This window comes from Neomonachus schauinslandi, chromosome 9 (assembly GCF_002201575.2).
Source record: "Neomonachus schauinslandi chromosome 9, ASM220157v2, whole genome shotgun sequence".
NCBI lineage: Eukaryota > Metazoa > Chordata > Mammalia > Carnivora > Phocidae > Neomonachus > Neomonachus schauinslandi.
Window position 1 is genome coordinate 47,034,980 of NC_058411.1, and position 128,709 is coordinate 47,163,688.

The 128,709-nt window shown below is 43.1% G+C and overlaps 3 protein-coding genes across 9 annotated transcripts in view; 2 read left to right on the top strand and 1 right to left on the bottom strand.

Annotated features, from left to right (window-relative positions):
• TRIM9 (tripartite motif containing 9) overlaps positions 1-22,057 on the top strand; it is a 107,923-nt gene extending 85,866 nt beyond the window's left edge. The window contains 7 exon segments of the mRNA XM_044917943.1: positions 751-889; positions 13,012-13,200; positions 15,811-15,852; positions 16,262-16,285; positions 17,142-17,445; positions 19,777-19,939; positions 21,995-22,057. Coding sequence (XP_044773878.1) covers positions 751-889; positions 13,012-13,200; positions 15,811-15,852; positions 16,262-16,285; positions 17,142-17,445; positions 19,777-19,939; positions 21,995-22,057 — 924 coding nt within the window.
• Positions 22,058-47,189: 25,132 nt separating this feature from the next.
• Positions 47,190-112,784, top strand: PYGL (glycogen phosphorylase L). 4 transcript variants are annotated; one of them, XM_021701348.1, is made up of 20 exons: positions 47,190-47,660; positions 53,294-53,395; positions 56,319-56,397; positions 59,489-59,592; positions 64,454-64,585; positions 68,568-68,679; positions 69,138-69,220; positions 71,555-71,698; positions 71,928-72,020; positions 72,702-72,848; positions 73,181-73,344; positions 73,811-73,925; positions 74,435-74,536; positions 74,684-74,831; positions 74,931-74,989; positions 75,101-75,242; positions 76,692-76,899; positions 84,559-84,693; positions 85,386-85,452; positions 112,754-112,784. In XM_021701348.1, the coding sequence occupies exons 1-20, from the start codon at positions 47,418-47,420 to the stop codon at positions 112,769-112,771; spliced, it is 2,397 nt and encodes a 798-aa protein (XP_021557023.1). In that variant the 5' UTR covers positions 47,190-47,417; the 3' UTR covers positions 112,772-112,784. The 4 variants fall into 4 exon arrangements, with proteins under 4 accessions (XP_021557023.1, XP_021557022.1, XP_044773867.1 ...); XM_021701347.1 differs by lacking the exon at positions 112,754-112,784 and adding an exon at positions 87,194-87,547; XM_044917932.1 differs by lacking the exons at positions 53,294-53,395; positions 112,754-112,784 and adding an exon at positions 87,194-87,547 and having other exon boundaries at positions 47,196-47,660.
• On the bottom strand, positions 86,528-115,747 carry ABHD12B (abhydrolase domain containing 12B). Of its 4 annotated transcripts, XR_002480959.2 has the most exons (14): positions 115,654-115,747; positions 110,682-110,809; positions 109,694-109,796; positions 107,819-107,938; positions 105,822-105,852; positions 102,827-102,872; positions 102,593-102,722; positions 102,124-102,161; positions 98,725-98,804; positions 90,150-90,232; positions 88,954-89,032; positions 88,196-88,314; positions 87,910-88,075; positions 86,528-86,669 (listed from the first exon to the last, which is right to left on the bottom strand). XR_002480959.2 is itself a non-coding variant. In XM_021701350.2 (13 exons), exons 1-13 carry the CDS (start codon positions 115,713-115,715, stop codon positions 88,048-88,050), a joined length of 1,047 nt encoding a protein of 348 aa, XP_021557025.1. In that variant the 5' UTR covers positions 115,716-115,747; the 3' UTR covers positions 87,540-88,047. The 4 variants fall into 4 exon arrangements, 3 of the variants coding, with proteins under 3 accessions (XP_021557025.1, XP_021557026.1, XP_044773870.1); XM_021701350.2 differs by lacking the exon at positions 86,528-86,669 and having other exon boundaries at positions 87,540-88,075; XM_021701351.2 differs by lacking the exons at positions 86,528-86,669; positions 115,654-115,747 and adding an exon at positions 114,898-114,959 and having other exon boundaries at positions 87,540-88,075.
• Between the last annotated feature and the right edge of the window lie 12,962 nt (positions 115,748-128,709).

The window sequence follows — 128,709 nt, forward strand, 5'->3', positions numbered from 1 at the left end:
CAGCTCAGGTCATGATCCCAGGGTTCTGGGATCGAGTCCTGCATCGGGCTCCCTGCTCAGCAGGGAGTCTGCTTCTCCCTCTCCCTCTGCCTCTCCCCCTGCTCATGCTCTCTCTCTGTATCTCTGTGTCTCAATGAATAAATAAAATCTTAAAAATAAATAATAAAGGGCACCTGGGTGGCTCAGTTGGTTAAGCGACTGCCTTTGGCTCAGGTCATGATCCTGGAGTCCCGGGATCGAGTCCCACATCTGGCTCCCTGCTCAGCAGGGAGTCTGCTTCTCCCTCTGCCTGCCTCTCTGCCTACTTGTGCTCTCTCTCTCTCTCTCTCTGTCAAATAAATAAATAAAATCTTTTAAAAAAAAGGTCAATTAGGGGTGCCTGGGTGGTTCAGTTGGTTAAGCATCCAACTCTCGGTTTTGGCTCAGGTCATGATCTCATGGGTCGTGAAATTGAGCCCCGCAACAGGCCCCACGCTCAGCAGGGAGTTTGCTTGAGATTCTCTCTCTTCTTCTCCCTCTGCCTCTGCTCCTCCCCTCCCCATGCTCTCACTCTCTCTCTCAAATAATAAATAAATAAATCTTAAAAAACAATTTTTCTTAAGTCCATTAAATAGCTTAGTATCCCACAGGATTTGACTCCAGATCAGGCTACCACCAAAATGCTTGCTCCTGACCACTGAGCGACACTGCGTCCCTCACCCCTCACAAGGGCTGGCATTAAATGGTGGCCTGTTGTTTGTTGCCCCTCAGGAAGTGTATGTTGGAAAGGAGACGATGTGCACCGTGGACGGTCTTCACTTCAACAGCACATACAACGCTCGCATCAAGGCCTTCAACAAAACAGGAGTGAGCCAGTACAGCAAGACCCTGGTCCTCCAAACGTCTGAGGGTAAGGCCCTTCAGCAGTATCCCTCCGAGCGAGAACTGAGAGGCATCTAAAGTGGCTGGCAAGCCCGGAGGTAACCCCACCACTGCCCACATTCTGAAGTGTTTCCATGACTTGCTCTGCATTCTGGCACAATGCCGCTGTTCCTCTCCTGCCGTTAGAGAGCCCATGGTATGTGGATGTGATCAAACCAAAGAGTCCACAGCGGCAGTTCAAATGGCCTGGGGCGTCGGCTTCCTTTGATAACACTCTAAATAAGCTGCAGTTGAAGAAGCTGAAAAAATGAAGGCCTGAATGTCCCCCCGGTGTGTGAAACAAATGTATCTAGGCTCTAGGGCAGGCTCCCTTTCTCCACGACACACATCACTTGCCAATTTTACCCAGATGATTCTAAATTGCTCTGTAGTGCTTGCCTGTTTCTGAGGGTGGGGCCGAGGTTGTTTCCAGCTGTGGATATGTGTGACTGAACATGTTTCCAATGGGTGTGGGGTGCTAGAGCTGTTCAGAGAGGGCCTGTCGGCCACTCCTGGCTTACCCAGCGCGGACCGCTTCCATCTCACGGCCAAAGCCGAGGCCGGCGGCGCCAGGACTGAGGTTTCCTGTGGGCACCAAACAGGAAATGACCAGCAACTCCGCATTACCTCGCCATTTTCACCTTTGCCCGTCCCTCTAGGCTGGGTTAGGCCACCAAGGGCCACTGTACAAGGTCAAGCCCCAGAGAACTTTCACTTCTTGGCCATACTGTACATATTTTGGTCATCAGAGTCAAGCCATTCCTCTCGGAAGAGGGGCTTGCCTTTGATGACCAGGTATAACCTCTGAGGATTTTAACATTTTCATTTTAAAAGCAATTACAGCACATGAAATTAAACCTATGAAGAGGTGATTGTGGTCGGTGCCAGAGCATTTTCAGACCTTCTGGGTGTCATTTTAATCATAGAAGTCACCCCCACTGGCATTCCCTATAACTTCCCTCTGCAGAACCAAGTGTGTTGATTTTGTTCAAATTCAAGATGTTAGCTCAAAGAACTGTGGTGGTGTTTTGTTCCCACTTCCCACAAACCTTGGCATGCGCCAATCACCCTTTAAATGGTTCACATGGTTAAAAACAAGCACAACTTCAAATCCCACAGCAAGATTGACAGGCCCCTAGCCGTAAAAACCGTGCTTGGGGAGCAGTGGTAAGTCTGTGAGGGATGCTATTCAAAGAGAAGGATTCGCGGAAGGAAACATGCCCGCACGACCTATTTCCCATCGGGTTATAGGGATGCAGTAGCTACAGCCTGCCGAATGACCCCTTTAGCAACTTCCCTCTGGGATGACCTCTCTGCTTGAGAGCAGTTGCCTCTTTTCCCGAGTCCCATGCTAAACGCTAAAGCCCTCCAAGAGTTGCCCACATGCCATGCAGAAGGCCCTTCATGAGGATGGCCTCGCTTCCCACGTGCGTACCAGGCGGTTTGATTGAAGAGTGAAGTGCATGCCCTCAGAGCAGGGAGACAGTTTGCAGCAATGTTGCTAATATGTATCATGAGACCTACTATTTCTATTCATAATATATCATGGAAATCATATTCTTCCGCTAAAATCAGTTACTAGCATAGCAGCTTGAGCATTCATGTTTCTCTTTTCATCCTGCAGGAGGATGTAGTTTCTCAGTTTCTCTCACTGTTCATAAGATTATGGTGTCTAATAAATTACAGGATTGGAACTGCGATCCCTGGTACCACAGTCACAGAACTGGGGGTCATTTTCTAAACGAAACTAACGGAACAAGTCCTCTTCCAACAAAGAAACTGTACTGTAGAAATTAATTTCTTCCATGAATTTTATATATTGTGTACAAATATAAGGTATGTATCTAAATACAAAGAAAACCTTATCATCGTGTAGATATATCAGTATTCTCTGTTACTGCACAGAAGTGATTTTCTCATGATGAAATAAAGTTCACACACATACTTTCTCCATAACTTTGGTTTGTTCTATTTGTTCCTCCCTCATTCTAACTCATTCACATGGTGAGACAAGGTTTAGAAAGCAAGAAAAAATATATAATGAATAGCTAATTAAAAAAAAAAGATTTGATCAATCTTGTAACAATAGAGAAAGCCTATAGAATTAAAAAATTATATATATTTTTTTGTTTTTTTAGAAATCAGTGAGAAAAATGCCACTGACAGGGTTCAATACACTAACTGAACTTATATAATACTCTATTAATCTTCCTTCCTACAGTTCCTGGAAAGGTTTGCTCTGGAAGTTTGTTTTCTTTGCTGCTCTTGGGGATGGCGTGGCGGTTCATTTCGGCTTTTCTACTGTAACAAGATGTTTTGCGGTCTTCTTAGCAACAGCTAACCCTTTCCCAAAGTTCGAAACAAATGTCTGTATTACAGAAGGGTCCAATTCATACGTGATAGCAAGTCTCACTTGTATGTACATGCATTTAGTCCGAGATTTAAACCACTTGTCACTTATATTCTTTGAATGATCATAAAACCATCTGCTGACTTACAGGTGACATTATGCAGGGGAGATCAGATGTCCACGTTGTTATAAATGCTGATCATTTTTTCCAGAAGCAGTTCTGTTTGTTTATCTACTTACTGGGCCGTGTTTGGTAAAGGCTCACTGTGTGCTACACCGTGGGTGTAGAGGGGTGAGCCGATGTCCCCCTGCTTGGATGAGCTCACAGTCTAGGAAGAGAGACAGGCCTTAATAGACACACAACTAGTTACATATTTTCAAGTTATTATTACCACTGTGAAGGAAGGAAAGGAGACTAGCAGGAAGACATAATTTGTATCTGGGAATCAGTCAGGGAAACAATGAAAAATAATTTAATTCAATGGAAATTATAAAGAATGTGTTATTAAAAGGGAAAAGGAAAGGAAAATGCATTATCAGATGAGTTCAAGTGTGATTAGTCCCCCGAAAGCAGAGTTCTTGGGAATGTACCTAAGACAGCCATGCACATAAAGCCAGTTGCCGATCTCAACCAAATTACCCTAACTTAAGAAGAAATATAACTGTAAGCAATTAAGAATCTTAATGAAATTTTAAAATGAGGCCCACAACCCCAGTTGTATATAGTTTTAAAGTAATCCATTTAATAGCCATCATGGCTGTGTCACAAGTCTTTAAAACCATCTGCAGAAGAATATCCATTATGTAACAAGGCCTTCTTCCCACATAGTTCTGGAGCTTATTCTGTCTGGAGACTCTACTCCTGAAAGAATTTTTTTTTAAGATGAAGCTGAGAACAGAATAGGAAATTTTCCTATTTATTTTTCCCTATTTTCCCTCTACCTATCTAAACAGACTTACCTTTTTCTTTTTCTTTAATCTGGAGAGAAAATGAAATAGACCAAAGGTAACATTCCTGGGGCTCAAATAACTCACTATGACTATTAGCTGGCTGAAAAGAGAGGGTTTCTCTCTGATCCCCCTCTCAGGGAGGGGAATGGCTTCACACAATCTTAGCAGAGATGGGAGTCCTTCAGGGGAGTGAGAACATGAAGAGTGGCACCTTTGAGTCTTTCAATACTCTCCCACACAAATCTTTGTTATCTTCCTTGGACAAATTCTTAGAATTGGAATTACCAGACCAAGAAGCATGAACACTTTTAAGGCCCTTGATCTGTGTTTCTCAATTGCTTTCCAGATAGATTTTATACCAGAAATGTATGAATCATTCCATTTTTTAAAATCATCTTAATTCTGCTATTTAGAGTTTAATTTTGACTAACAAGCAGCCCCCCTAAAAGTAAAAGTGTCCCTAAAACAGGGCTTTTTAAGTTTATATTTTCATAGTAATCATATTCTGATTGTTTTACATCTAATAGCTACATGTAATAAGTTACAACATATTGCAGGGAAAATGAATATGATCCAAAAAGGAGGGAAGACTTCCCAGAGTATAGAGAGACAGACGGATGGACAGACAGAAACCCAAACACAAGGAATAACTGTATGCAAGGCAAAAACTTCAAAATCGGCCTTGAGCTGACTATGATAACGAAACCTCATTCATTTAAAAACATTAACTGACCACCTCAGTTGTGTCAGGCACCGTGCTGGGCCCAGGATCACGAAGATAATGAGGCATGGCCCCTGCCCTAGAGCTTATGGGCTCCACTCCTCCTCCTTCTTGAACTCCATGGCACCTGACTCAGAGCACCTAAAAACTATGGTACCTCACCTCTCTAGAACTAAGATATCCACCCTGCAATCTAGATAGTCATCTTACAATCAAGAAGTGACAATGACCTCTGATTGGCAAAAAAAAAAAAGAAGACAAACTTCAGGTGTAGACACTCCTGTGCTGTCCTTACAGCAGGCCCTCTGATCTCCCTCAGTTCTTGCTTCTTCTTACTATATGCATGAGTCCACTGAGCTCATGACCCACTTGGGAAGACCACAGCAGACTAGGAACATCACATTAGAAGAGAGAAGAGAGATTGGTGAGCAGGGAAGGTAACTAGGAAAACTGAGAACAGAACCCACACACACACAAAAAAGTCAAAAGATAGCATTGTGTGCAGCTTGTGTTCTGATTAAGACCTTGTGTTCTGACTAAGAAAGAAAGCATATAATGAATTGTAAAAATATTTCCATCTAACATTTAGAAGTCAGTATATTACCTGGAACCCTTGGTAATGGGTATTAGGTATATCTCAGAAGGCTTTATGGAATCACAATACAAAATACAGTCAGAAAACTATTGCAATAAACTCGGTCTCATTTTGTGTCAAGCTTCTAAGAACTTTCTTCATTGTCCACTAAAAGATTCCATGAAAAATGACAGCCAGCAAATATTTTTAAGGATACTGAAATCCAGTAGAAGAACTGTATAAAAACTATCCATTCTATGTTTCACTATAAGGTCCTAAAGAAAAACCAGGAATTTTTTCTGTTCACCCTAAAACAGCTCTAAAGACTTTAGACTATACCTCTGTGCCCACTGCTAATGCAGTTGCTGTTCAGTTGCTGCAATATTCCAGATTTACCCTGTGTATTAATTTCCTTTCGCTGCTGTAACAAATTACTACAAACTCAGTAGCTTAAAACAACCCAAATGGATCACCTTACAGTTCTGGAGGTCAGAATCCTAAATGCATTTCACTAGGCAAACAGTGAGGTATCAGCGGGGCTGCATTCCTTCAGGTAGTTCTAGAGGTGAATCTGTCCTCTTTCCTTTTGCAGCTTCTAGAAGCCACCTGTATTGTTGGCTCACAACCCCTTCCTCCATCTGCAAAGCTAGCAATGTAGTGTCTTCCAATCTCTTTCTGACTCTGGGCCTCCTGGTTCCCTTTTATAGGGACGCTTGTAATTACCTTAGGCCCATCTGGATAATCTCTCCAACTCAAAATTCTTACCCTATTACATTTGCAAAGCTTCTTTTGCCATGTAATGTAACAAATTCCAAGGATTATAGGACATGGACATTTTGGGGCAAGCCATTATTGCACCTACCACACTCTAGGAGGAAGTATTATAATTATTATCTCATCCTCCCTTTGGGAAGATTGAGCCTTTGAGAGGTTAAGTGACATGTCAGACCCTGGCCTTCCAGCCTGCACTGCCCAGCACAGTGCACTTCAGTGCTGACATTAGAAGAGTGCTATTTGCACTCAGCTAAAAGGAAGGAAATAGGGAAATCTATCCTAAGTCTGTTTACTAAGTGGGTGAAAACATCTTGTCCAAATGAAGCAGCATTATGTAGCTGCCTCATGTGTTCATCCAGAAACCCCAGCAAGAAATGGACTCTAACACTTTCAAAGAGTCATGTTAGAATTTTGGTGAAAAAAATAACATTCTTCCTTTAAGAAGGAGGTGTGAAGAGGCTGTCCTTTCCAGCATCAAATCTAAGCTCCTACTCAGGTCCTGTCCTTTTCTTCTGTCTCTGCATCTCCACTTTCTCACCCACCCACCCTCCCTCCCCAGGGTAAGCATTCACCTAGAGAGGCCCTTCTCCCCTGTTGGGATCAGAACATGCTCTTGGCTTGCAGTGACAGGTGGCTGCTTGGGAAAGAAAAGGAATGTCAGAGCCAGATCTGCAAGGTCCTTAAAAGACCCTACCAAATGAGGTCTGGGACTTGGAGCTCTGTTCTGGTTGAAACCACAGAGCCCTTTATTGGCAAAAGCTTCAGCCCTCCAGATCTCAACCGTGAGGAAACTGGAGAGAAGGTAAACAGTGATAAATGGAGAATCAGGTAAACAGTGATAAATGGAGAATCGGGCTTTAGACAAGATGTTCTCAAGCACCGTCTTAGTTCAATGTCCACAGGAATCACCTCCCTAACACTTCAGGATTGTCTTCCTTAATGACAATAAAAGGGTTAGGATTCTTGAAATTACATCTTAGAAAATGCTTTCTAAAAGGGGGCATAGATGTTATTCATAAAATTAAAATGCTTATTTTCCCCTATTAGACTATTAGCATCACACTACCCCTTCCAATGTGATAGCTCCTTCTCCCACACATTCAAAGAAATAACCCAAAGAATATTCTGTGGTATAAGCAGAATATGGCCCCAGCATAGCCCCAGATGCATCTGTCCAAAATCTCTTTGCAGATATTTTATAGTGATTTTGGAGCAACGTAAGTACTGCACTCTTAAACCCTGATGTAGTAAACCACTCCCCTGCAAGAGAAGCTGTAACCTTGTGGGGGGAGGTGGGGAAGAACCTCATCCAATCTCAGAAGAACAACAGGGAACTCCTCTGCTCACCACTCCCCATGACCAAAATTCCAAAGGGGAGGATGATGCGTTGCTTTTCAATCCCTACCACCCCAGTCCACAGAACTGCTCCATTTAAAGAAAGATTCACCCTCACTCAATATGGCTCAGGATTTAAAGAATGATATTAGGTTCATCTGCACAAACCTTGATCACCCCTGAGACCACCAGAATGTGCCCATAGCCCGTGGCATAAACTTTACTTTTTATGCATTTCCAAGGCACAAAAGAGAAGCAATGGCCTTGTCACTTCCAAAATTTTTCCCCCCCGGAATTGATCCTGCCTGGGTCCCTATCCTGTTCTACCACAGCAGGCAGTGTGACTTGGGATGTGTCCCTTAACCTCTCTGGATTTCGGGAGTTTTTATTTTGTTGTTGTGTTTGGGGAGAGTGTTGGGAGGGGTTTCTTGGTTTGGAGGAGGGTTTGTTTTGTTTTTATTTTTGTCTCTAAAACTATAGACTTAGAGCAAATAACCTCCAAGTTCTTTTCAATTTGTACCCCTGGATTTCTTGTATGGTTTCTCTCTTCAAAATTACTGCTGAAATCTGTTAACTGTTTCAGAAAATGCTATGAACAGGAAAAGATACCTCCTGCCTCCTGCAAGGGTCTTAATAGGTCTTAAAGATCTGCCTATGATACAGAGAATTCAACACTAATAGAAAATAGTTGATAAAGGATCATATAGGGAAGAATATACTGTCCACCAGAGATCATTTTTCCTATGCCTCTGCTTTATTTTTCCTGATTCAGAGCATCAGAGCTCCCAAAACATTATTTAGTTAGAAGAATGTGCATTTCCAAGACAAAATCCTCAAGGTAGGTAAATCATACCTGAACAAATTTGGGTAGATTTTACAAAATCCAAAGTGAGAGGCATGCTAGTTTTCAGAGCCCAGAAAAGAGGGATACTCTGTTCCTTTTAATTTTGACAACATGCTTGACATCCCAGGGAATTTCCTGAATTTTTCCATAGAACTGAATTGGATCCAGACCCTATCTTTGGTTCAGGGGAATATGCTTTGCTGTTGACACTCTGGGGAACAGATGAGTCCTTTGGAATCTGTTGTATCTATTTGAAATGCAAGAATTTTTAGTTCTTCTGATGGTACTTACTTATAAATAATGCCATGGTATTCTAAATTGGAGTGGAGGATTTGGTGACAGAGTGTGCAGCTGTCCCAGGGGTGTTCAAGAGACTATTTCTTCTCTTAAAAGGAATTTTTTCAAAACAGCTTTGTTTCTCACTTCTCAACTGCAGTTAATGCCACAATTAAGAGAGCTTAAAATTCCACCTTTCATTGTAACTTATGTACCAGTTGGACGTAATTGTGCCTTTGGACACTTATTAGATCATTTAAGGAGACTCGGCCTCCTTCATTCGTCTCTTTAAAATCTTCCCAACAGAAGCAAATTATTTTACAACTGGTTTATAATTGAACTGAAACTCATCTTTAATGCTGCTTATGCAGTTCTTACTGACATAATCTTGTCTTACTGGGCTTTGAAATACAACTGTCTTGCTGGACCAGCACCCAAGGGCTGCCTGAGTTATAAAGCCATTCCCCAGCAGACAAAAAGATAACCGAGAATTCTACCAGTCACCAAGAAAGCTGCATTAGCATACGCTGTCAGAAGGAAGCCCTGTTGGTTTGCTTTTTCTCTTTGAATTCCAAAAATAACACCTCACAGACTGGTGAGGAATATTTCCAAAATATTCTACCACACCACAGAAATCTTTCGTACTCAGTACATGTTGGAATCAGTCAAGAAATTCTGCCCCTAGAAGATTTTCTCTAAATTATTCTTTTTCGTATGGTCAGCTCTCTCTCCAAGTTCCTGTTTCCTAGCTGCTCAGTTTTAATACAACGTCTGGCACATGGTAGTTGTTCAATAAATGTTAACTAACAAACAAATAAAAGAAGTATGTACTGTTAGCCAAACAGGAGTACATCACCTAAACATCCTTTTTTCACTTTGAACCCAAAAGTCAGTAAATAATAAGTGTGATCCCCAGCTGACCTTTGTTTTGATAATTTTTGATGGCTTCTTTTAAGCATAGGCCTCGACTCCAGAATCCAGCCAGTCCCGAGTGGAAAGGGAAAGCAGTCTAGTCAAGGGCAAGAGGAAAATGGTAGCCATTGACCAAGTTGATGGAAAGTGTGCCTTGACACATTCCCATTATGAGCACCATCCCCACCCCAGAGTTACAGCTGTGCCTAGAGTGACCACACCAGTGTTCAGCTGGCATTCTACTACTCTTCCCATTGGTCTTCCTTGATAAGCTGCTTTTACTCAGCAAAACTGTTCAGCAGACAGGATCACTGCATGTCATGAAACATGACAGGACATTCAGAATCTTTTAAGGTGCTACTTGTCTTTCTCTAGTGATCTATACATTAAAAATTAATAATAGTGATCCCAAATATTAGCTATGACCTGAAACATAGCTTTTGTATCATGTATTTGGCGGAGGTCGGGGGGTGGGGGATAAACCCTGTTCCTATTTGTCTTGGCTCAGAGAACATTAATGGCTGAGAAGCCTTCTCCAGATCTCAATATCTCAATAGTTGTGCTTTCAAGGGGAGGTGAGGAAGTGGGATGTAGCCTTCCTGCATCCATATGTTATATGGGTATAACATAGAATATACCCATGGGTAGTTGTGTGTATGTTCATTGTGAGTTGTGTGACTTGACTAAACCAGGGGGTGGGAATACTATACCCAATCTTGTCTTAGTGTCTTTGGTTCATGTTTTTTAATATGTCCAGTGGGGCAAGACAAGGAGAGTTAAGATTTGAATTTCATAGCATAGAAAAAGGGCTGGAAATAGATTCTTTTTAGGCCAGAAAAGGGAAGATAATAAAGGGGATTGGTGACTGCTGTCAAATACTTGAGGAACTACTGATCTTGGCCCCAGATAGTAAGGCTACAGTTGACGAGTGGAGTTCCCAAAGGAGTATATCCAGACGAATATAAGCAATAACTGTAAATTGGAGGGGACTGCCCAGAGGCAATGAGTTCCTCAACCCAGGATATTTCAAGGGGAAGCCTGATGAGTGCTCCTCAGATGTGATCAAGCGTCTTCCTCTCAGACTCCTGTAATCTAAGATAATATCAAGTAACATAGATGATTTACAGGCAACTGACCCAACATTTGTACTGTGTGCCCATGGGGGAGGGCATAAAGGGGCACTGCTTATTTAGTCTGGCTGGGATCAGGTGGAAAACACTCTCCCTCTCATAATTCATTCGGAAAGTTTTCATGATGAGGTAAGAAATTTTTTTTAGGAGCTCCTTAGAGAAAATGGGGTAAGAGCCCAGCTGAAGGGGATGGGAGGCCATAGGTGGTGGGGGAAAAAAAAGATGGAGATGAAATGGTTGGATAATGTGGGTATTAAATAAGCTTGCCTGAAAAGAGGGCATAGTTCAAAAGTGAGAGGAGTCAAGGAAAATTGGGTCATCAATAATGGATCCACATAAAAGACTAAAAAAACAGTAACTATTTTAGTGTTGAGTTATTAATCCCATGAATAACCACAGCTAACTCTCAGCCCCCGCCCCACAGAGTGGTGCCATCACCAACTCGGTACTCAGAATAGGAAAGGTGAGTATGTTCCATGATGGCTCAGATATGCTCCCCAGGGTCTGGATTCAGTATACATCTCTTCATTGGTTTTCAGATGATGACTTGAAGGTTCAATATACTCTAGAATTCATTTCACTATGTATGTCCTTTCCCTTAATTTTTAAAGCAACAAGTATTTTAATATAATGAATTGATTGCTACCACCTGGTGAAAAATACATTTCCAAGCAAATTCTTGTTAATAAAAAATCTTTTACTGACATATATATGGCCTTATCTCCCTAAATGAAGCCCGTATCAGTTTGTGGTGCTGTGTTGTGTTTCAAATTTCCCATTAAACTAAAAGACTAATTCCCCCTTGAGACAATTATAATAGGAATCATTTCTGATTTGCCATTTTTGAACAAAGAAATGACCACATATTTCATGTCATCCAAATTATATGAAGTTTAGGTAGAAGAAACTTTGAATATATTATTATTGGGAATACCACACCTTAACTCCATTAAGTAGCAGTTCCTTTTCTCTGAGATCTTTTTCTAATTTTCTTTAAAAAAAATTCCCCAAGGATAAAAGTAAAGCCTGAAAAGCTAACTTTAATATTGTAAATGCAGAAACTAAAATGGGGCTGACTCTCAGCAATATTCAGTTAAAACTAGCCAATGGCCTTGTTCTGAGCTTTTCAAATAGGATCATGTTACATGCACACACTCCAGTTATTTTGGCTTGAACATGCCTACAATAGCATTTTGATAGGACAAGGATATGTTCAACATGGAGAAGCATGCTGACAGACTCAAACGAGAAAAATATTCCCAGGAGCATCCTCTGGCCACCAAAACAAAATTATTTTTTCAATGAAAAGATAATTCCTTGGCTTTGGACATAGAATATTACTATCATGCTATCTCTCTTTCTTAAATTATTATTGTCACAGTGTGTTCTAAGAAGGTCCTGATTGGTAAAACATCTATCTCTGACCAGACCACCCTGCTGCCTAGAACCAGCTATTGTTTGACAAAAGAGAAGGGAGTGATTTTAGTAATTTAGTGATCTTCATGCCAAACCCAAGTATCTGAAAATAAAGACATTTTTGCCACCCACGCACCTCACCATGGCCCCACGGACCGTTTATTATTAGAAAACCAGAGCTGTCCAAGTGATATCCCTGGGGTCTGATCCTAATTCAGAAACAAAGGTAAGGATCCTTCCCTGATCACTTGTTCAGCCCTGTCTTCCTCTCCTATTCAAAGAGCAAGTGTGGACTGTGTTAGGATAGAAAAATCATTTCATCCATTCAGAAATGGAAAAATACATATAAGTAAGGAAAGGGAAAAATATGGAAAAGCAAAGAATTGGTTAAAAAAAAAATCATCATCTCCTAAATAGAAACCCTTGAAGAAGCCATTGTTGTGCAGGTAATAACTTCCAAGGTAGCTGAAGGGGGTAAAGTATCACTCTTGGTCATCAATGGATAAAATCTACCTCTAAAAGTTTCTAAATTCAACTCTAAAAAATTTAACGAAAAGGAAACCTTCCAAAATGCCTTCAGTAGCACTAAAAAATTGGGAGAAATGAGAGCAATCGTCTGTGATGTTTGAGATGTCCTCTGGTCTTGAGTCCTGACCTGCTAAGAATGCCCTCCCGGCCCCCAAGCCACTTTGGTTTTGTAAATGCCTTGTGGCACTTGCGGGATGGATGAGGCTTTGTGCAAATGCATTGGCAAGGCAGGTCTTGGGGAACCGCGCTCGGGCAGGTAGCAGATTTCTGATCTCTAGTTTGCATTGATCTTACATCTAGACACAGATTCAGAAGAACAGACACTCCCTTTTCCAGTGCCTTCGGAAAGATTGCCGCTCCGTAGAATGAGTCCTTTCTCCTCCACCCTTAATCTACAACCCAGCTTTCCCGGGAGATCCTACTTTGATTTACGATCCTCACCCCACCAGCTGAGCTTGCATTCTTCTTTGCAGTCTCTCAATGTACCGGGTGAGCTGAGCTCGTCTGATCTTTCCCCTTGATCTCTCTGTGCCTTGATGGCATCTCCAAAATACCTGTTTTGTTCTTGCCATTCATGTGCATGGAGAGGGGCAATGAGCTAGTCTCTCTGTCTGTGGCCCGCTTCCCGTATGAGGAGCATTTGGATGCTGGAGCTTTGTGGCGTTCTTGTCTGTGTGGTGTAAGGCCCGACCATCGAGCTGTGGTCAATGTCCAGTGGCATTGGAAAGTGACGAGTGAAGTTGTTCTTTTTGCACCAGCTGGTACCGCCAAGGATGACCCGCTCTGTCATCCCACGTAGTGGCGCAGCACGGCATAGGCGCTGGCTGAGTGGAGGCTGTGGCCTCAGTCTGGAGGTTTGCAACCCTGCTGTATCCAGGAAACCAGCTGTGTCTGGGAGACTGGATCAGTGCATCCAGCCCGTAGTGGTCTGATTAAACATAGACTCAAGAGATCTTTATTGAAAAAAGAAAGTAAAAACACACCAACAGCAGAATGCATCCCACAAAGCAGGCAAAGCAGAGAGCAGATATGAAAGTATTTTCTGCAAAAGCCTGTGCTCACTGGTCGGACAGTCCCGCTCATGGCGGATTTTTTCCAGCCACGGGGAGGGACCATCACTAGCCAAATTAGAAACCCTTAACCGGCCTTAGGGCCAAAGATCCAAGTCATGGCTAAGGCTGGCTTCCCCCAAGTTTCCCACAGCCAAGCAGGTTGTGACAGGGCTTTAGGTTGATTTCAGGGAAGCTAGACATGCGTTACTGTGCAGTCGACTCTGTCTGGCCAACAGAATCCTAAAACATCTAAGATGCAGACCTATTTGATCTCTTCAGGACTATATTGTAATCGTGGATACGCGTGATGCACATTTCACATTTCCAAAGGTTTCTTTTGTTTTTTATTTTATTCTTTTTGCTCATCCCACATCCTGGAATGAAGAAGGCCACAGCATGACAGTGCAAAAAGGATGCAGGGACTTGAAGCTCTCTTTAAAATGACATTTTTCTTTGCGCTTTTACGTTTCTTATCGTTTTTCTGTGCACCACTGGCTTTCAAACATGCTTTGTTATGGAACTCTTTTCACTTGTGTCCAATGTACTGAAATACTGTTATAGTCTTTGTAATGTATATTGTCTCAAGAATAAAATGAAATGTGGGTCGGGGGAGATGTGACGGCTGGATTTGACAGCATTGTTCTAGTTGCACCATTGACTCTTAAATGTATGGTGGTATGTTTTCAATGGCGTAAAAAGATTTCAGAACGCTTGTTTTGAAAAAGACTTGCAGAAGGCCTGATTCATTTAAAATTTCTAAAAGCCCTCTTCAGATTCTATAAATTCATTTCCAAAGCGGGATATGAGATTCAGCTTTAAAACTCCTTGTCTTCAGTCCTCACTACGCTCTAACCTGTGAATAGGAATTTTAAAGTGATAATCGGTAGAAGCTAAACATAAAAATCAGCCATGAGTCAGGAGAAAATGATTCTTTTGTATGTGAATTCATCCCAGAGTAAAATAAACAAAAGTAAGGACATACCTTTCAGTTTTGTTTTTTGATTCAATCATTAGTCCTTTTTTTATAGTAAGTTGCTGTATTAATTCTAAAGTTCTTTTAATTCAGTGTATTATCCTTCAGTTGTTTTAGAAATTAGTGTATAAAGGCCTTACAGAGTTAAAAAAAAAATTAAATGATCCCCTCTAGGGGATACCCCAGCGCTCATCAAAAATACATTTTCCAGATCAGTCCCCAACACCACTTGAAACTATAGTTCATACACCTTTGAACATTCTAAGACCACCCAATCCAGCTTCTCATGGGATCCAGATCTTGAGGAAGGAGGGATGGAAAAGTTCCCCAGGTGATTCTAATATCTCCCTGAGACCATCCTACCTCCACGAGAGCCCCCTCCCCTCCCTTAGGTGAGAAGAACTGATGTAGTAAAAATGATCTAAGAAGGAGATGAAGTCATTTGTTTCACTACATTTAATTCATGTCATTATTAAAAATTATCAGATGTTTTTATTAGCATATACATTCTATGTTCAGTCACACATATACGTGTCATTTAACTTGGGCCCAAGTCATGACAAAGGTCTTCTGGTTACCACCAGAGTTAGAAGTGCATGGAATAGTGATATAGAACAGAATTATTATCAAGATCCAGTGATTTCTCCTTCTCAATGGGATGAATTTTTCTTATTTTTATTTATTTATTTTATTTATTTATTTATTTATTTATTTATTTATTTTGCTTTCCTCCAGCCCCGAATTTTTCCCATTTTTAAACAGTAAGCTTTCTCTTTAATACGGAAACTTCAGTGGAAAAGATTGAGCTTGGGGGCTGATAAAAACTTAAGCTGTATAGTTTCGAATCCACTGGGGGAGGATTTATTAGATGGAAAAAAAATGCACTTTTCGCTTTGAAAGAGCAAGAGAAACCATTTTTACCCAGCAGAGTTAACTAATATAAAAAGGGCTTTGGTTTTTCATGAATCAGGCCTCTGGTGACTCTTTTCAGCTGGTGCTTTTTAAGTGTATACAAATACTGTTTATCCACCTGGTTGCCGCTTCATAGCTTTGATGTGTAGTATCTCTTTATAGGATGCAGCTTTGAGCCGCAGTCTGCACCTTACTCTCAGTTAGGCAAGTACACCTATATCGTGATTGTCATCTTCTACTTGTGTGATTGGCATGCTCAGTATCCTCCACCAAATAAACGGCAGCAGCTTATTGTATGTCAATAAAATTGTCTAATTGTCATGAAAATCCCGTTATAATACTGCCCCAATTCCTTAGAAAAGCGTATTTTTAAACTTTCTACCTAAAAGAGGATTACATTTCCCCCCAGTTTTCTTATACGTCAATGCAGAGCACTCTTTACGAGAGCTAACGTGGGTTAAGGTACAAGTCAGACCAACGGTTGTAGTGTTTGTAGTGTTTGAAATTGAGCCCTTTTTTGGTATTAGTCTATCAAAAGCGACGTGTTTTCTTATCAATGTCAATTTTGCTTCCTGTTTCTCTCTCCCATGCCTTTCACTTGGAATGACAACAGTTGACATTAAAAAGCTGTTGGCAGGTATGGAATAACCTTATTCTGTTACAAATAGCAAAGACCAAAGTGCATGTGAGGTGGCTCACAGGTTCAATAAATCAGCAATGACATCTCTCCGGAGTGTGTTATTGGTAGGCGGCATTTAGAACTTGGGTTGTAACGATGTGTACAAAGATGTCATTCTGTCTTCACCTAGCGTCCAAAATACCTACTGCTCCAGCAAAGTATGTTCCATGTTAGCGTTAGGAGTAACATGCAAACTGTTATTTTTAAGGTACGAAGGAAGCGACCTGTCTCACGTCCAAAGTCACAGTCACTCATGAAAATTAGGTCATGTTGCCGATAGCTTTGCAGCCTCTGAGCTTCCACTAGCGCTGAGGAAGTTTTCAAAACGACTAGATGTCAGCACTCCTGCCGAGGGGCTATTTCCTGGTTTCACTCAGTGTGTTTTATCCCTCCTCCATCTAGGACTGTAGATCCTAGCCTCCCCGCCTCAGGGTTACACAGGCATCTTAGCGCACCCTCTCCCTTTATGTCTCTGGTGTACTGTTGTCCCAGTCACCGGGTGAAGGGACTTGCACCTTCCAAAATCGATGCCACTTCACTCCCGGATCACCTGGTTGGGAGTGCAGTCTGAGTCAGGTAACCCCTGCTGAATCGGTCTTGTGTCCTCCGTCTGCTTCTGGGTGCAGAGAGTACCACCTCCCAGGACGTGGCCCCTGTCTGCTCACTCACAGCCCCCCGTGGCCCCGGACACCTCCTTCCTGCATGGCAGCATGAAAACGGGACACGACACTCCTCCCCCGTGCAGGGGTGTGTTGCGGTACACAGGGCTCTTCGGGTCCGCCTCGGTAACCCCGCTCCCTTCTCTTGTTCCCAGTGGCCTGGTTTGCTTTCGACCCCGGTTCGGCACACGCTGACATCATCTTCTCCAACGACAACCTGACTGTGACCTGCAGCAGCTACGATGACCGGGTGGTGCTGGGGAAGACCGGCTTCTCCAAGGGCGTCCACTACTGGGAGCTAACCGTGGATCGCTACGAAAACCACCCTGACCCTGCCTTCGGCGTGGCTCGCATCGACGTGATGAAGGATGTGATGTTAGGGAAGGACGACAAAGCTTGGGCAATGTATGTGGACAATAACCGGAGCTGGTTCATGCACAACAACTCGCACACCAACAGGTACCCGGCAGCCCCCAGACCGAGCCTTCTTCACGTTGGCTTCTGGTAAAAAACGAGAGCCCGAGTTCCAGGTCCTAGTAAATAGACAACATTGAGGCAGCCAGGCAGGTGGGCTTCAGTAAGTGGCACAGGAGTTCTACTATTCTTACCTGAGGCTTTCTCAGTGGTTAACTGATGGATTGAGGGATTTTTTTTTTTTTTTTTTTTGCGTAATGCCAGAAATGTGAGCCCTTTCCTAGGCCCTTCACCGTGGCTAGAAACTAAGACTCCCCATGCATATCCATCCCAGGAAAACATCCGAGGATTATAAAATCCAGACCTACAACTTACCAGGAGAGCTGTTTAGTTTTTCTGAACCTTCATCTCCAAATCCACCCAATTAGGATAATAATATTTTTTCCGGACAGGAGTGTTCTCCAGATTAAATGAGATATGTGAAAATGCCTCACATCAGAGGCAGCTGAAAACAGAAGCCATTGTTCTTCTTGTTAGGATTATTATCGATACCACTGCCCACGATAGAAGCCATGCATTGAACTAGCTCTTACAGATGCCAGTTTGGATAGCTTTCGAATTTGTAGGACCCTTATTATCATATAAATTCAGAACATCCAGTTTGCTGGGGAAGGAGAACATAGTAATCTCCTCAGGTTTGCCTCTAACACCAAAAAATAGGCAATTATCATTTAACCCAAATTATATTTTTTTTTCCCTAGACTTCCTTTATCATTTGGTTTGCCTAAGTCGAGAGGTGTCTTGCAGGGATCCTCATCCACCTTATTCTCAAAGATTTTTTCTAACATACACTCTCTTTGGTGTTTTGAGAAAAAAAAAAATACAGCTCTATCCAGTCAGATCAAGAGGAAAGTGAGGCTGGCAGTGGTAGGCTGGTGGACAGCACGGTCTCAGCTTTTTCTGGAAGGTTATCACTGCTCCTTCTCTAGTCGGTAGGATTCCTAGGACCTCCACTTCCCATTCCCTTGGACGTTTTCCATGCACGTCCATCCAGGTGTGTGTTGTTCATTATCACTTAAAGTGAACACGCATACCGTTTCAGCCTGATATCAAATGCTACTAGGTGTAGACAAACGGTCATCTTTGGTGATTTACATTTGCAGGAGCCCTCAGTCACCAGATCCCTAATGCCATTCCCCCATGTACCGCACTCACTTTTCCCTTCTAGCTTCTTTAGTTTGGAGTGAAGGAGTAAATAATACCACAAGTGTCACACTATGCAAAGAAACACATTCTTAAAGCTGAACATGTCTGCTTGCGTGCAAACTGTGCTGTCGTTGTTGAAGTTGTGAATTAACCAGATGCGATTTATAAACCTGTCTTTTAACGACTATGTACAGTCTGTATTCTGCATGCCAGGGGGAAAGAACAACACTTACCCAGTTTCTGTGCTCTGCTGAGATGAGGATGAAATTCAATATTGCTAGACCTCAAAGAGTTGGGGGATACGGCAAATCTGATCGTCCATGTTAATGGCTTTTGTGAAACCATCAACTGAAGCATAAGACATAATTTGCTTTAAAATGATATTTCAATGCAGGTTCTTTAAAATTCACTCCTCCATTTTCCACGATATAATTGTTTCGTTTTGCAGGGGAGAATCCTCTCCGATGTTGTCATTTTTTAGAGAGCCTTCTCAATTTAAACTCCGCATGCCCAAAATTAACATCTTTCTGGAACGAGTTTTTTCTATTAAATTGGTAGCATAAGGCCCCACATCCAATTTTTCATGCATATGCTTTCGATTCAGCATAAGTGCTTCTTTATTTTGACTTTCAAATTAAGTCATTTTGGAGTTGATGTTTAATTCCCACCATTTGTGCCAAGTGCACGACATAGCTGCGGACGGAGCTCTGATAGCCCAAAACCGACTATTTTTTTTCTTGGACTTGAACGATTTGTTTTCTACTTCCACGGCTCAGAGGTAGAGACCCTCTGGGAATGAGTTCACTGTGAACGACAGCAGAGCAGGATGGTCGAAACTATATTCTCAACAGGGGGCGATATCTCCCGGGAGTGAAAGTTAGTGTGTGGCGGATAAGCAAAAAAATCTTACTCTTTTTATTTACAAAACACAGATATACACACAACACATAAACAGATACCGGGTATATCTGTGGTAATAAAATGATATGTGAGGAGGGGTGACTAGGGGAAAAAAAGTATTACTTAAAAACGCTCCTGGGGTGTGGGGCACGATATTTTTAAACAGGCTGAGAAATACTAGTTAGTACAAAAGGGATTGTACATTGAGTACAAAGAGGGGAGCTTCTAGAATGAAGACAAGTGAAACCCAGTTGTTTTCTTTTCCCACAGAACTGAGGGAGGGATCACCAAGGGGGCCACAATCGGGGTCCTCCTCGACTTGAACAGGAAAACCTTGACCTTTTTTATCAACGACGAACAGCAGGGTCCCATAGCCTTCGAGAACGTGGAAGGCCTGTTCTTCCCGGCGGTGAGCCTGAACAGGAATGTGCAGGTAAGCGCCGTGCCCCCACGCCTCACAGCAGCTTCTGCCCGCTCTGCTTCAAAGGCTGCCCGCGGGGGGTACATTAGCCCCTGAGAGAGGGAAGCCAACCGTGTAAGGCCCAGACTGAGACCCGGAGGAAAGGAGAGGGGAAAGGGACCAACGTTGACAACTGAGATGATCCCAGATCAGCATCAGCCCCTTCGTTAAGCTTGGACACAGTCTCACTCACAGCAAGTGAGAGATTGGAACTCAGTTCACGGTTTGCTCTTGATCAGCCCTGAGGCCTAGTTTCATCCCTAGTAGGAATGAAACCCTTGAACCAGCTGGCTTGAAAACAGAAGGAATGACTTATGCAGAGCTCCGTGAGCGCCCCAGAGGTGAAGGTATGAGACGGAAGTATTAGCACGGTTACCAGAAAGCCTGAGCATCTTCTCTGCACTGTTCCTCTGATGCGTTAGGTCCTGGGGCTAGAGAACAGTCCCCGCCTGCGGGCTACTTACTTACAATTTACTGCAAAAGGCAAACAGGTTCTTCTCATGCATTCATTCAACAAATAACCACTGAGTGCCTTTAATATGTCAGGCACTGTAATTATAATTATTATAGGCATTGTTGTTTATCAGTGAAAACAAAACATAAAAATCGTGCCCTCGTAGAGCTCGCATTTGAGTTATGGGAGATAGGATCAATAATAAGCACAATGACCGTGTTAATGATATACATGCTAGAAGGCAGTAAGTGCAAGAGAGTCGAGGCCGAGGGCAGGGCGGGGGGGTGGGGATTGGGGGTGCGGGGTGGGGAGGGCAGCAGTCGTCTCAGCCAGGGCGCTCCGTGTGGGTGGGCCTTATTACCGTCCCAGGTGAGCTGGGCCCTGGAGGCAGTGAGCCGTGTGGAGCTTTCCAGGCAGAGGGACCAACCAGCACAAAGTTTCTAAGGCGTGAGGGGCCTCAGGGGAGCAAGGCGGGGCCAAGGGGCCCTGGCTGGGGCGAAGACCAGAGCCGCGGGGCGCCCTGCGGGGCACTGCTAGGCTGGTCTCTCCCTGCCCTTCTCCGCTGGAGCTCTCATCAGCCGCGCGCCACTCGGCAGACAGCTGCAGGCCGTGGGAGTCATAACCCTGCAGGTGTTTTTTCTTCTGTTCAGAACCATAGTGTTGGGAGCTATAAAAAAAAAAAAAAAAGAAAAGAAAACCGTTGTTGTTTATCAGCATGTGCAGTAAAAGTGATTGCAACCCAGTGACCTCTGCCCTTCTCTCTTCCTGCGACTAGATGGGGTTTTCTGGGAGGCTGAAATCTAATCTCTCAGAGTTCAGCCTCTACATTGGAAGAAAGGAACCCATAAATTGTCATAGACGTGAGTCTTAGAAAAACCTCCTTCAAAGTCTTCCCCATTTTCAGCTGTTTCCCCTTCCAAAGAATATTGTCCTCGATGGTCTTCAGTGGTTTCCAGGATGTTCTGAGTATCCTTAGAGAAAGACTCTGGGGCTGGGGAGACAGGGACGAGAAGGGGAAGGACAGTAGAGCATGAGACACTTCCGGCCTCATCCATGCAACTGTCCACCGAGGTGCGAGGCTGCACAGGAACCGGGGAACAGTACCCCTGCCCGTGTTTCTTATACTTGGCAATCGTCTATTCATTCCCCAAACGGAAGCCTCATCCTAATCGGAGTAACTAGTAGTGGACACGTGGTAAGAGAAGGGTTCTCCACTCACCGGTTCTCTATCCATGGATTTGGCATTGTCACTGCGCCCTCACCAAAAGGCTCTGCCACCTGCAGATCAATGCCTGTGTCTTCAGTCAGAAGGAACACAGCCTTCCCAGGATCCTTAAAAGAGGCAGGTGGATAAGAACCATATTATCAAGATTTGGGAAGCCCCCACGGTGCCCAGGCTCTTAGCACAGGCAGAATTCTACAAGAATTCTTCTTTAACATCTACTAGAATAGACGTTAAAGAAAGGTAACAGGTCCCCTGCTGAATCAGGAGCACACCCACTCTGCCCCCGGGGAGGGGCAGATGCAGGGAGGGTTCCCACGGTGCCTCCAGGACTCACAGTCTCGTCCCCCAGGTCACGCTTCACACCGGGCTCCCGGTCCCTGACTTCTACTCCAGCAGAGCATCAATAGCCTAAGGATGGGCTGTGGAGGCGCCAGCTGCCCGTCCTTACCTCCGTCCTTACCTCCGCCTGAGAGAGCGAGAGCAGGAGCTCAGCCAGCATGTGGTGGGATGCCGGAGAGCTGGAAGCAGAGGGGGAGGAGGAGAGAAAAGCTGGTCCCCACGTGCTCACACCCCACAGCGCTGCTCCGCCCCTTCCTTTCCAGCCTCTCTCCTGTTCTGATGCCTGCGTTCACTTCTGCGTCCAGTCCAGCAACTCTAACCAACAAAGGACCTAGACCGCCCACCCTGTCACTTAGTTTCCACTCCCAGATTTTGCTTTTATTTTACATAAGTATTTTTATGTAGGTGAGTTATATTTTGTTTCTTTTCTGATCATGTTATTAGTGACTTACTGAACTGTTACTGCCAAGAGAATCTTCTCCTGATAACCTTTTTCTTAAGCTTTCTGACAAAGAGGTCGTAGAGAGAGGTGGGGAAGAAGTAGTTGAATTCAGAGCTTGCAGTTTACCTCCTAGAAGGTTCTTGCCGTTACCTCTCGTGCAGTGTTAGCCCTGCATAGCTAATCTTTGTGAGGTGGGCAGAGTTATTGCAGCATCGAGAAGTTTTACTATCCATTGACGCACAAAAATAATAGCCAAATGGCTACACAAAGGTTCACCGCAGGCAGGATCATTAGGAGAGCTGGGTCATTGAATCAAACTAGAAAGTCTCTAGACAGAGGCAGACCAGGGGGGTTATGATTTGGTTCATTCATTTAACACAAGTTTTTAACTGAGAACCTACTATGGACCAGGCACTGTTCTAGACACTGGAGACACAGTGGTGAACAAACAGGTGTGCTTACCGCCCTTCTGGAGCTTACGTCCTCATAGGAGAGCAAACCAAAAATAAGACAATTACAAATTATTGTAAGTACTACAAAGTATATAAACAAGGGGCAAAGAGGCTCATTGGCAAGATCTCTCAGTTCCCCAAGAATGATGCTAAAAATCTACCAACTCTGGCCATGGCACCAGAAACATACCAACTCAATGCCTTTTCAACTATGCTATTTTAATTATGGTACCTGCTGCCATTCATCACAGAGCCCTCCTTTGGCAGAAACGATGTCAGCATTCTTATTTGTTAATGCTGCAACGACACTAAGCCTTAAATATGAATGTGGAAAAAAAAAATAGTGACCAGAGAGAGAACTCATTTTCAGTAATGGGGGATCTTAATTTGCAGTCCACGGCATCCCCATTCTCAGGATAAACTCACTTGTCTCCATGTATATCTGTGCCTGTTACAAATGACAAATCCATCCACTCTGCTGCCATTCACAACCTAACTTTCTGGAGTAGTTCAAATAATGTTTGGAAGAAAATGAAATTGTATGTCATTGCTGTGACTGATAGCAGAACGATAATTCTTATTACTTCTCTATAGAGATAGACTTACACAGTTACCCTTCAGATTCTTTAGTTTGACATGAAGTTTTAGAAAATGTAGAACATGGAAAAAAAGGTTCTGATTAGTTGTCTAAATACTTGCCAGTGAGCCAAGAAATTCCGCATGAAAAAACAAGAGTAACAGATAAAAGAGAAGTGGTAGGATGGGAAAGCTAACTAACTAAAGTTTTGGCAAAAAGTAATATATGTAAATAGCTAAGTATTTCCTTTTGTGCTTCATTCAGCTCATCTCTATTGGTTACAGTGTTTTTCTAGTTACGTGTACCTAATTTATTGAATGGGTGCTATCCTGTTTATGTCCATCTTGGTTTCTTGGCCACAGAAAAACTGTTGCAGGGCAACACTAGTTTGATATTTGATTTGCTCTCCAATGAGACTCGATGGCTGGGCCGCTGTAGACTCAGAGTTACTCTTGTTCTTTATTAAATTCATCCTGCTAAGTAGATTTCTAGTGACTTGTAACACATAGTTTACACAGAATTGCCATTGTAGATGCATACAGCTACTGTACTAGAAAAATGGATATTTCTGGTGTGCCAATAAAAGATTTTTATGGGAGAATCGCATATGTCTCTTTAAAATTTCTTAGTTTTTGCCTATTTGGGATGACGATTCATCTTTGTCAGCGCAATATGTCTTCAGCCAAGTGTGACTGGAAAGTCCCCCAGAGTTCTTGAAAGTACTTGGCCCTCACCTGATTTCCTTGGGAGCACCGACACCGTCCCCTGGTGGTACCTACCTCCTGAATCTTAACTTAGTGAGAAACATCTATAGTTTAGATGCTGTTTGGGTCTCCTTCCAAATCTTAGGAACTTACTTTCACAAACCTGCTCCTGAAAAAGGCCATGAACTTGTACTGCAAAGTGTAGTGTTACTGCCTTTTTCAAATCTGGTTCCTTCAGCCTTTCTTTGAATGGCTGAACAATGTAATTGTTTTTAAATAATCGCAATGGGGACGCCTGGGTGGCTCAGCCGGGTAAGCATCTCCCTTCAGCTCAGGTCATGATCCCAGGGTCCTGGGACCCTGCTCCCTGCCCAGCAGGGAGTCGGATTTCCCTCTGCCCCTCCCCTCTGCTTGTGCACTCTCTCTCTGATAAATAAATAAAATCTCTAAAAAATAAATAATCACAACAGTACTGATCACCTTTATATTATCATTACCCCTTTTTAAATTTTTTTCTGCTGACATTTACTTATTTTGGGCTGTAAATTTTATTTTATTTTATTTTTATTTAAATTCAATTAATTAACACATAATGCATTATTAGTTTCAGATGTAGAGGTCAGTGATCCATCAGTCTTATATAATACCCAGTGCTCATTACATCACATGCCCTCCTTAATGTCCATCACCCAATTACCCCATCTCCCCACCCCTACCCCCAGCAACCCTCAGTTTGTATCCTATGATTAAGAGTCTCTTATGGTTTGTCTCCCTCTCTGGTTTTGTCTTGTTTTATTTTTTCCTGTATGATCCTCTGTTTTGTTTCTTAAATTCCACATATGAGTGAGATCATACAATAAATATCTCTCTCTGATTGAATTATTTTGCTTAGCATAATACCCTCTAGTTCTGTCCACGTCATTGCAAATGGCAAGATTTCATTTTTTGATGGCTGAGTAATATTCCTTTATATATATATACTACATCTTCTTTATCCATTCATCTGTTGATGGGCTCTTTCTATAGTTTGGCTATTGTGGACATTGCTGCTATAAACATTGGGGTGCAGGTGCCCCTTCGAATCACTATGTTTGTATAGTTTGGATAAATACCTAGTAGTGTAATTGCTGGGTCGTAGGGTAGCCCTATTTTCAACTTTTTGAAGAATCTCCATACTGTTTTCCAGAGTGGCTGCACCAGCTTGCATTCCCACCAACAGTGTAAAAGGGTTCCTTCCCCTTTCTCCACATCCTCACCAACTTCTGTCATTTCCTGACTTGTTAATTTTAGCCATTCTGACTCGTGTGGGGTGGTATCTCATTGTGGTTTTGATTTGTATTTCCCTGATGCCGAGTGATGGTGAGCATTATTTTGATGTGTCTGTTGGCCATTTGTATATCTTCCTTGGAGAAATATCTGTTCATGTCTTCTGCCCATTTCTTGATTGGATTCTTTGTTCTTTGGGTGTTGAATTTGATAAGTTCTTTATAGATTTTGGATACTAGCCCTTTATCTGATATGTCATTTGCAAATATCTTCTCCCATTCTGTCGGTTGTCTTTTGGTTTTGTTGACTGTTTCCTTTACTGTGCAAAAGCTTTTTATCTTGATGAAGTCCCAATAGTTCATTTTTGTCCTTGCTTCTCTTGCCTTTGGTGATGTGTCCAGCAAGAAGTTGCTGCCGCCGAGGTCACAGAGGTTGCTGCCTGTGTTCTCCTCTAGGATTTTGATGGACTCCTGTCTCACATTTAAGTCTTTCATCCATTATGAGTCTATTTTTGTGTAAGGTGTAAGAAAATGGTCCAATTTCATTCTTCTGCATGTGGCTGTCCAATTTTCCCAACACCATTTGTTGAAGAGACTGTCTTTTTTCCACTGGGCATTCTTTCCTGCTTTGTCAAAGATTAGTTGCCCATAGAGTTGAGGGTCCATTTCTGGGCTCTTTATTCTGTTCCATTGATCTATGTGTCTGTTTTTGTGCCAGTACCATACTGTCTTGATGACGACAGCTTTGTAATAGAGCCGGCTTCCCCGCTCTGATACCTGGGAGCTCTGCCGCACTCAGGCACCCCCCAGTCTTTCTGTGACCCCAAGGGTCCTGAGACCACACTGTCCCAGCGAGGGTTCTACCCTGCTTCACCACCTGAGTGCCTTTCAGGCAGGAACGTCCCCCACTGGAGCCAACAAAGTTCCGGTTTTGCACTCTGCTATTATATCCCCTTCTGGTAGCCAGCTGATGGAGGCTCCCTCCTCCCACGGTTTAGCTTCCTTTTTTTTTTTTTTTAAGATTTTATTTATTTATTTGAGAGAGAGCACATGAGAGGGGGGAGGGTCAGAGGGAGAAGCAGACTCCCTGCAGAGCAGGGAGCCCGATGCAGGACTCGATCCAGGGATTCCAGGATCATGACCTGAGCCGAAGGCAGTCGCTTAACCAACTGAGTCACCCAGGCGCCCCGGTTTAGCTTCCTATGTATCACTTCGGATTCACTTCTCTGCGCCTCCTACCTTACAGAAAGTCCTAGTTTTTCTATTTGTAGAGTCGTAGCTATTCTTTTCTTAGATCTCCAGTTGAGTTCACAGGTGTTCAGAATGATTTAATAGTTATCTAGCTGAATTCCTGGGACGAGACGAAACCAAGGTCTCCTAGTCCTCCACCATCTTGGACTCCTAGGGAGAGAGCCCATTACCCTTTTTTTTTTTAAAGATTTGTTTATTTATTTTAGAGAGAGAGCATGTGCAAACAGGGGGAGGGGCAGAGAGGGAGAGAGAGAGAATGCTCAAGCAGACTCCCCACTGAGTGTGGAGCCCGACTTGGGGCTCAGTCTCAGGACCCCAAGATCATGACCTGAGCCGAAACCAAGAGTCCAATGCTCCACTGACTGAGCTACCCAGGCACCCTTGTCATTACCCTTTTAAAGTGAACTGGGGGTTGTGTGTGTGTGTATGTGTGTGTGTGTAGCTTTTTTTTTTTTTTTTTTGAGGAAACCATCCCCTGCAAGCACCTGACCCAGCTTGTGACCTCAGAGCGGCACACTAGGGAGCTGGCAGCTGCCGTGCTCTGTGTCCTCCAGGTTTCCCCACATCCCTGTTTCCTCACCCCGCTACCCTGATACTTCCTTCTTCTTCCTCCATGGGTCTGCTCGCCCTGGTAGTTTTCTTCCCTTCTGAGCTCTACCTAAGGAAACACATGAGTCGCTTTCTACTCTTCGCGTGGCATTGAAGTTAATGGAACTTCTGATTCCTGGCATCGCCTCCAAGGAATGATGAAGTGATTTGCAAGATATCATCCTATTTTCTGGAAGTGAGATCCTTTTTTTCTAACTCTAATGTGTGCATTAATCTTTTGCTTATCTCTTCAACTCACTGGTGAGAAAGCAGGAATCAGGATTTTTGATCATGAATCAAAGGAACTATGGTAATTAAAGAAGTTCTCAGATCACACTAGCTTATAATTTATATGAAGATGCTAAAGACACTTGCATATATATTCAAATATATATATATGTGCCAGCTACTTCCACTGATACTGGCGTTTAGGGAAACCTGAGTCTGACATAATACATCACAGGTAACTGAGACTTCCTAAATCTTGTCTTTATCCAAAGAACCAGCATTTTGGATACACACAGAATTTGAGGTATTGAAAAAGACTGAACAGTGGAGGCACCTAATTAAATGCACAGAAAGATCAGTCTAGTTTTTGGATGTATTATCTGTCGCACTCTGCCACAACTGTGCTAAGAAAAGCTTCAGGTACAGAATTAGCTATCACAGAATTAGTAGTGATGGTTGCATAACCTTGTGATTGTACTAAAAATCACTGAGTCATACACTCTGAAAGGGTGAGGAACCATACTGGACATGACCAGGACTCTCCTTACAGCCTCCCTCCAACTACACCCAAGTCTGTTCCTATTTCCCCCATGCTATCCTCTGAGATAAAGCCCAAGGCAGAGGGAGGGGTGTCAGGGACCTAGGAGTTGATCTCCTCACCCTGTTTTGCTTCCCTTCCCATATTCCTTTGGTTGGTGGAAGGGCTTTAATTTGCTTCCTCTCCATTTTGTTCTGAGCCTCTCTAACATGGACTTTAACTTCCCCCTTTGCTGAAGTCCAGAATGGTGGAGAGAGTAGAAAACCTGGCTCCCATTAAGGAAGCTATTAAAAATAGCTCTTACACCCCCCAGTGGTTATCAGTCTTGCTCACATCTTTCTTCCTTCCCACCAGGGAAAAATAAATGTTCACCATGAAATCTAAAAAAGTTAATATTTTGGTTGGTTGGTCTTGCCCTTTTTTCCCCCCAATATTTTTTTCTAAAATTCCCTAATAATGAACATAATAAACTATCATTCCACTAATGAGGATGGCCGAACATAAAATTTTAATTACCTGTTAAACAACTTACAAACCATCTTTTGACGTATAGCCACAATTTGTAACATGTATAATAAGGAAAGCATAAAGCTAAAAAAACCGCTGTGATGAGAGAAACTTCATAAAGGTAAAAACCAGTGGTTTTGCACTCTGGCTAAAATTCTCTAGTAAGGACAGTATGCTCAACTATGCATTTCTATACATTCCACACAAAGAAAGGGGCACAACGTGAGATCATGCATATAAAAGCGCTTTGTGCAAGAGAGATGAAAAACACGTGAAATGTGATTATTAATTATTAAGTAACCTCTACACTCTGCATTATCAGACAACCCTGAGAGGACTAAAGTATAGTGACTGAGGGCAGCCTCTGGCAGTAACTGTCTCAATTCTGGCCCTGGCTCCAGGCTGTGCCAGCTGCGTGCCCAGGGGCGCGGGATGAAAACTTACCCACGGGGATTATTTGTTTGTGCGCAGTCTGTTCATGATGCCACCATCCCACCCCCTCCCTTTTTATTACCAAGATCCCAACTGAGTGTCAATAATGATTCATATAATCATCTTTTCGGGAGACAATGCCTATCTGCGGAACTTGACAAAATGTTAAATTCTTTCGTTAAATTAATGGAAGACTGTAGGCAAGGGCATTCTGAGCAAAAGCAGTAACTTGATTCGTATGATACATTAAAATCTTTTTCAAAGTCACAATAATCAAAATGCCATACTATTACTAAATCAACTACAACTCAGAAATAGAGATTTCAATAGATATTGAACAGAGAATCACAAAGGGGGAAATGAAAATTATTCAAAAATGTTGAAACATATTTGAAAATTGGTTAGCTATTTGAAAAGCAAAACTATATTCTTAATCATATCTATGTTCCAGATATTAAGATGGCAACATAGAATATTTAAAACTTTAATAAACCAGAAAAGATTACAAATATTCATCTGATCTTTCTCAAGGAGGCTTAAATCACTGTAAATTACTTTATGCAATAGGCTTATCAATTTTCTAAAACTCTCCAACTTATATTTTACATTTAGATCCTTCATTTGTTATCTCTGCCTATGTATCATGCCCATCTCTTTCCTTCTTTAATTAACTGGGCCCATCTTTATCCTGTCTAAACCTACTTCTAGTACTATAGATTTATTGGCTGTATTGATTTATTGTTATGCCATCATCTAACAAACTACTTTTTAGGAAAGATTAAGGTATTAAAAATGAACTACTCTACACTCTGTTTCTGGACAGTATTTTCAACCTAGTAGCTAATGAGTTTATAATGAGCAAGTTATCTGAGGTAAATGAGGATCCTAATGCTTCCTTTAATGCTGATTTCCACATAGGATCTGTGAAAAGAACACTCCACTCAATATATATTCCTAACTGCCTGGTGGGCAGTGTGGCTGTCTGATGTGAATAAGTCTCCAGTCTTATCAGTTGGCAGGCTGAAAATGATGAGCAGGTGAAGGTTAATTGCAGCTTCTTGTGAGGCTGGTTTCATGGTTGGCAATACAATAGGCTTTGCAAATATGCAAACTTTAATATCTAAGTATAGCGATGGGCTTACTCAGACCTGATAGATCTGCAGGAAAAAAATCACACATATCTATCACAAAGCAATCAGTCAATCTTAGAGACTTATGAGGATCACCCCAAACTCCGGGCCATTATTAAATTCCATGTCTTCAAGATTTCAACTAAGATCAAGTATTGAAACGTAGTGCGATTACCACCTGCAATACACACAGTGCGTGTAAGCTGCTTGTCTAACATCCAAGTGGAAAGGACTCTTCCTCAAAGTTAAGAGAATCTGAGATCTGTCCTCCATGCCTTGGGAATGGGTAGAGAGAGGATCCCATTGGATCAGATGAAGTTCGGAAGGCCAGTCCTGGAGCATTTGGGGTTCCAAATCAGGGGCTCCAAGGGGACAAGAGAGAACAAGATACAGGTGCAGGCTCATTGACAAGGAGCGTCAGATGCATTCCACATGTGCTTTCTTTTTCTTCAGAGGTCTCAGGTGTCAGGCTTCATCCTTAAGCCTCTTGTCAGGGCTTCAGCAGTAACTAAAGGAAGCATAATCACTGGGACACCTTCCTAGTAGGAAATATCAAAGGTGCTCTTAAGGACAACAAAGGGATGTTCATTATTCCACAAAATGGGTCTGACCCAATATGATATTTTTCGTAGTCTGAAGCTTCCTGGGGCTAGGCTAATAATAACAAAATAATACCCTATTTTCTTCTTTCTCTGATACAAAGGTTTTTTGTTATGGTTTTTTTTTTTTTTTTTCCCCAAACCTTAACATCTCTGCAATGAAGACACATCTCACATGCGTCAAAAGAAACTGACCAGCCGCTGGTATGGCAGGTGCTTCTCAGCCTCCCACTGCCCAGTGAAATCATCTGAAGAGCCTTAGAAATAGTGATACCAGGCTACTCAGTTAATTGGCCTGGGATTCGGCCTGAGAACGTGGGATTTTTTTAAGTTGCCCACATGATTCTCATGCGCAGCCGGGCTTGAGAAGGTGAGAGGAAGGGAATGTGAGGATGGCATTTACTCACAGTTTGCACTGCCTGTGCATTGGAGAAATGAATAAGATGTGGGGATGGATCAGTTCATCGGCCTGTTACTTCTGGGAAGTTATTTGTGCTGGTAGGTGGTAAATTTATTTATTTTTATTATTTTTAAATTTTAATTCCAGTACAGCTAACCTACAGTGTTATATCAGTTTCAGGTATACAGGCAGCTGGAAAACTTCAGTTCACATCACAGTGATCAGTTAGGTCTTTTTAAAGATTCCACTAGAATGCAACGTAGAAAAAAATTGTGTGTACAAAATTAATAACCATACACTGTATGCTGTGATTGAAAGCAGTAAATATTGCCAACATTTTGAGAACCGATTACAATTGTTTCAATTGTTGGGACCCATTGATGTGTCAATAACTATCATTCAGATGTCCAAATCTGTCACAAGCTTCCAGCTACTTCCCAGAAAAGCTCTTTACTTATAGTTACTTATATTAGCAGCAACAACACAATGTAGCCAAAAGGGAAATGCAAACAAACTAACAAAACCCCACATAACCCACAATATTCTTTGACATGTGTTTAAATGATTCTGCAGCATCACAAAGGTGCTAACAAGGTCCAGATCAGCAGCAGGGGTTACCATTACATTACATGTAACTGCCGTACTTGATAGGCATTTTCGACCCCAGGTGTGATTGTCATTCTGAAAAAGGAAACAGCATGTATTTGTAGAGAAAAAATGTATGATGTTATAAATTAGATTTTTTAGAGTTGTGTGCGTTTAATGTCGTATTTGGTTTTGATTTTCTCCATGAGAGCTAATAGGAAGTCAGTGGTGCATTTTACAGTCTCTGACAAAGGCTTCTTACAATTGAGAAATACTCTAATAATATCAGGTAGTCATATGTTGAACCTCATTGTTATCCATGCAATGTACAAAAGGCTTACTTCATCTTCATCTTACTTATACATTTTTATTATTAGCATTTTAGAAGTGAGAAAATTAAAGCATAAAGAGCTTAAGTAACTTGCCTAAGGTCACACAGCAGGCAAGTGTTAGAGCGAAGATTTGAATCCAGCCTGACTCCGGAGCCCACACTCTTCATTAACCACTCGGCTATAGGACACCGCGATCGCTCTACATCGCGCGCACCACGTACAACACGCTCACTCAGTACATATTCAGTGGGCAGCCGTTAAGCACTAAACACTGTGAAACACTAGAGATACCAGTGAACAAAACAGACAAGGTCTCCACCTTCTTAGACCTGATATTCTAATCGGGAAATGCAAATGATAAGTAAATAATTGAAACTCAAGATAATTTTATTTATTTTTTAAAATTTTTTATCGTTATGTTAATCACCATACGTTACATCATTCGTTTTTGATGTAGTGTTCCATGAAAATCTGTCTCAACATGGACTCTTGAGTCATAAAAACCAGGTTCCCCGCCCACATCCACCACTTCATTAAATATGAGCTTAGACAAGATAATTAACCTCAGTAAGCCTTCAGTTGTCATAAACTGGAGATAATAGTCCCTACGTGATAAGATGGTTGTAAGGATTAAGTGAAAAAATAAGTGACATGCCTACTGTACCACCTCACTAGGATCCCGGCAAGGCAGAATGGTCAGTGTATAGTTAAACACCCGTTGCTATTATGTTTACAATGTGGATGGGGAAGGGGGAGAAGTTTGCAAAGGATTTTGGCCTTGAATAACTTTACAAGATTTTCATTCCTTGAGTATCATTCACACCGATGTTTCTCAGGGCAGGTAATAATAGTAATTGTTACTGTGCTCACAATGTACTGAGCACTATTCTAAACACTTTCCATTTATTAACTCACATAATCTACACAACATCCCTATGAGGTTGGCATTATTGTTGTCTTCCAATTTAAAAATGAGGAAACTAAAGCAAATAAAGTTTGTGTAGTTTGCCCAAGGTCACACAGCTGGTAGGTGACAGAGCTGGGATTGGAAACCCCACATGGTGGTTCTGGGGCCTTCACTCCTAACCATCCTGCTCTACTTCCCAATAGGAAAGAAGCACTAATCCACACATACCCCCAGGGGGATGTTCAGCTTCCTCTCTTGCATGCAAAGCTGTTTCACTTGGGGTGTGGAATAACAAATTACAACTCCAGTTTTAAATTTACATGTGTTTTGTGGGTCTTCAAAAAGAGATTTAAAGAGTTTTCAAGTTTTAAGTTTTGTTAGACAAATACTTTATGTGGATAAATGCTTGCAGGACAGGGACCTGTTTTTTTTTAGCATTATTCCAATAGGAAACAACTATTTCCTATATGCTGTTCCTTGTACACATGAACAGCCACATCTACCTATTTACATTCCTTTAACTCTTGATATTGGTCAAGCTTCTCAGCTCCCTCTGGTCCTGTGAGCGGCACACATGGCATGAAGGTGTTATCAACTGGAATCAGACACTGGTATGGGATCAGAAGGACATAAGTCTTCTTTTCCTAGAACAGATGAAAATGGTTTCGCTCCAAGTATTTGACTATTTTAGATACCTCTTATAAGTGGAATCATGTAGTGTTCTCTCTTCTGAGACTGGCATATTTCACTCAGCATAACGTCCCCAAGGTTCATCCATGTTGTCTCACATTACAGAATTCAGTTATTTTTTAAGGCTGAAGAATATTCCATTGTATGTATATACCATATTTTCTTTATCCATTCATCTGTAGATGGTCACTTAGGAGGTTTCCATACCTTGGCTATTATGAATAATGCTGCATTGAATAATGAGCGTGCTAAAATACATATAGTCAAGGAATAGAATGGTAGTTGCCAGAGGCTGGGGGGAGGGGGAATGGGGAATTGCTAATCAATGCGCATAAAGTTTCAGTTAAGCAACATGAATGAGTTCTAGAGATCTGCTATACAACATTGTACTTACAGTTAACAATATTGTGTTGTACACTTAAAAATTTGCCAAGAGAATAGATCTCATGTTAAATGTTCTCACCAGCATAAAATAAAATTTAATTCTTTGAAGGACTTGGAGAAAATTCTTTTAAAGATTTTATTTATTTGAGAGAGAGAGAGAGATGAAAGAGAGCACAAGCAGAGAGGAGAGGGAGAAGCAGGCTCCCTCTGTGGGGCTCGATCCTAGGACCCTGGGATCATGACCTGTGCTGAAGGCAGACGCTTAACCAACTGAGCCACCCAGGTGCCCCAAGACTTGGAGAAATTTTGATAGAGATTGTCTCACTGAACCCTGGCCCTTGGCTTTGGCCCTCTCAGAGGATAACCAAACTAGTGTAAAAAGGATTTCTTCTTTAGGCTCTATTTCCCATCTGGTGTCTGGGAGGATGAAGACCAAAGCCAGCTCCAGGCAAAATTCCAAAGTAAACAAGGTATCTCTTTGGTAACCTCTCACTTTCCTTTCCATTCATCCCTCCCCACCAGGAATACAGTGTCCAAAGCACAGAAAGCTTCCACCATCTGTAACTTACCCCATTCCTGCCTCAGGAGCCATACTCCGCTCAGTCTCTCCTCCACTTCCCTCATTAATCAGATCCCCCAGCCTTCAATGTCCAGGTTATTGCAGGGTAATAATCTCCAATACAGCTTCTTACAAATTCCCATGAAGATATTCATATAAGCTGCTTGAAATACAAAAGTTTCAACAGCGTTAGAAATCCTGTCAACCATTCGACAGAACCTAGAAAGTATCGAGCCCCAAATCGGCACAGAGGGGGCTGGAACGTGGAACATCACTGTGGCCAAGATGCAAAGAGAATTTATTGAAATAAACAGACTCCACCCTCTGGGACAGAGCCACATGAATACCTGGAAAGGACAGAGAAGGAGCTTGAGTCACCCCACTATCAGCACCCAGCTCAGAAATCCAGGGCCTGCACAAAATTATACCTGGGGAGCTATGTCCTGGTGCTGCCAGTGGGGTACCCCCTCCTCTTTTTGTATCCGCTCAGGACTGTACCTCGCAGAACACCCACCGTTGGAGGCAGAGGGTGTACCCTGCCAGGGGGGTGATGCTGGCTCATGAAGGCTGAGGTGGGAAGATCTTCAGAGGCCAGCCACACTCAGGATGTTTTGCTAATATTCTTGATGACAAAAATTACCTTTCTTAGTGAAGCAGAACAACAGGGAGGGAGTTAGGACTAGAATTTCTTAAGCTGCAGCCATGGCGGTGTTGAGGACACCGGAGACAACTGCTGGGGGAAACTGCTTCCCCCCCCCCCTTTTTTTTTTTTTTTTGTTGTTGTTAAAATGCTTTAAGGGAAATTCTGATCATGTAAAAGGAAAGCCCTAGCCCAGCCCTGCAAGGATGGATGACTGGGAGAATGTGGAGCTAAACAGTTCTGCACAGTAATGTGAGTGTTTCATCTTTGCGCAGACAGGTTTGCTTGTTTATTTCATTTTAAGAGACTTCTTTTTCCTCCGGGCAGCCCAGAGGTTGCAGTTTGGGGTCTCAAGGGAAAGAGGAGATGGGAAAAGCCACTCTGATCTAAAAGGGTGGTCTCTAAGAACATGGAAGCAGAATAGGACCCAAGGAAAGAAACAGCCAGAAAGAAACTCCCTCTCACAGTGTGTCTGCTGGTCTTTGGTCTCAATGATATCTGATCATCGATTTCAAGGTATTTCCTGTGCTGTGACCTAATCCTCTTCTATTACCACCCTCCCTGCCAAGTCTTTAAAGACGCTTCTTACCCATATAAACCAGTGCCAGTTTTAAGCGAGAAGTGTCTAGTGCTTGAGACCAAGTGATTTGGGGATTCGAGAGTAAACCAAACTGCCCAGGATTGATTGAGAATAAGCCAGCACCCAAACAACACATTTCTTCTAACATGTACCATGCTCTCAGTAAGAAGAACTCTATAAATAAAAATTTCTCAATTTTATTACATATTTGTCCTTATTTTTTAGATTTCCTCGGTTTCCTGTATTAACTCTTTCTCTTCTGTGGGTCAGTTCTGTCTATTGAATCCATGCCTATCATCCTTTTGGTCTGCCTTAAATGTTTGGCTATATTTGTATTGAGGATATATTGAACTATATTGGTAGTTGCAATTTTTTTTTTTTCCAAGCCAGTGAGACTGTTCTCCAGCAATAGGACTGATCAGGGCAGAGGAGGATGTGGATTGAACACATAGATATTCCTCAGTCTCAGTCTCCCCAACTCTCCTGTGGCTATAAGTTACTTGGGACATTAAACCATTTATCTTGCCCAAATCTCTACTCTTGGAGCATCACATTTGATGAGACCCACTCAAGGAGTTGTATTCTCAGCTTGATCCTAAGGGTCACCATGAAAGTAGAGGGAATGACTCATCTGGTAACTTAATTTCCCAGTAGGTCACCATATCAGGGGTCCCCAAGACCACCTTTATGTTCAATGATGTGCTAGAAGGACTCACAGGATATAATTATACTCACAGGTACAGTTTACTGCAACAAAAAGATACGAAGCAAAATCAGCAAAAGAAAAAGATGCATGGGGCAAAGTCCTGCTGAACCTAGAATCAGCTGAACCTAGAATCAGCTTCCAGAAACCTCTCTGAGTGGAATCACAGGATGTAATTAATTCTTCCAACAACCACATGTGGCGACACATGCAAAGTGTTGTCTACCAGGGAAGCTCATTAGACTTAGTACCCGAGGTTTTTATTGGAGGCCCCCCATGTAGGGACCTACCATGTGTCAAAATTCCAGACTCCCAGAAGAAGAGAGGTGTTCAGCCTAAACATATCATTTGCACAAACAGTCTAGGCTGGTTACAGTAAACCATCCTTATCAGTTAGGGAATGGTGAGAAAACTCCTGAATTCTAAGTTTCCAGATGCTGGACAAGGGCCAAACTTGCAAGCAAATCTTTTTAAGGACAGCTGTCTCAGGGCCGCTATATTATCTCTTTCTTGCACCGTCTCCTGGAGGTCACTCTTCCCAGCTCCTGCCATCTCTGATCTTGGAGTTGTTCTGGATTCTGCTGGGTAAGCTCAAATCTTAGAGACCCTGTAAGAGATTGCAGGATCTCTGGTTCTATTCATTTGCACTGTCAGTACATAGGAAGTTCTCAGAAACATGTATTGAAGAAAAGAGCTATGTAAAAAAATGGGTAATTTAAAAACTGAAAGAGGGCGCCTGGGTGGCTCAGTTGGTTAAGCGACTGCCTTCGGCTCAGGTCATGATCCCGGACTCCCGGGATCGAGTCCCACATCGGGCTCCCTGCTCGGCAGGGAGTCTGCTTCTCCCTCTGACCCTCCCCCCTCTCATGTACTCCCTCTCTCTCTCTCAAATAAAAATAAATAAAATCTTAAAAAAAAAAAACTGAAAGAAATTATTCCAAAACATTAACAAAGTATTATTATGAGATTTTTGTTATATTTTTACATGCCATCCTAATTTTCTAGCATAAACAGATGCTAGTTTTATAATTAGAAATCAAGTAGAAATAATGTTAGTTTTCAACAAATCCAAGTGACAGTCGAGTAGATTAGATGCAGAATTTGCAGTGTTGGGCCAAGAGCTACTGGGTAACTTTAACTCCAGGGCTATTTTTGGCCACAGAGATTCTGGGGGAGGCCTACAGCATAAAACATTTGTCTCTGGGGACCCAAACTTAGTGTTATTCCCTTCCATTCAGGCTTCATGGCTTAAGTTCATGAAACACAATGATCAACATGTAAAACAGATGAACTAAAAATTTTAAAAGTTTAGAAGACCCACTAATGTTTCTCAGCCTCCAGTGGTAAATGCCACCAAACTGGGAGTGCTGCGACCAACTTTTAACCATCTCCATTGGATGGGCAGAAATAATTTTTTAAAAATTTTAATTACTTTCCTAAGCTCATCTTCCTAAGATTAATATAAAAATCAGCTTCCAGTAGGAGAGATCCTAAAATACTCTAGGTAGCAGCGGAAAATTATCCTAATTGTTTCTAAATTTGTCATGAGCAATGACATAGGTCACATTCTTACTATTTATTATAACTTATGATAACAAATGATTCAGAAGTATCGGTACCTAGCTAGTCTAAGTAATGCCAACACTTTCTTCCTAGCCTTCTGGTCAAATTGCTTCCATCACTACTTCAATCCCTTTTCTTCAAGAGAACTGCACATCTATAGCCAAACTTCATTTTCTATATCAGGAAGAAAAAAGGATGCCATTAAAACTCATATATCAGATCCAGCCATTACATTCCCAACAGAAATGAGGGCATGTGTTCAGGAAAAACATGTACCAATATCTTTACGACAGCATTGTTCGTAATAATCAAAAATTGGACACAACCCAAATGTCCACCAACAGCAAAACAGATAAAGGCACTTGTGGTACATTCATACAATGGAACACCATACAGCAATGAAACATGAGGTTTGGCAAGAACATAAATGAAACTTGCAGGCATAATATTGAGTAAAGCAAGTCAGAAAGAGTATAGATGTTCTGTATAATTCCATTTATGCAAAGTTCAAAAGAGGCAAGAGTAATCTGTCATATTGGAAATCAGGGTGGTGATTACCTTTAGGGAGGGAGAGTGGAAGTAGTCCAAGAGTGGTCTCTAGGCTGTTCATAATGTTCTGTAGATCAATCTAGGTGAGTTTGCATGAGTTATTCATTTATAAATTTCATTGTGATACACACTTAAGATTTATTAACCAGTGTATGTTTTACTGCTATAAAAATACTACCCAAGAAATGGAGTTTTGCAAAAGAGCTTACACATCAAATGAGAGACATGGTTATGAAGATTCTTTTAGTGCTGGAGAATCAAGTAGAAACACAGAGGGGAAGATATAGAGCTTCCATCCACCATTTATGAAGCCCTGCATCTACCAGACATCAAGTTTTTTCCTAATGTTTATGCATTGCTGAAAGTCCTATGTAGTCTTCCTGTGATGAAGGTTGAGAATGAACGCTATGAAAATGGGCGAAAGCGTCTCAAAGCATACCTGAGGAACACTTTGACAGACCAAAGGTCAAGTAACTTGGCTTTGCTTAACATAAATTTTGATATAAAACATGATCTGGATTTAATGGTGGACACATATATCAACCTCTATACAACTAAGAGCTTCCTACAGATAACTCAGAAACCATTGAAAATACCTAAAAGACTTTTAAAGTAGGCTTTCTCTTATGTTTGATATTTGGGAAAAATCTGTAATAAATTTGAAAACATCTTACAGAAAAGCTGTCAGGTGTATGTAGGCCACTTAATCACTGAATATCTTGACCTGCCGACCTCTCATTGAGTATATTAGCCATTGATAATCTGCCTATTTAAATGGCCCCTGTTTAAACTCTCATGCTTTGGAGACATACCTGTTCCAGAAGATAGCACTGAACGTGCCACGTTACACTTCTATGGGATCTCTGCTAATGGCACTTGGGAATTGTTTTAGTTAAGTCATTTTAGATAAAACATTTATTGTCACTGGATCCAATTGTCAGGTATTGAGTTACCAGTTCTTAGAAGATAAAGATTTTGAAGAGGTATGGGAGGAAGGAGTACATTTTATAAAATGTTACAATGAAGCTCAGAGTGACCTTTGAATAGTCGGAGTGTTAGTATGTTAAAAATCTGTAATGGACAGTTAAGGGAGTTACCAGACAGACAGAGAAACACGTGAGCTTGCCAAGCAAGGATTTCAGTAGAGATTTTGTCTTTATCAAATAAACTTAAAGGAACAAGTTACAGTTAAAGTGTGAATGGGAGAGACTGCCATTGTTGTTCCACATTGGATTGTTGCTGTTTACATTCCTTTGTTGAGCCTACATCTTCATAAGCCCTTTAGCAAGTATATGTAGAACACCTACGGCTTCATAAGCTTTTTAGCAGGTATATGTTGAATACCTCTGTTCATGGTCAAGACAGGATCAGAGGCCATGGATACTGACAACTGATTTGTCTGTTTTCCTCTGTCTTTTTCCATGACTGTATCTATTGCCTCGTCTTGATTTATAAACAAAACCTGGAAAACCTACAAAACCTACAAAAATAAGTGTTTTGTGGTTTATCTAGGAATAATACAGAAAATATTCCTGTTATTTTTGGTGAAGAAAATCAATTTTGTATAGTTTATTTCAACCTAAATAAAATGTGAATTTTGTTTTAAAAAAAGAAGAAGGAATATAGGTGTTCTGTATAATTCTATTTATGCAACGTTCAAAAGAGGCAAGAGTAATCTGTCATATTGGAAATCAGGGTGGTGATTACATTTAGGGAGGGAGAGTGGAAGTAGTCCAAGAGTGGTCTCTAGGCTGTTCATAATGTTCTGTAGATCAATCTAGGTGAGTTTGCATGAGTTATTCATTTATAAATTTCATTGTGATACACACTTAAGATTTATTAACCAGTGTATGTTTTACTGCTGTAAAAATACTACCCAAGAAATGGAGTTTTGCAAAAGAGCGTACACATCAAACGAGAGACATGGTTATGAAGATTCTTTTAGTAAATGTTTTATAATTCTAAGAACCTGGTTAATAGTATATCCATAATGCCTATTCCTCCAGTTCTTACAAGCCTCTGAGTCAGAGGACATCCCATTAACTCCAACACAATGTCACTGGTTCTTGCTTCCAAACCATAACAAGTCCTGTATTTCTGGGAGTCTCCAGAAGGTGTCTCTACGTGCTCCCAATTCTGCTGGCAACCCCTCTGCCCCTTGAGCAAGCAGCGCCAGCGCTTCCAGACCCTCCTCCAAGCTGTGCAGGAGTGAAGTGCAAGAGAATGACTCACCTGTTCATGTTGGAAGGGAAAACAGTGTTTCTGGGATCTGAGTATTTTTTATAAAACTTAGTGTGAAAATTCATTCAGTTTTTACCAACAGCCCTCCATGTCCCCAGGAAGCACATGCTTCTAAGTAGCTAGACTAGAGAACACAATCAAGAAATGGCCACAATGTCCCAGTCAGACCCACCGCTCCCTTCTGACAATGAAGGCTTCCTCCCGGCTCAATCTAATCAGCAGATTCCTTATGCCCTTAGGGTGAGTTGTCACCCAGAAAGCTCCTCAGACCTCACCAGCCACCCACAGCTTGCTAGACATGCTCATAAGACCTAAACCCCACAATGGGGATGACTTCACTTCCTCCCATATGACTTCAACCTCCCCTGGGCACATTGGCTTCATTCAGGCCTATTTCGTCAGTTCGGACATGCCCACATGGGCTTGAAAACCTGGGATAGACTCCAGTGGAGACCCCTCTACTCTGCTATTCTAATCCTGTAAACTCTTATGCTTGACTGGGAATCCCACTAGCACACCCAACTTTGAGTGTGTTCTAAACCTAGCATAAGAATGTTAAGATCCCGGGGGCGCCTGCGTGGCTCAGTCGGTTAAAAGTCTGCCTTCGGCTCACCTTCGGCTCAGATCATGATCCCAGGGTCCTGGGATCGAGTCCCGAATCTCAGGCTTCCTGCTCATCGGAGAGTCTGCTTCCCCCTCTCCCTCTGCCTGCTGCTCCCCATGCTTGTGCTCTCTCAGTCTGTCAAGTAAATAAATAAAATCCTTTAAAAAAATGTTGAGATCCTGTGCTTTTTTTATTTTAAGACTTCTCCAATATTCTGTCTCAGAATAAATTATTTCTTTAAATTCTGATATTTTACATCTAAGATTCTAAAAGGGAGAAAGTGCCATCTACTTTATGCTCTGGCTGGAGTGATGAAAATAATCAATTTTGATTTATCTTCTTTGGATTATGGGTCTTTTTCAGGGTGTTTTGGTGTGTAAATATCTGGAAAAAAGAGAGAAATAAAGCAGTAATTAAAATTGCAATCACCACCTTGCCAAACCACTGGATAACCTGAGATGTCAAGTTCAAATGGCAAATTCCTCCACCTGCTGGTATGAGCCTGTCTCTGCAGTTCTCACACTAAATGTTATCCTCAAAAACATAGAAGATGATTCATAATGAAAATTATGAGTGAAGCTTCATGTTTTCATCTTAAATGGGAAGCGTATTATGATTCCATGACTAAGATACTATCGTTCAAGAGGGTGGAGGAGGACATGGAACTTCCAGGAAGAAAGAGAAACAGGAGAAACAGCTGTTGTCATTTGACTTCAAGACAAAGACAAGTTGCTCTTTCCTTCCTGTGAACTTAGATAGCACTTAAGGTCTGGGCTAATTATTTTTTTCCTTTAGTATGTTCTGCCTTGTATTTTCTTTCTTTCTTTCTTTCTTTCTTTCTTTCTTTTTTTTTTAGAACGAGAGAGCAGGGAGAGTGGCAGAGGGAGAGGGAGAGAGAATCTTAAGCAGCCTCCACACCCAGCATGGAGCCCCACCCAGGTGGCTCAATCTCACAACCCTAAGATCATGACCTGAGCAGAAATCAAGACTCTTAACCAACTGAGGCACCCAGGCGCCCCCTGCCTTGTATTTTCATGTGAGTGTGGTACCTTAACATAGTTTAAAAGTTCTTGGTAAGGGAGAGAACGTGGCCTGTGTTTTTTATACCATTAGCAGTGAACGCTGTACCTTGTATACATGGGTGCTCATTCGATGATTACTTCGTTGACTTTCCAAGCTGGCCAATACTTCCAAGTCCTTCTTTCACCTGGGACATGACCACAGGGGAGTCCTGTAGTCATGGTTGTAAAACCGCGTCAGGTTATCAAATGACCACTCCCACAGTAAGTGTACAGACTTATTCTTAAATATAAAGGGGTGAGGGGGAGATAAAGGGAGGGAGGTAGTCCCGGGGAAACAATGTATCTGGCTACTCTCTAGTCACTTTGGTTCACTGATGTATCTCAAGTGCCCAGCCCAGTGCTGGATACATAGTAGGCACTGCACAAATATTTTTCAAATAAATCAATAAATTAGAAATATTGAAAATGAAAAACAGAGATAGATTATGCTATGCAAAACTATGCTTTATGAACTATAATCCATCTAAGACAACAAGAAATGCAAAAAGAAGAGCCCTGCATTTGTGTTTGAGAATAACTTTTAATACATCATCCCAACTCCCAGACTCCATCTTTGAAAATATTAAGTGAAAAGGAAGCTATTTTTCTCTGTGTTGTATGTTTTAAGCCCTCAGTATCTAAACACCTTACTGATTAGAGCTTCAAAGTTTGGTAATTAAACAGTTCAGAAATGTTAAAGTAAGTATTTGGCATTTGAGAACTTATGTTGGTGATTCCTTAGATTTACTCCCTAAAGAAACAAAATTCTAAAAACCAATAATATTTATATAGGAGAACCACAGCTTTTCAGGGAACCACAGTTTGTTTTTTATGGTTTATGCTTTATATGGTTAATGCTTACAATTAATCGCACACAAAGGGGAAGTCAAAATGTGCTCACTTAGGTGTGTCTGCGTGACCAAGGGCCTGAGACAAGGTTACTGGGATGCTGTCTCTAGGGCATGTTGCATCATGATTATCTGCTGAAACCCTATGCTTAGCACATTTCTCACTTCCCTTCCTTTGTCAGGATTTGTTCATATCTCTTTGCAAAATTTTCTCAGAATTAATCTTCTCATTTTTTCCCATAACAAGGTAAAGCTTTTTCTGAAACATGCATCGTTGCATGAACAATAATACCAGAGGGTAAAGCAAACACAAGCAGCATATAAACTCAGTTGTGCAAAAAACGCAACTTTATTTTTCATATATCAGCTTAATTTCTAATTTGAGCCCTTGTTTCTCCAGGAAGGGGGGAAATGGTCCATTCTATTTGGAGACCAAGGCACCATGGAAAGGACGGGGGATGGAGGACTCAGGCCTTGACATCGATCCCCCTGGGGATTCTCTGAGTCAGCTTCACACCAGACCTTCGATCCTCAGCCAATGGCTCCTTGGGGGTGGGGAGTCTACGTGAACACATGTAAGCCCTGACTGCTGGAAGCCTCCAAGCAGCCACATCCTCCCTGGGGTCCCGCTACTTCCCTGGGTAGCAGAGCAGCATCCCAGGCTGCTTGCACAGACTCAGGCTACTTGGGGTTTCTGCAGCCTCCCCAGAATAGCAGGCTCCAGGCTCCTGGCTGCAAGACCAGCGACATCGCTATTCCCCCCACAACTGTTACGTCATCTTCTCACTCCTGCCCCAGTCTCCTCAGCCCCTTGGCCCTTACTCTTCATGCTTCTCCCAAATGTCAGCAGTCCCAAACCAGGAAGGCTCACGTCTTAGAGATTCTAAGCACAAGTGCTAGAGCGGCTCCTCAAGGGAGATGGGGAAAAAGTAAACTCCCAGGAGAACATTAAAATATTGCCTAACATTCCAAAACATAATCCCCAACCCAAGATTCACATCTTAAGAATGTTTCTAACATATCCTAGTATCTCTCCAGGCATAACTGTTTTGAGCTTTGCCATCTTGTGGAGTGAATAGGACAGAGAGTTTCAGGCTTATTTTGCAGAACTCGAAATTGAGGCACTGATTCTCCAGTCTCAGCATATTCCACACCAGGCATATTAAAACCGTCAGTGATTTGACGGACAGGAAGAGATGGTTGTTAAATATTTCTGGCTTTTTGGGAACTCCCACTGGACCACATCTAACGAGTTAAACTACCGTATTAATGAGCAAATCAAATATGACAGGACCTGAAAGTCATCACTCACTTGCTTCAAGATAAGCCAAATATATTCAGGTACCAAGTGAATGGTCACAGTCACGGCCAATTACAGAGATGGCAATTCAGTCAGCCGTGCCATCTACAGATTCTAAGGGCACTCAATAGTATAATAAATCTAGGCTCTCAGTCATCTTACTAAATATTTAAAACAGCAGAGTCTAGGTAGTTACCTTGCTTGACAGACTCATACATTAAATATACTGAGTGGAATGTACTTAAATATGCTTATTGAACATAAACCTCAGCTCACTTTTCACACTGCCGATCTCCAGAGCGCAAGCGACCTGATGTGGGGCCACTTTGGACATCTGACATTTCCCTGGATTTCAAAACTGATTAGAAGTAGGTCAAAAGGCCAGGGGATAGTACGGAACAAACCAAGCAGGTAGGGTAAATAGGTCAGCTGAGGTGTCAGAATTCAGGCTTTACAAAACAGATCCCAGATTCCCTCTTCTGTTTCAGAAGAGGGAAAACAACATGCAGAGATCTGAAAACCTCTTCAGCCCCTTCCTTACGTGATCTTGAGCAAGCTACGTACCTTCTCTAAGCCTCGGTTTCCTCATCTGTCAAATAGGAAGAAGATTACAACTTGCCCACAGAGCTGGTGAGCAGATTGAATGAGGGAATGCATACCAAGCGCCCAGCCAGAACCCTCAGGAAATTCTCATTGTGGTTTTGATGAATCCGAAAATGGTATGCCAACACAAGAAGCTCTACCTTGAAACACAGTGACTGTTAACCTATGTTTATCTATGTTAACCTATGTTTAACCTATGTTTATCTATGTTTATCTTTGTTGACCTATGTTTATCTTTCTGTGGTGGCTACCAGAATGGGGCTCAGAGACCTCCAACTGCAGGGAGCATAAGTGACCAAGCGCCCCAGATATCTTTGCTGCCCGCGTGTGGAGGCCACGCCTCCAGGGTGTGCTCCCACCGATGACTCAGAGAGCGTGGGGTCACCTCTGACAGTTGCCTGGCTCCAGAACATCCCGCTGGCCTTGCTGGTTCTTCCTAGGACTGCAGGGCAGCCTGGGACGCCCCCTTCCCGTTCTTCCCTCCCTCCCTTGCCTCACAGTCTGATGCTCTCCCAGGCTAACTTGGCTCCTTCTCTGTTTTCTCTCCCTCAGGAATTTGCCCTGATAAAAATCTTCGCACGTTTAATCATGTCTTAGCATCTGCTTCTCCGAAGACCGGGACTAACACACGTTCCCGAGGTTCTCTTCTGGCAATGGGCAACTTAGACTTGTCCTGGGAGGTCTGGACAGTACGTTCAGCTCTTCCTAAGCACCGTTTCATCATAGCGCCCACCGGGGAGCAGTAGTTGGGAACCGGGAATAACACAAGTCTTTGTTGGCTAGGCTGGCAATTCTGGCAACAGACTGTTTCTAACAGATTCTTTTTTTTTTTTAATAGTATTTTTTTTTAAGATTTTATTTATTTATTTGACAGAGACACAGCGAGAGTAGGAACACAAGCAGGGGGAGTGGGAGAGGGAGAAGCAGGCTTCCCGCTGAGCAGGGAGCCTGACGAGGGGCTCGATCCCAGGACCCTGGGACCATGACCCCAGCGGAAGGCAGACGCTTAACGACTGAGCCGCCCAGGCGCCCCTCTAATACATTCTAGTAGATTAATACTCCCCTTTATTGAAGAAGAAAAAGCCTCTGACACCCTAAAATACCACGAGTTTGCCTTGGCCAAGGCTTAAACACACACACACACAACACCACCAAAGCTGAGGTGACCATGCAAAGATCAGTCTGTACTGCAGATTAACACAGACTGCTTTGTTTCATGTAAACAACCAACTGGCTCCGTGAGTTATCCCTTCATTTCCCACACACATACCTTCTCTTTTCTCCCTACTCCACCCCACCTTCCTTTAAAAAGGTAATGCAAACAAGAGGCCTAACAGGAAAGCTCCCGGCACCTAATCAGCCCAAAGACCCAACTCAGGACTTGCTGATTCTCAGGAACCTGTCTCGACGGATGAGCAGTAGGGTGCTTTTGACGGGGCAAACTGGGGATGGGTCTGAGGACTCGAGAAACCCGAATCTCTGGGTCTTTGAAAAATAACTGAAAGCAAAGGAGGCACCTGGGATCTCTTTCTGAGGTCTGGGATCCAGGGTGGGGCAGTGCCAAGGACTGACGAGGAGGACGGGACAGCTGAAGTAAAAGCGTGCTGCTCCCTTCAGATGCTTATGTTGGAACGCATTCCAGGTGAGAAATAACAATAATGACATAGCAAGCAAACGTCTGTCAAGCAAAAGTTTGCCAACACGTGCTTCCACACACAGGCATCCTCCGAGTATCGAGTATCGGAGCATCTCGGTGGGCTGACAGGACAATGCCGCGCCTGGGATTCGCAGATCCGGAAGCGGGCCGCCGAGCGCCTGCGTGACGGGCCGTAGGTGCCACCTCCGACGGCCCAGAAGCGGGCCTCGGCCCCCCACTCCGCCCCAGCCGGCCGCGGCGGGCGTGCAGACTCCGGCCGCCGGGGGGGGGTCCCGCGCGCGCCCCGCCCCCCGCCTCTGCGGCCGCAGAGCCCGGGGCGGGCCAGGCCCTCCCTCCAACCCCCTGGCGGGCGAGCTGGAGCCCGGGCCGCGCCGCGCCCAGGGGCGGACCGCAACCTTTGCTCCGACTCAAAAGCGGCGGCGCGCGGCGCGGAACCCGCTCCGCCCCTGCCCTGCCTCCGGCGCCTGGGCCGCTAGTCCAGCTCGCCGCGCTGCCCGCCAACGCCGCCGCCGCCATGGCCAAGCCCCTGACGGACCAGGAGAAGCGGCGGCAGATCAGCATCCGCGGCATCGTGGGCGTGGAGAACGTGGCCGAGCTCAAGAAGGGCTTCAACCGGCACCTGCACTTCACGCTGATCAAGGACCGCAACGTGGCCACCCCCCGCGACTACTTCTTCGCGCTGGCGCACACGGTGCGCGACCACCTGGTGGGGCGCTGGATCCGCACGCAGCAGCACTACTACGAGAAGTGCCCCAAGGTACCGGCCGGGCGGGGGGTGGCCCCGGAGTGGCCCTCCTCACCGCGTCCTTGCCTCCCGCGCTCCCCGGGGGGAAGTGGCCCCGAAGTTCGGGCTGGACGTGTCGGGGCGGGGGGTGGGCCGCCCAGGGGACTGCACGGCACCACTCCGCCAACCCCAGCCCCACCCGAGCCGCCGAGCGCTGGGCTCCTGCGGCTGCCTGGGGAGCGGACGCCCAGACCTCTCTTGTCTGTCCGCTTTAGGAGGTATTGGGCGCCTCCTGTGTGTATGCCGGGCACAGTTCTAGGCCAGTCGGCCCCGAGCAAAACCGACGAAAGCCCTGCCTTGGCTGAGTTTAATGTTTAGGGAAGGGAGACAAACACAGACGCCGTCAAAGGGTAATAAGAGCAGGGACTCGGGGGCGGGGGGTGGAGAGGAGGCAGAAAAGAAGAGTCTAAGGAAGGTGCCTCACTGCCCCTAGATCCTTTGGAGGGGTTGGCCTGGGGGGTGCGTGGATGACCCCGGCTTCTCGTGGGGTCTGAGGTGAGGTGGAGAGAGAGGGGCAGAGGCCCCCCCCCCACCACAGTCAGAGCTCCGCCCGGTCACTCCCACCAGTTCCGATGAGTAGGGTGTGGAGCTGGGGCACTTCCTTGTTTCCTGCCGGAGAGAGGCAGAGGGCCAGGACGAGGCTCTGACTCTAAGACCTACCCCAGAAGCTGCTGAGGAAGGCTGTGCACTGACCACCCCTCTCCACTACGCAGGGGCTGGGACGCAAGGTTCCTTAGGGAGCTTTGGGGCGCACAGAGGGACACTATTTCCACCTGGCCAATCTGGGAAGGTGGGGGGTGGGGGGATTTGGAAAGGACTTGGCAGGGAGAAGTATTGCGTTGTGCAGAGCGAGGTGGGTGTGAGTATGTATTGAGAGAGGAAAGTGGAAAAACTGGCTGGGGGCATATTAGAAAAGGTGAAAGATATATCCAGGAGGCAGTGGGAAATGCATATAAACATCTATTAGGAATATTTTTAATATGTGAAAACATGGGGGGGGGTGGGGAGACTAGTCCAAACAACCCATGAGCAAAAGAAAGTAAATTCCTGTAGTAAGAAACTGCGGCTGTTACAAAGCTCTCAAATGCTTTTGCACCGCAGAGGCCTAGGCCTCTACCCAAAGGTAGCAACTGCTAAAATATAATCTTAGAAAACACTGGGTGTATACTTAAATTTACTGTATCTTTTTTATTTGCATAGAAGGGACTGCACCTCCCATTAATAATTTAAGTTTTTAAACTGGAGAGTGAGACGATGAGCCATATTTTTGGAACGACACACACACACACACACACACACACACACACACACACACACACATACACACCCCTCCATAGCCTTTAGCACCTTGTGCGTTTCTCCTCCCAGTGGCTTATCTGGTATTTTATTGTTCTCCTGCGCTCTGGCAAGTTTCTCATTGGACAGCACTTTCCTACCCGAGTGCTGGTATAAACCAGGTATTCTGATGGTGATAGGATGGGGATGCCACAGCGAACAAGATTCATTCCAAGTCTTAATTATTTCCGCTGTGACAGTTGTTCCCCTAAACAGAAGGTCCCTGCCCGCATTAGAACACAGAGTGGAGCCAGTAAGTGTGTCCAAGTCTCCTCCCATCTCTGTTGTCTGGTAACTGTACAGATGAATCCCAGATTTGGGATTCCTTTTCAGACTCCATTCCCACATGTCTGAGTGCTCAGTGAACATACCTAGATCTCTTCCTATTTCCTCAAACTCATATCATCATCCCTCTGAACCCTGGCTTACCTTCTGTTTGTAATTTTAATGGCATTGCCATCCTGACAGTCACCCAGACACAAAACTTGAGTCTCACCTTTGATTTCCTCCTGTATCCCCCATTCAGCAGCTTGCCAAATTCTGTTGATTCCTGTGGGTTCTCGTGAAATTACCCACTCTCCTGCATTCTCCGTTTTCTGCGCTGGAGGCCCAGGCTGCTGGTGTAGGAAGTAGACCTCTACGTGGTTACCTTGCTCCCCGCAAGTGATAAAGCTGGGAGCGTGCAGCTGAATATGGCTAGCTATTGTGTTTCATTTGGCCAGCAAGACACCTTTAAGCAGTTAAATTTTCAGTGCCCTCAAGCAGGACACATACATCCCAGTTCTTGGCTCAGGACTCCTCATTGTTTCATGTGACTCCCATTACACATTTATTTTTCTCTGCCTGGCTCCTGAAGGCATTTGGGTATGGAATCCCATCTCATTCTGTGTGTTGTAGTCCAATTAAGCTTCCCAAAGCAACACATCTTGTCCTGTGTTCAGATATCATGGCACCCACTGCCTGTCACAGTCATGCATTTAAGGTCTTCTCAGCCAGGTGAACCTATGCCTCATATCTGTCCTATCTCCCATTACCCTCCTGGGCTCACCTTGCTCTCCCACCAAACCGATCTGCTGTCCCTGTCCAGGTCCATGTCCTGTCCCACTTCTGGGCCTCTGCCCACAATGCACCTGTCACTTGGGATGCCCTCCCCCACCTCCATGTGTCTCCATGCTCAACTCTTGCCTGTCCTGCACACATTCATAGGTCTTCCCAGAAGTACCTGGGGCCTCTGATTGACACTGGGACTAAGAATAACATTATTTTTAAATACTGGTTATTGTTAGGTCTTCTTTATCTTTATAGGCCTTTTGAAAATGTCCACTTTATGTAAAAGATACGTAAAATATCAGTAATAGTAGTGCATGCACATAATTTATAAGATGTGTTGGAGATGTTCAAAAATTTTACTACCAGGAGTATGTTTTAAGTGTTTAGAGACCGCTGACTAAGAGGATGGGGTAGATCGGGCGCCTGGGTGGCTCAGTTGGTTAAGCAACTGCCTTCGGCTCAGGTCATGATCCTGGAGTCCTGGGATCGAGTCCCGCATTGGGCTCCCTGCTCAGAGAGAAGCCTGCTTCTCCCTGTGACCCTCCCCCCTCTCATGTACTCTCTCTCATTCTCGCTCTCTCAAATAAATAAATAAATCTTTAAAAAAAAAAGAGAATGGGGTAGATCAATTTTTCAAGGTCTTGTATATCCCCAAATATGAGGTAAGGTTTCCCCCCAAAAAATTATTTAAGTGAAAATAGGAAATCACCTTAAATTCATGTACTTGTAAAGTCTGTCATGTAATGAGGGGCTTTTTCAATTACTTTATTTTAAGCAACAACATTTTTTTAGGAAGATCTTGAAATGTCCTAAAATGTCTGAAGTCCATGCTAATTTGGAATCATTAGAAAGGAAGCAAAGAGGGGCACCTGGGTGGCTCAGTCATTTAAGTGTCCCACTCTTGATTTCTTTTTTTTTAAAGATTTTATTTATTCATTTGAGAGAGAGAGAATGAGAGACAGAGAGCACGAGAGGGAGGAAGGTCAGAGGGAGAAGCAGACCCCCCGCCGAGCAGGGAGCCCAATGCGGGACTCGATCCCGGGACTCCAGGATCATGACCTGAGCCGAAGGCAGTCGCCCAACCAACTGAGCCACCCAGGCGCCCCCCACTCTTGATTTCTGCTCAGGTTGTGATCTCAGAGTCCTGAGGTCGAGCCCCCCCCCCTTGATGTGGGGCTCGGTGCTCGGCGGGGAGTCTGCTTGTCCCTCTCCCCATCCCAACCCTCCCCCCCTTGCTGGCTCTCTCTCTACCTCTCTAAAATAAATAAATAAATAAATAAATAAATAAATAAATAAAATCTTTTTTAAAAAAGGAAAACAAAGAAATTTAACACATGTAGTCATCTGGGATGTGAACTCACAATTGCAAGTGTTGCATATATATACTATATTTACAAACAAGCTTTTTATGGATCACTAAAACATAAAAAGCAATATATGGTGGTTTTATTATCGAGATCATGAATACACAGAGAAGAATGGAAAAAACTGCCCTGATGTTATGCAAGTGTGGCTTGTGGCTTTCCTGTATTGCCGTAGCCTTGTATACAAGGGTACATCCATTGGGGGGAGTGGGGCCATGCACCTTTTTGGCTTGTTTCTGCCTCAGAAAAGATACCTTTTCCTGACTCAGACAGAGGCAGCTAATAAGCTGATGAGGGCCCTAATGACAGCATTATAGATATTCAAACACCTTGGATAAAAATAATGAGGATATGCTCTGGAAAACCATGTTATATGACCCACTAAGATATGGATGTTGACAATCCATGGGAACACTTAGAATTCAGTTGTTTCATAAGATGAAAGTGGGAAAAAGTGAAATTTCCAAGTTGACATTTTCATATAATATATATGTGTAACTAATGAGTTAAATATTATAATAAGCATTTTTGATATTGAGCTATATTCTTTTTATATTTTGGGTTTGACCAAATACTATTCTTTTGGGTTCTCACTATTGGGTAATGAAGGAATCCCTAAAAATTTTTTTTTCTTTTTGCTTTTTATAACATTGACAATTTTTATTGTCCATAGCATTGTAATACTGGATAACATCTTTTTAAAAAATATATATATATATATTTTTTTATGTTAATCACCATACATTACATCAGTTTTTGATGTAGTGTTCCATGATTCATTGTTTGCGTATATCACCCAGTGCTCCATTCAATACGTGCCCTCTTTAATACCCATCACCAGGCTAACCTATCTCCCCACAACCCTCCCCTCTTAAAACCCTCAGTTTGTTTCTCAGAGTCCATAGTCTCTCAGATTTTCCCTTCCTACTATCTTCTTTTTTTTTTTTTTTTTAACATATAATGTATTATTTGTTTCAGAGGTACAGGTCTGAAGTGACTTTATATTGATGCATTTATAGATATTTGTTTCATGTTTGGCGGAAAAGAAAAGGGGAAGCGTTATGGAAAGTAAGGTATTGTAAAAGGGGATGATGAAGTTACTCACTGATCTTCCTTATTTTTTTTTTTTTAAGTTAGTAACTTAGCTTGTATTTTGAAAGGTTTTAGGCAACTCTGACCTTGGCACCTTTCATTTTCATCTCAAATAGTATTTACCTGGCTTTATGTCAAAGGCGAACAGTTGCTGAGTTGATAGAGAAATTTCCCATTTCATCAAGAACAAACACCAATAAACCTGAAGTAGTCTTTTGTTATTGCCAGACCACAGCGTTTCTAGAATCATTTTATTCTAAAATAATTAACTGTACTATTACTTGGCAGTAATCAGACACACTGTCTATGTTCTAGCCACTGTGTGTGTCTTGAAGGAGTTAATCTTTACATTTTCTAGATGAGTTGAGATGATCACAGTCAAACCCACCTGACTCTCATCATATAAATATGTTAAAATGAGTGATGAGCTATGGCAATCTGACTTCTGTTTGTCCAAACATATGCTTAATTCATGAGGCTCATGAACGAGAAGGAAAACACACACACAAAACATTGAATCTAATTAGTTGGATGAGTTTGCTTTTTTTTCTCCCTGGGCATAAAAACTACTTTGCCAAAAAATAGGGTATAAAATGGTTTTTCTCAAAGCCATTTGTCAGTATTGCTTGTATTTAGCCTTTCATCCATCTTTAGGAGTCTCTGTCTTAGTCTCACCTGTTTGTTTCTTATTGGTGACCTTTTGTGTTTTTATGTTGACAGGGAACACTGGCCTTCCAGCATTAACATGACCTTTCTTTGTTTCAGAGGGTTTATTACCTCTCTTTGGAATTTTACATGGGCCGAACATTACAGAACACCATGATCAACCTTGGCCTGCAAAATGCCTGTGACGAGGCCATTTACCAGGTACGTTGTCTCCGTATTTCTTTCATTCTCTCCCCTTAAATTTCAAGTTCAATTCAGGAACCTTGGGAATGTAGCACCAAAAAAAAAAAAAAAGTGAAAATTTGCTTCTCTAGCTATGGTTATTACAATTAGAAATATAAACTAGTGGAGATCTCTGGTTTAAGAGAGACAAAGTTAGAGAACTGGTTTTGCCTCATGAGAATTTTCTTCTGTAATCAGTTTTTGACAGCATTCCCCAGCAAATTACATGTTAGGAATTAGTATCTAAACAAACCTTTTAAAGGTACCTGAGCCCCTGCTCTCAGAGTCACAAGTTCTACTTTGAGCTCCTATCTACTTTTTTTTTTTTAAGAACTTATTTTTAAGTAATCTCTACACCCAACGTGGGGCTCGAACTCACAACCCCTAGATCAAGAGTCACACACTGGGCGCCTGGGTGGCTCCGATGGTTAAGCGTCTGCCTTCGGCTCAGGTCATGATCCCGGGGTCCTGGGATCGAGTCCCACATCGGGCTCCCGGCTCAGCGGGGAGCCTGCTTCTCCCTCTGACCCTCTCCCCTCTCATGCTGTTTCTCTCTCGCTTGCTCTCTAAAAAATAAATAAAATCTTAAAAAAAAAAAAAAAGTCACACACTGCACCAACTGAGCCAGCCAAGCCCCCCTCCTCTCTAGTTTTAAAAATGATCAAAGTTTGACTATTATTCATGTATCAAGGCAACATGCATAAATAATAAGTTTTTTAAATTACATTGACATACTTTCTTTACTGCTTAATGAGATGTAAAATACACTTCCTCCTTAAATGAGGAACTCGAGGTCTTAAACTTAATATGCTAATTTGTTTTTACGGAACGGAACGTATTTAACTGTTTCTCCCCTGAGCTTCAGGGATCTCCATGCCAAAAAACAAATAGTTCTTAATCCTTTTCATGTGACAGAAAGGGGGCATGTGTATTTGCAAAGATACATTCTAAATGAGAGACCATCCAAACTGCTCCTTTTCCTTGGCATCGGATTGTCCTGTGTGACCAGCTACTGTGGCCAACGGCTGGTTTCCTTCGTGGCGGTTAGGGTTTAGGTATTTTCTATGAAAGAATCATTGCAGCTCCCCTCCGTTTCCCTTTTCTTTGCCTCCCCTGATAGCAGGTGAAAATAATATACCTCCCCTGGCCTGGGGTGGGTGAAGTAACCTATGTCAACCTCCTTAAGGTTTACAACCTACTTGAGATGTCCATGTTTAGAACTGAAAAAATCCTGAGTGTTAGCATTAGCACTGAAGGGTTTCCAAAGTGGCCTCTTCTTTACTTTACTGTTATTTGTTCACAGCTACTCGATTTACATATTGGTGTGATATTTACCTAAGTTGCTTCACCATTGTGTTGTTGGCTTGCACAAGGACCCTGGTAAACTCTAGTCACCGGGGAGCACATTTGAAAGCCCCTCCAAAAATAAACAGAGGCGAAGCTATTTTTGAACTCTCAGGAGATTTAGTTGTCAAGACTTGTGTGAAAAAGCCACGTTTGGTGTAAGGGCAGGGGACCCAAGAAGGTGGCTCATGGAAACTGGGGCATCAACTTCAAGCGTGGTTCTAATTTACATATATGTTTGTAAATGTGTAAATTATCTTCCCATTTTAAATAATGTCTAATTTAATGGATTGCCTCACTTTCAGATAAGAATACTGTCATTTTCACAACAAACCATTGTTAGCTATCCATGGGCTAGATTACTATCAAGTCAACATAGGAGAGGTCATTTAATTTATCTAGCCATCAGTTTTCTCATTGTAAGATGAGCAGCCCAAAGGGATCTCCAGGACCGCACAGCCCTGACATGAGTCCACACTGGTGCTAACCAGCCTCTAGCTGTGGGAGCCAAACACTCGGGGGCAGAGAGCTGGCTGGCCATCAATTCCATCCATCACCAAGGTCACAGATGTTCATTGACCTCCCATAGTCTCTTACCCACCTCAGAAAGAAGTAGAGGATTTTTCCCCTCGTCCAGCTAGCCCTCAGGGCTGTTTCCCCAGACTGCAGTCTGGTCCCAGGTCTCATGGGCAGTGACTCAGTAAGTGGTTTTGGGTTAACAGTTATTGATCCTAGTGAGTAAATATGTTGCGGTCATGAAAAGATGAACTTTAGTCTATCCCAGGAAGTCTGACCTCATACTTTTTGATAGTGTTCAAAATCCTTCAGCCTGGTTAGTGTCAGCGTGGTGCTGGACCATTCCTGAGGGTTTACCCCTACAGCACAAAAAATAATAATAATAATAATTTTAAGAAATAGTAATAGCTGACATTTATTGAGAAATATCTGTTCAGGGTAATTCTAAATGCTTTGTTTGTATAAGCGCGTTTAATTCATAACAGCCCTAAATCAGGCAGATACTATTATCCTCATTTTTTTTAAATAAGAGAGGAGAAGCATAGAGAGATTTATGTTGCCCAGAGTCAGAGAGCTAAGAAGTAACAGAGCCAGGGCGCCTGGGTGGCTCAGTTGGTTAAGCGACTGCCTTCAGCTCAGGTCATGATCCTGGAGTCCCTGGATCGAGTCCCGCATCGGGCTTCCTGCTCGGCAGGGAGTCTGCTTCTCCCTCTGACCCTCCCCTCTCTCATGTGCTCTCTCTCATTCTCTCTCTCTCAAATAAATAAATAAAATCTTTAAAAAAAAAAAAAAAAAAGAAGTAACAGAGCCAGTAATGGCCATTTGGAGCCCACACTCCTTCCCACGCTGCTGCTGGGCCATCTCGTATGGTTTGCATCTGCAGTCACCAGCATTTGCAGGGGGTTTCTGCTGTCAGAACACTCTGTGAAGGAGCTGACAGAGGACCCTGGATGCCTGACCGAGGGACTAAGGAAAGGACTGTGCTTCCTGAAATGGCCTGCATTTGTGCCTGCATCCAATGTTGCTTTCCTTTCATCTCCAGCTTGGACTGGATATGGAAGAGCTGGAAGAAATGGAGGAGGATGCCGGGCTTGGCAATGGGGGTCTTGGGAGGCTGGCCGGTAAGTGACATCATGAGTGTGTTATGTGTTGTCTGGCCAGGTGACGGCTTCTCAGATGCCGTGCGTGACCATGCTTGGGAGAGCCAGACAGGCTCTCCAGGAGGAGTGCAAGGTGTGACCTGGCTTACAGATGTCTTTGTCTTTGGGTTTGCACTGTGGTTTGGTCAGTTCTTCACAAAGAGCAGAGAAGGGAACTTGAACCAAAGAGACGTTGCTTAAAACCCTGGGAGACATTGCTTAAAAACCCCAAAGTTAACCGGCTCCTTCCTGTGCACTTCAGGGTTTCCAAAGTGGCCCCTTTCCTTCACTGTTGTTTGTCTACAGCTGCTCACTTCACATACTTGTGAGGTGTGACCTGAGTTGTTTCACCATTGTGTTGTTGTCTTGTCTGCTTTCTTACTGACCGGTAGGCAATGATCCACTTATTATATTATTGGTATGATTTGGTTCATTAATATCTTTTTTTGTATGAATACAATTCCAGTGCTTTATCCAGTAAATGATTTTTCCAACAAATGTAAAGGAAAACATTAAAAAGATAATACCAACTCCATTAAATTAAAAATACGCTTCCCTGTGACCAAGCAATTCTACTTCCTGATATTTACCCTAAAGATACACTCAACATCTGCACAAGGAGGCATGTTAAAAAATTATTACAGTACTGTCTGTTAAGGCAAAATATTAGAAATAACCAAATGTCCCTTGATCTGAGAATAGGTAAATAAGTACTGGAACATGTATGCTGCAGAAAAATATGCAGTAAAAGAATAAAAACAATAAAATTGATCTATGTACTTTTATATAGACCTCTAAGGGGGAAGGAAAAAAAAGGCAAGTGGCATTAAAAACAACACAGTGTGATACTATTTATGTTTTTTAAAAACTAAATATTTTCTGTAAGTATATGTGTAAATCCATAGGGGAAAAAGTCTGGAATTTGAAATACTCAAGTGCTCCCTCTGATCTTCCCTAGAGAGGAGTGCAGAGCTGGGGGTGCTCACCCTGTCTGTAATGTTGTAATGTTTTTTACAATGAGGATATATTACTTGTGAAAGTTATTTTTTATTTTAATTCCAGTATAATGAACATACAGTGTACTTGTGAAATTTAAATTGAATAATAAAAATGTACCACCATACATGTCTTCATCAGATTGCACTCTATGAAAAATAATCTATTTCTTCTTTTTAAAAATGATTCCAATATCTCTTAATTTTACACACACTTTCAAGTTACTGGAAATCCATTTGTGTGTGTTTCATGGTATTTACTCCTTACACTAGTGGCAGTGTGCATTAACATTGCTATCAGTATTAGAGATACTTATTACCTTGTAAAGTCAACCATTGGGCAATTTAGTAGGCTTTCCACGAGGCTGTAAGACCGGCAGAACCAGTGGCATACACATCTAAGAATGACAACCAGCCTGCCTTTCATTTCTGTAAAGCCCCAGGCCTATTTGTTGGCTGGGTTAACCCCACTCTGTGCCTGATATTAATGACCTTGCTCCTTCAGTTGGCTGATAAGTGCAGAGAGTGAAGTGGTGAACGAGGCTGAGTGATTCTCATGAGATGGCCTCATCTCTGCCTGACTGAAAAGGCTGAGACCCCATTCTGGTCAGGCTCTAAGAATAATTTGATCAAGACCCAGGAAAGGACAAATGGCCACAGCTCTGAGAGAGCAGGAACTGGAGCAGTCAGGCCACATGAGCATCGGGACTGGAAGACCACTGTGAGGTTCCAGTAACTTGAAGGCATTGGCCATTGGCCTTTGTGGATCCTCTGTTTTAGAGCCCCACCGTGAACCTAACTTAGCCCATTTCTGTTTGGTCTACAAATGTTCTTTTCAGTTTTAGATCCTATTATACATTTCCTCATTCTCTGTATATTTCTCAGTTCAGATTCCTGAGAGGGACAATCAGATTGGTGTAACCCTTCAGATAGCATCTGGTCACAATATAGATCCCTGCCCAGCTTTTTTAAATTTTTTTTTTAAGATTTTATCTGTTTGAGAGAGATAGTGAGGGAGAAAGAGAAGGAGCAGAGGGAGGGGCAGAGGGAGAGGGAGAAGCAGACTCCCCACTGATCAGGGAGCCTGATGCGGGGCTCAATCCCAGGACCCTGGCTGGGATCATGACCTGAGCCAAAGGCAGATGCACAACCATCTGAGCCACCCCTTCCCAGCCTTTTGATTGGCTGCTCTGGATCAGGGGCTCTGTCATTAATGCTCTTGGCTACAAGTAACAGAAAATCTAGCAAAAATTGGTTCAACCGACAAGGACATGTGTTATCACTGACTAAACAAGGACTCCAGAATTTCGGCCATTCCAAGATTAGTTTATTCAACAGCATGACTCTGGGTCTGTGTGGTTCTTTGGGCTTTCCTCCCATGGAAAAAAAGATGGCGGGAGCAAGGAAATCTTTCACTGTACCTAGCAGACTTCCTAGCACCTCTCATTAGATCGTAGGTCATTGCGTGCTCATGCCGAAACCAATCACTGGTGAAGGAAATAGAATTACTATGATTGGCTTAGAAGCTTAGACCAAAGCAAGATTCGTTTCCTGGCCCAGCCTCCCTGAAGCATATGGCCCCCTGATATCCGAACAACATTGGAATTCCATTGGCCAGAAAGAGAGTCTGCCACAGGTGTCCAGCTAGTTGGTTAGGTGGTCACATGTAAATTATCCTCTCCTGGGGCCATCTTTCAAGCAGGGGGCCATAGAGACAGCTTCCCTGAGAAAGGGCAATGTGAGTGATGGGCACAATAATGGATATATCTAAGGCAGGCCAGCTTCCTTATCTGTTCTCAAATGAAATGCCAACATGTACACAGTGTTACTCCTAGATGGCAAGATAGTAAATGCTGTTTATTTTCTTCTGTGTTCATTTTTGTATTTTCTGACTTTTCTATAATACTCATTTTATAATTTTAAAATGTTATTTTAAAATAATACCCACTGCACAGCTGTCTCTGCTTTAAAATACAAATGTGGTTTTTCAGAGAAAAAATGTTTTGTGGCTGCCATCTTTTTTAAAGAAGGATGAAATTTGGACTAACCTTGATGACTCTGCATTTACTTTAATTTAGCCTGCTTCTTGGATTCCATGGCAACCCTGGGACTTGCAGCCTATGGATATGGCATCCGATACGAATATGGAATCTTCAATCAGAAGATCCGAGATGGATGGCAGGTATGTGAGCCATCTTTCAAAATTTTGTTATTAAAATACTTCTCCTTCATAGTACGCTGGGTGATTTATAATTTACAGACATTTAACATAAAGCTTTTCTAGTATCTCTGGCATTTAATTGCCATCACTGAAAACTCTCAGTCTTCCCCCTTTGGGAAGTGAGTTCCCTAAGAGCAGAGAGCCTGCCAGTATCATTCAGCAACAGATCCATAAGCACCTCACATAGTGCCTGACTCATGAGAATACTCTGAAAATATTCACCACTGACCCCTGACTGTGGACTACCTCCAATGTGTGACATCTGTTCTCTGCAGCACGCACAATGGAGGAGCACATCTTTTGACTGATGATCCTCACCTGTAACTCTTGATAGCAGGAAGCATGCTGCTATTTTACAGGCGGGAAAACTGAGACTCTTGAGAAGTGGAGTTACTTCAGATCACACTGCTGGCAAACATGGGTCTATATCCCCAGATTTCCAGGCCCATGTTCAGTATTCTTGCCTCCACTCAGTCCTGCCCTCCTTAATATCCTTATCTTATAAGACATGTAAATTCCCTATTCTCATTTTTTTATAAGATGCAAGCAGGCAGTCTTGTAATGATTATGTCAAATAAATCTGGCACATATTTAATATGTATAATTATAGTGTTCCACAGAAATTTGCACAATAGTAATCAGACCACACAAATAACTCTCATGTGATTTTTATATAACCAAACTGGGTTCTTAGGTATTTGTTTCTTTTCTTTTTTTTTAATTTTTTTTTTTATTATTATGTTATGTTAATCACCATACATTACATCATTAGTTTTTGATGTAGTGTTCCGATTCATTATTTGCATATAACACCCAGTGCTCCATGCAGAACGTGCCCTCTTTAATACCCATCACCAGGCTAACCCTTCCTCCCACCCCCCTCCCCTCTAGAACCCTCAGTTTGTTTTTCAGAGTCCATCATCTCTCATGGTTCATCTCCCCCTCCAATTTCCCCCCTTCATTCTTATCTTTGGTCATTCTTTGAGCCTACAATCAGCCCTAGTGGGGATAGTCTTCCCTGATGCTAAGTGTGATTTAGACTTTCTCTCTCCCTATCTTTTTCCCCTACGTACACATCATTGACAAAACGATACTGGATTCGATTTCCAAAAGGGCCACATTCTCTGAGCCCCTCCCACACTTCCATGAGTCAGTCTGAGAGGGCAGAGTGCTCAGGATTGGTTGAGGGGACCTAGACTGGAGCTAAACCCAAGGGAGAGGAAGGATGAGAATAAGCTTAGTGTCAATACCATTCTCCTTCCCCTCCAGTATTTTGACACTCTGAGCCACGGAAGAAGGAACTAAAAGGTTTGATGTGATAAGAGAATGTGCCAAGGAAAAAGTCTCAGAAGGAGAATACTGGGTGCATATTGAAAGACAAACTTCCAATTTTGTTAAGGACCAGTGGATCTTAGGTATCCCTAAATAAATTAGAAGGCAGCATTGTGTAGAAAAAAAACATGTAGGCCCTAATTGAGATCTGATTTCTAATTTGAGGCCTACTTGCAACTCGTTACCCCTATGAGGTGTGTTGTTTTGATTAGGTTACCTGACCTCTCTGAGCCTCAGTTTTCCCATCTGCACAGTGGAGATACCAGCTTCATGAAACCATTGTGAATATATGTAAAATGTCTGGCACACAGATAGGCACTCAGTAAAATGTTAATTTTGCCTAAGAAAAGAGGATAATCTAATAAATAGTGGTATTATTTCATATTGATATAGTTATTAATATTATATTTTTTATTAATTTTAGTAAAATGGGAAATTGTTTATGTTAGTTGAGAAAAGGAGATTATGGAATCATATGGATGGTATGACCTATCCAAAAGAAGCCAAAAAGATAAAGAAAAAGTAGTAGGAAAAAAAATACATCAAAGCTTCAAAAGTCATTATCTCTGGGAGATAGGATTACAGGTGACTTCTACTATCTTATATTTGCTCTTCCACATGACTCATATTCCATAAGAAATGTGTATGTTATAATCATAGAAGTTATAAAAACAAAATAATGGGTTCCCTTCCTCAATGAAGTAACCTAGAGTTTCACTGTTAGAAACCTAGGTTAGCAGGCATTTCCAGGACGACCAACATTTTGACACCATCTGACCAAGCAATACACGGTATCCATTCCCAGTCTTTGAAAATATCCTGTGTGGTACTCATTATACCCCCAACTGTTTAAGGATTTCCTTTCTTATCTCTTTACTGTTCTGTGAAAAATTTAAAAGAAATTCAGCAAATCCATCTCAAAAAATTTTTTTTCAAGTGCATTTTCCCCAGAATTTAATGAAAGTTCACTCTTTTAAAATCATACCTGCTCTCTTTGCTACTGTTCAGCAGCCTTTATTCCAGGAAACTGTCCCTTTCTCTCCTATCAGACCCAGGAAGTATATTTTTCTAGTGGTCATAAAAAAAGAGAAACTACATGACTTTCACTGAGGTCTCCAAAGCTGACCTCACTGGCCATCATCACTACTCTCACTATGACTTGAAACTGAGTCAGAAAAACTCATTTTCTTTACTATATCCATTGTTTACTGGGATGGGATTTTAACATCATACCATTAAAAAAGAAACTATTTCCATAAAAAACAGTATCTTCCAGGAAAGCAGCATGCCTCTTGGGGGAAGGGCATGCCCCACACACATCAGATACCTCATTGCTGAAGAAAATGGCACAAGCTGGGAAGATTTTTTTTTTTTTTTAAGTAGACTCCACACCCAATGTGGGGCTTGAACTCATGACTCCAAGGTCAAGAGTTGTCCTTTTCACCAACTGAGCCAGCCAGGCACCCCCAAGCTGGGAAGATTTCTAAAGGTTAATGGACCTGTAGGTTTTGAAGTCTCTCTTCAAGAAAGATTTACAATAATAAAGTGTTCATTGTAAACCATTGAAAATAATTTTATTGCCAAAATTCTTGATTTAACAAAATTCTTGAACTCTAATGAGATTCGTTGAAATTTTATCAGTAGTAGTGTTCTATGAAAACAATTGGCCCCTGGGAAGAAGGACAGAAAGACAGTTGCGACAGCCCTGCATTAAAGTTTAATAGTCACATGTGTCTCAGAGTTGAATCAAACAGTATCTACTCGAACGCTTCTCTCTCTTAGAACCTGTGCTAAGCCCGCTGTAATTAGTCATGCACAACTCGCGTTGCCCAGCAAGCTTCTCGTTACCGCTGTTGAATTCGTGGGGCTCCCCAGATACGGTTTTCAGTTATTTGTACCATCAGAAGGCAATGTTGGTTTGCTCGCAAGTTTTTCGTGCCCTGTGTATCCCACAGCTGACGGCGAAAACATTTCTTAGAATTCAGTCACTAACAGAGCTCCCTGAGCTGAAGTCTGCTCCGTGCTGGCTGGAGGACAGATGCCATTGAGTAATTCCTCTGGGGTGGTCCCCCCTCGCCTGACTGGCACCCGGCTCCTCACTCCACAGACCCACGCTTGCTTTGTCTCAGTTCTCTTTCATCTGGGACGTTCAGATCCAGCAGCCCACTTGGACATAAATGAAAGCTCTTCTCCCATCTTGCCTCCACCCTTCACAGAGCTCCGCATGTTAGTGCCTTCAGGGATGACTGGCTACACGGAAATCTAAATTGACAGACCAGTTTGTTGATTCATTGGACGAAAGCAAGGTAGAGAAGACGTTTATCACCATCCCGCAGCTTCTGTGGATTTAGTGAGGGTGGTGGGGGCAGTTCTCTTTTCTCCTCTGATCTGCTCGGACCGGCTTGTGGTGATGAAATGTTTTTCAATTTACCTGAAAATCAAGCTTTGTGAAATTGAGGGAATTATTGTCTGATTCCTTGCCAAATCAGGAAGAGACTCAAAATAAAGAACGGCAAGCTAGGAGTTCTGTCTTCCTACCAAACTTGTTACTCCAGTCAAGTCGAAATCAGCCATTATTTGGCAGGGAAAAATTAGAGCAACATTTAATAGCATTAGGAGTAATCTGCTGACTGGTGCCTTGTCACTTTGCATGTCCTCGAAAGAGCAAATGCAACCTCTGACTTGCGTAGGTGTGGGCCAATGGTGGCAAGCCCAGGGTTAGCAGAAAAATACATATTTGTCAGCTCTCCTGTACACATGGTTTTTGAGAGGAAAGCTACTTCTGCCTCCATGTCCCATTTCGTGTCATATCTTCAGGTGTGTTTTACAATAGTCCTGAGTGCTGAAATGAGGTGTCTTCCTATTACAGGAAGCAATTTTCACAACTGACCAGTATTTAAACCCCCACCTGCCCTTGCCTAAGAGCAGCAGAAAGTGTTTTGTAAGTGAGGATGTTTGGATCCTCTGTGGATATTCTCATTTATTTGTGTGGAGTTTCTAGTTATTAACACAAGCTAGTGGACTCTGACTTCGCTAAAGCTTAACAGCTAATGAAATTCAGCCTTTTCCGTGTTTAGTTTGTATTTTATTTTTTGTTCTCTTTCTGACTAGATTAGCAGAAGTCTAAATTTTGAGTTGATTTACTGACTTCGTATCACCATGTGTAGCCCCTGGGGACATGTTAAAAATGCAGAATTTCAGGGGTGCCTGGGTGGCTCAGTCGTTAAGCGTCTGCCTTTGGCTCAGGTCATGATCCCAGGGTCCTGGGATGGAGCCCCGCATCGGGCTCCCTGCTCCGCGGGAAGCCTCCTTCTCCCTCTCCCGCTCCCCCTGCTTGTGTTCCCTCCCTCACTGTGTGTGTCTCTCTGTCAAATAAAGAAATAAAATCTTTAAAAAAAAAAAGATATTTTGATTTGATATAATTTGATTTGAGATAATGGAAGGTCCACATCTCCTGAAAAATAAATTCTCAGCCGTGTCCTTTTCGTAGGTAGAGGAGGCAGATGATTGGCTCAGACATGGAAACCCCTGGGAGAAGGCCCGGCCTGAGTTCATGCTGCCCGTGCACTTCTATGGAAAAGTAGAGCACACCAACACTGGGACCAGATGGACCGACACCCAGGTATTCAGAGTGTCCTCATGCTGAGTACTTTGTATACTATAGCGCAGTGAATACATAGCATAGAGGATGATGTGTATATGACATTGAGGATAGTACATTATGTATTGAATAATGTATTGAATAATAGAGTGTGTTTTTGTCAATAAATCTGTTCCTTCTCTTAGTGAACCCACTCTTTGGAGACAAGGGAGCTGAGACCAAGAGACAAGTGACTTCCCCAAGGTCAAGTGACTTATCAGTCAGCTTTTTCAGAGATTAATCAATTCTGTAATTCTAGTATGCTTTGCTCTCCAGTTTTGTATAAAGTTTTTGATACCAAGATTAAATAAATTTAAATGTCCTTTCTTACCGCACTGCCATAGATACATTTACTTGGGACTTACCAGGGGTAAATGTTTTAAAGCTAAAGTATTTATTGAAAGGATTGCCAAAAATTGTATTCATTGCAAAGTCAAGAAAAATAATACAAAATATTGCAAACCATATTTTTATTTTGTGCAAAATCACTTCTAGAGAAATCATGCTGGTGTCAATCCAAGTGGACTTAATTCATGGCTAGGTATTTATCCTGCCACTAGATTTGAGCATTACCTTGTTGCTGACCAATTCATTTCTAAGCACCCCCAGTGATGCTTTGTGCTCTGCTGTCTTCTTACTTCCTGATTAATAACCCCTATTAATTACTAGACTGTATTGTCCAATCTTTGGAGGCTCTACTTGAGATATTTGCTTAATAAATATGATCTCAGGCTGGGAAGGATATGTCACCGGCCAGTCTTTAAAAGCTTAAAGGAAATGGTAAAGAGCAAGGTAATACTTTTAGTTGGCAAAATTGTGAGTGAAATTCAGTACTGTAATGCTAAATTCATTTGGTTTGCGGATTATTCCCCATGAATAAATGCTTTATTTTAGAAGAATCAAGACCCATTTTATAGTTGACTTTTTAAACTGATAATTTATTCTGCTAATCCATGTAGAGCTCTTCACAGTTCAGAAAAATAAAGACTATTTAAAAATGATTTTTCTATCTGAAGATGAATTTATTCAACATAGGAAATAGCAGATTAGAAGCTAAAATAGGTCATGATAGTATAATAGTATAAGGAATAAACTAATACTGTAATTTCAAGATAAGTTTCTCTTTCTGTTTTTCTAAATTTGGTTAAACAATAGAACACAATCTGACTTTTCCTTCAGACACCTGTTCCCTGCTAAGGTTTCTCTCCCAGTGCCTGCACCCAAGACCACACATCTAGTTCTTACTCTCCTACTTGGCCAGACCCCTATCTGTGCTGCGTTTGTGTGGACACAGTTCTCTTACTTGCATTCAGCAGAGTCCCGACCTTCTTCTCTTCTTCCACCTCTCGGATGAGCTTTTCTGCCAGGGTCTTGTCCTCTGATTCCCCACACACTGTCAGCTTCTCGCAGGTACTCCAGGTAGTCGATCTCCCGCTGCGCACGTTCGACTCTCAGGGCTAGGTTAGTCCGGTGCTCTTATATTCACTTGTGTAGGTCTGGCATCTTCCCAGCGTAGCGGGTATGTTTTTTGAGAACTCTCGGAAATCTTGAATGTATGCCCTCCTTGCTTGGGTATATTTTCCCAGTCCTTGCTTCAGTCAAAAAATAAATGCTCAAATTACTGCACGTTATTTAAATTAGCCAAGTAATATAAATACCTATCATTCACTGAAGAAGATTTTTAAAATACAAATCATCGTAAGGGGGATAATAAAAATCACCTGTAATCCCTTAGTTCAAAGTACCACTGATTTGTTAGTGTATCAGTTTTTAAAAGTTTTCCCATGCAGGGGCGCCTGGGTGGCTCAGTCGTTAAGCGTCTGCCTTCGGCCCAGGTCATGATCCCAGGGTCCTGGGATCGAGTCCCACATTGGGCTCCCTGCTCCGCGGGAGGCCTTCTTCTCCCTCTCCCACTCCCCCTGCTTGTATTCCCTCTCTCACTGTGTCTCTCTGTCAAATAAATAAAATCTTTAAAAAAAAAAAAGTTTTCCCATGCATTTCATCATACATATATAAATATATATTTTAAAATGTGATTTTACTATACTGTTTTGTAACATTTTCACTTGCTAACACACTGTGAACAATTTCAATACTAATTAATAGATAGCTATATGATAATTTTAATGGTACAGAATTCCATTGCATTGATATCCTATTATTTATTCTATTAGACTCTTTTTGATGGACATTTATGGACTTTTCAACAATGCTGAAAAAAAATCTTTGTATTAAAAAAACACAATCTGAGTTGCAGTTGGTTACAAATACAGTTAGGAGAGCTGCAAACAAACCAATCATTAATATGCCCAAAGAATTCACATATGTATTTGGCATTAAACTAGTGAGTATTTGGTGTAGGTTTTAGTGTCTAAAACTTCCAGTGACTTCTGAGCTATTTAACTGTAGGCAGGTTACACAATCAATCCTGGAAATATTCTGTTTACGCTAGGTCCAACTGTTGAGCTACCTTGTATTTACAGAGCACCCCTAAACATTTTCATAATACATCCAGAAATTCATTTAGAAACAGTATATTTTTCTGTGCCCACAAAGGCAATGTTACAGGGCAGATGGAATACAAGGTGAACTGCCCCAAGCCGTGCAGCACTTTATGGATTTCTGGAAGCCATTGCCCAAGTCAGGCCCAGGTCTGTAGCTGGTGAGGTCAGAGAGCATGAGGACAGGCATGGTGTGTACATGCTGTGGGCAGCTTCCAATAAACCGAGCAATCCATTTCACCCGTGTGTCAGCTCGGGTCCTCTGGGGAAGAGACACCAGAGAGAATTAGAAGTGCAAGTGCCATAGTGGGGCAATGCCTGTGAATGACAGAAGGGAGTGGGGAGAGGAGGAGGCATGGCACCTATGAAGAGAAAGGGGGAAAGAAAGAGGATCCTCAGTAAGAGCCTCAGTGGGCCTTATAACTCAGAGCAAGCAGCCAGGCTGATGGGGCCCGAGGTTAAAGATTGCTCATGAGACAAGTCCTAGCTCTCAAGATCTCACCACAATGGAAGCATCCCTAAGAAAACAAACCTCAGCTCGGCTGGGCTCGATCTCCCAGGTGGTAAGTTGTGCCTGAAGTTCTCTAAAGAGACATCCGAGCTTTGTGCTTCCCCAGCTGCCTCAATTACACTTCAAGGGTCAGAAGGACAAATCATGTTTGAACCCAGACTCACCCCCACTCTGTAAACACCTTTTCCTGATGGATCACAACGTGCTTTAAAAATCTCCAGAGACTTTTATTTTCTAGTAAAGGTATTTAAAGAAGGGTGATTTATTACTTCGAGGTCATGGTCTTCATGGAAGCATGACTGAGTATATATGATTGACTGATACAGGCTATAATGCTTCGTTCATTCATAATTCAGCAGACCACATTAAAGAGATTTGTGTAGGTTTCAACCCTACCACTGACTGTGACTGTGGGTAAGTCACTTCTCTCTCAGCCTCATTCCTTTCATGTCCAAAATGAGTGGATTGCACGAAATGATCTCTAGCATCCTCCAGTACAATCAGTCTGTCATTCCCCTTCCTTAGAGCTTGACTGATGAGGCAGGGAATAGAAGTGAGTCTTTTCTCACATAAATTTTAAATTCACATGCAACGCAGTTATCTTCCTGTTCTCTGTTTCAGTGACTGTCACAGACTGAGTTAGATTTTCCAAAGCTCACCTCTTACACCCATCTCAGCTAATTATCAGCTGATTTGTAAGCCCACTAAAATAACTCTTCTTCATGCAACTTTGAAAAATCTTGCATAGCATTTTCAATATCATCTATAATCTATCTTCATATATTTCCATTCCATTAATTTTGATCCGTATTTGAAATCAGAATCACTGAATTACCTACACTAAACTTACGCTGATTATTATTTTGTAATCCCTTGCTGTGTCCCGGCCCACTGTTCAGCCCACGTCACCACACATGGGAAACTGAGCAGCTGCTTCGGTTTAATCCCACAGGTGGTCCTGGCCCTGCCATATGACACCCCAGTGCCTGGGTATATGAATAACACCGTCAACACCATGCGCCTCTGGTCCGCGCGGGCGCCGAATGACTTTAACCTCAGAGACTGTGAGTACAGCCTGGGCTCTCATGAATGTGCGTGTGTGTTTAATCTTTTTGATCTCAGAGGCAACCAGATCAGCACCAGCTCTAAAAGAGGGCACAAAACAAGGATCTTGGGGACTGGGACATGAATGGTTTCTGTGTGTGTCAGTGTATGTGCGTGTAATCTTTCTGATCGCTAGTTAGTATCGCTAGTTGAGAGAAAAGCTTTGAGTTTCTGATCAGAGCTCTCCAGTGAGCAGCCATTGTATGGAGCATGCGCGGAGGACATTTTAAAAGCAGTCCTGCAGTCTGGCCCTCTTAGACTCTCATGCGAATCACAGCATGGAGGGCTGTGGAAATCGTTTTGGATTTTCAGGAGTTGTAGGAATCCCTACATCCACGTGGTACACAGCAAGCATCAAGGGGCTTCGATAACAGTGGCTGGCTTATCTATTTATTCATTTTTCTAACCTTCCCCTCAGTTAACATTGGAGACTACATTCAGGCCGTGCTGGACCGAAATCTGGCCGAGAACATCTCCCGGGTCCTCTATCCCAATGATAATGTGAGTGGTCGAGCTTGCTTTCTCAGTGGAAACAGAAGCAGTCTATTTCAGAAGCACTTTTCCATAGCCCATAAAGCACATCTCCAATTTTTTTCTCTTAAATGCACTATAATCTCCATATCTCTTCCTGAATTGTCTAGATTTCCCCTGCCACCCAGGTAAGGAAAACAAATTTGTACAATACATGAAGTCAGAATTGGTATTTTGCCCTTGACTAGTGACCTCACAACCAATTAGGAGGTTATGTCTGTACATTTCAAAACAAAACCTGGATATAAAAGATGAAGTGAGGGCGCCTGGGTGGCTCAGTCGTTGAGCGTCTGCCTTCGGCTCAGGTCATGATCCCAGGGTCCTGGGATCGAGCCCCGCGTCGGGCTCCCTGCTCGGCCGGGAGCCTGCTTCTCCCTCTCCCACTCCCCCTGCTTGTGTTCCCTCTCTAGCTGTCTCTCTCTCTGTCAAATAAATAAAATAAAATCTTTAAAAAAAAAAAAAAAAGATGAAGTGAAGCACTGGTAAAATACTACTTCCTTTCCAAATGGAAGTTTCTTCCACAGAGGCAGAAGACCCTGGAGGTTTCCTGCCTGGCCTCTTCCCCTCGCTGACAGACTCTTCCCAGCCTTCTACGCTCAGGCGAGGTGGGGTCTGGACCTCAGAGCACACCCAGGAGCAAACGCTTGTTTCTTATGCCACTTATTCATCTCTTGAAATTTTTTCTCATAGGTGATTATTCCCAATTTTACACTAAAAATAGCTTAGCTAAAATTAAAAAAAAAAAATTTTAACTTGGAACTGCATCACAGATGACCACTGTGGATTCTTAGTTGGTTTAAATATACTTAGCTCTATCTTATATGTGGGTAAAATTATTTTCTTGAAGCTGTAATGATTACTCTTTTAATAATAAGTCTCAGAAACAACCAGATTGGTACTCGGCTGTTTGCTGCAGCATTTTCAGAAACTTAATGGTATATGTGATTTTTTTCCTTTGAGAGAGACATTGTGACTTCAGTACATGTCAGAAAAATCTCTGACCCAAAAGCAAAAAGTCGTTTTGTTTCGTGGTAAGTTAAAGTAAGAATCCCTCCAAGCACTGCCTAGCCAAACCCAGCCTGCAGAATTATTTAACTGGAAGGGGCTTGAAATTAATCCTCCCTATCTTCAGTAAGGACCAAACCTAACTTTACTTGGAAATAACCATCTACGGCAATTCATAGGGGACACAGAGTTAGCATGGGGTGCGAAGTTAACTAAATTCATTGAGTAAAAGGTCGCTGTCAGGGTCATGCCTGTTTTTAAGTACGAGTTGATAAATCATTTTTGTACTGTAATTACAAAAGCAAACTCATTCACTCTCGCCAACTTGGCCATAGCCCTCCTCCAGACATGAGTCCCTCTTCCAGGAATCTTGCAACTGTCGTCCCTCTGCAGCTAGTTATTTTTTTTCTTTGCTTAAAGCTCTTTAAAGTCTTCTGATCATCTATAAGAAAAGTGCAGAATCTCAGATGTGCTCCTTAAGTTCCTCAGTGGTACGGTCTTGAGTTCTCAGATGCATCCTCCATGATCTTGCCTGAGGTTCCCACTGTGCAGGACTGTTTGCTCTAATCTTTCTCACCTTCAAGGGAAGGCTCTTGCAGCTTCCTTCCTGGCAGAATTGATATCCACTGCCTGGGTTCTGAAATTTGGTTGGGAGAAGAAGGCCTAGAGTCTCAACAATTCAGCACATAAACTTTCACTTAAACCCCTTCCCCCCATTTTCAGTACAGAGTGGTACCCCTGCTTTCAACTCTCCATGCCTCTCTCTCCAGCCCAGAGGCCCCTGTGTTACCATCTCCAGAGAATACACATCGGGCTTCTGCCTGCGTTGGGGAAAGAGATTGCTCAGCTCGGGGGGACTGGGGGTGAAGTCTGACGCCAGCTGCTGCTTAGGCTCATGGCTGACCTTTTACCATATCTTCTCCCCTACTTCCAAGGGCACTAGTGCTGCCAAGTCCTGAGCCTTTAGGGGCTTTGGGGCATAAATTTAATTGCTTTTTGGCTCTTCTATTCAGTTTTCCTGGGTCTTCTGGCCCAATTACCACTCACCCATCTATTTTTCAGCTTCAAAAAGGTTGTTGCTATTGTCTGGTCTCCCATTCCCTTTATCCTGTATGCCTTCTTTAAATCCCTTTACACTTCAGGAAAGAGCAAAGCCTGATGCTTGGCCTTCAACCTGCGCTCTTCCTCCAGATGTCCTATGAGCTTTCATCTTAAAGTTCTCTGGGCAGGAGATCTCTGGCATATTTTGGCCACGCCTCACAGTGTGAACCACTCTCACTCCGTCTCTCTGGCTTGAAGTTTTTTGAAGGGAAGGAGCTGAGATTGAAGCAGGAGTACTTTGTGGTGGCTGCTACCTTGCAAGATGTCATCCGACGTTTCAAAGCCTCCAAGTTTGGCTCCACGGATAGTGCCAAAACTGCGTTCGATGCCTTTCCAGACCAGGCAAGTATTCTGTCTGCGAACACGGACAGAGACAATGAGGGATCAGGACTTCCTATCAGATTTACTCCCCTTTCTCAGTACTAAAAAAGTTGAGTAGGTGCAGTAGGCTTAAAGCGCCTCACCGAGGGTGGGCGTTCTGTTTGGTGCTTTGTGCAGACGTACATGAGGGTAAGGAAGCCAGACTGCGGGCCATCCATCACCCGCACGCTGATGCCTTTTCCCCGTACAGGTTGCCATCCAGCTGAATGACACACACCCCGCACTCGCCATCCCTGAGCTGATGAGGATTTTTGTGGATATTGAAAAACTGCCCTGGTCCAAGGTCTGGATAGTTTGGCTTCCTTTTCCTTTAATTAATAGTATATCTGTGGTTCAGAGATTTTGCCAAAAGCTCCTTTTACAGTTTTTCAAAATAAGTTACTGTTGCTCACTTCCAATGGTTAAGGGTGAAGTCTGCCTGGTACTAACATTTCTCTGTCCTTACAGCTTTACAGGGAGGAAGACTAATAAGTAAATACATTCCTAATGGGACGCAGCTCAGTAGCTCAGACTTACACTGTGATTGCCATTTTTGTGTCGAAAAGGATTCTAAATTAAATTCTCCAACCTCAGAACACAGCTAATTATGTGTCTCCACCAGTCTGCAAATCAGTATTTTAAATGTACTGTGTACTTTTCTCAGAACATTACTTGTTTGTATTGCTCAGATTTTGCTTTTAATAAACAGCATGTTAGGATAGTAGAGAAGACTTATCAGTATGTTGTCTTCAGTTTTCTCAGACAGTTTTACAAATGGCTGCTTCCCCCCACCACCCCAGAAAAAAACCGTATTCCCATTCTCTGGATGATTTGGACCCTGGTGGAATTGAGTGTGTCTAACTGTGTCTGACTATTGCAGACCGGCAGGAGCCGAGGGAATGTTTGGTCTTGTGGGATTGGGTGTGCACCCGCAGGGCAGCCTTCTTGCAGAGGGAAGCAGCTAACTCCTCTCCCCTTCCCTCAGGCCTGGGAGATCACCCAGAAGACCTTTGCATACACCAACCACACGGTGCTCCCAGAGGCTCTGGAGCGCTGGTCCGTAGAGCTGGTGGAAAATTTGCTTCCTCGACATTTGCAAATCATTTATGAGATAAATCAGAAGCATTTAGATGTAAGTCATTTTGAGAGATTCCCACCCCTTTTGAGAATGAGGTCTTGAGATGTTAAGGGTGGCTGCAGTGTTCCCTCCCACCAAACTGGAGGCCCAGACATCTTCCAGTCATAGATACATCAAAAGTGTTCAAGACTGGGTGGGGCTCTGTTAAAGACACTTTTTTGAAAACACTAAAATGGAGGATGGCATCTCCCCAGGGCGAACCCAGCCCCTCTGTGTGGCAGTGAAGTTCCATATTTGCTCCATTAGAGATTTTGCTGGGGAAGTGAATGACATCTTAACGCTTAAAACCTGAGTTGCCAGCAAGGCCTTTCTCTTCCCTTGGCTAGAGAATTGCGGCCTTGTTTCCTAAAGATGTCGACCGTCTGAGAAGAATGTCTCTGATTGAAGAGGAAGGAGGCAAAAGGATCAACATGGCCCATCTCTGCATTGTGGGCTCCCATGCTGTGAATGGCGTGGCTAAAATTCACTCTGACATTGTGAAGACCCAAGTGTGAGTCTCCATTCCTGTGGTGGTGGGTCCAATGTTGCTCTGTTAATGCACTGATGCTAGTAAATGCAGGGATGCATTTTGGGATGAAGAAAGGCCCTGTCAAAATGTGCAAAAGTATTTTCTTCTATACAAAGTAACCTTCTTTTCAAAAAGAAAATGCCTTCCTCTCTGAACCATCCTACTTCTAGATGTAGGAGCCAAAAAAAAAAAAAAAAAAAAAACCTATTCTACTGAAAATCTGGTATATATGTCAGTGCCAGGAAATCATATGGAGGTGACTTGATTTGGAATTTTTCTTATAATTATGTTGAATTGCAAATGGATCTCGATTTAGAATGACAGCAGTAGCACTGCCAGCCCCCCCCCCCCCCCACCACCTTTAATCTCTCTGAGCCTACACTTGGCTTCTGGAATGTAACAGGAACCTGCTCTTTCAAATTCAGCGATGTGTCTCTTCCGACTCCAGATTCAAGGACTTCAGTGAGCTAGAACCAGACAAATTTCAGAATAAAACCAATGGGATCACTCCGAGGCGCTGGCTCTTACTCTGCAACCCAGGGCTGGCAGAGTTAATAGCGGAGGTAAGGGGCAAGTCAGGGGAGGCCTGACTGCAAGGCTAGAGGTGGACGAGTGCCCTTATAATCCGAGAATCCAGTCCAGCCCTCAGCGGGTGACATGTGCTGTCCCACAAGGCTCCGTGCTTGATTGAATTCTCTGCTCTAGCCTGCTTGAAATTCTTAATTTTTTAAACAAGGGGTCCACAGATTCCATAGCTGGCTGCCAGTACTCCTGTGGCCCACAGATGGAAGATGGTGGCCCTATTTAGTAAGGGAAGGTGATAAAAATAACTAGTAGAACCTGGGTTCTGTGTTACCCCTTGTAGGTAGGTCTCCTGTTTTTAACACTTACTGCCACTGAAACTACAGCTAAGATACTAGCAGAGGGTTCTTCCCAGCCAGCATTTTCAGGCTCTTCTGTGAGGCGCGCTAGTCAGCTGTCCTGATGTAGGCACCCGCCACAGACTGACAAACTGCGCAGGTGGGCTGGATTGCTGTCCCTGACTAACATCACCTCTTCTTTAAACTGAAAGAAAATCGGGGAAGACTACGTGAAAGACTTGAGCCAGCTGACGAAGCTGCAGGGCTTCCTGGACGATGATGTCTTCCTCCGAGAAATCGCCAACGTGAAGCAGGTGAGGCTTCCCGGTGTGGACTCCTTCGGCAGCACTAGTTCTGAGGGTTTATGAGGCTCCCCCCCGCCCCCCGCCATTTTTAAAAACAGACCAGCTGCTGATGCTTCCGAGTCAAAAGGGCTCCGGCACGGCGCACTGTCTCCACAGGAGAACAAGCTCAAGTTTTCCCAGTTCCTGGAGAAGGAGTACGAAGTGAAGATCAACCCCTCCTCCATGTTCGACGTGCACGTGAAGCGCATCCACGAGTACAAGCGGCAGCTCCTGAACTGCCTGCACGTGGTCACCATGTACAACCGTGAGTCACCGCGCGGCCGCCGCGCCCCCTGGAGGCGGGAGCCTCGCCACCCCAGCCCGCACCCGCCCTCCATTCCACCCACTCCTAAATCTTTTTCAGGCATTAAGAAGGACCCCAGGAAGTTATTCGTGCCCAGAACAGTCATAATCGGTGGCAAAGTAAGCTCATTCTATTCACTGGGGATGCGGGGGCCCAGAAACGGCAAGAGTGCCATTTCTCCACTTCATCAGGGCTGCCTGCCGACCGTGTGTTTGCCGTTCTTCCCCAAGGCTGCCCCAGGATATCACATGGCCAAAATGATCATAAAGCTCATCACCTCAGTGGCGGATGTGGTGAACAATGACCCTGTGGTTGGAAGCAAGTTGAAAGTCATCTTCTTGGAGAACTACAGAGTGTCTCTTGCTGAAAAAGGTAGTATCCTCATCCCAAATCATGCAGGGCCAGGGCAAATTCTCCAGAAAGGTTACATGGTAGGGAAAAATGAGGTAGCTAGGTTCTGGGGGTCAGTAACTTAGAATAGAAAGTGTCACTCTTGGGCAAAATTAGGGCCTAGGCTAAGAGTCTTGGAGATGATCCAGATGATGATGAGATTGCTGTCCCGGGAGTCAGCATCACCCATTACCTTTGCAAGTGCATTTTCCTGCCAGCTAGCTAGCCAGAGTTGGGTGCTGCAGGAGGTGGCCCTGAAGTTCGGGCAAAGTGCAGACCGGGCTCTACAAAGGAAAGGAAAAGAAAGGGTCTTCCATTCCCAGCTCCAGTTTTGCAACAGAACACCAATTCCCCAGGCCCCGATATTCCTCTGGTCACTTCGTGGAATGAAGAAGGGCTGTCGTTTGTTCACGTGGCAACAGGGAATGAGGACAGATGTCAGGCTGCCAAGCATGAGGCTTAGATGTGCTTAGACTGATCACGCATGGAGTTCCCACGTGGGGACAGTTAGACTGGCAAAAAGCCAACATCCCTTTCTCTACTGCTCTCTTTGCTTATTTGCATCATGTGCTTACAAAGCACCGTCCACATGCAGATGCCAACTGTGCATTCACCCCAGTCCCAAATTGAAAACAGACCTTTCTCTTTTTGAGGTATTTTTGGGTCCTCTGATGTTACTCTTTAAGACTGTATGCAGAAAGAGAAGAGCCAGGTTCCTGGCTTCTTCCATGCAAATGAAGAGATACCTAATCCACAAATAAGCCTTCAAAGTAAAACAGAGAATTGGTTCTGACCTTTGAAGTCAAAGAGGGAGAAGGAGTGGCAGCACTAATTTGTGTGTAAATTAGGCTGAAAGGTCAGAGGCTTGGTGTCTAGCCCCAGGCACACCTCAGGTGCACCCGGTGCAATTCTCTGCCATATAAGCGGGAGGGAGGGAGGAGGTGGAAAGTGGAAGGAATGCAGAGGATCCAATTTCCTCAGATTATAAAGGAAGAGTCAGGAGAGACTGAATTTTAAAGATCAAGAAAGAGAAGTTTCAATCTATTTTATAAAGTTATCAAGCAGAAGAAATAAAAACAAAACCATAACAAAAATTGGAAGGAAGAGCAGGAAGAAGAGAGATGTAGTGTCAGCTTTTATAGCAGAGCGTAACAGGTGCTCTCTGGAGTTTACAGACCAAGGAAGAGTAGTATGAGCATATACTTATTTAGCACTGTGGCCATCACCACCCAGATAGCACATCAAAAATGGACAAAAGCAGTTGCCTGAGTCAAGGGGAAGAGTGAGATCCATCCTTCCATACCATATGAATGTTTACCTTGATGTACATGGACTACTTTAATGGTCAGAACAGGACCGCTAGATAAATACTCAGATACATAGGAGATCTAGAGAGACGGAATCACTGATTTTAATGTACCTTGCTTGCAGTCATTCCAGCTACAGATCTGTCGGAGCAGATCTCCACTGCAGGCACTGAAGCCTCAGGGACAGGCAATATGAAATTCATGCTGAATGGGGCCCTGACCATCGGGACCATGGATGGAGCCAACGTGGAAATGGTAGAGGAAGCTGGGGAAGAGAACCTGTTCATCTTTGGCATGAGAGTAGATGATGTGGCCGCTTTGGACAAGAAAGGGTAAGGGAGCAGCTCCTCCTTATTGGGCAGGTGCTCCACCCCACCCCCAGAAGGGTGCCTGCCCACCCAGGTATCCCACTGAGTCGGGGTCATGTGAAATGCGGCCACACAACATCTCCCATGCGCCTGGGCAGCCTCCTCACAGCTTAGTTTTATTAAACCCAGCAAGTGAACTTGAAAGGGACTTGGGCACAGGTGCATGAGGTCCTTGCTATTTGTTATCCGCCAGTGTAGTTGGTTACATTAGTTTCAGGTGTACAATATAGTAATTCAACAATTCAGTACATCACCCGGTGCTCATCATGGCAAGTGCACTCCTTAATCCCCATCACCTGTTTAACCCATCTCCCCTCTGGTAACCGTAAGTTTGTTCCCTGGAGTTAAGAGTCTATTTTTTTGGCTTTTCTCTTTTTTTCTTCATTTGTTTGTTTTGTTTCCTTAAGTTTTATATATAAGTGAAATCATATGGTATTTGTCTTTCTCTGACTCACTTATTTCACTTAGCATTATATTCTCTAGATCCATCCATGTTGCAAAGGGCAAGATTTCATTCCTTTTATGGCTGAGTAATATTCCATTATATGTGTATACCACTTCTTTATCCATTCAGCGCTCAGCAGACACTTGGGCTGCTTCCATAATTTGGCTGTTGTAAATAATGCTGCAATAAACATAGGGGTGTATGTATCCCTTTGAGTTAGGGTTTTTGTATTCTTGGGTAAATACCCGGTGGTAGAATTATATGGTAGCCCTATTTTCAACTTTTTGAGGAACCTCCATACTGTTTTCCAGAGTGTCTGCACCAGCTTGCATTCCCACCAACAGTGCACGAGGGTTCCTTTTCTCTGCATCCTTGCCAACACTTGTTGTTTCTGACATTTTTTATTTTAGCCATTCTGACAGGTGTGAGGTGATATCTCATTGTGGTTTTAATTTGCATTTCCCTGATGATGAGTGATGTTGAGCATCTTTTCATGTTTCTATCAGCCATCTGGATGTCTTCTTTGGAGAAATGTCTCTTCATGTCTTCTTCCCATATTTAATTGGATTATTTGTCTTTTGGTGTTGAGTTATATAGGTCTTTATATATTTTCAATACTAACTTTCTCAGGTAAGTCATTTGCAGATATCTTCTCCCATCCAGTAGGTTTTTAGTTTTGTTGATAGTTTCCTTTGCTTTGCAGAAGCTTTTTATTTTGATGTAGTCCCAAAAGTTTATTTTTGTTTTGTTGCCCTTGCCTCAGGAGACATAAACAGAAGAATGTTGCTATGGCACATGTCAGAGAAATGACTGCCTGTGCTCTCTTCTAGGACTTTTATGGTGTCAGGTTCACATTTAGGTCTTTAATCTATTTTGAGTTTATTTTTGTGTATGGTGTAAGAAAGTGGTCCAGTTTCATTCTTTTGCTTGTAGCTGACCAGTTTTCCCAGTACCATTTGTTGAAGAGATTTTTTTTCCCGTTGACTATTCTTGCATCCTTTGTCTAAGATTAATTGACCAGATAATCGTGATCTATGTGTCCGTTTTTGTGCCAGTGCCATACTGTTTTTGCTTACTGCAGCTATATAGTATATCTTGAAATGTGATACCTCCAGTTTTTTCTTCTTTTTCAAGATTGCTTTGGCTATTCAGCGTCGTTTCTGGTTTCACACAAATTTTAGGATTATTGTTCTAGTTCTGTGAAAAATGCTGTTGATATTTTGATAGGGATTGCATTAAATGTGTAGGTTGCTTTGGATAGTATGGACATTTTAACAATATTTGTTCTTCAGATCCATGTACATGGAATGTCTTTCCATTTCTTCGTGTCATCTTCAATTTCTTTAATCAGTGTTTTATAGTTTTTGGAGTACAGGTCTTTCACCTCCTTGGTTAAGTTTATTCCTAGGTATTTTATTATTTTTGGTGCAATTGTAAATGGAATTCTTAATTTCTTGTTCTGCTGCTTCATTATTAGTATAAAAATGCAAATTTATATATGTTTATTTTTGTATCCCATGATCTTACGAGATTTGTCAGTTCTAGTAGTTTTTTGGTGGAGTCTTTAGCGTTTTCTATATGTAGTATGATGTCATCTGGAAATAGTGAGTTTTACTTCTTCCTTACCGATTTGGATGATTTTTATTTTTGTAGTTGTTGTTGTCTGATTGCTGTGACTAGGACTTCCAGTACTATGTTGAATAAAAAGGGTGAGAGTGGACATTCTTATCTTGTTCCTGACCTTAGGGGAAGAGCTCTCAGTTTTTTACCATTGAGTATGATGTAAGCTATTAGTTTTTCATATATGGCTTCCATTATGTAGAGGCATGTTCCCTCTAAACCTACTTTTTTGAGTGTTTTTATCATGAATGGTTGGTGTACTTTGTCAAATGCTTTTTCTACATCTATTGAAGTGACCATCTGGCTCTTATCCTTTCTCTTGTTGATGTGATGTATCACATTGATTGATTTATGAATATTCAGCCACCCTTGCCTCCCAGGAATAAATCCCACTTGATTTCGTGAATGATTTTTTTTAATGTAGTGTTGGACTCGTTTTGCTAATATTTTGTTGAGGATTTTTGCATCTATGTTCATTAGAGATATTGGCCTGTAGTTCTCTCTTTTTTTTGTAGTGTCTTCATCTGGTTTTGGTATCAGGGTAATGCTGGTCTCCTAGAATTAATTTGGAGGCTTTCCTTCCTCTTTTTTAAATGTTTGGCAGAATTCACCTGTGAAGGCATCTGGTCCTGAACTTTTGTTTGTTGGGAGTCTTTTGATTACTCATTGAATTTTATTATTGGTAATTGGTCTGTTCAAACTTTCTATTTCTTTCTGATTCAGTTTTAGGAGTTTATAGGTTTCTAGGAATTTATCCATTTCTTCTAGGTTGTCCGATTTGTTGCTATATAATTTTTCATAATATTCTCATAATCCTTTGTATTTCTGTGGTGTCTATTGTTACTTCTCTTCTTTCATTCATTTCTGATTTTGTTTGAGTCGTCTTTTTTTTTATGAGTCTGAATAAAGGTTTATCAATTTTGTTGATGTTTTCAAAGAACCAACTCCTGGTTTCATTGATCTGTTCTATTGGGGTTTTTTAGTTTCTATGTTGTTTATTTCTGCTCTAATCTTGATTATGTCCTTCCTTCTACAGGTTTTGGGTCTTGCTTGTGCTTCTTTTTCTAGCTTCTTTAGGTGTAAGGCTAGGTTGTTTATTTGAGATTTTTCTTGCTTCTTGAGATAGGCCTGTATTGCTTTAAACTTCCTTCTTAGAACAGCTTTTGCTGCACCCCAAAGATTTTGGACCACTCTGTTTTCATTTTCATTTGCCTCTATGTATTTTTTTATTTTCTCTTTGATTTCTTGGTTGACCCATTCATTGTTTAGTAGCATGTTATTTAACCTCCATGTATTGGTGCTCTTTCTAGATTTTTTTCTTGTGGTTGATTTCTAGTTTCAAAACATTGTGGTTGGAAAATATTCATGGTATGACTTTAATCTTTTTGAATTTATTGAGACTTATTTTGTGGCCTAACATGTGATCTAGAGAATGTTCCACGTGCACTTGAACAAAATGTGTTTCTGCTGTTTTAGGAGGGAATGTTCTGAATATATCTGTTAGATCCATCTGATCCAGTGTTTCACTCAAAGCCACTATTTCCTTGTTGATTTTCTGTGTGGATGATCTATCGATTGATCTAAGTGGGGGGTTATAGTCCCCTACTATTATTGGATTACTACTGATTACTTCCTTTGTTTGTTAATAGCTGCTTTATGTATTTGGGTGCTCCCATGTTGAGTGTATAAATATTTAGAATTGTTATATCTTCTCTGGATTGTTCCGTTGATTATATAGCCTCTCTCTTTTTTTTTTTTTTTTTTTAAGATTTTATTTATTTATTTGACAGAGAGAGACACAGTGAGAGCAGGATTACAAGCAGGGGGAGAGGGAGAAACAGGCTTCCCGCGGAGCAGGGAGCCCGATGTGGGGCTCAATCCCAGGATCCTGGGATCATGACCTGAGCTGAAGGCAGATGCTTAACGACTGAGCCACCCAGGCGCCCCTCTTTGTCTCTTTTTACAGACTTTGTTTTAAAGTCCATTTTGTCCAATATCAGTACTGCCACCTGCCTTTTTACTTCCATTTGCATGATAAATGCTTTTCCATCTCTTGACTTTTTTTTTTTTTTTAAGATTTTATTTATTTCTTTGAAAAAGAGAGAGAACATGAGCGGGGGGGTGGGGGGTGGAGAGGGAGAAGCAGGCTCCCCCCTGAGCAGGGAGCTGGACATGGGGCTTGATCCCAGGACCCTGAGACCATGACCTGAGCCCAAGGCAAACACTTAAGTGACTGAACCACCCAGACACCCCTCCATTTCACTTTCAGTGTGCATGTGTCTTTATGTCCAAAGTGTGTCTCTTGTAGGTAGCATATAGGTAAGTCTTACTTTTTTATCCATTCCATCACCCTATGTCTTTTGATTTGAACATTTAGTCCATTTACATTCAAAATAATTATTGATAGGTATGTACGTATTGCCATTTTGCTGCTTGTTTTATGGTTGTTTTTATAGTTCTTCTCTGTTCCTTGTTCTCTTCTCTCATGGTTTGCTGGCTTTCTTTAGTGATACACTGGATTCCTTTTTCTTTATTTTTGCATATCTATTACTGGTTTTTGATTCGTGATTATCATTAGGTTTGTATATAACATCTTAAGCATATAGCAGTCTCTATTAGGTTGATGGTCGCTTAAGTTTGAAACCATTCTTTACTCCACCCCCCCACCCCACATTTTAGGCATATGGTATCATACTTTACATCCTTTCATTTTGTGGATCCCTTGACTCATTTTTTTTTTTTTAAGATTTTATTTATTTGAGAGCGAGAGAGAGCATGAGCAGGGGAGAGGGGCAGAGGGAGAGGGAGAAGCAGGCTCCCCACTGAGCAGACAGCCCGACACGGAGCTCAATCCTAGGACCCCAGGATCATGATCTGAGCCAAAGGCAGATGCTTAACCAACTGAGCCACGCAGGTGGCCCCCTTTGACTGATTTTTATAGATATACTTATTTTCACTGCTTTTGCGCTTCCTACTTTTCTTACTCCTACTTATGATCTTTCCTTTCCACTTGAAGAATCCTTTTTAACATTTTTTTTAAGATTTTATTTATTTATTTATTTGAGAGAGAGAGAAACAGCATGAGAGGGGAGAGGGTCAGAGGGAGAAGCAGGCTCCCCGCTGAGCCGGGAGCCCGATGGGGGGCTCAATCCCAGGACCCTGGGACCATGACCTGAGCTGAAGGCAGACGCTTAATGACTGAGCCACCCAGGCACTCCCTTTTTAACATTTCTTGTAGTCACGAATTTAGTGGTCACGAATTCCTTTAAATTTTGTTTGTCTGGAAAAACTCTCTCTCCTTCTATAATGAATAACAGAGTATTCTTGGCTGCATGTTTTTTCTTTCAGCACTTTGAATATATCATGCCACTCCCTTCTGGCCTGCAAAATCAGTGAAAAATCAGCTCACGGCCTTATGGGGTTTCCCTTGTATATAACTTTTCTTTTCTCTTGCTGCTTTTAAAATTCTCTCTTTATCACTACTTTTTGCCATTTTAATTACCGTGTGTCTTGCGGTGGACCTCCTTATATTGATTTTGTTGGGGGCTCTCTGTGAATCCTAGATCTGGATTTCTATTTCCTTTACCAGATTTGGGAAGTTTTCAGCTATTATTTCTTCAAAAAAAATTTCTGCCTCCTTTTCTTACTCTTCTCCTTCTGGGATCCCTATAATATGAATGTTATTACACTTGGTGGTGTTGCTGAATTCCCTAAGTCTATTTTCATTTTTTATTACTATATTTTCTCTCTCCTGCCCAACACAATTACTTTACATTACTCCGTCCTCTAGGTAGCTAATCCTGTCTTCTGCTTCTTCTAGTCTATTATTTATTCTATCTAGTGCATTTTTAATTTCATTTATTAAGTTCTTCATCTCTGGTTCATTTTTATGTTTTCTCTCCATTTGTTAAGGATCTCATTGAAGTCCTGCACACTTTTCTCTTAATCACTCTTAAGACCATTACTGTAAAATCTCTATCAGGCATATTACTTATCTGCATTTTATTTAGGGCTCTTGCTGTGATTTTGTCCTGTCCTTTCATTTGGGACATTTCCTCTGTCCCTCATTTTGCCTAACTTTCTGTGTCTGTTTCTATGTGTTGGGAAAGTCGGCTAAGTCTCCTGCTCTTGAAAGTAGTGGCCTCATGAAGAAGAGTCCGGTAGTGCCCTGCAGTGCAGTGTGCCCTGTTCACCAGAACCTCGTGCTTCAGGGCTGTCCTCTATGCATATTGCACACACCCTGCTGTTGCAGCTGAGCCACTTTTTCCTTCAATCCAGTTGTGGCAGTGGCTCTCTTTGCCTGTTGTAGGCACGGTTTGGTCCTTGTGTTGTTAGTGAGCCAGGCTGGGGCCACCTCGGGCTTGAGCAGAGTCGGATCAGGCATTTGCCAGAGGTGCAATGACACCAAAGTGTGACTCTGTCCTCCCCTGAGAAGCTTTCATGGGCGGGCAGTGCTTGGAGGCAGACCAGCTGTCTGCGCTCAGCCCACTGCTGGGGCTGCAGTCTGGCTGCAATCTGATTGTTGCGTGTGGTTGTCTTCTCCCCTCCCCGGGGCAGGAGTCACTTTGGAGTGGTGCTGGCCCGTGTGGGGGCTGCTTGCACACAGCTAGGCTCGCGGCCCCACTTTGGATGGGCTCCGGCCAAGAGCGCATTGTAGGGGGCAGGAGCATGGGAGAACTCGGGGGCAGGGTGGGCAGTGCCAGCGAGGTTTGCCCAGGTCGCTGTGGGAGGGGGCCTGGAGCAGAGGCCTGACTGGCAGGGCAGATCTGCAGAGGAAGCTGGGGGCTGGGCGCACTGTTAGCAAGTCAGGCGGCCAGTGCTGCCACAGCACTGTTCCCACAGGGGTCCGGGTGGCTAGGCTGGGGGGCAGGGAAGGGAAATAGTGCCCAGCAGCTCCTTTGTTCCTGGAGAAGTCGCCTAAAGATCCCGATCCCTGTCCCTCTAGCATATGTTCTGCGTTAGTAAACAAATCTCCCTCCAGTATACCCCAGGTGTTTTTCTATACTGTATCTCGGGGCTGCTTGCTGTGCTGTCCCTTTAAGGGCAGGGACTCGGCTTCCTGTAGCTGTCCCCGCTCTCCCAGAGCGAAGCCTGCTGATTTTTAAAGTCCCAGGTGGTAAGCCCCACTGATGGTAAAAACTCACAAAATTCAGCCCCTCTGGTTTTCAAAGCCAAATGTTCTGGGGATTCATCTTCCCCATGTGGGCTCCCCAGTGTAAGAGTCTGTTTCTCTACCCTCTTCATGCCCACGGCATCCCTCCCTCCTGAGGACAGTCCCATGGGTCCATTTAACTCCCAACCACGTCTCCGTTCTTCCCACCCTCTTTGATGTGACTTCTTCTCCACATTTAGCTATGGAAAGTTTGTTCTGTCCGTCTTCAGGTTGTTGTCTCGGTTATTTACACCTCTGTGGGTGTTATCTAGCTGTATCTGTGGGACAAGGGGAGCTTAGGGTCCTCCTACTCTGCCATTTTCCCTGGAAGTCACCTGTCTAGTGTAATGTTAATCACACACACTAACGGAACCTTTTTCTTATCACCCCCACTCTCACCCCACAGGTATGAGGCAAAAGAATATTACGAGGCACTTCCAGAGCTGAAGCTGGCCATTGACCAAATTGACAATGGCTTCTTCTCTCCCAAGCAGCCCGACCTCTTCAAAGACTTAGTCAACATGCTATTTTATAACGACAGGTGAGTTCCCACAAGACGATCGTGCTATTTGGGCCATGAAAAGGGGACAAGAACATCTAAACCAACTACAACACATCTGTGTAATTAGCATAGATCTGTGATCTGAAAAGCTACCCTACACTTGAAAAATTAGATATTCTCTACTAACTATGCAGGAAGGTTTAAGAACAAGACCCACAGATCTAGGATTCTTTTTCTCTTTCCACTGGTATACCCAGTTTTCAGATAACATCCATATGCTGACATTCTTACATGTGGGAAGAACCAATATAAAGGTTGAGAGCTGGTTAAAATTCTTGTGAATAGAAATGTAAGTTTGGTAAACCAGCCATGCCTGGTGTTATGCTAAAGAGAATTTGTCAAGGGGGTGGTGCACCTGGGTGGCTCAGTCGGTTAAGCATCCAACTCTTGGTTTTGGTTCAGGTCATGGTCTCAGGGTCATGAAATCAAGCCTCACATTTGGCTCCCCGCTCAGCGTAGAGCCTGCTTGTATTCTCTCCCTTTCCCTCTTCCTCCCCCTCTGCCCCTCCCCCTGCTCATGTGTGTGTGCTCTCTCTTTCTCTCTCTCTCTCTCCCCCAAATAAATAAATCTTTAAAAAAAAGCAAAAGATAATTTTAAGTGGAATCTTAGCACACATATTTTAATGAAGATTTTTCTTGTTTTGTTTTTCCCTTCCAATCACAAAAAACAGGTTTAAAGTCTTTGCAGACTATGAAGCCTATGTCAAGTGTCAAGAAAAAGCCAGCCAGCTGTACATGGTGAGTACACTGCCAAGACCTATAAAAGAAACCAGTTTACTATGGTTAATTAAAATTTTTGTTTCTTTTTATTAAATCTAAATAACGGCCCCATTGATCAATCCAAAAAGAGAAATGAGGCAACTATCTAGGATATTCAGACCTTATCTTCTAATAGAAGCATATCCAGTCCCCCAAAAATGTATAGGCCAGAGTAAATTAAAGTTAATGGCCATTAGCAAGGAGGGGCAGTACTCAAATTAAGCTGAGTGGCTCACTACCTGCCTCCAAGAACTCAAAGTTCAAAGTTCAAAACTCAAAGACAAAAGAAAATGGTCAACTCTAGCTCTTTCCTCTTGATCTCCACTTGTATTTGTGTGTAGAATGGCTAAGAGGAAAAGAAATATAAATAGAGCAGGAAAGGAAAATATGACAAGGGCAAGGACAAATGTGAATGCCAGTTTTGCACAATGGGTCTCTTTTGCTAATGTTATGGCCCAAATCCAAAGATGCCCGTCTCAAAGCCCAGCATTTGGTTCAGTCTTTCTTGTTCATTAGTGCTAATTGCAGTTTTTACTCATAACAATTATCGTATTTTTGGGCTTAGAAGCATGTTGGGAAGTCTATTCATTATCCATTTAAATAGTCACAGAAAGTGAAGAAAAGGAAGCTTTTATTTTCCTCTTATTTAGCAAGTTTTCAATGTCCGAATAAACAAATTTTAGACTCTGTGTTGCAGTATCTTATGGAATAATCATAGTTTTGGCTTTTCTTTTAAGTGTTTATAATGCATTGCTGATGGCTTTGAGTAATGTTCTGGTCTTTTTCTTTTTTTTAAGATTTATTTCATTTTTTGAGTGAGAGAGAGCAGGGGCGGGGGGGGTGGGGCAGAGGGAGAGGGGGAAGAGAAACTGAAGCAGACTCCAAGGAGCTGAGCGCAGAGCCAGATGCAGGGCTCGATCTCCCAACCCTGAGATCATGACTGAGCCAAAACCAAGAGTCAGACACTTAACCGACTATGCCATCCAGGTTCTCGTGTTCTGGTCATTTTTAAGGAACTTTTAGAGTTCTTTATAAAATCATGAGGGTATAAAATAAATAGCTTCTTACATTATTTTACATAAAAATTATAAAATTTGTATAGAATATATTTTATTAAGGATAAGGCCTTACTTGATCCTGTTTTGAAACCCCAATAGAGTATTTGGGATTCAGTGTAAATCAACTGGGGCATCTACCTTCAGAAAGAACAAGAAAGGAGAAGTAGGTCAATAAATTGTCCCGTTACATTGTTGCCCTGCACAGCAGCTAACATTCTAGAGTAGTGTTTTTCAAACTATGATCTAAGCCACAGGTTAAATCTCTTGACACAGCATCTAGCAGACAATGAATGTTAGTCCCTTCCTTCCTCTCTAATTTAAAGGGGTGTGAAATAAAAAATAAAGCATGGGAAATATGGCTTGCATGCCAAAATATTGTAACCATAGCAACAATTACCAATTAGGGAATTTACATCCATGGTTTCTCTTAAAATGAAAAATACTTTTTTTTTTCGTTCTTAAGAGAAATATACTCTAAACAGGAGAAAAGCATGATCTGCCCTATCTAGCTCTCAGCTGTGAAACAAATGTATTTGATTCACTACAACTTACTCCTGTCATTTTTCCCCTTCAAATGTGCTTGGATATGCTTGGCCTAGCATTTGTCATAAAGTTCGATGGGCACTCAGGCCATGGGCCATATATATGTGTGTTCTTTACAGAATCCAAAGGCCTGGAACACAATGGTACTCAAAAATATAGCTGCTGCAGGGAAATTCTCTAGTGACCGAACAATTAAGGAATATGCCAGGGACATCTGGAACATGGAGCCTTCAGATCTCAAGATTTCCCTATCCAATGAATCTAGCAATGGGGTGAACAAAGCCAATGGAAAGTAAGTTGTAAAATGTCTCTAGAAAAAAAAATAACTTCTTACTGGATTTAAAAACTTTCACAACATTCTTTGATTTTGTTTTGTTTTGTTAGCTAATAATCTAGTTAAGAATTTCTGGGAATTAGGAGGGAAAGTGTATGACGGTATTAGGGCTAAAAATAAAGTGCCAATTTACAAGGGCTACATGAGTGCCAAAACTTGTTATTTGATGGCAGATTGAGTAGCATGCTAGGACTTTCTCCCGGGCTATTCAAAAAGCTAGAAAATACTGGGAACTTTTTAATGCCATTTAAATTAACTAAACTAAAACACAAATTACTTAACTACATTAGAGTACCTTTCTTATACTGTTAAGTCCCAACCAAAGACGACCTTATTCACAGATATCCCCAGCATGTTTGGTAACCACACATTTTTAGATGGGATCCAAATTTTACCAAATTCTGATACTCTACAATGAGGTTTCAGTTTGTTCCACAAAGTAGACTATGACAAGCTAAATGACAACTTTCAATAATGCCCAACATCCCTGCTTTCCCTTACTAAAATGGCAAGTGAATTGTAGAAATGTCAGTGACTTCAGCTCATCCCAGCAGCCCAGTACGATTTTACATGAAAAATATGCATCATGGGTGGTGTCTGGACCAAGTCTTCACTGCAGATTTCTGTTACTCTCAGACCTCATGCCCACTGCTCGCTCAGGAAATCTCTGCAAAAAAAGGACCTAGGTCAGCTCACATGCTTTTTCCACTTCCCAGTCTAAGTAAGCCAGAGCAGCCCTAATTGCCTTTAAGAGAAGGATAATCACATTTAGCAAAGCAACTCTTACCTCACAGTGTTTATTAGTGTAGGGCTTCTACAGAGGAAGTTGTGTTGGAAACCAGGGGGAAAGGTCACCATCTTGACCCTCTCTTTGTTCCTATACGCATTGTGTGCAATTTCATAGAGCTGTGCGGGACAAAAAGACCGAGACTCAAAGGCTGACCATCAAAGGTGGTGTTTTTCTAGTTTAATTTTCCTAAACGGTACAGAAACAGTCAACTTGGGGAGTGAGTCCCATTAAGTCAGAGATAAGGGACTCCCTACCACCCATTCCCACCCCCCCCCCCCCCCCCCCCGGTGTAGGCTGTCTCTACAACTAAGGAACTAAAAACTGCACAGCTAACACAGAACGCTGACAGAACTTCATCCTTCTCCTGCCAACACCCTCCCTGCAAGGGGACAGGAACTGCGATGGACCCACTGTATTTGTCTAAAAGAAAATAAACTGCATCCCATTTTTGGAGCCGCTCTGGGAGAGACTACATGGAGATTCCCCCAGCAGCCTGGGATCTTCTCTATACTTGCAGATCCACACGTACACTTGCCGACGAGGAACCAGGATCCACCACAAACACTCGTTTGGGCTACACAGCATAGGACACTGATGCATACTGTGTACACCAGGCAGCATGGCTATTTGGGGACATAGAGAACCCTTATAACGTCAGAGACCCTCCTGTAGGCTCTAATCTCAAAGTCTGGCTAGACGAGAAAATGGTGATGGAAGTAGGGTATGTTTCAGTCAGCACTGAGCTCTTAGTTTACCTTTTTTCCAAACTCCAAAGGCACCGTGCTATCGTCCTCACCGTGTATGATGAGAAGGGCAGAAGACAGGAATTTAACACTAGGGACAAGTAGAAGAAAAGCATTCAGTTCAAAAATTATATGTTGGGATTTCTCTTCTTCTAAGTTAAAGCTTTAGCAAAACATGAGATTTGCCTCAAAATACAAGATCTCTCTTCCCTTCCTTCCCAGGAATGACAACTTCATATGTAATAAACTTCATATAGTCACTGTTTTCCCTTCCAGGCAAGATTCTCTCTCTTCTATTTACTCACACAATTTAATTAGGTATTTAATTAATTTATCTCTGTATGATTTTTTTTAAATAATTAAGAAAAAATACTGAATTTGTACAGTTTAAAGAACCTTATCTTTTCCCTTATTCTACCTTATTTCATAATATCTGGGATATTTTAACTAAAAGACTATATAAAAGAAACAACTCAAAATTCAAAAATAACAAGAACTACCATAGGACTAAAGAGAACTCTTTGTAGCAATGTATTTACTTTTCCCCATAAATGTATAGATGGACACACGATTAAGAGGTTTAATCAGCTTCCTGGTCAACCTCCTAGCTTGGTAATTCAGAGAGGCTACAGCATGAAGAAGACTTGTTCCTTATTCTAATAACTTTCTCAAACAATACTTCCTAAATTCTGATACCCATCCACCCTGTCACAATGACTCACTGTTGCTCCTGAGAAGGTTAGATCCCTCAAGTGTGTCGACATAAAGTACTGATAACATCCGCCCATTGGAGGAACTCTTAAATTCTCCAGCTGCGAGAGGCTAACTTGCCAAATTCTGGTCATTGGACTTGCTGTTGGGTCAATAGGCTGAATGGTGGGTGGGTTTTGGTTACATGGGGAATAAGGCCTAGAAGTCAGGGATCCCCAAGGAACATTAGGCTAGACCTTCTCAGAGCACCTTTAAAAGATCCTGTAAACCCTAAGTCTACAACTCCCTTTATGACTTCAGAGAAAGTATTGAATTAGTGAAGTTTTCAAATTAGACATGAGGAAAATATCAAACAATAAAAATTTGTGGACACATTACCTCAAAGTTTGGTACCCATCTAAGAATTCTCATCTACCCGTTCAGTATGTCACATGATAGCTACCCTCCAGAATGGCATAGATAGCATAATAATGGACATCTTTTCATCATTAGCTTACTTTTCATCATTAGGGAAGACTATTTTGTCTTTTCTCAGGGCATCCATAAGCGCACGTAAAAATGCTGGAAGTTTCCGGTAAATCTATTTTTTAAAAAAGAAAAAAAAAATTAAAACATGGCCTATGTCTGTCATTTGTTATGTTTTCCTACATGAACTATACTAATGTAGAGAGTAGCAACTTTCTACATATAATAAACTTTTTAAAGAACAAATCTCATGATTTTAAAAGTAAGTCATGTCATTGTAGGGAAATTGGAAAATACAAAAAGGAAGAAAGAAAAGGTGGTATATATATACAATGGAATATTACTCAGCCATACACACACACACACACACACACACACACTTCTTCGTTCATTCATCAGTTGATGGACATTTGGGCTCTTTCCATATTTTGGCATCAAATTTTTTTTTTTTTTTTTTTTTTTTTTTTTTTTAAATTTATTTATTTGACAGAGAGAGACACAGCGAGAGAGGGAACACAAGCAGGGGGAGTGAGAGAGGGAGAAGCAGGCTTCCCGCAGAGCAGGGAGCCTGATGCGGGACTCGATCCCAGGACCCTGGGATCATGACCTGAGCCGAAGGCAGTCGCTTAACCAACTGAGCCACCCAGGCGCCCCTTGGCATCAAATTTTTGACTAATCAGAATATTCTGTTCAGTGACTAGACCAGTTAATTATGTTCACTGTAGAAGCAATTTTTAGATTATGCATATCACTGCTCCTTTACACAAGTGTGAAGAAAAAGAGTTAGTGGTGCTATTTGTATTTTAAAGAAAGATAGGAAGCAAAAACAACAAAATGTTAACAGTGATTATCTCTGGGTGGTGGGGATTATGTGTGATTTGTTTCTTCTTTCATCCTTTTTGCACCACCTTGGCCTTTGAGGCCCCACAGAATCTGGCTGTTGCCTGTCTGTCCTCTCACTGAGCCCAGCCCTGTCCACCCTGCTGCCTTCTCCTGGAACACATCAGGCTCAAACCTACTTTGGAGCCCTCGCCTTTCTTTTCCCTCAGCTCAAGACCTCCAGATTTTCCCATGACAGCTTCTTGTCATGCAAGTCTCAGCTCAGATGATAGCTCTTCGAGGAAGCTTTCCCTACCGACCCCCCCAACACCCGACAGTCACTCCCTATCACACACAGCACTTCTCACTCCTGAAAATCAGCTTATTGTGTACTCATCTCCTGCCTGTCTTCCCAGGAAGTATATACACTTCACAGGAAGTCAGGCCACAACTTTTTTATTCCCTGTAGTATTCCCAGAACCTAGGAAAGTTCCCAGTACCTAACAGACACTTGAATAAAGACTTAACTAAAGATGGAATGGATCTCCTGTGCAAATATCCCTGACATACACTATTAGCTATTATCTGTCATGTTCATCTTAGTGTGACTTAAATTTCATTCGGATTTTATTCCTTGGAATAGATTTGCTAAGAGAAAAGACCAGAAAAGTATTATATGTATTCCTCCGTTGTGCCTGAGAGGGGAGTGGGGAGGAAAGTGCTACATAATAAATGGAACATTGCCAAAGGAAGGAATTGGGTACAGCACAGGTAGGCTGGGGCCAGTTTAGAAAGAAAAGAATTCTATTCGTTGTAGAAGCAGTTTTTAGGTTATACGTATCACTGCCCCTTTATGATATGGAGAAATTAGAGTCAGCTGCTATAATACATCATTTGTTGTAGTCTTCCACTATGAACTGTAGTAATACAGAGAATAGTATCTTTCTAAATAGAATGAACTTAAAAATTTGTTTTCCTGCTTTCAAAAAGTAGTTCATGTCACTGTAGGGAAATTAGCAAAGAACAGGGAGGCTGGGTCCAGGAAAGACAAATGTCCGCTTCACAATTTTGGCATAGGCCTACTGTTTCCAGGATGCTTTCACGTTTTCATGGGAGTTTGTCTGGCTTGCATTTTTTGCATGGTCTCGTGGCAGATGCTTTGCATTCAGGTGCAGTCTGGAGATCCTAATACTGCCTCTCCTGCCCCTTTTCCTTTTTCCTTCTCTTACCCATAACTAAGGGCAAGATTCCTTGTTTTGTTTTCTTTTGTCTTTGTCTCCTGATTCTGCCACCCCTGGAATCAGGGCTCCTCTGAAGAAAATTCAATAAGAGAAGCCCTTCAACAATTCATCTCAAATTCCAAAGGAGTAAGAAGAAAGCAGGCCCAAGTCAATCTACCCCCATTATTCCTCATCAGCCAGAGGTGCCCCTTGAGACTCAGGTCATACCATCCCCTCCAGCCCAGACCACAGCGATGGGCTCCTAATTGGTCTTCCTGCCTCCTCTCTTCTGGAATGCCATCAAATAAGTATTCCTTAAAGACTAGTTATGTGAAATGTACCGTCACAAAGCTTCCATAGTACCACACAAGCTACTTAAAAACAAAGTAAGAAACTCCCATCCTGGCTGCAAGCCCATCCACATCTGGCCACAGTCTTTCATTCCAAAGGCTGCACACCTCCAATCCATCTGCCTAGAGTTAGAAGATGTAGGATTGAGTCCCATTTCCTCTTCTTATAGGGTGTGTGACAATTGGGCAAGCCTCTGAGCCGCCATTCCCCTCAGCTCTAAGTGGAGGCAATGATGCCAAACTCAGAGAGTTGTTACGAGGATTTAAAAGGATGATGAGTGTGCAAGATCTTTCATGGAAGCCTTGTATGACTCTCAGGTATTTTATAGCACATAGTTGCCCCACTCCAGCCATGTGCCTTGGCTCATACTGTGCCTCCTCTCTATGTTTCCTAATTGCTCTCCCTTACCTTCAAGAAAGGAGCTTAGATCCTATCTCTCTGTAAGTCTTCACTGACCATACTTATGCACAAGACCTTTCTCTTCCCTGAATTCTTCCTACCCTGAAATTACTGTTCTGGGTCCTACCCTAGCACTTACCTTAGTCTGCTTAGCAACAGAAAAAGTGGGAAAAGGGAACATGTATTTGTTGAGTCCCCGCTAGCTGCTGGGTACTTTGCAATGATTATCTTACTTAATCTAATCTTCTCAACAACCCTAGGCAGTAGGCAGTATCAACCCCATTATTTAAAAATGGGAAAACTCAGAGAAGGGAAATAGTATTCTAAGATCATAAGTGGTTAGTGGCAGAAGCCAAATTTGAACCCAAATCTGTCTGGCTCCATAGCCCATGCTCTTTTTTCCACTGTGTCATGCTACCTTCCTATTTTGAGTAATGAAATTGATTCCAAAGTGACTTAATGGAAATCCCTGCCATTACTTTATATCCACCATTAATTTCCTATCTCTTCAACTGGACAGGAAGCTTCTTGAGAGTAAGGACCCATGCCTTTCAATATATTTGTATGTCTCACACCACCTACACTTCCTTATTTAACAGGAACATTCAGGGTTATGGCACTCCACTGGTAATAAAAAGAGTTAATGGCCATTCAGTGCTTACTCTGTCCCAGGCGCTATTATAGATGCTTTTCATATACTAATATATTTAGTTATCACAGTAATCTGGAATAGATTATTTATTACCCCCATTTTATAGATGAGGCGATTAGAGCATTAAAAGCAATTAATCTGAGGTTATACAGCTGATAAGTGACAGCCCTGGAAATCAAACCCAGGAAGTCTGACACCAGAGCTATGGTTCTTAAAGACAGGGTGATAATACAGGACTCCTCTACTTCTAAACCATAAAGGTACCTATTAAACTGAGATTTCATGACATTTTAAATTAAATTCCAAACTTAAAAATATTGGAAGATTCCCCACTTTTAATAATAGAAGAATCATTACAAACCAAACCTTTTGCCCAAGACAACTAGAAAAGCTGGAAAAAATATATGTGTGTATATATATATATATATTTTTTTTTTTTTTGGAAAAAAATATTTTAAAAACCTTTCTGTGAAGGTGTCAGAGACTTGCCAAGGCATCTTGAATGGTCTAGATCCCCGAGAGAAAGGAATGTCAGAGAGGTGAAAGTGACATTCGAGGCCACTGTTCGCCTTGAGACACAACTTGCAAGTCAGGAGAAAGCAAAAAGTAGAGGCAAAGGAACACAAATAGAAACAGATGACACAAATAGAAAAGAAAAAAGAAAGTAGATTTAAACCTAAATATATCATAATTTCATTAAGTTAAATAGACTACTGCAATTAATAGAGAAAGCTTGTTGGAAACAAAAACAAAACCCTACTATATGCTGCTGACAAGAGATATGCATTAAATACAAGAATTCAGAAAAGTTTAGAGTCAAAGGATAGAAAATTATATATTATGCAAACACTATTCAAAACAAAGATATATTAATATCAGGTACAAAGCTGACTTTAAGTCAAGAAGCATTATTAATCAAAAGATATTTCATAATGAAAAAAGGATCAATTTACATGGAAGATATAAAATTACATTATTATTCAATGTATGCTTTACACATGTATAACATATGCTCAAAAAAGCTAAAGCAAAAATTGACAGAACTAGGATAGAAATAAACAACTCCACAATCATGGCAAGGTATTTTAATACTCTTCCCTGCGTAACTGATAAAACAACCAGTCAAAAAATCAGTGCAAATATAGAATTGAACAGCATGATTAACAATCTTTACCTAATTGATATATATAAGAACACTGCACCAAAAACAGAACATATTCATTCCAAGCATATGGAACATATGCCAAAATTGACCATATGTTGGGACATAAAGCAAGTCTGAACAAATTTAAAAAACTGAAATCATACAGAGAGAAATCTCAGATCATGGTAGAATTAAGCTAGAAGTCAATAGCAAACATAATCAAATCCCCAAATGTATAGAAATTACAAAATACACTTTTAAATAACCCATAGGTCGAAGAAGTCATAATATTATAAAATATTTTGAACTAAATGATCATTAAAATGCATTTGAAAACTTGTGTGATCCATCTGAAGAGTGGCTTCTGTAGAGTATGCCTCTGTGCATAAATTAGAAAAGAGGAAATACTGAAAATAAATTATCCAAGTACCATCTCTAGAAATTTTTTAAATAATAAGTTGAATCTAAAGCAAATAGAAGAAAGGGAATAATAAAGGTAAGAACAGATAATAAAACAGAAAGCATTCAATATAGAAGATCAACAAAGTCTGAGTTGGTTCTTTGAAGAGACTAATAAAATTCTTGCTGTAAATGTTGGCTGTCCCCCTTCTCCTTAGCTTTGGACAACAGAAGCCATTGCCGTCAAAGTTATGTCACCCTCCCTCAAACTATTCTCTAACCCTGCAGATGGCAGAAACAACCACCACCCCCCTACAGTTGACTCAAAGCTTAGTCCCATGTGGATTAGGCCAAAGCTGCACTTCACCAGAAGTCACATCTTGTTCTGCTCTTTACCCATCCCTATCCTACAACCCTCATTCAAATGACCTTGCAGGTTTTGCCTTTAGAGCACTCTCTCAGTAAATCACGCACATCAAGTCCTTGCCATGGGCTCTGCTTATAGGAGAACCTGACCTAGGGGCGCCTGGGTGGCTCAGTCGTTAGGCGTCTGCCTTCGGCTCAGGTCGTGGTCCCAGGGTCCTGGGATTGAGCCCCACATCAGGCTCCCTGCTCGGCGGGAAGCCTGCTTCTCCCTCTCCCACTCCCCCTGCTTGTGTGCCCTCTCTCGCTGTGCCTCTCTCTCTGTCAAATAAATAAATAAAATCTTTAAAAAAAAAAAAAAAAAGAGGGAACCTGACCTAAAACTAAAATTAAGAAAACCTTAATCAATCAATCAAAATAAACTTATAAATACCATGTTCATAAATTGGAAGATTCAATATTAAAAAGGTATCAATTTCCCCAAATTATATATAGACCTAATGCAATTCCAATCAAAATCCTGGGAAGTTTTTTATAGAAATTGATGAGTGTATACCAAAATATACATCAAAATACAAAAGATCAAGAATAGTCAAGACAAATCTTGAATAAGAAGAACAAAGCTGAAGAACTTACACAGACAGATATAAAAACATATTATAAAGCTATAGTAATTAGGGGCGCCTGGGTCGCTCAGTCGGTTGAGCATCTGACTCTTGATTTCAGCTCAGGTCGTGATCTCTGGGTAGTGAGATGGAACCCCGCTTTGGGCTGCACACTGAGTGTGGAGCCTACTTGGGATTCTCTCTCTCTCTCTCTCTCTCTCTCTCTCTCTCTGGCTCCCTCTCCCTCTGCCCCTCCCTCCATTCAGCCTCAATGTCTCTTTAAAAAAAAAAAAACTATAGTAATTAGGAGATGCAGTATTCATATGAGAATGGACAGATAGATAAGGGAAAGAAATGGGAATCTACTAACAGACCCATATACATTAAGCCCTGATATATTCAAACACTAGCACTGCAGAATTGGTAGGGAAGGTTTGTTTAGTAAATGGTACTAGACCAAAACTGCATATCCATATGGACTTCTACCTCCTACATACAAAAATCCATACCTGTAGGTTATAGCTCTAAATGTAAAAGATAAAACATTTCTATAAGATAGCATAGAAGGGTATCTTCATAATCTTTGGTACCCAGAGTTTTATTGAACAGGACACTTTTCTTAAAAATATTAACCATGAAAAAATAATTGATAAACTGGCCCACATTAAATCTAGGACTATTTCTTCATCATAAGATATCATTAAGGGAGTAAAAGGCAAAATGAGAGAATATACTTGCAATACAAATAGTTTTCCAATGACTCATCCTATGAAAAACTACAAATAAAAAAAGACAAAAGCATGAACAAGTATCTCACAAGAGATATCTAAATGACTAATAAACATGAAAAAAATGCCCAGCTTCATTAGTCATAAGGGAAATACAAATTGAAACCACAATGAGATATCCATACGAGGGTAAGGATGTGAAGCAATTGGAACTCTCATACACAACAGGTGGGAGAGTAAAATGGTTAAATCACTTTGGAAAACTGTTAGGCACTCTAATCACTAAAGCTAAACATATGCATATCTTACTATGCAGCAGTTCCATTCCTAGGGTATACTCCGGTGAAATATGTACCATGTTTGCAGGATACATGTTCAAGAGCATTCATAACAGCAGTGTTATTAATTACCCCAAATGGAAAGCAATTCAAATGTCCATAAACAATAGGTCAATAAATTGTTGTATATTTATACAATGAAATACTATATAGCAATGAAAATGATCAAACTACAACTATACCTCTTGTGTAAAATCCCACAAATATATGTTGGTTGAAAAACATAGAATATATCCTATATAATTCTACTAATTATATAAAGTTCAAAAACAAAATTATATTGCTTAGAGATGCACACATAGATGGTAACACTATAAAGGAAAGCATGGATATGATTACCATAAAACTCAGTCTAAGGATTACATCTAAGGTGAGGCTTATTGAATTGGGAAGTGACATGCAGGAGACTTCTAGGGGGCTAGTGATGCTAATTTCTGGACTTAAATGTTAGTTACATGGATGTGCAGTTCATAATTATTTGTTAAGTCATATATTTTCCTATTATGTTAAATTTCAAAATTAGAACAAAAGTACATGGATTGTACCTGATTTATTCCTACAAGTTAGTGAATTTATTAGTAATTACTTAGAGTAATATAATAGATGCTCAATTAGTGGCTATCTTAAAATGAATACTTAATTGTCTAAAACCAATTGAAAGTGTTTCATTATCTCAAATTACTCAGCACTCAGTATTTTCTATTGTTGAGGGGATTTCTGTATTGAGATGGAGTTTATAGTACGGCATTATTCTAGATTATGTGGTTCTGTGAATTAGCTGTCCTGGGAAGTGATGAGCTACCTTCTCCTGAAATAGTTAAGCAAATTCAGAAAGTTGTGTGATGATTTATTATTTTAAAAAAAAGATTCTCAAAGTAGGCAGTTGTATTAAAGTACCCTTAAAATACCTTCTAACGTTAATCAACAATTTAAAATTTTGGGTCGTGTATCCCCTCTGAGAATCCTATCTCTTTCTCTGGCTCATTGGCTAACATTTATATGATGGTATGTCTATAAGCAGTTGAGCATTAGGCATGGGATGAAATTAGATAATCTGCACAACAGATAAAAAAAACTAGATCTTGTTGCCCAATTCTTTAAACTTTATCTTCTTGGAAAGATTGTCTTCTCTACTTGGGATACTGTGTAAAACCCTTTGGCAGCTTCCTTGAATTCGCTAAAGCCTTTTTTTTATCATAAAATAATGATAAATATATGGCTTATAATCATAGGGTTAAAAATGATGTATGAGAGGCATGTTTTCACTTTAAAATGGAAAAATAATAAACTAAACTAAATCAAGTCTATTTTTAAAAGTACATGATAAAAGTTACAGTTAAAGGAAGAGGGGGGAAAAAAGCTCTGGCTCTTAATAAGCCACTATCTCAACCTATTAGAAGAAATAAAAGAACTACAAAATCCAAAGCCATCGTGCCCTTCTTCAATAGCAACTGGCTAATGACCTGTCTCAGGTTAGAATAACTTAGAAACATATAATACTGGTTAAGAAAATGAAAACGGTTAATAAGCATAAGTGTGTGGAAACAGCCTACACTTTCACATCTTATGAAGATGATTCAGAGACTCACCTTTAACAAGGGATAATTAATACTTGCAACCCATATGTTGGTAAATGGAGCCTCCAGGATAATAGCGTCAACTGGGAATCCTTGAAAATAATAAAAAAGAAATAACTCGGCTATCATATTTAAATACTACCTTTCCTAAATAAGGAGTCCTCAAGGTCCTGTACATGAACTACCTGAACCAAAGTTATTTGTGAAGGTTGTTAATAATGCAAATTCCGGGACTCCACACTAGACTTGAATCAGTCAGAATCTCAGGGGCGGGGGGGAGTGCATTTTTAATGGGCACCCCCACCCCAAGAGATTTCTGTGCACATGATTGTTGAAAATCACTACCTTCTAGGACACAGCCAGGTTTTCATGACTTGGATAATTTAAGAAGGCAAAGTACTATAGGAAGGGAGAATGTTCTGCAGCCCCTGGTTAGGAATGGACCAGAAGCTGACTAGGTTGTTTTGGAACACTCCCTCTAAGAACAATTAGAAAATGCATGTCAGATGGGGATATGTATTTGTGTATGTATACAGTAGTCCCCCTTTATCTGCAGTTTCAGTTACGTGCAGCCAAGAGCAGTCCAGAAGCACATAATCCTGCTTCTGTCATATTGTCAGGTCAGTAGTAGCCTAACACTACATCTCAATGCCTACATCATTCACCTCACTTCATCTCATCATGGAGGCATTTTATCATCACATCATCACAAGAAGAATGGTGAGTACAGTACAATAAGATGTTTTAAGAGACACCCCAGTCACATAACTTTTATTGTAGTATATTGTTGTAATTGCTCTTTAGTATGTTATTATTAATCTCTTACTGTGCCTAATTGATAAATTAAACTTTGTCATAGGTATATACATATAGGAAAAACACAGCATATAAAGGGCTTGGTATTATCCATGGTTTCAGGCATCCACTGTAGGTCTTGGAACATATCCCCCATGGACAAGGGAGGACTACTGTATGTATATGTATATGTTTGAAGGCATCTGAGGGCTACTAAATCAGTGAGAGTTTGAGAGCCAATACCAAAAGACAAAAATCCACAAGAGTTTGAGATGCTTTTCCCCTCAAAACAGTTGAAAAACTTTGAAAGCAACAATGGTGGCTGCTCTTAGAGGCTTAGAACTAGACAGAACTTTCAGCAGTCCCACAGGACCAAAAGGACAAAAATTAGAGGTCAGAATCTGACAAGAAGGAGAACTCTAATAAATTTCTCAGGCTTTTTATGACTTCAAAAGACTATACCCTGGGAGTAATGGTGAACTATAACTGGACCAGCCCTCATAAATACTAAAGCCCAGCTTCAAATCAGCTCAATTTCTGATTGGATTAAGGTGATTTCCCCCCTATTTTAACTGCTTTTCAGGAGAAAAGTAACTTTTGTCTGGAAGAAGATAATATTATCCTAAACCCTTCAAATTATCTCTATAATTTCCATAAACAATATCTAGCATTTAATCAAAAATAACTAGACATACAAAAATAAACTAAAATAAAATAGGCCAAAAATACAAAAAACAAACAAACAAAAAACCAAATAATGGAAATAGATCAACAAAGATCTAGATATTGGCATTATTCTATATGGACTTTAAAATAACTTGTAAATAATCAATTGTACTATAGTAAAATACTTGTTAAAATTTTAATATTTAATAAAATTTGATATTACGTAGTGAACTGTGTAATACGTCAAAAGAAAATATTTAAACTAAAGCACAAGGAGAAAAATGTCTGGAAAACCCAGGAAACAACATTGGAGACATACAGGACATGGGAACAGACCTAAAAAAAATACATATAATTATAGTCCCGGGGGAGAGAAGATGAAAAATGGGGTAGGCACAATATTTGAAGATAAATGACCAATTTTCCAAGATGGATGAATATCAAGCTAGAGTTATTACGGTACTATGAACCCCAAGCAGGATAACTACTAAGAAACCCACACCTAGGAAAATCACAGTAAAAATGCTGACAAACAGGGGCGCCTGGGTGGCTCAGTTGGTTAAGCGACTGCCTTCGGCTCAGGTCATGATCCTGGAGTCCCTGGATCGAGTCCTGCATCGGGCTCCCTGCTCAGCGAGGAGCCTGCTTCTCCCTCTGACCCTCCCCCCTCTCATGTGCTCTCGCTCTCTCTCGTTCTCTCTGTCTCAAATAAATAAATAAATAAATAAAATCTTAAAAAAAAAAATGCTGAAAAACAAAGACAAAAAGAAAATCTCAAAAATAGCCAGAAGAAAAAGTAATTATCTTCAAAGGAGCAGCAGGACGACTGGAAGCTGACTTCCCAATGGAACAGTGAAAGCCAGAACAAAATGAACAACGTCTTCAAAGTGTTGAAAGAAAATAACTACCAATGAAGAATTCTATGCCCAATGAAAATATCCTTCAAAAACGAAGGTAAAATAATGATATTTTCAGGCCAAAACTGAGGGAATTCTTCACCACAGATAGGCAGAACAAATATCCCAAATGGAAGCACAGAAATGCAAGAAGTAATAAAAAGCAAAGAAAAGGGTAAATCTAGATATTGACTTTATAATATAAGAGCAATAATGTTTTATGGAGTATATAATATAGAGAAAATTAAAATACATGATAGCAAGAGTTCAAAGTCGGGGATGTAAATGGAATTAAAGTGTCCTAAGGTCAATGCATTATCCAAGAAGTGAAGTACTCATTTATGTGGGAATTTAGGTCAAATAATACTTGTCAACACTGTGCAGGAAGTGTGCACAGAGAGCTATGAGAGCTTAGAGGAGCAAGAAATAATGTCTGCTTTATTTCCATAATTAATTAAGACTGTGGATAGCATGTGACTTGCTTTAACATGTTCACGTAACTCACCCTGACCAGTATTGACAAGCTTAAGATACAACTCAAGAGATGACAAGCTTTTCATGTACATCGCTATCACCTTGTCCTATTCACAGAGATGCTAATTCATGAAAACAGCTAGGATCCAGGAAACCTGTGTTTATAACAAGCACCTCTAGGGAACCTGAGACAGGCAACGCTCAGAACACTTTGGGAAACACGGACATAAATGTCATGGAAGACGGGCGGCTGAAAGCAAGTCCTGCTTGTTACTTCATAAAGGATGTTTTCCTCTGCCATAATCCAAATTACTCCGCAGGAACATTTACTTCACGAGAAGGGCTTTTTCAAGGAGAATTTTAACTCTTCCTGAGTATTTATTTTTAACTTCGTGGCCTTGAAAGGCAACTGTTGTTTTATATTAAATAGAAAAAAGAAAGTTTATTACACGATCAGAGGCTGTCTGAGGTCAGGGGGCCTTAGGTATCTCTGTGTTCAAAGTGTGCACAACGGTCCGCAGGCTCTCTTTACTTCCCCACCGCGAGCCAAGACATGCCACACGGAGGCATTTTACAGTACCTTTCTCTTCTAGTGCTTTTGCAGCATTTGTTGCAACTCTGTAAAGCAATGAAAATTAGTACATATGTAAAGCAGGGACTTAACAGGTAAACAGTACAAAATGCAACATCTGATATGAGCATCTGATGAAAGCGCTGGGGCCCTCTGGTAGGACCAGACGTACAACTTTGCATAGGACTTCAAGGGGTTCCACTGGCCCCAAATCAAGAATCCTTTCCTTTAATACTCTCAAGGAGTATTGGAATGGGCTTCAGTGTCCTAGATAACCACAGAGCTACACCCTCACCCTCCCTTGCATTACGACCGGCTCGCTGAGATGGCGCTGGCTCTAACCACGTGTGGGATGTGAGGGAAACCAGAGCTCCGCCTCCTAGCTCAGTGTTCCCTCCTCCGCTCATCACTGCCTCTGATGACACTAAAGCCCCAAGCGCTGCCCTCCCCCAAGAAGCCATCTTCAGACTCCACTTACCCTGTACCCAGAGAGTGGCCCCAGAGACACACAGGTGTGGTGCCACTTCTCGCCTTGGTCCACTCATAGACACAAACAGCATCTGTGGTCAGCCCCTCCTCTGTGGGCTCACCCGTGGAGTCCCCGTACCCTGGTGGTAAGGAAAGGCGGGCACAGTATCACTACCTCCAAAATGAGGGCCATCAAGAGCCCTCCTGCTTACCGAAAAGTCTTTACATACTGCTCTTAACATACCTCTGTAGTCCACAGACAGAACATGAAAGCCACCATCGCTCAGCACCTAGATGACAAAGGAGAGGTTATTGTCTTAATTGTAGACCGAAAAGGTGGTGTAACCTCCTCAACACTTGCATAATCCTCATTGTGATGGTTTCCTACGCAGGGAATAGATGGAATCTGCTGTTTGACCTCAAACATGAGAAGGTCAGACTCGAGGGGAAAGAAGGGAGGCAGGCGGCAGAGCAGGTCAGAGTGCCTGTCCACACCCTGGCTCTGCCCCTGGCTGTGTGACCTTGAGCCACCCAACATCTGACTATGTAAACAGGATTCTGAAAAGTGAAAAACAATAGTAGCACCTTCAGGACTGTTGGAAGGTGACATGAGATGAAAGTACTGAAGTACCTTGGTACAAAGTCAATGTCCATTTTAAGAATTCCCTGGAGAACAGAAGGTCTACACAGAGTTGTAGTAGAGGCAGTCAAATAATGGGAAGATATTTATACTAAATGTGGACAGATAAAGAGTTAATATCAATCAAAAAGAGATCACTCAATTATATGAAACCACTGCCACGCCCCATGTGGATAAATAAGGAAGGAATACGAAAGCATCATTTCAAACAAAGTGAATTACAATGACAGACGAAGAGAGAAAAGGGGACAAAAATGCACTGTGCAGATACCTTTAAAACTTTATTTAATCCGGGGCGCCTGGGTGGCTCAGTCGGTTAAGCGTCTGCCTTCAGCTCAGGTCATGATCCCAGGGTCCTGGGATCGAGCCCTGCATCGGGCTCCCTGCTCAGCAGGGAGCCTGCTTCTCCCCCTCCCACTCCCCCTGCTTGTGTTCCCTCTCTCACTGTGTCTCTCTCTGTCAAATAAATAAATAAAATCTTTAAAAAAAAAAAAAAAACTTTATTTAATCCTCACAATAGTCCCTAAAGGTAGGTATTATCCCTGTTTTATAGATAAAGAAATTGAGTCCTGAGGGTTTAAGTAACTCGTTCGTGGTCACCCAGATAGCTAGAGGGAGAACCAAGGCTCACCCGTGGGTCTGTTTCTGTCTGAACACCGCGCTCCCCCTGCCACAGCACGGACGTGGGGAGCTGAGTCTCACCAGAAATCTTTCAATACAAATTCAACTAATACTGAGGAACTAAAGGAAACTTTTTAATATCTATTTAAACGACACTGCCTCCAAAACAGTGATGCAGGACACAGAGTAGTTAAGCACCCCGGGAGGTGGGAATGTCCGTGCGTCGTCTGTGGTGCTGTGGACAGCAGGACCACTTGGTGAAACAACCCGAGAACAGATCTGACTCCTAAGAATTTATCTCTAGGGAAAAAGTCCAAAAAAAGAATAAACTCAGTGCTTCAGGTTTTCTCTAGCAACATTATTGAAATTATTTGGGGGGTGGGGGACTTGTATCTAGCAACAGTGGAATAGTTAAATAAACAATTGTCTACAAATATAATGGAGAAGGATCACCTTTTAAATCTGTAACTATGGTAACTACGGAAAACCATGGAAGAATGTTTACAGCATAGTATGTACATAACATAGCATTAAGTAAAAGAACAACAACATAAAATTACATATAGATATAATCATAATCACATAAAAACTTTACATAAATAAAGACGACAAGGTGGGACTGCAAATTAATGAAAACAGCTGTATTGGACTACTGAAGTGATGAATAAATGGAATGAACGAGAAACAGAGAGGATGTGGAGGAAGAAAGGAAAGAAGAAGGGGAGGAAGGACAACGTAATAGCAAAGACTTAGTTTTTAAGGGAAATCACCCCTCCAAAGAAGAGAACAAAGGCCTGAGGAAGTCCGGTCAGGCTGGGAGATGATGACTATGGCACGACGTATCCAGAATCTGCCTGGAGGAAGAAGCCTTATCATACCTGCCCTTCCCATGCCAACTACCACAAGGATGACCTGGCTCCTTTTCACACCTACACCTATGATTCTTTTCCTTTCTGTGCACACAGGGGCTATAATTCAGCTTTGCCGAGGGTGGGAGAGGAAAAAAACAAAACAAAAACGCATGTTCTCATGGACATCAGCCTCACCACCATCCCACGTAGGAAGTGCAGAGAGTGAGGTGCAGGGTGGAAAGCAAACCTAAAAATTAATAGACGTTATCATCCCAGGCAGAACAGCATCCAGCCCACCACCCACCAGAGTCGGCTCCGAGAAGGCCGTGAGGAAAGGGAGGAGCCGACTGGAGAGGGGCTTCCTGTCTGAACAAGGGAGGGAGGACGAAGGAGGTGCTGGCGCTCCTGGGCCTGGCAGGGTGTGGGGCCCCACTCAGGCTGTTACACCAGGGAAGGGCTCTGAGGTGGGAGCTGGTCTGTGGGAGGCGACAGCAGGTCCTGTGGTCAAAAATTGGACAAGCAGCCTGGTCACCTGAGGGAGAGATTACCAAACTGGGGTGTGGGAGAAGACAGACAGCTGCCCTACCACCTGTGAGTCAGCCGCGGCTGCATCTCCCGTCCACGCAGGGGCCGCCCCAACAAACTGCAGTCCTGTAGCAGGCTGGCGAGAAGGGGAGTGTGGCCGCCATCCCACACGCAAAACCTGTGGGGCTGAAGCCAGAGCCTGAAGGACCCTAACAGCAGACGTTCTATGTATTTATCCTCTACCACAAGAAAAGGCTGTTTCTCACGGGAGTAACTTTCACATTTAATATACCCTCACAACCTTTCCCCCCCAGCCCTCAGAAAAAGCGGATAAAGAGGGTCTTGCACTCCACCTGGTGATGAAGGCAATGTATTTATGAAAATGTTTTGGGAGTCAGGCATGTTTGCTTCTGTTTTGAAGCCCTGTGGTCACTGCAGGAAGAGAAATCCACGTGTGGGACTTTGAGTCCCAGACGCCAAACCCACCCTTGGGAGCTCTCAGTAGATACCCATGCTGAGGGCTGAGGAAGATCTAGGGCTGTAGCCCAGAAGAGAAAAAACAGAGACATAAAACTGGTACCTTGAGGCCCCTTCAGACATACCTTTACTAGCTCAAGTCTGTGAGGAGCTGCCCTGTGGAAGAGGTTAAAACAAAGAGCAAGAATTAGGAATTACAATGACAAATTCAATAAAAATCACTATCATGCTTCTAGCATTTGATCTCATGCCTTTGTTTTTCAGGTTAGAGAAATAAATAACTGGGAGAAAGGGAAATGGTTTTTGGTGTCATAGCCCGCTTGGATGTGTCAGGGGGAGTGATGGATGGCTCCCCACTGCTCTTGCATTCCTCTGCATGAGCCCTGGATGCCCAGATGGTTAGTGCTTCTCGACAGAGGCATGTGATGAATTACTGATAATCCACCTCCTCTCACTGCTACACAGCAAAACTAATTTCTAAGAATACTTTTAGAAGCTAAAGGAAAATCAGCTCCAGAAAGTGGTTTTTCAGAACAAAGGATGATACAGTCATGTTCACTAAACCAAGACCTGCCTGTACCCGGTTCACTCTGCCATTAAATACAAGATGAAGTGAGGGAGACTCACAGCACTGGAGGTACAAGAAAGGCTTTTTCCCAAAATAACCATATCATCTACTCTCTATTAACCATGCTAATAAAGGAGAGACAAGGATGATTGAAAAGGCAGAGGATTCTTTTGAAAACCATTTGAATTTTGTCTTAGAGCCAAGTGTCTTAAGCTTTAGTGGGTCATGAAGCCCTTCGAACATATGATTAAAGCTATGGACCCATTTCCCAGATAAATGTATCCACACTTGACATTTTTAGTACAATTTTGGGAGGAGGTTCATGGACCCTCTGGGGTTTCTCTGGGTCCCAAGTCTGGAAGCACTGTCCTCAACAAGGCTCCTGTAACCTCCCATTTGGCCTCCTTTTGGCTCAATACTGCTGATAGCCAGCTAAGAGTTTTGGCAGGGGACAGGAGGAAGCTGGGGCTGACCCCAGAGCCAGTAAATCTGGGGTCATAGCAGATCCACAAAGGGGGACAGACATGAATGGGTGGGCCGAATGATCCTTTAAATACATACACTGTAACACCATGCCCAAGTTTGCACAATCAGAACAATGTTCAACAATGTTGAAAAAGGTTGAATTTCATGGGGAATCTCCATCATTGTCACTCTAAAATGGACACCTTCAGAAAGCCCCTAGTGCAAAGGCAAGCCTTGAGAAAGCCATCAACACGGAAAAAGACAGTGAGAAAAAGAGACATAGGCAAGGGAGCCAAGGGGCAGATTCCAGAGCTCGTCACTTAGTTTGCAACGTCCCTCCAGACACAGAGCTGGATCTGTGGGTCCCTGAGGCACAGCGCCCCTTCCCCAGCCCGAAGCGCTGCAGTCTCAGCTGATGATCATCACCCACCCTAACGACAGGCCCACTGGGAAGCCCTGGCAGCACATCAAAGGGGCTCAGGACTTCAGGGAGGCATTCTTTGTGGCAAAGCAAGGTTGGACAACAGAGAGTGGGCTGAGGCATCCGGTTTCTAGAGTAGAATCACTCAGATGGTCCGCAGTAAGGACGGTCAGACTTCCAGATGATCTCTCATAGGGAGTCCATACATTTGATTAGTAGGACTCATGCTAAATCAAGGAATCCCCAGGTACTTCTGTGAGAGGACCACTGATAAGGAAATTGCTCTTCCTTCTCCCCATATCTCAGGCCTGTCCCCTTTCCCGTCATCCATGGGCTCAGTTCAGCATTTCAGGCACTCTTTGGGAGTAAAGGAACCACTGACTTCTTGGAAATCAATAACCAAATTTTGGAAGTTAGTCTCCCTTTCAGTTAAAGATCGACATGAGTCTACATACAGAATATATAGATTTTTTTTTAAGAGAAGCCTATTGCCGGAACACCCTCAAATTTCAACAAAGGAAAAAAATATATATGTGAAGGCACACTTACAGAGTCAAAAACTCTGGAAAGCTCTGCCTTTCCTTCCCCCGCCCCCGCCCCCCACCCCAGGCTGAAAGGCTCCCTCTCTTTTTAAACAACAACAAAAAAATCCAAGCGAAGGCACTGACCTGTGTTCTGCGCTGCCGTGAAGATAAACAATAATTGGGTTGCCGTCATGAAGGGCTGCTTCATACCAGCCATGGTCCTTCTCCTTAGCATCTTCCCCCCGGCAGCTGGGAACCGTGTGCCTGAAGAGCAAGGAAACATTTTAACAAACGTACAGAGAGAATTCACTTTCCTTGCCAAAGTCTGAAACCCTCCTCAGGTCAAAGACATATATTTATAGGTTTATATATGTATAAATATCCATTACATATTTATATGTATGTGTATATATTATATATATATAAATTTCTATCTGAGTAATATATGCACATGGTAAAAATTAAAGTATAATACCACAAACATCTTACAGTGACAAGCACTACTTCTCTACCCCCCTCCCCCATGCACAGAAACGACCCCTTTTAACCACTGACTGTTCTAGTCCTTCTGACTCCTACATCCACTAATCTTCCAGGACTGCAATTCTTAGGTGCAGTCCATTGAAATGCAGTCCGTTGGATGGAAACAAGTAAAAGGCAATAGGTATTTGCCACCTGCTATTGGTTTAGCTGAAGAAACAAATTGAAAGAATTTAAAGAGAGAGCAGTTTAGATGGGAGAAAAGAACTTAAATATGAAACTAAGCTATTCTATTCAAGAAACCAGTGACCTTGTGGAGTTAAACACCTGCCCAAGCTCCAGTCCCTCCACCTGTTAAACCAGGGAGTGAGCCCTAAAGATACAAACACTTCCATATGACATGTCACAAGGAGACTTGGAGAACTGGCCACGTAATAATAAATCTTCAGGCTTCTCAACCCTTTAGGGGCAGAAAGTCTGACATTAAAGCCCAGGGCCTCTGGACTGAGAGGACTGGCATCCTTGCCAGCTAGATAAGCCAGGGCAAGAGCAACAAATAAAAAGATTTTCAAATTCCAGCACTGTTAGCTGAATTGTACTGTGCAGATTAGGAAGAAGTTATGTGAACTCATATTGGTTCCTAAACATTCTATGATCACATGTTTAAAGTCAGGGAGAGGAAATATAAAACAGGACACTGGGAAATTGGCAGCCAAGAACAAGAAGTAGAACCAAACAGAAAAAAATGTTGACAGTAGCATAGCAAAAAAGACAATAGCTCACGATTTTGACAATTCACTGTCTTTTCTGTGCTGTGCCAAGCACTGTGCTAAGCAATGAAAACCCACTAACGAACGAAAGAAAGGAAGGAAGGAAGGAAGCAAGAAAGAAAAAAGGAAAGGGAAGGAAAGGAAAGAAAAGAAAAAAAAGGGGACGCCTGGGTGGCTCAGTCAGTTAAGCATCTGCCTCTGGCTCAGGTCATGATCTCTGGGTCCTGGGATCGAGTCCCATATTGGGCTCCCTGCTCAGCGAGGAGTCTGCTTCTCCTTCTGCCCCTCCCCCCTCTCGTGTTCTCTCTCTCTCTCTCTCTCACTCTCTCTCTCTCTTTCAAATGAATGGATAAAATCTTTTTAAAAAAATTTTTTAAAGAATGCCCACCAACAAAGTCACCTACAAAAGTTATAGTCTTGTAGAGAAGACAAACATTAACCAAATAATCGCACAAACATGGATTTAACGACAGTGGGGGAAATGCCATAAAGGACAAGCACAGGTTGCCACCTGTGCCTAAAATGGGAGCTGAGGAAGGGCTTCTCTGAAAATTACCGCACTACCATTGGCAACTGAGACCGTAAAGACGAGTAGGCAGTTAGTTAGGCGAAAGGAGGGGGCAGAGACCGAGACCTACAAGTGTTGCAGACAGAGCATGTCCTGCGAGAGCATGACTTGCGGTGCCAGGAGGCTGGCCGTTCTGCAATAGTGCAGGAAGGCTGGTGTGCAACACGGCAGAAGAGTCCCGGTGTCCATCAGTGCACTCACCAGATTCCCAGAATCACCCCAGGTTCAACTCTGATATACAAGTTCACCGTGTGAGGGATCTTTAACTCCGGTTTCTTTAAATCCACAAGAAATGGTGCTTTGACTAGAAAGTAGAATTATCAACGCCCAGAGTCAAATTCCATGTCTTTTAATCACAATCAAAAAAAGTAATTAGTCTCCTGGTTAACATGGTTTCTAAGTTGCAAGCTTCCACACTAAATTCCCAGCGAAGTATTTTATTTTATAAACGAGGACCAGCCCACAGGAAAGTTGCCAAAACAAAAACCCCTAAAGCTAGATTTTAAAATAGCACTGGTGTGACAGGTCATCATAGGGTTTTGTTCAGTCCTTATCCTTGTCTCAAGCTAAAAACAAAGGAGACCACTCCCGTAAAAAGGTAAGAGGGTCTAGAAGAAAGTAATGAGTATTCTGCTACCTATGTCAAGCATTACTTTTTCCACTAAATAAAACCTAGTAATTAGCCATAAACCATGAAGTGGTCCGAATCAACAAACCCCTGGGGACAAGCCAGTGAGAGCATGACCTGTGTGCTAGGACTGTGTGTTACATTGACTAACAGCACTCAGTAGAAAAAACGTGGGAGAACAGATCCCTCACATCAGCCTCTCCCCAACCCCAGCTCCCCATTTTCACTCTCTTTCAAGGGATATAGGTAAAAAGAAAAAGCAAGAGAGTAGAGAATACACCAAGCAATAAGCTACCCCTATTAACAGCTAATTCAAAGACTGAGCTCCTGAACTGAAACCCCACCCACAAGGCCATGTTTTTCTCTCCATCCCCCCAACAGTCTTTAGGGATTTGCACTAGACCGCAAAGCCTCTGTTAAATGGGTTTCAGACCATTGAAGTCTAGCCACAATTTTATAGCCAACATGCCTTTTTCATTGTCACATGGGCAACTTTAAGGGCAGTGAGTTCTTTCTTTGGGAAAATATATATCGGCAAATTCATGATAGATATATACTTACAAAAATTTAAAAATATTAGCATATTCATCAGAGGAGGAAAAATGTGTTCTTTTAATGGTTTACTAGTAAAGCTGTTGTACAGAGAGGCAATTTTTCTTCCGAGTGTTGAACAGGAATGTGGAAAAGATCTGCAAGATATAATGAAACAAGCAAGGCATTCAAAATCACTCCAAGTTTTGTCATTTGTTTTTTCTCTTAGCATCCAAATAAAATTTCAGAGACTAACACAGGGAATTACAGGTAACTTGGCATTTAAGCAAAATGCTTTCCAGAATTGTATGCCATTAGCACAGATCAGGACTGGGCACTAAGGGAGAACAGGAGAGGAAAGCAATAAATCAGGCCCCCAACTAGCTGCTGAGAAAGCCCTGGTATGGCAGAACAGGAGTTGGGGGGGCATGAATGCACCGGAGTCAAGCCTGTTTCCTCAAGTGCATCCCCACAGAAGACCAAGGCTGGGCCCCAAAGTCATCAGGAAATAGGATTCAGACGATTTAACACTTGTCATGGTTTTTTTTTTTTTTATCACATCACAATTTAGTGCTGTATGTCTTAACTATTATTGGTCTAAAGCAGTGAATGAAAAACCATCAGATCCCCACTCTTCTGGCTGGGTGTTAGGAAGAAATGAGCCAATGAAAGAAAAATCCCCACTTCTGACGTGACATCCCTGGTAAGAGGGACTAGGAGGAGCGGGGTGGGGAGCGAGGGAAGTACCTGGAGGTTGTTGCTGTATCAGGGCTGGGGCCTGGTCAGGGACACAGCGGCCAGGCACATCTTGTTTATTCTACTATTTGTTCCCTGTGACACAACCACCCGAACCAGGAGCCATCAGCAGATGAGTTACAACTTGCCCGGGAGGGATCACTAATGCCACCTCTGTCTCTAGCCGCATCTCTTATGAGAGTTGAATGTCTCCTACCTTGGAGAAACGAGGGACGCAGGAAGTCAGTGTCACCACTTCCTGCTCCCGGTTTTTGTCTACCTCATCCATTAAATAAAATCCCTTCCCCTGTTTTGAGCTGTCCATGTGAAGACTGCTCAGTATAATCGGATCATGAGTCTGGGGGACTGGAAAGCATGTTGGATGAACGGTCTCCCCCTGCCCTGATTTCTCTGCTAGACCAGAGCATTTTCGAAGATAGCTGTTATCACGGGTACTTCGCAAATTAGGAGACCGAAAGTTTAAGTAACCTGCCCCATGCCACAGAGTCAGTGAATGACCGAGTCACGTGTACCCAGGTCTGTCTGACCCCAGAGTTCTATGACGATCTCCAATGAGCTGTCACGATCCTGGTGAGTGCAACTTGCCATCCATGCAGGCAGAAATGAACCCCAGGAACAAGACTGGCTTCTGGCAAGATTCAGCCCTTAGAGAAAGTTGTTTCAGGATCCCCCTTCTCCCCTTCTGCACCCTTGGCCCTTCTTAGGGTCCCTTCTTCCTCCCGTGTTCTTCTTCCTTCCTGCTCCTGTAGTCTCAGGAGCCTTCCGACTCTAAAAGTCATCAAAGAGAGACCTCTAAAAAATTCTCCCTCAAGTGTTAATAACTAAAAAATCAGAGTGCTTATATGTTTGGAAGAGGCATGAAGGGAGAAGATAATGAGTCTCCAATGAATTCTGCAGGGAATGGAAAAGAGATGTGGGCTAAGGGTAATGGGTAGCTCTCCAATACATCAGACATAGGCAACTGCCTACACACAAAATTAGCAAGGAATAAATGAAAATGATTTTTTTCATAATAGTTTAAAATAGCCTGCATGAAGGTGGTAGGAAGGAGAGGACATTGTTGCTCCGATTTTAGAGATAAGAAATCAAAACCCAGAGAAGCCACTTTGAGACCCAGATCAAGCCCAAATGGGCAGAACTGAACACAGTCTGAATTCTTATGCTTCCTTCCAGTTGGCTGGCTCAGGCTTTCTTTCTCCTGACTCTGAACTCACGCTACCCCGCCTGTTAGCCTCCCACTAAGTTATCTTTTGAAGGTAGCAGTGTGCTTGGGAAGCAGAGGTGGTAGAGGGAAATATGTTTCTGTTTTTAAAGAATAATTCATACAGGACCCTTCTCTCAAATAGCTCAAGGCACTTCTGTGAGAAGCACTGCGGGAAGAGAACAGAGTGACCAGATCCCTCCGAGCATCAATAATGCAGAGCAGCTTCTTTTAACTAGGGGTTGTCAATTTGACTTCCCCTAGATCAGCAGAGGATCAAAAGTCACCAGTGGTTAATAGACCTTATTCGAGTGGAGGAGGCAATTTCAGCCCAGTCCCTGCCAATGGCCAGCCACATCAAACAGCCACCTTGATGTCTTGGTGTTCTTTCGCCTGCCCTTTGATCAGCCGCCGCTCTACCTGCACAGCATCCCGCAGGGGCCACAGAACTAACTGGATCATTCTTACCTTGGAACCTAAGTGGCTACAGGGCCAATCATTCATGTTCATGCTCAGAGGCACCAGCTTTGGGAAGCCCAGCTCTAACCCCATATGGCAAGACAGCTATTCCAAATACTAAGACACGCCACACATCCATCCTAGGCGCCCATTCATTTGGCCAACATGTATTGATCACCGAGCACCTAAATTACATCTATGTTCTCCTCCCTTCTTTCCTCCCCACCAAATCCTCCCCTTCCTTCACATCCACTCAAGTGTTCCTTCTTTGTTAAAGCCTCTCTATACAGATCTTCCACGGTGACCTTTCCTCTCTTTTCACCCCTCCCACTCATTATAATCGGGCCTCGGTTTGACCCTTAATTGTTCTCTGGGGGTTTTCCCACTATTCGTCCTGGCTTCCCACTGAGAAGAACCACATGGCATCTAGTGCACTCTGTCTAGCACAGGACTGAGCACTGAAAGCAAAGTGTATTTGTTTCTTGAGGGAGAAGGAAGCAGTGCTTATTGGCAGCTTTGGGGAAGGGGGGAAGGGCTTCATATTCTCTTTTGAATTATAATTGAAAATTAATTGTGAGCTCCACAAGAGTAGGGCTTTGTGCCCAGGCCTAAACTAGTACCCGAAAGGTAGGCGATGACCAGTACTGTGGAAAGAATGAGTCAGTTTATCAGCCTGCTCATGGGGGTTTCCTTAACACTATCCAGAAATGTAAAGACTTGGGGTGAATGGGGAGCAATGAAGAGGTAAGAAGCCCACTGGCTTCCCCCAGCTGCTTTCCCGAGCACATTTTCCATGTTTCTAGATCCAAGAAAACCAGTGGCGAGTGAAGACTGACACTCCCAGGCCCATCTATCTTAAGTAGCAACGACAGCAGATGAAATTTTTGCAAAATAAATAAATAGATCCCCAGGCATTAAAAAATAATCACTGAAAACATGTTTTGATGAATTGTTCTCCTTGAGTCACACAACACATCACCATAGATCCCTGCTACAGCTCCAGACGCACAGGCAGCCCTCTGTGGATGTTTGCGGTTCGAAGCTAACTTGGTTCCAAGAAACAAAAGGATTCAGGATCCTGGATCTCCGTCTGTGCTTCCGCCTCAGCGTGTCTTAAATTAGAGCAGTAATTCTTGGTTCAGATGAAGAAATGTGCTTGTATTTTATTCTTTCAGGAAGCATCTCTTGAGACATATTTTTTAGTAATTAGTAAGGCAAGTAAGAGAGGGTCCCCAACTCCCCACGTCCCACTCCATTATCAACAAAGCGGGTTGTTCTCTAAAAGCATGAAGTGCAGCTTTGATTCTCTGCCAAATAAATGTTAAATATCAGCTATCAACTCTAGAGAGAGCACAAAAGATAAAGGCAGAACATGTCAGCTTCCCCAGAATAACCATATCCGAGGAGGTAAGGCCCAGGAATGTGCGGTTGAAAAGTGCGGTCAATCAGGATATTCTGACTCTCGTTCAGATCCAACACAGAAGGGGGGTATGGGTCTACACTGCTGGGCCAGGCGAAAACTGCTCTCTGCTCTTTGCCCTGAGCTACAGAAGGAATAGAAGAGAGAAGATGGGGTTTTGTCTTCATCACTCCAACATTCCAAAGTGAAGTCTCCTGTGTCTGGCTGGGACTCTTGGATATTTTGTACTCAGCGAGAAACAAAACAAAGGAATATAAAGAAGAAAGGTGAACAAAAGTGCCAACACCTTCCCACCCCAACAAAACAAGATACCTGAGTCTTCTGAGTCCAGGGTCTCTAACCAATACCTGGCTTCAACGCAAATGAGACTGGCAATATATTGCTGGTCAGTTCAGGTAGTTTAACATTACCATTTAAGCCAAGGATTTAAAATAGGAGCCAGAGGGATCCCTGGGTGGCTCAGTTGGTTAGGTGTCTGACTCTTGATTTCCACTCAGGTCTTGATCTCAGGGTCATGAGTTCAAGCCCAGGGTTGGGTGAGGAGTCTACTTTAAAAAAAGGAAGAAGAAGAAGAAGAAGAAGAAGAAGAAAATTAAAAAACCCTCTGGTATAGACATTTCAGAGTTAAAGGATATAAAAACTTGGCACCCTATGGTTTCAATGCACTATACATTTTTTAGCATTATGGAGGGATGTTCTTTAAATACATCCAAGAGAGTTTACCCTGGGGTAGCTGGCCTTGGGATCCTTTTCCACCTACACAGATAGGCCTTTGACCTAAGAGGATGCCATCTAAGAAAGAGTACAAGGTAGATTAGTATTACTGGTCTTTAAAATCCATCCTGAATTTTAGTAAAATGGTGAAGGCAGGTAAGAGCTTGGTATAGGAACCTGAGACATCTTTCTGGAAATCTCTATTTCAGAAGCCCCAAGGGGATGCAAGTTCCTGAAAGATCAAACCCGAGAAGCAGAGGCTCGCTGGCCGGGGTAGGCGCCGAGGCCAAGGATAACGCGGTCCAAAGGGCTCGCAGAGCTTTGGGGGCCTCTGAAGTGCCCCGCCCCGACCACCGTGGGGCGCCTGATGCGCCCTGCCCATCCCCCGGGGTTCGGGGCGGGGGGGGCGGGGGGAACGACAGGGCGCTGGGCCTCGGGCCACGAGCACTCACCGCAGGTTCCGCACCACCATGTCCCACCAGGATGCCACACAGTCCTGCGCGTCCATCTCCATCCGGCGCAGTGTGGCGAACAGCCACCGGGGAGCCGCGGCCGGGAGACTGAGCCGCCGCCGCGGACGCCCGGCCCGCCCTCCTCCCCCGCGCGGGGCCCTGCGGGCGGCGGGCTGCACCCGGGCTTCAGCGCCGCGCCACCAGCCCCCCGCATCTGTGCGGGAGGAGCCAGTTTCCCCCTCGTGGCTAGCTGCGCACGATTTTCCTTTCTACTTTATTTTATACCTGTGTGTATGTGTGTGCGCGCCCCGCGTGATGAACTGAAATAGATTTCTTACTGTGCTAGAAATAAAGCAGAAGTCTGGTATCACAGCCTCAGAAGATCTGCATGAGGAATATAAGCTTTCCTCTACTTTGACCGTCTTTTTTTTTCTTTGTCCCTTCTATTTTTCCCTTTTTCTGAAGCTTATCCATCTCCAGCACCCACCCTCCCTCCCCCTCTCTCTCTTTCTGCCCCGACCCCCGCCGTTGAGTAATGGTTTATCCGTCCACAGGGTTATGAACTACACAATTAACACCGAAATTAACACCTTTTTGGCATTTGGTTTATTTAGCAACATCTAACAGAACCCCCCCTTGTATCAAGAAGCTCACACCTTGAAAGGTTTGGCCTAGATACAGGCTTACATAATGCATCCTCACCCAGGGGAGCCACACAGCAGAGTATGAGGGCAAAGGCGGAAGGAAGGGAATGAGGTCTCCGTCAGATACAATTTGATGCCAGCATCCAGACTTTATCTTGGAGGCAAGTGCAACCTCTCCAAGAGGGAATAATGTGGTTTTTTGTGGTGCGAGTGCTCTGGATCAATGGGGAGGAGGGAGGACAGCCAAGCCACAGAAAGTGCCTAGGGACCCACCTGCTTGGGGCTGTAGGCCAGTCTGGAGAAAAGCACCCACACCTTTCAAGGAAGGGCAGTTCTCTTCAAGGACCAGGCCATTTCCCAAAACTAGTCAGACAAGGGTGAATCTCGTTCACTGCCTCTTGTAATCATTCTGGGGATGTCAATTTTCTGATTCATATCAAGATAGAAGAGGAATCACATCTGAAGGACACAAGGAACTGAGCCTGCCTGATGAGCCAGCAGCAGGTGGGTTTTCTCAGGGCCACACCCTGCATGATGAGGAAGGTTAAGGTACTCAAGCTGATACAAGATTCCACCCAGGAGGTGTTCACAAGATGGGTCTGGAATCCCATAGAACTTGTTTAGGGAAGCTCCGGAAGAGACCCTGGGCCATGCCCCGTGGAGATGAAGTGATCGGAGCTGGGGAGCAGTGGGGGAGGACTAAGCAGCAGCTGCATTTGGTCCCAGATTCTATCTCCACTTGTTTATTCAGGTGGGTAGAATCAAACATTCAAACGAAATGTTTGAAATGCTCAGCAAAATCTCTGAAGTTGGAAATCACGATGCCCCCCCCCCCCCTTTTAAAGACTCTATATTCGGGCACCTGGGTGGCTCAGTCGGTTAAGCGTCTGCCTTCAGCTCAGGTCATGATCTCAGGGTCCTGGGATGAGCCCCGAATCAGGCTCCCTGCTCAGTGGGGAGTCTGTTTCTCCCTCTCCTTCTGCCTCTCCCACAGCTTGTGCTCTCTCTCAAATGAATAAATAAAATCTTAAAAAATAATAATAATAAAATAAAAGACTCTATAAATTAGGAACTCTCTGAGAAAGCTTTCCCCAACATTAATAGCCCTTTTTCAAATAGCACATCCTGGAAATCAGAGAGCAGTCTCTGATTTGATTTGGCAGAATCTAGAACACAAACGATTCATTCATTTACTCAGCATCTATTTACTGAGCAACTTTTAAGGTGCCAACTACCACGTTGGGTACAAAGCAGGATCCCAGGGTCCTGGGATCCAGCCCCGCATCGGGCTCCCTGCTTAGCAGGAAGCCTGCTTCTCCCTCTCCCACTCCCCCTGCTTGTGTTCCCTCTCTTGCTGCCTCTCTCTCTGTCAAATAAGTAAGTAAAATCTTTAAAAAAAAAAAAAAAAAAAAGAAATTCATCTCTTCTCCTCCTTCCCCCAAACCTGCCCTGTCTTGAAGAACAGCTCATCACACACCAGGTTTCCCAAGCCACAAATTTGGGATTCACCCTGGATTCTTCTGCTTCCCTTAAGCGTAGAATTCCCTCTAGATAGAATGAAGATTATTCCTTGTTATAATATTCATTCATTTAACAAATACTGAGCTCATTTTAGATAGTATCTGGCTTGGGAAGCTTACACTTTAATCGCAAGGACAGGACCCACACCGAAGAAAAGCTGAATAACAACCTGGAGCTCTATCACTAGGTAATAAATAAATATGCATTACAGATAATATTGTGGGGCAGGCTCAGGGAGCAACATCTCTGTGGGCTGAAGAGGTCAGGCAAGGAGTCTGGAAATACTGTTCTGTTGCTTGGAAACAGCTTTCGTAATGGGAGGTAATTTAAAATGGCCATCCAAAAGGCCTCGGAGGATGTTAAAACTGGAAGAAATATAAACAATCATTTGCCGATACTCTCATTTTACACAGAGGAAACTGAGACACCCCCCAGAGACCAAATGATAGATGTTAAGCTGCGTTCATTCAGTATTTGTTGAGTGCCCACTGCATGCAGAGGTGCAGGCCAGGCTGCTACAGTCATGCAAGACAGCAGGCGAGGGGAGAGTGATTCTCAAAGGGCACATGGTATCTGGCGAGAAACTAAGCTGTGTCAAAGCAGGGACGGCAGCGTGGTGGGACCCACTGGTGGTTGTAAACTGGGTTACAAGTCCTTCCACTTACCCTGGAAAATACAAGAATTAAAATAGTTAATCACAGGTTAGTTATTTCTGCTTGGTTGAATCATCAGGGTGGAAGAATCCACCACCACCCACAGTGCCCGGTCAACCCATCAGACAGCCCAGTAGGAGATACTGAAGCAATCTCTACAGTGTCCACTCAAGGGAAGGTGACGCGGCCTGAATTTTTGTGAAGTACAAACACCACGGCTTGGCATTCGGACAACACAGACAGCATTGGGGGAGAGTCTCACCAGCAGGGATTTTTTTTTTTTTTTACTTCTACTTGAGTTATTTTTAAAATGTCCCTCTAACAAATCCAGAGGAGGGCACTTCCATAACCACAGCCCAACCTTAGGGAAACAATGACATGGGGTTTTCGCTCCCAAGGAAGCCTAACAGGAAAAGCGAAACGATGAGGTGAAAATGTATTCATCTTCCTGAAAATGAAGGCACACTCCTGGAGAAATTGTGGAAGACAGGAAAAAATGTCACAGCTGTAGATAGGGTAAACAGGAACTGGCTTTGCAACCCCAGGAGAGCAGAGATTTCCAATTCTGGGCTTTCTGGATGCCTGACAGGAGTTTGAAGTCATCTATTTCTCATTGTTTGTACAATCTCCCAAGTCGGTCCTGAAAGGAGCCTCATTTCCTTAGTTCCCCTGTTCATGCCCCGAGCGTCGGTGTGCTCCCAGCGCAGCTTGAAATTAGCGTACTTTTTCATCTTTGCCTTTAGTTTTTAAACCAGCCTGGAGAGACCCCACGAGACCCGATGGGCCTGCGCGCTGGACTGCCCTGCGGAGGGATGTCAGGTAGCCTAAGGCGGGGCTTCATTATCCTCACCCGGCCTGCCTTTGCATGCACGGAACAACCTGTCCCTAGAGAGGACTTTTAAAATACTAATATGTAGTATGAGATGAGATCATAGATATGAAAGCTCTTCTTTGAAGTTAAAAAAATTTTTCAACCTGCAAATGCATAGTATTGAGATTATTTATTAATGAATGTATGCAATACTGTCTTTGTCTGGCTCCTCGGTGTATTTGCATGCATTCATTTAAAAATACAATCATCAGCATTATGGCTTACAGACTAATGTAGAAGTTTAATGACTGATAAATACTAATACATACACAGATGTACAGAGGAGCCATAGGGCCCATCTCTTCTATTTCGTCACCAACCAAAAGGAATTAAAAATTGACATCACAGGAGACTCTCTCCCTTCCCCACGGTGTGAGAGACAAAGGAATGCTGGGGGCGGGGGGCAGGGGATGCTCTTCACTCCTCTGCCTGCTAAGTGTCAAAAAGGATAGCAACTCCCAAAGGAGCCCTCCCAACCCAGCAGTCCACAAATTACTTAGCAAACAGCAGCCCCGGAGAGGTGAGTGTTGAATAGCACTGTGAGGTGACCTGCTAAGGCATTTTTAAACAGAGGGGCTATAGGGCATTTTAAACAGAGGGGCTATAGGGCTTAGCATACGATCCTGTAGTCTTACAATATACGAATCAGGAATCCTCGCCGTGTTTGACATTCCTTGTCAAGTTGGGAACAGCATGGGGGTCCCTAGCACCTAGCGTAACGCCTGGCACAAAGCAGGTGCTCGGTAAGTCTTTTGCAAGATGAATCAATAACTGGAAGACTTGAATCTGTTCAGCAGCCAGTCCAGCACCACAAAATCCCAACGTCCCCGTCACCATACATTTTCTAGAGGCCCCTCTGGCATTCTCTGATTCACACCTGTAAAATTCTGAACTGCACAATGATGGGAAAATAGAACCCAAGACAGGCAAAAGTGCTAGAAGGCCTAGTGGCCTATTGTGGGTGCACTGCCTTATTCTTACTTTCCCCACCCAGCGCCACGTTGCAAGCTTAGTACGGCCGTCGTGCCCTCCATAAAGGTGGGGTCCCGCTCCACTCTGCCTTTGACCCATCTGAGGATTTGACACGCACCCCTGCTCCTGTGCAACCCCACTAAAAAGCATTTTTACAAATCCAACCACACATGTTATGCCATGCCAGGCATTGTGAAGAAGAGCAGAAATTATACGATATGGCTCCTGATCTCAAGAGCTAAGATGATGGTTAGGGAAACTCTGCATTATTCTTTATTTATTCTAAAAGCGTTTATTGAGCATATGCACTAAGTACTGTTCTGAGCGCTGGGGATTCAATGTTAACCAAAGCAAAGACCTTCCCTGCTCTTATGGTGCTGACATTCTAGAGGGCGCAGACAAATAATCATCATACAAATAAGCACATAATACAAATTCAGCTAAGTGCTGTTAAAATGAAATCAGGTCATGGAGAGACTATTTTATCTGAGATCTTAATAACAAGACTTGAGAACAGAGTTCCAGCCAGAGAGAAGAACAAGTTCAACATCACCCAGGTGGGCACACAAACTTGATGTGTTCGGTAATACAGGCTATCCGTTCCATGCCCTTCACAGCTTCCCTTTGGGAGCAGACATGGGTTTGGGGGTAAGAGAATTTACCTTCGGGAAGCTACAGCATCCTATGTGGGCACGAAATTTGACTAGATCTGTTTGATTACTTTGGAGGAGGTAAAGCCCACGTCTTCTCCCTCAGAGCTATTTTTGGATTGAGCAGCGAAAAATCGGTAAGATCCACAGACAAGCACTCGGGAACCACAGAAGGTTGCAGGTGGCAGGTGACTTTGGGAAGTGAGTGACACTAGGGCTGCCCCTGCAGTTATAGAAAGAATCTGCGATGAGTGTTAGGATCAAGTGGCCATCTCCTCCAGGCAGGTGATGTTTCTGCAAGAGGGAGCAATCCCTTGATCTATTCAGGATGGAAGGCATTTTCCAAATTCCATCCACGACAACATGATATTCTGTGTGGCTCCCAGTTTCTATGAAGCAAGAAGCAACTGGCATAAACTACACGGATGAGCAAGAAACAGGAAGAATTGGTGCTTAGTACAAACCCACAGAGGCAGACTGGTTCACATCAAGATGGGGATCCTGTCGGCTCACTAAAGACAAAGGTAGCAGGTGAGCACAAGGAGGTTGTACTTTGATGTGTATTTGTTTGAGCCATTTTTCAGAAATTATCTCACGTCAGAGACTTTTTGTGCAAACTTTCGATCATCCTGAATATAGGATTTTTATTGAACGGTATAAAATATAATGTAATGCATATCAGTGAATAAGTCATGTGGTTTCTCTGCAAGGGGGTAGCATTAGTAAGACTTACATTGATAGTATAATCATAACCCCTCCCTCTAAGGATTAAATTTTAAATGTATCCTCCCAGCAAAGGCAGGATGAATTGAAAAAAAGAAAAAAGGTGATATAATGATGTCTTCTAAAACGAAAGACTTATTAAAATCTCACCTGGGTCATACAGCTCTCACTAACAAGCTTAAGCATTGCTTTAATTCTGTGTGATTTATTGTCATGGGAGTTAATGAACTGGTGGGGCCGGGGGGATCCACCATTTATTTGTGCGGCAGAAAACTGTGTTGTGATTTTCAGACCAGACACAGGGAGGCAGCAGTGAGCCAATGAGGAGCATAAACAATGGTAACGGCTTGGAGGCCGAAAGTTAGCCCGCTAGCTGTTTAAAATCATTTATAACCCCGGGGCTCCTGGGTAGCTAAGTCATTGGGCGTCTGCCTTCGGCTCCGGTCGTGATCCCAATATCCTGGGATCGAGCCCCGCATCGGGCTCCCTGCTCGCCCGGCAGAGAGCCTGCCTCTCCCTCTCCCACGCTGTCTCTCTCTGTCAAATAAACAAGATCTTAAAAAATAAATAAAGAATAAAATAAAATCATTTATAACCCCAACAGAAACACTTTATTTAAAAGACTTTAAAATTAAACATTAGAAGAATTTTCTGTTCTAGCATGTTTCCTGCTCCCCGTTAGTGCTTACTTTCCTTACTTCCCAAATGTTTTTGCTTTTCCTACTGACGATTTTCTTTTTCTTACGAATTTTTATTTTGGCACACCCAACGTGGGGCTCGAACTCACAACCCTGAGACCAAAAGTTGCCTGCTGTACTTCTGAGCGAGCCAGCCAGGCGCTGCGACCCTTTTCTTTTTTAATCCACGTGGGAGTTGGAGCATTTTAAAGCTGACAACGGTCGCTCTGACTAGGCCAAGGTGAAGCCCGGGAGCGGATCAAGGTGTTCCCACCCCACAGAAAGCCAGCCAGCTCCTCCTTGGCGGGCACGAGGTGACCAGGACCGCCTCTGGGGGAGAACCCTCCGTGGACTGCCCCCGACAACACTGTTAGAGCAAACTGGTTTCCAAGGGCTCCTTTCCTTTAAACCCTCTTCCTCCCCAAAGAGGAAGATTGGTCTCAGCCCTGCCTGTCTGAAAACTGTGTGGGCACTGCAGGCTGGGCATTCCGGGAACAAAGGTACCACAGCCCATCCATCTTTCACCCGCAAGCGAGGGTGAGAGAGAGAGAGAGAGAGAGAGACGCCTGGAAGCAAAGGATGGGGGTGCTGGCTGAGGGCAGGCTGGTCCACCCCGAGCGGGTGTTGGCAATGACACCCCAGCCAAGGAGGGTCTGGGCCCGCCCCGCGGCCCCAGAAGCGCCCGCAAGGAGCACCCCGGGCCGCCCCCTTTGCTGCGCCTCGCAAGAGGCCTCTTTGTTCAGCCGGCAGGCCGGGTTTTAGTTTAGACCCGGCCGGGGCTGCCCTCCCGGCTCCGGGCTTTCCGCTCGCCGAGCTGTGGCTTCTGCCGGCCTCCGCCCCGGCGCTCAGGGCCTCCCCTCGCCCGCGTCTGCCCGCACCGGGGGCACGAGGGACGGGGCTGTCAGGAAGGTGGCACCGGGGCCGACGTCCCTCCTCCCGCCTCGGCTGCCAGGTCCCCGCGCCCAGCCCAGCCCTGAAGCCGCGAGCCTTCCCTCGTCCCACCGCGGGCCTCCGACCCAGGCCTTTCGAACTTGAACCCTGGCGGCCCCGGCGTAGGCTGCCTGACCGCACAGGGCGGCCCGAAATGCGGGGCCCTCCCGACCGCGCTCTGAGCGTGGGCCGTTTCTCCCGGGGTCACCGCGAGGGGGGGCGCAGCCGAAAGTCAACACCGCAGACCATCTCTGATGGAAAGGGCTCCTGGTACGTGTCATATTTCAAATCGTTTCTTCCTTCCGCTATTAAAAAAAAAAAAAAGTGTGGTAAGCATTTCCATCCATTTTGTCTCTCTGGACAAATCCAGGCGTAATTTTACATTTCTGATTTTTTGAGCATGGCTGTAGCCCTACTGAACACAACTGCAAGCCTCCCTGGGTGTGTTTTTAAATCTGCACAGAAGCAGAGATTGCCATGGGGAATAGGCAGTGTGGGGTTTTTGTTTGTTTTTACTTCCTACCCTTCTGCATTGTTTCACCTTTTCCCAAGAAACATGAATTATTTTGTCATGTTTGAAAAGGAAAGAATGAGGACAGCTCTGACTAAAGTCAGGGTCATCGCCACTCTGGATGTGCCCTCCACCAGGGCTCACACAGCAGGTTTTTCTCTTCTGTTCTTAAAACTATGCTTCAATTCTTGCTCTCTCTGTTGTAGTCTCCTTTGCTAAAAGAGTATTAAGTGACTATCCTATCCTTGGATGTCTATTTCCTGAGGAGCAGGCTGAGGGCTTCCTAGTCGCCATGGGACCTGTGCACCCCCCTCCCCCCACACACTGCAGGTTTTTCCTCTTTTTCAGAAGCCTGATGCTATCAGGCCCAAGAATTGGCCAGGGAAGTGCTCACTACAGACAGGACCTCTCAGAAAAACGGTCAGGTAAGTCCACGCTGTATACGATACTTGGAAAAGCAAATTGTCAGGAGAGTAGGAGAGAACTGGCTCCTCTTTGTTTTAACACTTTGTCCTTTGATTTGCATTCTCTCTTTAATCCATTCAGCCTCTCAACACCCACCCTGTGCAGTTCCTGGGTTACAAAGGGAGGGAGCCACATCCCGCACCCAGAGGACCACACATTCTGTGTGGGATGCAGTTAAGTGATGGGTTGGTGGGGGCCACAGAGCCCAGAGCCTCGCCCAGCCCCGCCAGCCCAGGTCACGGAAGGTTCTCAGGAGGAGGAGATGCCTGAGCCTAGTCTGAAAGGACCGTTGGCCAAGCAGAAAACGTGAGAAAGCCCATTCCTCATGAGGCAAACATTAAATAATAACAGGGTCCCTCTGTCGTTGAGCTTCTCTATACATCATGGCCCCCCCCATTCTGAACACTTTGCGTGTGTTTCTCACAACCCTGTGGGGCAAGCGCTCTTATGGCTCCATTTTAAAGCTGAGGTCCCTGAGGCACGGAGGATGGAGTGATTTTTTTCAAGGTCACACACGTAATGAGCGGTGCAGCCAGGATTTGAACTGAGGCAGTCTGGCTCCAGAGCCCTTGCTCTAACCCCCAATCATCCTCCGGTTGGGTGACTCCAGAAGTGAGAGGTGACTGGAACAGAGTTGCAGGGGCTGGGTGGAGAGGTAGGCAGAAGCCACAGGATGCTAAGGAACCCAAAGTTTATACTGAAGATGGGGAGAGGATTGGAAACAGTGGAGTGTCCTATCAGATTTGGGTTTTAGAGACATCTGTGCTTCTGGAAGGATGGGTGAGGCAAAGTTAGGGCAGGAGCGAGGTGGCTGTGAGCCATCTAATGGACAAGTGAGGCGGTCAAGCCAGGTGGAGAAGGTAGATGAATCTGAGCTCTACTGAGGAGACAAGGCCTGATACTCAGCACCCAGTTTAGGGGATGGGATGGGGGGGGTTCGGCTCAGGTATGCTGGGCAGAGGGCAATAATAAAATCAGGCTTCAAAGGGAGGGGAGGAGCCAATCAGGGGCCTGTGGAGATTCCATGCAGACAAGAGGACCCTAATTGGGCCAGTGGCAGCAAGAACAGAAAAGAGGAGGCAAGTGCTGGAGATCATTTTAAAGCAGGCATTCTTAACCTGGAAAGAACTCAAGGGGTTTGTAATCTTGTAGGGGAGAAACATTATATCTTTATTTTTACCTTTCTCTTACTAAAATGTATCATATTCTCTGATGATTAATATAAAAACCCTACTGTAGCAACATTAGCAATATTTATGGCTCTATCATCAATAGAAATCACAGATTTTTCACTTCACATTTCAGCGAGTATCTCTGAGTATCGTTTGTGTTCATCACTACTTTAAAATAATGGTAATTAGACCTGACATTGGATCTGAGTATTTAATACTATATTAGTGCATTATTACATGTATTACTATATCAAAACTTTTTATAATTTCATAAACCATATTTCCAAAAAAATATTTCCTTTGTGATCCTTTGTATTGTATTTTATGCTCTAAAAAGCATTATTGTTTCTCTTTTTTAGATTTTATTTATTTGACAGAGAGAACACAAGCAGGGGGAGTGGGAGAGGGAGAAGCAGGTTTCCCACTGAGCAGGGAGCCCAGTGCGGGACTCGATTCCAGGACCCCAGGATCATGACCCAAGCTGAAGGCAGACGCTTAACAACTGAGCCACCCAGGCGCCCCTAAAAAGCATTATTCTTGAAGCAATCCAAAGTCTTCACCATGCTGCCGAGAAGTTTAATGATTCAAAAAAAAAAAAAAAATTAAGAACACCTGACTGAGGGATGCCTGGGTGGCTCAGTTGGTTAAGCGTCTGCCTTCGACTCAGGTCGTGATCCTGGGGTCCTGGAATCAAGCCCCACATCAGGCTCCCTGCTCAGCGGGGAGTCTGCTTCTCCCTCTCTCTCTCTGCTGATCCCCCTCCCCCGGCTTGTGCTCTCTCTCTCTGTCAAATAAATAAATAAAATATTTTTTTAAAAAAAGAACACCTGACTGAAAAGTAAGATAAGTCATGCTTGTTAATGGTTGGTGATGAGAAGCAAGAGAGAAGGAGGTAAGCAAGGAAGCTCCAAGAGTACCTGGGTGACTGACGGTGGCACCTTCCACCATGGAGAACACAGAGAGAGGAGAGGTTTGGGGAGGATGGGGAGGAGGATCTTCATTTGTGAAGATGGTAGGTATGAGAAGCAGTTAGAGCTTTCCCGTGGAAAGCTGGAAACGTGGCTACAAAGTTCAGGATCAACCGCAGGAATAGAAATCTCACTGCAGAGTCAAGCAGAGACTCGTCACAGAATCAACAGGCATATCCAGGAAGAACGTGGGAGATGGGGAGACAAGCAGCCGGAGCCTGGGGGACACTGGTAGGTACTTAAGGGAACCTGGGAAGGAGAGGGAGTGGCAAAAGAAACCGAGATCAAGTGGTCAGAGGGGAAGGACGTGAACCAGGAGAACTGGCCGTGGGGGCCAGGACCGAAAGGATGCAGGGGAGAGTGGTGAAGACATTGGCAGAGGCAGCTGAGAGGCCCCCTGGGATGAGGACCAGTGGCCAGAGGCCAGCAGTGACAACTCTAGGGAACGGTTCCCAAAAGCTGCAAGAAACCAGATCTCAATGCAGTGAGGAATGAGGAAGCAGAGGCCCATATATAGGAGCTTCTCTTCAAAACATTTAATGGAGAGAGAGGGCAAGAGTCAGGAAGCTTCTAAAACAGAGGAAGGCAGGGAGTGAGTGGGCAGAATCAGGGGATGACACTTTTGAGCGTGCTTGTGGTGTGACAGGGGAGAGCCAGTGGAGAGCCATCCAAAGGTGGGGACAGAGGGGCTGGAAGAGGTGGGTGAGTAGGGTCAGGGGCCAGAGGCCATCAGGGCACACGGGGAGGGAACGAGTAGGGCCATCTGGTCCTCTTCCAGGACAGAAGATGTTAAGTATAACAGAACACACAGCTCAGTGTGGACGAGGTGAGAAGGAAAAGCGAAGCATTCCCTCATTCCTGTTTCCTCCTGGTAGAAGTGGGTCCAGGGCTTGTGGGCCTGAAATGCATGCAGTTTGGGAGGAGGGCCTATTTAGGAAAAAACACACAATTTACAAAATCAAAATTAGGGACAAAATGGATATTATTTAGAATGAGAAAAGAAGTCACACAAATTACATCACAAACCCTGTAAAATTCAGAATATAATCTGATTTCTATTCGTTGACTGGCAGGTCTCTACAATACTTTATCTGCCCCTACATATACGGCTATAGACTCTGATGATCTCAAAATGAAAATAATTCTGTAATATTTTCTAAAGAGAGAGTAGAAGAATTCAATATTTCCTCTCATGTGCTTGCTTGAAATTTATTTTTTTATATCGTTGGGTGGGATGCATAAAGCTTGCCACCTCACACACACGCTTGCTGTTCGTAGTACTGCTATGGGGTTCTGGTCTGCAAATGCAGGAATTACAATTCTCTCTAACGTGATTCCCATTCAAAAAGAAAAAAGAAGTATTATGTGTGTCTTAGCTTGGGCTGCTAAAACAAAATACCCTAGATGGGGGCCTTAAACAACAGACATTTACTTCTCCCAGATCTGGAGGCCGGGAAGTCTGAGACCAGGTGCCTGCCGGGTCGGGTTCTGGTGAGAGCCCTCCCTGGCTTGCAGAGGCTATGCTCACACGGCAAAGAGAAAAACAGCAAGCTCTCTGGTCTCTTCTTATAAGGCCACTAACTCCATCATAAGGACCCCATCCTCATGACCTCATCTAAACTGAATTACCTCCTGAAGGCCCCATCTCCAAACACCATCCCATTGGGTGTTAGGGCTTCAAGGTCTAAATGGGGGCGGGGCATTCAATCCATCAAAATACATGAATAATTATTAATGTTGCATTATCTAGTATGTTCCTGATTTCTGTTCTATGCCCTGAGAACCAAATCCTCTACTTGTAATTTTATACATCAGAGGATTATAAGAACTTTCCAGCTTTCCAGAAGCCCAGCTTCTGGCTCTGTACCTTTCAAACCTTGTTTTCCCCTCGACCCCCATGCGTCTGCTGTCAGCCTGCATGGGACACATTCTCTTCACCATGTCCCACCCTGTACCCATGGCGCAGTGGGTGGTAGGAGGCCTGGGAGCTGCCTCCACGCCGGGATGGCCGGCAGCAACTGAAATTGATGTGGAAGTGACCCAAACACATAGATGTTCCCCACTAAACTCAAACTAAATGTGTCTCCAACTTTCCTTCGTTAGCTGACTCCCCAAATGCCCACAGCCACCTCAATGCCACCTAACACAGCGGCGTCTTAACCAGTGCAATTAAAATATCTTACTTTAAATATATATATATATATATGGTGAGCGCTGTGAAGTGTGCAAGACTGATGAATCACAGACCTGTACCTCCGAAGCAAATAATACATTATATGTTAAAAAAAAAAAAAAAAAA

Coding starts and splice junctions, on each gene's coding strand:
- PYGL (XM_021701347.1), top strand. CDS start 47,418: ATGGCCAAGCCCCTGACGGACCAGGAGAAGCGGCGGCAGATCAGCATC. Junction 53,396..56,318: donor GTGACGAGGCCATTTACCAG/GTACGTTGTCTC, acceptor TTTCATCTCCAG/CTTGGACTGGATATGGAAGA. Junction 74,537..74,683: donor AAATCGCCAACGTGAAGCAG/GTGAGGCTTCCC, acceptor CTGTCTCCACAG/GAGAACAAGCTCAAGTTTTC.
- ABHD12B (XM_021701350.2), bottom strand. CDS start 115,715: ATGGAGATGGACGCGCAGGACTGTGTGGCATCCTGGTGGGACATGGTG. Junction 102,162..102,592: donor GGCCACTCTCTGGGTACAGG/GTAAGTGGAGTC, acceptor ATTGCTTTACAG/AGTTGCAACAAATGCTGCAA. Junction 98,805..102,123: donor AAAAGCACTAGAAGAGAAAG/GTACTGTAAAAT, acceptor ATTATTTTCAAG/GATTCCCAGTTGACGCTATT.